This window comes from Denticeps clupeoides, unplaced genomic scaffold (genome assembly GCF_900700375.1).
Source record: "Denticeps clupeoides unplaced genomic scaffold, fDenClu1.1, whole genome shotgun sequence".
Taxonomy (NCBI): Eukaryota; Metazoa; Chordata; class Actinopteri; order Clupeiformes; family Denticipitidae; genus Denticeps; species Denticeps clupeoides.
The window spans coordinates 271,437-398,380 of record NW_021629982.1 but is presented as its reverse complement, the minus strand read 5'-3'; the positions used below and the strand labels follow the sequence as shown (position 1 = coordinate 398,380).

Here is a 126,944-nt window from a genome sequence, read left to right as displayed (position 1 = left end):
CTGAAGGCAGCGTTCCGAGCTTTCAGCAGCCTGTAGACCTTCCATGTCATCCATGGCTTTTGGTTGGCACGGACAGTGATGGTTTTGGTGACTGTTACATCCTCAGTGCATTTGTTGATGTAGGCTCTAACAGTCTCTGTGTACTCCTGGAGGTCAGTGATGTTGTTGTAAGTGGCAGCCTGTTTAAACATATTCCAGTCTGTGGTGTTAAAGCAGTCCTGTAAAAAAAAAAAAAACCTCTGAAGACCCCTCTGGTCACACTTGTATCTGCTTACGAACCGGTTTGTTGACTTTAACAAGCGGCCTGTAAGAGGGCATTAGCATGACAGAGATGTGATCAGAGGCGCCGAGGTGAGGGAGGGGAAAAGCTTTGTAAGCTCCTCTCTGGGTGGTGTAAACAAGGTCCAGTGTGTTATTTCCCCGTGTTGGAAAGTCAATGTGTTGCTGTATTTTTGGAAACACACTCTTTAAGTCTGCATGATTGAAATCCCCAGTCACAATGAGAAAAGCATCGGGGTGGGCTGTTTGCTGCTCACTGATATAGTTCATGTAGTGCCTCGCTCCTGTTGTTGTTGGAGGTGGGAGGGATGGTGTAGTGCCTCGCTCCTGTTGTTGTTAGAGGTGGGAGGGATGTACACCGCACACAGCAGTATGGCTGTATATTCCCTCGTTAGGTACAGCCGGCACTTAATAACCATAACTTCCAGCACTGGTGAGCAGTATTTGCAGACTACAACAGCATCGCGGCACCAAGCGTCACTGATACGACAACCTTGTGACGACAACCTTGTCGGCATGATAGCATGTCAGCTGGTCCGGGACACTGTCGCTGAGCCATGTTTCCGTGAACACAAAAACACAACAGTCCTTTACGTTCATTAGAAACTTCTATTTTGCCATGCCTCTGTATGTTCAGTTAACATCAGGTGAATTTAAATACAGCGCTTTTATACACAGTCATATGAAAAAGTTCAGGAAACCCACTGAATTGTTTGAATTCATCTTTGGCTGGGCTTTCAAAGTGGCAGTTTCATTTTAATATTTGTCATGCCATATGGAAAGACAAAGGTCGTATTTCAGCCGTGGAATGTAGTGTTTACTGGAATGTAGTGTTCTTCTTGCACAATGCATCTTGTAATGAGTGACTCTGCTTGTGGTGTGAGTGCAGAAAGGACCTCTCATCACCCTGCCATACAGTTACTCTCGAGAAGAGAGTAAAAGAGAAGCACATCTTGCAAATAGCCACCTATGAAGTTCAGTTGGTGTAGCAAGTAATCATTATCAAGCATTTACATGCATTCAAATCAGCAAATGTACAAGGGGACCCAGAGTCACTTTATCACATTTGATTTTCACATTTAAGTGGAGCGGTGCAGGGAGGACACATAAGCTCAACTCAGGAACAAACAAGGATTTAATTACAAGAACAGGAAACATGACAAATCAATGACAAATCAAAGACTGAAGTAGAGAAAACCATCAGTAGATACTAATACATGTCTTACATCTTTATTATACATGTTTTATATTATACAGATTGGTAGGTTGGGCTATTGTCAGAGCATGAAACAGATGGTGCAGGAGCTGGACCGCATGGGCAGCCAGTTGGGGTCATTTAGGAAGTGTCGGTCAGCAACAGAGAGGAACGGTGGCCGTGACAGCTATCCTTCTGGTGCTGCAGTTGTAATAGCGTTGCCTTCAAAAACTGAAGGCTGAAGGAACACCAGTATCTCTGGGAACATCCTGCAACACACAGTAAGAAATAAAATCAGACCAGATCAGAACCATCACAGAAGAAAGATTGTAGGACAGGACAGGATATGTACCTGTTTTAGTCAGGAGGCCAAATGCCACCCCATGTTGTTTTGGTGAGTGGTTGTCAGTCCCAGTCTGAATCTCCTCCTCCTGGTCATCAGGAGTGACTGTCTGGCTGGTTGTCTTGTGGGGGAAAGGACGACAGGAAAAGCAAAAATTAAACCCTTTTTGCAAAGCTTGAGCCTCTATTCCCTGACGTGGCATAAGAAATAACATTCTATTCTAACTTATTGCTCCTCAGCTCTGTTCAAATTAACCACCTTCTGTGGCTGACCTTCTGTCCTTCTGTTTTTAGAATTTGCATAGAACAGCCAGAAATGAAATTGGACCTGAAACAAAATATCACAACAGATAGAGTTGTGTATAGGACAGGCCAGAATACAGGGAGTGCAGAATTATTAGGCAAATGAGTATTTTGAACAATCAAGCGTTTCATTCAAAATAGTGAACAGGGTCACAAGAAGCGTGTGGAAAAACCAAGGTGCAAAATAACTGCCCATGAACTGAGAAAAGTCAAGCGTGCAGCTGCCAAGATGCCACTTGCCACCAGTTTGGCCATATTTCAGAGCTGCAACATCACTGGAGTGCCCAAAAGCACAAGGTGTGCAATACTCACAGACATGGCCAAGGTAAGAAAGGCTGAAAGACGACCACCACTGATCAAGACACACAAGCTGAAACGTCAAGACGGGGCCAAGAAATATCTCAAGACTGATTTTTCTAAGGTTTTATGGACTGATGAAATGAGAGTGAGTCTTGATGGGCCAGATGGATGGGCCCGTGGCCCATTGGTAAAGGGCAGAGACCTCCAGTCCGAGTACTGGTTTGGGCTGGTATCATCAAAGATGAGCTTGTGGGGCCTTTTCGGGTTGAGGATGGAGTCAAGCTCAACTCCCAGTCCTACTGCCAGTTTCTGGAAGACACCTTCTTCAAGCAGTGGTACAGGAAGAAGTCTGCATCCTTCAAGAAAAACATGATTTTCATGCAGGACAATGCTCCATCACATGCGTCCAAGTACTCCACAGCGTGGCTGGCAAGAAAGGGTATAAAAGAAGAAAAACTAATGACATGGCCTCCTTGTTCACCTGATCTGAACCCCATTGAGAACCTGTGGTCCATCAACAAATGTGAGATTTACAAGGAGGGAAAACGGTGTCTGGGAGGCTGTGGTTGCTGCTGCACGCAATGTTGATGGTGAACAGATCAAAACACTGACAGAATCCAAGGATGGCAGGCTTTTGAGTGTCCTTGCAAAGAAAGGTGGCTATATTGGTCGCTGATTTGTTTTTGTTTTGTTTTTGAATGTCAGAAATGTATATTTGTGAATGTGGAGATGTTCTATTGGTTTCACTGGTAAAAATAAATAATTGAAATGGGTATATATTTGTTTTTTGTTAAGTTGCCTAATAATTATGCACAGTAATAGTCACCTGCACACACAGATATCCCCCTAAAATAGCTAAAAATAAAAACTACTTCCAAAAACATTCAGTTTGGATATTAATGAGTTTTTTGGGTTCATTGAGAACATGGTTATTGTTCAATAATAAAATTATTCCTCAAAAATACAACTTGCCTAATAATTCTGCACTCCCTGTATGTACCTGTTAGTTTTAGTCAGCAGGCCAAATGCCACCCCATGTTGTTCTGGTAAGTGGTTCTCTCAGTCCCAATCTGCCTATCCTCCTCCTCCTGGTTTTCAGGGATGCCTGTTTGGCTAGTTGTATTGTGGAGCAGATAGGTGGGGGTCCTCCTGCTCCACCATGAGACTACAGGATCAGTTTGTATCAGTGTAACTGTGATTTTTCCATTTATTTAAGATAAGAAATTAGAAAAGAAAGTTGGCTGCTTCATGGAAATGCTGACTTAAGTCACACATTCTACAACAAAGGCCGAAAAGGAAAGAATGAAAGTGGTTTGATCTGAGACAATAGTCTAATGAATTGTTAACTAGCGGATCTACAGAAGTGTGTGTGTGTACGTGTGTAAAAAAAGAATCCCTTACCACTTGTTCTCCAACAGCTTTAATGAGTTGAATCAGGTGAATTCCTCCTCTGCACAAGATCAGTGGATGTTGGACAGGACAAGCATGTTGTCCTCAAATCCATCCGTTCCCCTAGACCAGGGGTCAGGAATCTTTTTGGCTGAGAAAGCCATGAAAGCCGCATATTTTAAAATGTAATCCCATGAGAGCCATACAATAAGTTTAAAATGAAATATATGTAAATGTGTGCATTTTATGGAAACCAAGACTTTTAAAGTACAATAAGTTTGTTATGCTCTTGCTAACCAATGATGAGTAAAGTACTTCTTACCACTTCTTCAACTCCTGGTGCTGCATGGTTTTGTTGATGGCTTTGTAGTCTGATTGATACGCGGTGAGGTTAAGCTTCATTCAGGCGTTGAGACTTCCATTCGTTAAACGTGATCGTAGGTTGGTCTTAATGTTCTTTAGATGTGAGAAAGACTGCTCACTTCTCCTGTCTTGTGTTTGCTTGCCAACTGTGCTTGCTGTCGTGCAAGTCTTTCCAAATCTTCATTCAATGACTTGAACTTATTCACCCACATGTCTGAGGCCTTCAGTTCAGCAGCTTGTAGCCCAAAATTTCTGACTGAGACACCTGCAATGTAACTCAGGTCAGCGCTGTCCACTGTACGCTCGTGTGGATTGAACTTAAAAAGTGCGCTCACGAAATTCTCCAAAGCGTGCTTTGAATGAGTGGGATGCAGGAGATTAGATATGAAGCCTGCTAGCGTCTTGGCCCCTCGGTGGTGGAATGAACTTCCCCTCGAGGTCAGAACAGCTCAGTCACTGAGCACCTTCACACGGCAGCTCAAGACCTTCCTCTTTAGGGAAGATTTAGATGAACTTGCAACCTTCTTATTGTCTGACTGTATAGAAACTAGAACAGAGTGAATAAAAAGATTGTATTCATAGTTGGGGGTCCTAGTGAACCAGAACTGATCTCTTCATCCATGGTGACATGGAAGCACGTTGTAAGTATCTCTGGATAAGGCCGTCTGCCAAATGCCTTAAATGTAAATGTACTGGTCCATCTAAAAATCCCTGAAGCTCTAGCTGTTACGATGGTGGTGGCTGTGGTGACCCTCTTGTATGTTTCAAGCTAAGTCGTTTCGTTAGCAGTTCATTGCCAGGGACCAGGATCCCTCTAGTGGTTTCTTCATGAGGTGTTCTGTGTGCTTGATTCAAGGCCTCCGGTAGAACCAACAGAAACAGCGGAATTGTACAACTGGTAATATGTGGCTATAAATGTATATTTGTGCAACAGTGGCCCGGTACCCTAACTAGAACAGCATAACTAAGGTGAATTTAACAGTCTGTGTAATAATAATAAGAGGCAGGCAATGTAAATAAATCCCTGCTGCGGCCAGTTGTGGGCAGTCCTGTCTGATGGCTGAAAATAAGTCAACTAAGCATCGAAGGAAAAACAGATGTAAAACGTAAATGCAGATAAGACGTGGTCATTTTTATTTCAGTATTGCCGGTGGAAACTTAGTTGACTATTCTCAGAGGACGTGTACATCAATATACATGTACATTAATGAGATCTTAATTATCATTATTATTTGCAACCCACCCATCAGAAGCTTCCTGTGCCAAGGTCATGGAGATGTGCCTTTGGTGCACTTTTTGTGGTAAATATATTATAAGAAATTATAAAATTAAAATGTATTACTTGACATTAAATAAAAGGCAGTAATCTTGCAGCAGTACCTGACTATCTTGAACACTTTAGAGAAATTCATAAAGAGCAGTTTGATAAACATATACGTTTTCTTGTCTGTGTAGTTATTCTTTCTCGATGAGAAATTCAGATACTCTTCCATCTCATGGTGACATCTATTTCAAGCTTTCCAGTCCTACCTTCAGTTTCAATTAAATAATCATGTGGTCTTATAGATAACATGGTTTCAGCACAATGCCTCGAGTTTGACACATACTTGTATTTTAGCCATAAATTGGTGACTTAAGCCCCCATTCTGCTGAGCCACCAATCACCATTAGTGCCAAATCTGAAAGGGAAAGGGGTGGTTTGGGATTTCAACCTGCAACCTTTTGGTTACAAGTTCACTTCCTTAGCAACTAGGCCAACAAGTTGGACCACTGCACAAACTCTTCTCCAGCACATCACAAAGATTCCCATTAGGGTTACCGTAGTTGGCCATTTCAGAAATACTCTTAGTTTACTTTGTGAAATGTTCTGCACTATAATGGCTTCCTAATAAAATTAGTTCAGTGTATACAGGAGTACACCAAAAAGCTCAGACTATTTGCTGATGAAAAATGTTTTATTAAAGGATAGCTGTTAACTCATCAGCAAGTAAAACATTAAAAAATATATATTAGAACCTCAATGCAAATAGAGTGTAGTAGAACAGGCAAGGAAAAGCACAACAACCAACTCTGTCCAGTTGCGCAATGGTCACCGCAGGCAGACAGGCAGGCCATATGCAACAGGCGCTGCTCCGATAATGTGCGGGAGTCTGGTTGCATTTCTGGAGGAGGGGAGATGCTCCAACAGTGATGAACCCCGCCCTGCCGAGAGCCAAGAGCGCAGCAGAGCAGCCGTGAAACGATCAATATCCCGATCCGTCACATCCCAGAGATTCCCCAACACTAGAGGACTGAGAGGGACATAGCATAAAATCACCAAAAGACAGTAAGACAGAAGAGAAGTGTCATGTGCGCTGAGGGTGTTGGTAGTGTACCATCCAGCTGTGAGGTAGGTGAGGACTATTCCGCTTCCCTCACCGGTCCCTTCAGTGCTCAGTGCAACACTGCTGCAGCCAAACAGCAGGGCAGCAGCACGAACACCGCCCTTCAGGAGTCGTGCCGTGTCCAAGTACCGCACACCCGCACCATGGCCTATATAACTACTCCAAACAGGGGGGAGAGACCGCAGATTTACCCAAATTGACTATTCTGCAACTGAAATAAAGGGTCAGCAGACTATGACTGAAGGTCATTTGAAACTGGCCATTCCCAAATCTCAGTGAAAAGCTGAAATTCATGACTGGCACTCAAATAAAGCACAAAGAAAAAGTGAAAGAACTTCTAGAAAGCTGGCTGGAAACAGTAATGAGAGAGTGTGCAACCAAATATTGTAAAAGTTGTGTAATCTGGAAAATAACTTGGGAGAAACATTTCTTCAAACTGCATTGAAACCTTGCATGGTTTAGTGGGTTTCGTCTGCATTATTACTTAGTTATTTTTTCATTAAAACATGACAGCCATTAATATTCTCAAAATCACCTAAAGTCTGCATTGATTCCTAGCAGTAAAACAAACACTAATCCCTGTGCAGTATCTCAGGGTATTTTAATGTTCTATTTATGACATATCCTGCTATGAACTGCTTGTCTTCACTTGAGTCATGCACAGCTGGAGTTGTAGGTTTCGTATGGATTTGAACTCACATGTACAGGTCTTTTGTCATCACTGCTTCCTTGAGCTGGTCAGTGTCAGGGGTGGAGCCACACACTCCCTGCCACGGCTTCTCCCTGACAGTGCAAAAAATTTTACATACAAGCTGTAAACCGAAACATGCATGCTTGCGTACACACACACACACACACACACACACACACACACACACACACACACACACTGACCCACAGAACCAGTCTCTGAATCTCTCCTCTGTGTCTGGAAGGTTGTTATCAGGGTTAAGCAAGTAAAACACTTGCTTGGAGTCAATGCCCCGTGCCAACACACAACCTCGGTCCACCTGGGAGAAAAAGAATGGGAGGCAATGTGAAAACCAGCAGGCACAAGCAGTTGTTATGAATTATGAATTAACTGAAGAGGATTAAGTCATGCAAATCACTGAGAAGAACAGTCATGCCCAATCCACAGGTCAACCTCATCCCTACTGCTCCACTCACATTCTGACCTGACATTCCAACATGTACATGTACAGCCACACAACGCAGTAGAACCAGGGTTCTTACTTCACTGCTAAGACATTTTAAAGACCGCAACAAATTTGATTTAATACATCAAAAATTTTATCTGATAGAAAATCAAGAACATTTTTTTGTGTTATTTTGATTTTTTCCCCCTTGAAATAGAAATGTCAATGAATTGGACAGATGTTTAAATGAAGGTAAATAAATGAACATATGTACATACAAGTGTGTGTGTAATATGTACATGCCTGCTGAAGATGTGTATGTCCAAGTACTGAATGCAATGATGGCATTCGTGTGACTGAACAAGACTTCAGACAGGAGATATTTTCCCATGGCAACTTCTGCAAATACTTTAGTCACATAAAAAAATCATTATTAATTTGCAGGTTTCTTTCCTTATATGCTGATCTTATTAAATTACAGAAAAATCAAATGTGAGCCACCTTATCCAGAACAAGGACTGTGTGTCCTTGAGGCTTCATCCTGTTGTGTAATTTAGTGACAGCATCCTGTAACAGCTCCAGACATTCATCTTTCAGTGTAATAGCCCCATTAACCAGAGACGTCAGATCTGATTTTGATAGGTGGGGTGCTGATGACAAGACCACCTGTAACAGTATATACACACACAGTCAGTAGAACAGGGCACAACCTCCACCCACAAAACACACACATAAAACAGAAATGCTGGACAAAGACCTTGAGCATGTCCGGTGTCAAGCAAGACTCTGAGAGGATGGGCCCTAACTTTTTCATCTGCACCGAGAGCTCAGGGTCAGAGGTCAGTGGAAGGAGCAGACACCGCCAGACACCAAGGCACATCTCCATCTGTTTCAGTAATGTCTTAAAAGGAAACGAAAGCTTTGAGGATTTCATGTAGAATTGTGTGGATGTGCACCTGGGCTGATGCAGCTCTAACCTGCATGTGTTTGTCCAGACTTCTCCTCGCCTCCCACCACTCGCTCTTCTCTGAAATACCAAACCGTTCCTTCTGCTGCCCCAACACACTCTTCAGTTTCTCAATACACTGGCTGATTGAGTGCTAAAGACACACAGTATTATTGAAAATGTCGTTTCATTCATTCAAATGTAAAACACACATACACACCTGTAAATGTGAGGTGGGAATCCGCATTGTGATAGGGGTGGCATCTCGTTCAAGACGAGAGAGAAGAATGGTGTCGATACTGCCAGGACACACACCAACCGATGACAACACACACACAGTCACACCTACAACAATACAAGCCACCAAAAACGCACTTTTAAAGTTGTGTATCTGCATGAAATAGACAGAACATGAGAGAGACAGAGAGACACTGACCTGCAGGCAGATTCTTGATCTGCTGTCTGAAGTGTGTTGTGTGCATGTGTGGGAACTGGTCAGGTTGGAGGTTGGAGAAGCTAAAGATCTCCTCTAGACTGTGCAGGTAGTCATTTGGAAGATGAGAATCACTGAGGGACAGGGCACTCAAACTGGTAGCCACATCTGCCTCCTTCTTCAGTTTCCTACAGAGACCAGTACTTTTCATGACAAAGAAGAACTCAATTTTTTAAAAAAGCAAATACTATACAAGACCTGGAAAAGGGGAGAGCAAAAGATAAAGAGGGATTCCTCTAATGCATGTTACCTGGATGTTGGATACACATATTCACTGTGAGCACCAACAGAGATGCTAATATTTTCTTTTGAACTGGGTCAAATTAAATATGGGTCAATTGTTTTGTATTGGTTGTGCAGAGTCGAGCATTAAATGCAACATGCATCTTTTTTTTTTTTTGAAGGCATTAACCATGTGCAAATCTGGCACCAACGAGGGATGAATGTGATCTTTTATCTATATTCGACTAATATTTTAGACCTCATTTAAAACTGATTAGAGGAATAGCAAGGTCCTACACCATGTCTACAAAACAGACTGTTCCCTGTTGTGTCTCACCAAATTCCATCACATGTCTAACACAAGCTTTCTGAAAGTGATTAATTTTTTATAGCATTACAGCAATTGAGAAGCTGGTGCAAAATAATTAAAAACACCACAGTTATGGTGGTTAAAATACAGGCCTACAGGTATTGTTCAGAGTGCATATTCATCCAAATGCACAAAACACAATCTACTCCTTCATACAAGCTCAAGTTCAAAAAGCTCTGCGTGATGAGCGCTCAGAGGTGAAACAGCAATTTAAACAATCTTTTAAGTATGTGTAGCCTGATCTCCTGTCCCAGCACAAAATACAATTAAAAAATGTCTTAATTTGAGCCTGGATAGTCTCATGTAAATTACAAGAGCGGGAAGAAAGATTGCAATTTAGATTGTGGATCAGACTGCATGAACCAGGCATGACCAGTTCATCTCAAAATGAAACTTGTTTTTTGGAAGTGGCAGGTGCTAGTCACACAACTCTGATAACCCTCTGTATTCATTATGCCACCCTTCAATAGGATGCACTTGCTCGGTTAGAGAGTTTTGGGCGCGTCTGTGAGTAACCCTCAGCAGGTATAAATAGTCTAATATTTACTCTTGAGTAATTAAGTGTTCTTGTCACTCGAAAGCACAAATGACTGAGGTGTATTGAATGTCCCTGTAGCTGGCTCCACCCACATCACACATCATAAAGCGGTCCTACCTCAGCTGATTAGCTAAGTGGCGAATCATGTGATGCCGAGAGGTGACTCCCAGTGACTCTGTGTGTAAAAAAGCTGTTGTGTCTGGGTCCTGGTGGCCCAGCAACTGTGCCATGAGCGAGCACAGACGTGAATAGAGGGAGGGAGGAGGGAAATGCTGGAGGAGGAGCCAAGAGGATCGCAGGAGAGAGAGGGCAGAATCCAGAGAGAGATCTAGAGACAGAGTGAACACGTATAATTATAATTGGAGAGTACGTACACATTAAAACGAACACTTGGACACTTATTCAGTCATTCTACAGGTCAAGAGCTTCAACAGAATCTGCATCTATATGGTTGTGTGTGCTACCTGGCTGTAGAGAGTATTGAGCAACAGGGATCTGAGGTTCTTTCCTGGTGACACTGGGAAGGTCTCGACGCCTGTCTGCACCCAACTCGCGTCGGAGGATCTCACAAACTGCATCAGGGGAGTCAAGAGCACCATCCTGGACACTGACTACATAAACATACAGATAAAAAAATTGATATATATATATTTTTTTTCAATATGTTTTTTTTTTATTAGGGTGAAGACCCCTACCAGTTTCAGATTCAGAAAGCAGCAGCTGCTCAAAGCTGATGTCTGCACTCTGCTCATCATCTTCTCGCACCATCCTCAACTTCTCTGGTTCATCCATGAGTGCTACCTTCCCCACACCTTTTGAGGCAGAGTCCTTCTTGGACCTGCCCCTGCGTGGACATGGTTTAGAGGACAACCCAAGCTCATCATCAGATAAAGCAGTGTTGGGACGAGGCCTTGCAGTAGTACGGCGCTTAACGCTTGCTGGAATATGAGATTTATCCAGCACACATGTTTTAACCTCGACTTCAGTCGGGGGCGCCACCTCAGAGTCACTATCATCACTAAAGTTCATCTGAAAAGAAGAAGAGCATGACTGTAGCCAAATAAATAACTAACTGGATAATAGCAGTACAATTATAAAAAATGTTGGTTTAATATGCAAACCACATACTAATATTGCATAAAAGCTCATTTTCAGGTCCAGTGCACATAAAACTATTCAATTCCATGGTCATATGGGATGGTCTGGGTAGCCTCACCTTGAAACGGGACAGTTTAGGCCTTCGGGGTGCAGCAGGTGCAGCGGGTGTCTTCTGTTGGGGACCCTGATCCTCAAACACCTGAAAAGTTCCTTTTGCAACAGCCTTTGACTTGCCACCCCGTTTACTAGATTTAGGCTGAGGGGTAGCAGTCACTGATTGGTCTTCAGATGAAAAGTCAAAGACTCTAAGATTGGTGGGCGTGGCCATGGGGACTGCTTTGGGCCGGGGTTTGGAGGTCAGGCGCGGCGTTTTGAACACAGAAGACCTCAGAGGTGCTGAGACTGCGATCTTGGGGACTGGGTTAAGAGTGTGTGAATCTTCATCAGGACCAGGGTTAAGAAGACTGGTTTCCTCGCTGCAGCTTTTCTTCACCGCAGTTCTTGTGGATGCTGTGGGTGGGTTCCAGGCCCACGCTACTGAAAACAGGTTCTCTGGAGAAACCTTACTTTTCGTTGCCAGAAACAGGCAACAGGCCATGCCCTTTAATGCCATCAGGCCTGCCTTATGGCCTAACAATTCTGCTAACTGCTGACCTTCAGTGACCGTTAACCCCTGCTCAAGCACATCCCACAGCCCTGGGTGCATGTGCGGCTGCTGTGTCAGCATGCTCTGCGCCTGGCAGTGGAGAGCACGGGCCTGCAGCGAGCGCAGCGTGGCAGGACTTGCCGGTGTGCTCAAACACGACTGGAGCGTGAGTAAGAGGCTTTGACAGCGCCGTAGACAGGCCTGGTAGTTAAGCTGGGCGTGGCTCGGGGACAGCGTGACGCACGCCTGAGCCAACGCCCAGCGAGCTGCCACTCTGCCCAGAGTGACATCAGAACACACACCACAGGAGCAGGGCACTGGGTGGGTGAGGCAGGAGAGGGACAACTTCTGCTGCTTCTTCAGAGGAGGGGAAGAGCCTTGGCACTTCTCAGAATGGTTCAAAGTGGCATGGAGAGCACGCTGACCCAGTAGAACATTGCTATCGTCAGTAAGGTCCTCACCCACAGGTGACAGACCGACACACGGAAGCCTGCTGGGTCCTGCTTTACGAGGCTTGATGTGCACTTGGGAGTAGACTTCATTTTCTGGAAACTCTGCAGTGAAGGATGACAGCAGGGAAAAAAAAGAACAGAGCAGCAATGTATTAGAGCACAACCACACACATGGACTGAGTAGGGGTGGGAATACAGTTTCTAATTCTATAGTGCAACCAAAAACTGGCATGACCAAACCATGACCAAACTTTATGGTGTAATTTTAAGTCTTGCTTAGTAAATCATGGGCTGTGTGTCCTCTGGCAATGTGAGACACTTTTTTTAAAGACCACTTAAGACCATTTGTTACCTGTTGCAACTGACTGTGTTTCTTTCTTAGTCACCCCACTATGTGACAAAAGATTTTTTATTTTTTTTGCTTTCCATTTCACTCACCAGTACATCTATTTCAGTTTCAGCAAAACTTCTCTTCTTACTGTTCCCCTCTACTGCCATGATGTGATCGAACGGTTAAATAATCTCACTTTGTGAGATTACGTTAATATGAGTTCCCCTAGCCTGTCTATGGTCCTGCAGTGGCTAGAAATGGTGATTGGCATAAAGAATATGCTTTGGTAACTCTTCTTCACTGTTCAAAAACCGGCAACTCAGACAGCCAGATCTGGAATTCACGCCTTTATGTTGTCACAAGGTTGCTTTGTTCTCCCTGGAAAAACAGACACAACTTCTTCCCAGGTAGTGATTTATAAAGTGTAAATTGCTTGCTGGTGTGCATGCATTTTCATAAACCTGACATCTTTGCCTTTTGATTGCACAATACTTTTGGTATGAGTTCTATGCAATGATTAAAAACGAAACCCCAGATTTGGCACATCATTTAAAAAAAAAAAAAAAAGGTCAGCAGCTGGAATCCTGAAAGGAAACAAATTCCAAAATCTAATTTGCAGAAACTCATAATGCACATTTTTTCAGGCCCATCATAAGTTTGCCAGTAAGCCATCTACATGGTTCAGAGAGGGCTTGGAAGTAAGTGCTGTGGTCAGATGAGACCATATTCAAGCTCTTTGGAACTCGAACAGCCATGTTTGCAGGAATTCTGAGCAGGATCCAGAAAATACCCCCTTCTGCCCCAGACAAGCAGAGAGAGGACAAAACATTATGCTTTGGGCTGTTTTCTTGCATCGACGGGTCAACAAATCAAATCCAGGCATGGTTTAAAGAACCGGTATCAGACCTTCTGAAAATCGGTGGAAGAAGCTGTAGTTTCAAGTTACAAAGCAGCAGCCAGGAAACCTAAAGAGTTTAGTCTTAAATGTAGAGTGGACAGCCAAAATCCCTCTGGAGATGTGTGACGAGAAATACTTTATGCCTGGGCTTGCAAACAAGGGCTTGGTGAGAATTCTAATTCATGTAAGGGCTGCATAATTAATCAAATTTTAGATCACGATTAAATAGTCAGCCACATTTACATTTAAATAACCAACAGGGGGCAAACAAAAGCATAGACTGAGTGGCAAATCGTGACAGACAGAGTTGGCAACCCTAACAGATATATTTACATTTACAGTGGATTTACGCCATTTACAGTGGATACGGAAAGTAAAGTATTTTAATTATGACCTGCCTTCGGTTAGCTCTTAAAGCAGAAAATGTTGACAGTCTGGTTTTCATTGGCAAAATCTATTTACTATACTATATACTATTTGTTTAAAAAAATAGAAATAAATAATGAATAATAGTGATCATTAATCACGATTACAAAACTGACCATTGATAATAATTTTGGTCATAATCATATAGCCCTAATTCCTGTTTTATGTTGGTATCAAACACTTATTTCACTCAATGGCATGCAAATAAATGTAGAAATGTGGTTCATAATTGCCTTTCTTTCAAAGAGATCACTTCCCCTCTCACCTCCCAAACATACTGGGATGGTAGTAGCCTAGTGGGTAACACACTTGCCTATGAACCAGAAGACTACAGAGTCACAGGTTCAAATCCCACTTACTACCATTGTGTCCCTGAGCAAGACACTTAACCCTAAGTTGCTCCAGGGAGACTGTGCCTGTAACTACTGATTGTAAGTCGCTCTGGGTAAGAGCGTCTGATAAATGCCATAAATGTAAATGTAATACTAATGATCAGTTTCCACACTGCAAATTCTGGTTTTCAAATTAATGTTCTTGCCTTTCTCTGAGGCAAAAGTTATGGAAACTTTGAGGTCATGATGCGTATGTGTGTGTGTGTGTGTGTGTGTGTGTGTGTGTGTGTGTGTGTGTGTGTGTACCTGTCGGCAGCTCCAGGAGATGTTGGACTTGCTGCAGGTCCAGGACACACACTTCAGTCATTCCCTTTAACAGCTCCAACTCTGCCTTACACACCAGAAGCTCTGAACAGCTATATGCACACACACAATCATGATTACAAACATTACTAAAACTGTACACTGTACAGTTGTGCTGCAATTTCTATTCAGGGTCTTCTACTGATATCTTACTGCTATGAAAATCATATAGGAATTTGGAGATTAAAATGAGAACTCACATGCTGAAGCTCTGCAGTTTGGCGCTGAGCTTTAATGCCTCCAGACACTGGACTTTAGCTTCATTGGTGGAGCCTGTGGTGCTGCGCACACACACCAGCTGCTGGGCGCACGCACACACCTCCGATAGCAACTGCCACTTAAAGACACATTCGCCTGAAAAGGGAGTGAGTGTGTGTTGGAGGGTAACACACCCTATTGTTTGTGAATGAGAAAGAGAAAATGTTGTGTGGGTGGGAAGTGGAGGCTTTACCCTGGTCCGCAAAGCGAGTGTTTGGTTCTGAAGATGGTGGAGCAGCTCCATAATGACCACTGCCAAAGAGTCGCACAACGAGACTGCAAAGTACCTTCAGACCCTCATAAAGAGTAGAGTCAGGAGTCATGAGTCCTGCAGCACAGACCGTTCACACATGAAATACTTCCGGGGTCTCACATGCCATCCCTGCAACTGTGATGACAAAGCAACACTGCACTGTCCGCAGTATGACATGACATGGTTCCAGATTATAGGCTTCAGTGAGAATTCATTTTAAAATTAATTAATAGAATAACTTGAATTTCAACCTACCACAATTCTCAATGTTTACTTCTCAAAGTAAAAAGGTCCCCTATCTTAGTGGTTCTTCTGAGTCTTCAATTTCAATTTCAAGGATTTGCACATTTTTCAAGCCATTGTGGTCGATGGAGATAATATTATAGGGGAGTGGTGGGAAATTCTCTGAGAAACGGGAGGTAACCTTTCCCCTTATGACAATATAAGGGGACAAATTCCAGACCAGACTATCTGAGTGGCAAAGCAGAATTGCAAAAGCACTCTTTAGACCTATCGCCACAGACTCGTAATGGCAGACTCCTGAAGTCACTGAAGTCCCCTTGATCAAAGTACGTTTCAGGGCTGCCCATTTCTCACCAAAGGAAACATGTTCTATGTATCACAATGACACAAAATCACTCACTTCTGTGAGAAAGCCCACTTCTTAGTGCCAGACCTCAATCCCACAGCCACAGCACAAAGTCTGTGAGTTGAAGGGTTTGGAGAACAATTTCTGAAACCAATAGAGTAAAAAAATGACTATAAACTGTATGTACCTTGTTGAGTAAGGTGTTGTCGTAGATGTGGGGGCAGTGTGTGTGTGTCCAGGCTGAGGAAAGAGGCAGCTATCTGCAGCGCTTGAACTCTGAGCAGGTACCAGCTTTTTGAGCATTTCCGCCCTGTTTCACAAAGCACTTCACACACACTACACACACCCTGCTCCACCTGAGAGACAGAGGGACAGAATCAGCTGTGACTTTCCCTGAGACCCAGAAGCATAAATCCATATTTTTTCTCTGATCTATAAATGAGCATATCAACTCAATGTGGCTCAGACTTTTGATAAGTGGCCAACTAACACAGCAGGAGCAGTCAAGAAAAATGTTGGATAGTGATAAGCCCATGTGTGTACGCACAACATTGAATATTCAAGACCATTGGTACCTGTCCTGTGTAGTAACAAACTTCCGCCCTCAGTAATTTGGTCATCATTTTGTTAAGGGAAACTCCATCCAATCCAGAGTCAGAGGTCAGGCACTGCTCAGCCTGCTGTAGAATTGCCTACACACAGAGCATAATGTGTGCATTTGTATGTGCATACTATGATATCAGTGTAGAATCCTCTACCCCCACCATCTGTTGCATTTTGTTGTTAAACCTGTGCCTGATTCAAGCAGCCCAGCTCCAGCAGCAGACGACCAGAATAGCACATGGAACTGGCGCAACTCTTGGCATCGCCCAGGCAGATATACAGATCTGCTGCCAGTCGGTAACTCTTGACAGCCTGTATGGGCTATAAACAAACCAACATTTCATATATGATAACATTTATACCCATTTAATGCTGATAATGTGGCAAGAGAGCCAATGCATGAATACAGGTAAAAGTGTATGTTTATACCTTGCCCATTAGTGTGTACAGAGCTGCCATCAGACCGAGAGAGTAGGCAGTCTGCTTTGGGTCCCGGACAGTAGGAACTTTGACATCATTTAATAGAGATTCCCACAATGACAGAGCACGCTGGAGGGGGGCAATACGCTCTGGGAGAGTTGACCAAAAAAAATTGAGTCAATAGATGGGCTTTAAACCTGTTACAACCTATAGTGTGAGCAAGGATCTTACTAGTATGCTGGCTGAGGTTAAAGCAAAGGCCTTCATATAGAAGATTACTGTCCTGCTCACTCCTCCGGTCCTCATGGTCCAGGTCATTGGTGGGTGGGGCGTCACAGAATTCATCCACCTGCTTTTTCTGAATACCTTTTAAGCGCTTTTCCATTAATATGGCCTACACACACACACAAGTTTATTAGATAAATACAGAAGATGAATCCAGTCTGCATGTGGTAATTAGATTTGAATCACTGTGATATCAATTATCTATCGTGTATCTAATTTAAAGACCAGTAGAAAAGTAGGGTAAAGTAAAGGCTAATAAAGTAAAGGTTAATAAAGTCTTCTTTCTTTTTCCCTACCTCCTGCAGGCCACTCTCTAGATTGCAGATAAAAAGCCACAGAGAAGCTGTTGCAAGGTCATCAATCAACTTGTCTCGATTCTCTGGCACATCTGGCTCCATCTCCAGCAAACTAATTGCTTCATGGGTAAAATCTACCGGCAAACTGCAGATGTGATTAGGAAGGTGAAATTAGGCATAAACTCTTGCCCCACATTTCCCCAATAAAACAATTTCTGTAACCCCGTCCCCCCGCAGTGAAATTTTGCGTGAATGCCTACCAATCAATTTGCTGACTGAAGTCTTGAAAACATACCACCTGAGCCATTTCACACAGGATGTGGGCTCGGTTCTGTTTATGTGCACTGTCCTCATGACAAATGCTCAGCAGATCACAGAGTATGTTGAATCGCTCTTGTGCCGAGTCACATGGCAGCTGGCGATATGCCAAACACTCTGCCTGCAACAGACGAATCACCACATCCTCACATGGCTCCGACCCCAGCAACACAAAGCCTTCACGTAGTGTCCTACGGTCACAGCAGACAAGTTTCTACAGGTCAATTCAACTGTACACAGGGCAATTAAGGAGCAAATATCTTCTGGGCTGGATATTGGTTTCAGGGTCAATATCAATTTTGCTTGATCATGGGGCTTAATAACCTAATAAACTAAAGAGAAATTAAAAGGCAAATGATTCGTTATCCTATATAAAACAATCATGCATAAACATTATACAAATTCATATTCACTTTATTCAATTGCAGCAAGAATAAAGCATTCAAAATATCAAAGTGTGTGTGTGTGTGTGTGTGTATGTATATATATATATAAATAAAAGCTTAATTACAAAAGAGTTTATAAACATTGAAATTAGCAATAAGAAGTCAGTACATTAGTAGATAAACCATTTCCACCTGGTGATTTTTGCACACAAAACATTTTGTTCTAAAAACTCTGGATAAACTTTGGTCATGGACTGGACAATGATACATAAAAAAATATTAGAGAACATTCTCATAAGGATGAATAATGTAAAGCAGCATTGGCCACCGCCTTTATGGAGACACAAGTCTCAATGGATTTGATGCTCCTGTAAACACAGAGAACCCTGTGTCTGGTGTGGGTGTGTGTACCTGAGGCGCAGGTCTTCAAGACCAGCTTTGGCTGCCTCCGCCTTTGTTCTGACCCACAAGGTGACTGGCTCTTGACAGTATTCCAGAACTTTATCTCCCAGAACATACAGCCAGTCAATCAGCAGCTGCAGAGCACGCTCCATAAGCCCCGCCTTCCGAGCACACTTAACCACCAATAAGAAGACACGGTTCACCTGTATCACAAATAAGAAAATACATGCAGAAAGAAAGTAAAAGCTGCTTTGTGTACTCAAGTGTGAACAGAGCATGGCAGTTACCAACTGAAGCAGATTAATTGGATTTGGGGCATCCTGTTGGTTGTGGCTAAATTGGTTCATGCTTGTCCTAGTCATGTACATTGAACTCTACAAACACAGCCAATCATCACTGACATTTATATCACATCCTATTAGTTCTATTGTTCTTGTTGCATTTCTCCCTTGCCAGGAAACTATGTAGTACGTAACAATGTTCCTTGGCCAATTGTCAGGATGGAAGTGGGGTTGCAGTTCTAATTCAGTGTTCTGTATACTGGGTGAGGTGATGCATCACTATATAAATCAGAAGACTGTTACAGGTCTTACCTTTTCTACTGGAAGAGCTGTCTGTCCAGACTTCAACTCAGAGGTCAACAGATCCACCAGAGGCATAGCTGCTTTATACTGCTGCCTACAGACCAACTCATACACCACACTTTTTATCTCAAACACTGAACACAGCAAGTATAGAGAGAGAGGGAGAAAAAACATTTCTAAAATCAGTCTGGGAGTAGCCCACTGCACTACAGAATCTAGTGAAAGGACACGCAGGGTGGTTGGTGGGGAAGGGAAACATGCAGAAAACAGGGGAAATAGAGCTGTGGCAGATAGGGGAAGGTGGGGTAATAGTAGTTGAGTTGAGGGTCATGCACAAATGCAAAAGCAGTAACTCTGCTCCATAGATGGTTAAATTATTTCAGTCATGCTGTCTATAATAAATTAATGTAACTGCAATCTATGGATTATCAATTTTCTCTAAAAATCATGAACTAAAAATGACAAATAGAAGGAAATGTTAATCTTTGGAAATCATTGTTAAGCCATCAAACTGCACAGCTCAACAAAAACCTAATTCCTCATCCTTTACCCTCTATCACCCCTGAAAGAAGAAGACACAGACAACAGACAGAAGGATAATTAAACTCAGAAGGGCAGGAAGGCTTACCTGCATGAACCACTTTGTTTTCATTGCCAAGTTCATGTAATTTCAATAACAAATCCTGTCCAGAGGCATGAAGATATGCCACCAGGCTTTTTATCGCATCTGCATCCATTGCCTACAGAGAAAGAGTGAAACTAGCATCTTCAGGATTTACATTAAACCAATACCTAATGATGAAGGCCCATTCTTTTAGTATTTCCCAATTGTAAGCAAACATTACATCTGCCAATACAACCAGACCAGTTGATCCACTGTGGTGACTCCAAATGGGATCCGCCACAGGGAAGAGACAATTACATCTAGCAACTGGGCAGATGAAAATGTAGACTAACATGCCTAGAAAACAACCGAGCTTGGTGGTACACAGAATACACAGAATTACCTGAAACCTGCTCAGCATGGTGCATGCACAGGTGAAACCTTGGCAGAGACTGGAACACAGAATCTGCTGCAAAGGCCGAGATTCAGCAGCCTGCGGATCACAAATAAAACAGCGTAGATCAACACACACACAGAGCGGAACATCTGAATGAACATGACAATTAGTCAATCAAGGAATCAAATCAAGTTGTTCAAGTTATCAATTGACTGATATTAAAAATTAAAATAAACAAAAGCCACTTGAACCATATTGAGTTGAGCGTCATTACTTTTGCACACCAACGCAAGGTGCACGATGGCGAAGAGGCTATCAGTGCCGAATTCCGGACCGCTTGCCTGATCGGTTCTGCGCATTACGGAATTTAACTCTTAGTACTAAGTTTAGAGCGGAAAATGACCACAGTCGACAAACACTTAAAGTCAATAATAATATCAGAAAAGTAAACTAGCGCCAGGCAGCCAGTTCAAAACGTGGTTTTATTATCATGGCTCCGAATGGTTATTTGACACGTTTTTTGTGTTGAAGCACTTATTTTACAAAAGGAAGAATGTGTAATATTGTGAAATAGTTCTTTGCATGAAATGCATATATTATTTACATGTAAATGTTTATAAAAGCAAAGAGTAAATGCCCAAATACTTGAACAGTTATTGAATTAAATTTGTCATATTGCAGCCACTATTACATTATTCAATGTAATTTGTCATAATCACATAGATTTTAGGTGAATAAATATGTTTAAATGAAAACATGGAATTAGGAAGAATTAAAATGGAAAACAGAATTTAGGAAGAACCTGGCAGTGTATATATAATAATAAGTGAACATTTGGAAGTTAAGCAGAAAAGCAAAAGGAAGTCTAAAATCATTATCAGGGACAACATATTGATAGAGCATTGCATTATGGGAGTGCATGTGTGACAGACCTCCTGTTTCTGCAGATACTTGTGATGTTGCTTCAAGAATGCGACAGAGTGCTGCAGTCTCTCTCCATCCAAGCTATCCAGCGCCACCTCCATGGCCAGCATGACCAGCTGACATACCTCCACCGCAGCCAGAATGACAGAGTCTCCCGCAGCAGGATGCATTTTCCAGAGGCCCTCAGTGCACCGTTTATAGCAGTCTTCAGCGTCCGCCTCCAGCTTCCCAGACGCCAGGGCGCAGTGCAGCCTCACAGCCCACTTACAGAGCTCCATCACTGGAAGGAGGTGGCTGGCCAGCTCTCTGACCCGCTTCATGCCATCAGCAGCAAACTGAGCAGCCTGATCCCACAGGCCAGCCTTACTCAGGAGCTTACACACTTTCACGCAGCACGCCACCAAGGGCGCTGCACATCCCCCGTGTGGCCACAGGGGGCGTAGCACAACTGCCTCCAGATCACGCAGCAACGCTGTGGCGTCTTCGAGAGTCACCGTGCTGCACTCAGTCTCGAACCTAGTCAGCGTCTCCTCGAAGAACACACACACTCTGGGCAGCATGCCGGGAGAGGCAGTGGCCTCCATCAGGCAGAAACGCAGCGCCTCCAGGCGCCAGCGGAGAGCCTGGTGTGCGCCGCCGGCGGGGCTCTCCACCTTCCCCAGCCTGTTCCAGAGCACCGCGAAGCAGTTCCGCAGCAGGCCCTGGTAGTCCTCCGCCTAAAAACACACACATTCAGTCACAACTGGAATCCAGGTAGGTGCCAGACCCGCCACGCAGCCCCCGTTACCCCCGGTTCCGCGCTCAGGAGTCTGCGGAACAGCAGCTCCCCCAGGCGGCTGCAGTCGCCGCGTCGGCCGAGACCCTCCAGCCTCTGAAGGATGTGCAGGGCGATCTTCTCCAGGTAGAGAGGTCTGCTCGGCCGCTCGCCGCTCCGGTCGTAGCCCTGCACCGCCAGCTCCACCAGAGACACCAGGCGGGACATGTGGTCCGGGGTCGGGGGAACGTCGGCCAGCCGCTGGTGGCAGGCCCGGACCACCCGGTCGCACAGAGTCCGGCCATGAGGACCAAGTCCCTCCGCGACGTATTTCTGCCGTTTGAAACGAGAGACGGTGAGGGCGGTGGGGACAGACCCGCCGTGGGACTGTGAGCGAGGCATAAATGTCTCACCTCCAGCTGTCCATACAGAACGTCCGTCTCCTCAAGGTCCGACAGCCGCCGGAGGTACTCCTCCACTTTCAGACACCGCATCCTGGTACCGGCCCCCGGGTCAGAGAACCGCGCTGCTGTGAGGGGGAAGTTGCCGGCTGCGGGTCTCTATCCACGGACATTAGTCACTTAGAAAAGCAACACGAACTCCGCTCCAACCGCCTCTCGCCTGGCGCGCTTCCTTTCAAACCCGCGCTAAGGCTGCTGGGAGGAAAAGGTCGCGGCGCAGGGAATTCTGGGTCGTGTAGTCCCTGAGCCATATATACACGACACGTTTATCTCGCTTCATATGTCGCAATCATTTTTATTTTCCAAACTGTTACAGAAAGTGCATTTATCATTTGACCTTACAACTGTCAGTTTTCCACCTGTTTAAATGATTGCTCCATGATTTCAAAGTTATGTATTTGTTTGTAACATTTGTTTCTGTTTTTGCATGTATAGTTTTTTTTCATACATAAACCGAACATTTTGCAAATAAGATTCATGTCATCCCTTGTGGTTATGGTTTTATCTCGCGTCAGCCTGATGGCGTGTTCATGAGCTCCTCACATTCAACTGTAACCTCTGGGATGTTGTTCACTTGGTCCTCATCAACATTTATTTCTTATATAGCCCATATTCACATACAGTATGTCTCAATGGGCTTTGACAGGCCCCACAGCTGACACCCCCACTTGGACCCTTTCCACAACTGTGTAATCTACAGAGCCTGGCTGCAGGGTCGGACCTCTGGGATACCAAACCTCACAAATATAGATTTCAGTCTCTGTTTCACATTCTCTGATGTTACATGATTTCTGGGGTAGATGACTGGTAGTCACTGGTACATTTCCTGGTGTAGAGAAGAGTGAGGATCATCTTGAATGGAGCAGGGTTAGAAACACTAGAGTAAGTGTGAATTCTGTAAGGGTTTAAGATTGACATAAACTCTAGTCTGCTGGCTGTGTGCAGTTTGTCTCGCAGCATTACTGTAGAAAGCGTCCAGTGTAGCAACCTGGAGAAAAAAAAGGATCAGTTCACACACATTACACGAAACACTATCTTTCATACAATAGATAAATGACAGGAAACGTATCTGTTTGGTGGAATATTTAGTAGAAGCTGTTATTCTTTAAAAGGGCTTCCCGACAGCTTAATCATATAAATACATTATAATTTTTCTTAGTCTAGCACCCAACACTCTCCGAGCATGCTCTTCAATGACAAGTCTAAGTCTTATCAGGGCTCTTAGTTTGTATACTTGATATTCTATAGAAATCGAACGAGAATTGCTGATGTCTTCCCATTGTAAGTCGCTTTGGATAAAAGCGTCTGCCAAATAAAGTAAAGTAAAGTAAAGTAAAGTAAAGTAATCAACATACACACACACACACACACAAGGGACGTATTTGAATAAATGTCTATATTTGTTTTCTCTCCAACCTTGGACATATCTGCTCCTTTTTGACTGGGGGAGAACTACAAGTTGACTCAGCAAACCTTATCAAGAATGTATTCTTCTATTTATTATCTTATTATTTTGCTGGTCAAAATTTGTATCACATATTGCATGGGCATTTGGAAAAAATGCGGGAAAATGGGCATGCAAACGTGAGGACCAGGTTAATGTTAAGATGACAGAGAAAAGGGGCATGACTGACTCACTAATATGTGTGGGGAATGAAGGCTAGTGCATCAGGTCTGCTCTTACAGAAGCGCTACTGTAGGACAAACTGCTAAAACCTTAATGCAGGCCATCCAGGGCAGTTTTGGTGTTAAGATGCGTACTATTAAATATGTGTCTTGCTGAAAACCTGAATTTATGGATCAGCTTCATACACACAACATACATACACACAAGTATAATGTACTAAACACAAGCATGAACATACCTGATTGACTAATGGTCTTTTAGTGTGCTCTATAGTGGAATATGCTTCAGGGTCATACCTGTATGCCAGGCTGCAGTACAGTGGACTGTCCTACAACACAGACGGATGTGTTCAAATAGTCGTCAGTTTAATGCACTTTAAGTACACACATTGTGAAGCCAGTGAGATACCTGTACTGGGCCAGATGTGCTATTCTGGCCAAGGTTGACATATGCAGATTCAGAGTCCTGTGTTTTAGAATGACTGGTATGTACAGTGGGTGAAGTGTTCTGAAGGACAAAAAGAACATTCTTTACTCAGTTGAAAAGCAAATTATGCTATTTAAACCCGGGATTAGTTAGCAGTTTGTACTACACATGAACGGTTATGAGTTACGTAGTTACTATGTCATTCAGAACCATTATAATTCGACCTTTCACCTCATTTAAATCCTAGTCTCAGTGGGGATGTACAATTTCCTCATTTACCTCTTCCTGTGGTGCTGTTGTCTGAGCAATCTGTCTCTTCCTTTCCTGTCTTTGTGCTCTTGTTTGCCCTAAAAGAAAAAGAGTTTAGATGTTCTCACAGTAAAAACCATTTCAAAACCAGACTGCTAAACCAAACAGATGTGAGCATCTGAAAATGTGTAGGACAACACATACACAATAACTAGGCCAGGTTTAAGATTCAGGAGAGATTAGCTACTGCACTGCCACAAACAGGCAAAGCTGCACAGCAGCTAAATCACTTTTTTCCTGATTTTGTATTTTTATTTAATTATCATAAAAGAGTCACTGCATGAGATTGTGCATTTGTGTTACTTCTGCATCTCCAGAAGGTCACAGCAGCTCCTGCCAGCAGTAAAACCAGCAACACCGGGGTGAGAATGTATAGGTACCAGAGCTTTGTGCTGATATTAACAGGTGGATTTCCTGGACCTGCAATATTATAAATGATTACAAGTACAGGAGTAGAAACATGTTATGTATTTAACAATTTGTGATTTTCCTCTGGTGGAAACAATTTAAATATATATGAAAAACACTATTGTGCATGTTGAAAAAAATCTGCAAATGTCTTACATTTACATTTACATTATTTATCAGACGCCCTTATCCAGAGCTACGTACAATCAGTTACAGGGACAGTCTCCCTGGAGCAACTTAAGGTTAAGTGTCTTGCTCAGGGACACAATGGTAGTAAGTGGGATTTGAACCTGGGTCTCCTGGTTCACAGGCAAGTGTCTTACCCACTAGGCTACTACCACCCTCTTATACAGCAAAAAGCTCTACAGCACATCCGAAAAGTATTCACAGCGCATTCCACATTTTGTTATGTTGCAGCCTTATTCCAACACCCACAACACCCCATAATGACAACATGAAAAAGTTTACTTGAGGTTTTGGAAAATGTTTCTGGTCCTCATGGAAAATGTTTCTGGTCCTCATGGAAAAAACTTTTGATTGGACATGATTTGGAAAGGCACACACCCATCTATATAAGGTCCCACAGTTGACAGTTCATATCAGAGCACAAACCAAGCATGAAGGAATTGATCAAAGGAATTGTCTGTAGTCAATGTCTGTAGGCAAAAATCTGGGGAAAGCTACAGAAAACCTTCTGATGTTTTGAAGGTCCCAATGAGCACAGTGGCCCCCATCAAAGTGGAAGAAGTTCAAAACCACCAGGACTCTTCCTAGAGCCAGCCACCTAAAGTGAGGGATCAGGGGAGAAAGGCCTTAGTCAGGGAGGTGACTGAGAACCCAATGGTCACTCTGTCAGAGCTCCAGAGAATCTACTACGAGCACAACAATCTCTGCAGAAATCCACCAATCAGGCCTTCATGTCCAGACGAAAGCCACTCCTTAGTAAAATGCACATGGAAGCCCATCTGGAGTTTGCCAAAAGCCACCTGAAGGACTCTCAGACCATGAGAAACAAAATTCTCTGATCTGATGAGGTAAAGATTGAACTCTTTGCTGTGAATTCCAGGCCAATACCATCCCTACAGTGAAGCATGGTGGTTGCAACATCACCACTGGGATGTTTATCAGTTGCAGGAACTGGGGGACTAGTCAGGATAGAGGGAACGATGACTGCAGCAATGTACAGAGACATCCTGGATGAAAACCTGCTCTAGAGCACTCTTGAACTCAAACTGGGGCATCGGTTCATCAACTGTTCATCTTCAGGACAACTCTGTGAATGTCCTTGAGTGGCTAAGCCAGAGCCCAGACTTGACTCCAATTAAACATCTCTGCGAGATCTTAAAATGGTTGTGCACCAACACTTCCCATCCAACCTGATGGAGCTTGAAAGGTGCTGCAAAGAGGAACAGGCCAAATTGGCCTAAGTTTGGTGTGCCAAGCTTGTGGCATCATATTCAAAAAGACTTTAGGCTGTAATTGCTGCCAAAGGTGCATCGACAAAGTATTTTTTAATTTTTAAAACCTTTTTTAAATTGTCATTATGGGGTGTATACTGTGGATACTTTCCAGATGCACTGTACACCAGATAGGACACATTGCTATTTACAATCTGTGTTTTTTTCTTTTTACCTGTGACAAAGAGCCGGATAAATCTGTTCTTCATCCCATTTCCACAGACATAAGTACCCTGGTCCTCCTTAGTCAGTTCAGTGAGAAGCAGAGACAGGTTCCCTGAAGAGTACTTGTTAAACATCTGGATTCTGTGTCCATATTTATCAATCACATTGGACAGGCTGCTCCATTGGGCTTTGGTGGAGGCCGTTCGGCTTGTCGTCTCCCATTTAACACCCTCAGGTGTGGCCTGCGGGTCAGTGCAAGAGCAGGGCAACAGCACAGACTCATCCAAGGACTTGAAAATTTCCAAGGGATCGTATGCTGACAACACGCAGCCTGCAAAAGCAATTATTGTAAACTAAAGCAAATACCAACATCATTAAAAATATGAAATCAGAAATAACAAAAAGAGTCTAACAAAGAGACTGGAGAGAAAATATTTCACACATAGATCTACACCTAATATTTTTGCCACATTAAACAACCGACAGCTACTAGTTCCTTTTTTCAGTGTACATTTATGGCATGTAGCAGATGCTCTCATCTAGAAAGCCTTAGAATCAGTAGTGACAGGGACAGTCCTCCAGCAGACACTCAGGGTTAAGTCCCCTGCTCAGGGACACAATGGGAGTAAGTGGGGTTCGAACCTGGGTTCTTCTGTTTCATAGGCGAGTGTGTTACTCACTAAGCCACTACCATTCAACCACCCAAAAAATTTGACACAAATGAATTAAACTTTGAAACTCTTCAAGACTGACTAGCAAGTGTTTATGGAGGCTGTAACTAACGGCAACAACACCATCAACTTGTCGATCATCACAAGATCCAGCCAGAAGCAATATTTCCAAGGTGAAAGAATGCTATCCTAGTGACATTATCTGCATGCAAATTGAATGAGAGACCTGCATCAATAAGGCCACCTAGATCCTTTACTTCAATACTTGGTGAGATAGGGTATATCCAGGGTTATGGTGTAGTCAGCCAGCTTATGTCTGGCTGCTTGAGACCCAAGTACGAGAGCTTCTGTCTTATCAGGGTTTAACAGAAGAAAGTTGATGAGCATCCACTGTCTAATTCTCTATTTTGTTTAGCTGTTGTCTCTTATCTGGCATTGCTGATAGATACAACTATGTGTCCTAAAGGTAACATGTATAAGGAAAATAGTAACGGACCTAACCCTAACCTAGGACAGAGTGTTGTGGAACACCTAACTTTATGAAGACGAAACACCATTGATGTCCACAAACAGATATCGGTTGGTCAAATATGATCTGAACCATACAAGGTCTGTTCCCTTAATCCCAACAACATTCTCTAACCTGGCAAGGAAAATAGCGTGATCTATAGTGTCAAACGCTGCACTCAGATCAAGCAGGACAAGCAGCGAGATGCGTCCCTGATCAGAGGCCAACAGCAGGTCATTAACCACTTTCACCAGCGCTGTCTCATTGCTATGATGAGGTCTAAATCCCGATTGATGTACTTCATGGATGTTGTTACAGTCTAGGTATGCGCTCAGCTGCTGGGCTACGATTTTTTCTAAGATTTTTGATATGAACGGAAGGTTGGATATCGGTCTATAATTTGAAAGCTGACTGCGATCAAGATCAGGCTTTTTAATCAGGGGTCTAATGACTGCTACCTTGAACGAACTTGGTACGTGGCCGGTGCTAAGCGATGAGTAAATCATTTTTAGGATAGAATTTAACATTGGGTGCTACTTGTTAAAGGAAACTTGTAGGAAGCGGATCCAAAGTGCAAGTACATTGATTTGACGATGAGATTAGTTTAATTAATTCATGCTCTTTAAGAGGGTTGAAGTTATTTGAAGATTATTTTCCATATTAATATCGACAGAGTTGTTTGTTGTGCTTTTAATCTTATCACTATTCATAACTATTTTAGTATTAAAGAAATTCATAAAATCATTGCTACTATGATGCTACTATGAGTGGTATTATCCGTTTCTGTCTTATTCCTGGTTAGTTTGGCTATAGTTTTAAACAGGAATCCAGGATTATTATTGTTTTTGTCTATTAACGAGGACAGATACGTTGATCGAGCCGCGCTAAGAGCCTTCTTATAGTTAAGTAGGCTCTCCTTCCACGCTATTCGGAATACGTTTAATTTACTTCGACACCATTAATTAAGTTTTTATCTTACTATCTTCCTTTTGAGGGGAGTGACTTTATCTAACGTACTATGCAGTGTTAATTCTAGACATTTGGTCGCTTGGTCGAGTTCAGCGGGGTCTGACGGTGAGTTTATCAGCGTTGATAAATCTGGTAAGGTATTAATAAACCTCTGTGCCGTACTTGATGTAATTGTCCGTTTGTCTCCATAATGAGGGGGGTTGAGTTTATTGTGTCTGACACATATTTTAAAAGCGATGAGGAAATGATCTGAGATTATTTCAGATCACAGAAAAATAACTATATCTTCTATATTTAAACTGAAGGTCAACACAAGATCGAGCGTGTGACCACCTTCATGAGTAGGTCCTGTTATATGTTGGTTAACTCCAACTGAGTCTAATAAAGACAGGAATGCTGTTCTTCAAATTTATCACAGTGGATGTTAAAGTCGCCGACAATTAGGGCTTTATCCACAGATACAACTAAGTTGGAGACAAAATCTGTAAATTCACTAAGAAACTCAGAATAAGGTCCAGGGGGTCTATAAATAATAATCAATGGAATGAATTTAGGATTTTTATTTTGTGAGACTACATGAGTTATATTGGTATGTAGAATCTCAAAAGAGTTAAATCCTTGTCCGGGTTTATGAGTAATACCGAGGTTATCCTTATAAATTACTGCGACGCCACCTCCTCTTCCAGTTAAGCGAGGTTGGTGTACATAGCTGTATCCAGGAGGACTAGACTCGTTTAATGCTACAAATTCGTTTAGTTTTAACCAAGTTTCGGTCAGGCACAGTACATCGAACCCCTGATCTGTAATAATTTCATTAACAATGAGCATTTTAGGTGTGAGAGATCTTATATTTAATAATCCTATTCTTATATCGGAGGTGCTGTTGGTATGTTCAGTAGGAATCGGGAACAGCATCTGCAGCTCCACCACACTGAGCATTGGAGCTCCTCAGGGCTGTGTGCTTAGTCCAGAAATGTGCACCCTGCTTGTTCACTCGGCACGTTCGTTACTAATTTCACTGGTTTAGCGCTGTTGGTCTTTTTTTTTGTCTCATGTTTTGACATAAATGTTACTCTTGCACTGCCTGCGTTTTTGCACTTTATGTAGCTCGGTTTGCATTTTAGGTTAATATGTAACTTCGTAGCACCTGGTTCCAGAGATACATTGTCTCCTTTCACCTAGTACTGTCTAACATGCATGCAGCCTAAATGACAATAAAGCTCACTTGACCTGACTAGTGCCCTGTCCCCACCACCCACAACAGCACTAATTCTCATAACATATGGTCCCAGAACAGAGCAGTTAAAAGGAATAGTCATGAACTTTACACTCACCAGTAGTTAAATGTGCAGTACAGCAAAGCAGATAAATGAAGAACTTCATCTTGACCCACACACCAAATTGCTGGTTTGTTCAGCATGTTCAAATGCAATCTCTGACTATTTCAAAATACTGTGGAAGTCCCTAATCAGTAATCGCATCCTCTTTTCTCTTAGGTCATGGTTCCTAAAAGCACTGTTCTACTACAAGTAATAATGTTAAGAAGCTTGGTCCAGGCTGTTGTCTGGGAGTGAGCGAGAACCCTGTCAGAATCTTGGTTTTAAGTGACCATGAAGAATGAGAGGCCTAACTATTTTTAAACTAATATGAGATTTTTTATTATTATGAGAGGCATCAAACAGAAACATTCCCAAAATGTGTCTGATACATTTACATTTACCAGACGCCCTTATCCAGAGCAACTTACAATCAGTAGTTACAGGGACAGTCCCCCTGGAGCAACTCAGGGTTAAGTGTCTTGCTCAGGGACACAGTGGTAGTAAGTGGGATTTGAACCTGGGTCTTCTGGTTCATAGGTGAGTGTGTTACCCACTAGGCTACTACCACCCTGATACAATACAGCTTTCATTTGGAGCTTATGTGACCTTGTGGTATGAGTTCTGATGTAATCATTGTTTTATGTAAATAAGGAACTTGAGACAAAAAAAAAGGAAAAAGTTTTGACTCGAGTTTGGGGTGACACTTTTAGGAGGATAAAATGTTAAATTGGTAAGAAATATTTTGTAATACAAATTAATTGCTTTCTAACCTCTATTCAATTATTTTTCTCTGTTCTGTCAGTCAATTCAATACCTGTTACAAATATAAATGTATGTATATATTGTCATTTAAACAAAGGGAATATTATATTGGATAGTAATTATGGCAAAATGAAGTGTGAATGACTGATATTCCCTAGGTGCATTTTCCAAAGAGAATTTTATTATCATTAACATTATAATCATTCATTATGACTGCAACAGGTACATTGACAGATATGAACAAGTAAATAGAGAGAAAATAGAAGCAGAGAACAGGAATAGTAAAGAGGAGAGAAAAAAAAGCGATTAATTATAAATTATAAAATGAATGACAATCAAAGTGGTTGAAAATGTATATTTAATTTTAATTAACTGTACTAATCAATACAAAAAGAAAACGGATATGCTGCCTAAAATTCTAAACAAAAATGTGGTAAAATATTTTAAAGTTTTAAAATTCTTTCTTTACTAAATAAAACATATACAAAATAATACAAACATGATATAAGTAGGGGTGGCTTTTTAAAAAATAATTTTAATATTAACTTCTCTTTTGTAAAAAAACAATAAACTATAACATGACACTTAATTTGACGAAGTCAAGGTAAAATGTAAGTGAAAAATACACATAGTTTGCTGTAATATCACTGAAACATGAAACATGCTTTTAACCATCACCCTTAGTGAGCAGTGGGCAGCCATGACAGGCGCCCAGGGAGCACTGTGTGGGGTGCACTTTGCTCAGTGGCTCCTCAGTGGCTCAGAATTCGAACTGGGTTAAATGCAGAGGACAAATTTCACTGTGTGCACTGTGTGCTATGCTGCTGTGTATCACATGTGATCACTTCACTTACACTTTATTGGCGGCCAAAATTCTCTAATGCGTTTGGCCAGTGCAAGCTGGCCAGTGATTTCTGATCCAATGGAAAAGCTTCTGAAGCTCAAATGAAAATTGCGTTCATGCTACTTCTGCTTGAAGGGTGTCAGAACACACAGTGCATGGGGCTGTGTAGGGATGACATGATGTGGTGCCAGGATGAACTACAGGTAGAAGGCAAGTGTGTGCAAGTGTGATGCTTTAGTCAGTGTAAAGTGTAGTGATTGTCACATGTGATACACAGCAGCACAGCACACAGTGAAATTTCTCCTCTGCATTTAACCATCACCCTGAGTGAGCAGTGGGCAGCCATGACAGGTGCCCGGGGAGCAGTGTGTGGGGACGGTGCTTTGCTCAGCGGCACCTTGGCAGATCGGGATTCGAACCGGCATTCTTCTGATTACGGGGGGGTTGCCAGTTTGAATCCTTCTGAAACAGAGGTTGCCAGTTTGAATCCTGAATTGCCAAGGTGCCACTGAGCAAAGCACCGTCCCCTGGGCGTCTGTCATGGTTGCCCACTTCTCACCAAGGTTGATGGGTTAAAAGCAGAAGACACATTTTGTTGTGTGCACTGTGTGCTGTGCTGCAGTGTATCACAATCACTTCACTTTCACTTTCTGCTGGGAAGGATGTGGTCCTGCATTCATATGGATGTGACTTATATGTACCACCTACCTAAACATAGTCACAGACCAAGTACACCACTTAATGGAAATACTGTTCTTTTATGTTCTTTTTGGTTCAAAAATAGTTTGAGGAACAATCAGATCCCAGTCCAGTCAAGCATCTTGAAAAACACATCCATTCTATGGAGGCGCTACCTTGCAGCAGGATATAAAGTAAAGTTCTATAGTGAAAGTGAAGTGATTCATTGTGAAACACTGCAGCACAACTCAAGGTGCACACAATCAAATGTGTTCTCTACTTTTATCCCTGCATCACCCTTAGTGAGAAGGTGTTCAGCCATGAAAGGTGCCCGGGGTGCAGTGTGTAGGGACGGTGCTTTGCTTTGTGGCACCTCAGTGACACCTTGGTGGATCGAGATTCATTGTAAGAAAATTACATTTAATTTTGAAAACAAAAATCAGTGGACAAGCCAAGTGTAGGTTGAGTAGCTGTATGTGGTTAAGATGATCATGATCATGCATGTCTGGGTTGCTGGCTGCATTTGCATTGGATACTCAGGCTCTGACCACACAACCAGCAGCAATAGTGCTCCTTATGCCAGGTCTGTCCATCAGCGTTGTGGTACAGTTCAGAGAATATTAACTGTAATGGAAAGAGAAAGAGGTTATTTTAGCAAATATACTTCCATTTATCTACACATACACACATTTAGAGTAGCCTGAGCTGTGCATTAGAGCTTATAACATGGTACTATGTGCATCTAAATATTTGTACTATGTGTGTTATGGGAGGACATGTTTTTTTAGAGTCAGCATAGTCAGTCATAGTCAGATTGGTGGCTCACAGGACCACAGCTTCAGGCACAGCTTAATCGGTCATTGTGCATGATGTAGTCCCTTTTTGAAATGCTGATTTTAATTTTGTTAATAAGAGACAGCCTGTCAACTGGTGTTGGCTTTGGCCAATTGCGTCAATGAAAATCAATGCGCTGTCAGTTTCATTAAAATCAACCCTGCATTTACACCCAAGGTCATTTGCTCATCACTGGTGGCTGGCCCTATCCGTCTGACCATTTTTATCCTTCCCTGTTCTCCTTGGGGTAGTAGGAGCATTTAAATGTGCTTTTTTAGGTGGCACCTAAAAGGGGCGAACCTATAATGAAACAAAGGCTTTCGTACTGGAATGTGGATACACGATCTGTACAGTATAGATACAGTATAGTTGCAGCACCCCTCACAGCCGGACCGACCCATGCAGCTTCTTCTTTTGGAACTTCAACATCATTCAGCAGTGCTACAGGGTAGGGGACTGTGAGCTGCTGCTGGACTGTGGCAGCCCATTCTTAGTTGGGACAGACCACCAGAACATCCTGTCCATCTTTCTGGTCAAACATCAGGCCCAATGGGCTATCTTCTTCAAGCAATTTCATTTCATCCTCTCTTATAGTCCAGGGGGCAAGAACAGCAAAGCCGCCCTCAACGCTGTTACCCCCACTCCTGAATCTCATTCTAATCAATGACAAGATCTTGGGGTCCCTCCACTGGGATCTGGAACACCACCTGAAATCTTTATTAAGCAGGACTTCTGGACGTCTGTGCTCTGTTCCAGATGTGTGACTCCATTTTGTGTGCGAGGGCGGGTCCACTAAAATAATGGCTCCACCCCGGTGCTGTTATTGGCTGCTATTTTCTTTTTAAGGGGTCTGATTCCAGTGTTCCGGGTGCAACGGGAGTTTGGGGAGGTGCCTAGGAGTTGGAGCATGTGGTTGGTTATGTCTAGTGTGCTGTGTGTTGGTCCTTATTTCACCTCCATGTAAACAGAAAGCAGTTTGTCAGAAATTCTTTTCCTTCTCCCCATTTGTTTGTCAACCCGCAGTCACACCAGTACTCTGTCTATGTCCCTACCCTAGATGGGGACGTGACAGATTTTGCCCAGCTTGTTTCTGCTTTGGCAAACCATCAAACAGGTCACTGTTTGTCATGCCACCATGTTAAGGGACACAGGTGTGTCCTAGTCTTGCATACTATGCAACAATTAGATCCCTCCTTGGTGAATGTAATTTGTACTCCTGATAGGAGACACAAGACCCGTGTTTGCCATATTAATATACTGAAAGCATACGTGTGAAGAGTCACTGCCTGTTAATACATTGGTGCCAGACGGGGAAGTCACGGTAGCCCCATCATAATCCCCTCGAGAAGTAATGCCTTCGCATCATCCATCAAATGCTGAAGTCCATGTTTCAAACATACGGATTTGATTCTGAGAAGGAGTGAGATGAAGGACTCCCGCTGCTTTTGTTTGTGGTTCATCAGACGACAAAGGAGTCGCTCAGTTTTAGTCCTGCAGATCTCATCATTGGTCATTCAATTTGGGGTCCCCATTATAATCCCCTCGAGAAGGAAGGCCTTCTCGACGATGTTCCGATGTTTGGGGCTCGTCTCCAAAACTAGGTTTAACTAATTTGCAAAAGATTGACAAAGTAAAAAAGTGAGACATTTAATTGAGTGTTATTCAGGTTTGTTTTCTGATATTCCTTCATGTTCCGCAGTCCTGTCTCACGACATTCAGGTGGGAACAGGCAACAGGCGTACCGGATAATGACAATGACAAGACTAAAGAGTGTGATTAAGTCAGAAATCTGGTGGTTTCCCACCGCCACGGCCCCGGTTTGATTCCCGGGCAGGGAAAGTTCGGGGGCAGTGGTGGCCTAGTGGTTAAGGAAGCGGCCCCGCAATCAGAAGGTTGCCGGTTCAAATCCCGATCTGCCAAGGTGCCACTGAGGTGCCACTGAGCAAAGCAACGTCTGTCATGGCTGCCCACTGCTCACTCAGGGTGATGGGTTAAATGCAGAGGACAAATTTCACTGTGTGCACCGTGTGCTGTGCTGCTGTGTATCATAGAAACTGAATATTTGGTTGCCAATTGCCACATTTCATAGAATTATGAACATTGTTATAGTGAATGTGCCAAATTGTGATGCCTATCTGGATGACATCAAGTTCGCCCAGTAGATGCCAAGGTGACACCGAAAACTCAATGTGAGGTACGCCAGTTTTGGTTAGTGGTGCCCCTAACCAAAAGGCTGCGGAAAGGTTGGGATTTTTGCTGGACAGATGATTGTCAGCAGGGTTTTGACAGTCCGAAGGCCTTATTGTGTGCCACAAGTGTGGTGGGAGTGTGGGGCAGTGGTGGCCTGGAGGTTAAGGAAGTGGCCCTGTAATGAGAAGATTGCCGGTTCGAATCTGTGTGCTGTACTGCTGTGTATCACAATGACAATCACTTTACTTCACTGTTGTTCTTGTGTTAATATTATTGCAATCACCTGTTACTATCCCATCCCCTCATTATTTATTTAATTTATTTATTGTCCATTAGTTTGTCATTCACAAATGCTAGAGCTATTTTAAATGTGTCAGTAAATAAGTATTTGTTTATTTGATTGTCATGAATGTCTGACATGCAGCTTCCTGTAATGCGTTTTAAGATATCTCAAGAAATATTTTATGGGGACAGTTCCCCTCTCTAACCTCATCACAGCCGGCACAGCGTGGCAGCTCACTTTGACCATAGTGGCGTCCACAGAGCAGTATCCCATTCTTCCAGAAGTAGATCAGGTCTACCAATGGCTCCCGACACTCATTGCACGCAAAGCAGCTGGGGTGCCATAGCATCTCATAACCTGCCCTCTCAGCATACACCACAGGACTGTTCAACACCACCAGCTCACCACAACCAGAGCACAACTGAGAGAGGACAGAAAATGAATGTATTACTTCATTACAAATAAAGCTTTTATTTATTATATAGCCTTACAATCACAAACAATATATCTCAATGGACTATCCACATGACACCTCAGCACTATAAACAGCTCATCATCATTACTCCTGTTGTTCACCCTCAATTTAAGACACTTTTTGAAGACAAGACAGAAAAAAGACTATAAGTGGCCAAATGATTTCTTGTCAACATTTCATAATGATATTTCACTATATTACCAAAAATATAATATTTAATGATATATTCAAAATCCTTAATCTTTCATATGGAGTTGAACATCCAATGTTCTTCTGGTAGGGTTTTCCAAAATGTTTTGGAGTATGATAATGGGAATTCCAGAAGAACATTTGTCAGGTCAGGCATTGATGTTGGATGAGAAGGCCTTGTTTTAAGAGACCAGTCAGGTTCCTTAACACCAATCCCACTTATTCATGTGTTTATGTTTCCAGCTGCTGCTACTTTATTATAATACCACTAAAAGTAAACTGTGGACTATTAGTAGTAAGGATTTTAACTCATTTAAATTGGTGTCCCAATACTTTTGGCAATATAGTGTATCCCTCATTGTTTGCTTGCCACAATTCAGATTTGTTTTAATAGGTTTCATGGCAACAAGGAATAGTAGGTTGTGAGTAGGGTGTAATCTGAGCAAAGAGTTGCATTATTTGTGTTTTTCAAATATAAATTTACTAACAAATGTGTTTTTAAAACCTGCTAAAAACTAATGTATTAAATTGTAATGGGTACTGACCCTAACTGTTTACTCCCTATTAATTCAAGAAAAGTTGATAGGCTAAGTGTTGTTAGGCTCCAACATTACTGACTTTTTTTGGTCAACTTTAGTTAACTTTAAATCTAAACATTTTTGCTCAAAATTGACATCACAACAGCTACACTTACTGTTAAAATGGCCTCTCTCATACTGACCTTTAAAAAAATAAAATTCTTGCATTTTTATATGTGAAGTGGTTGCGTAAACTTTTACAGGAATTATCCACTGACTCACTGAATCATTATCTTCATCTTAAAAACATGGAACTGGAAATTGTGGAGGTCACTGACAGAAATTAATGGTCTAATCCCAACGTCACTTTTCTGAATACACATTAGTACTGTGCCTCAAAGAGTCCATTAAAACCATACTCTAATGGTTTTACATGGCTGACCCACACTCACATATGTATTCTTGCTACTGGTCTTCAGACTCTCATTAGAAGTGGGTTTTGTGTTTTGTTGGAGCTCCTGATGTGATGTCCCCTCCTTTTGCTGAGGCATGTTGTCCTGAGCTGCCCCAAACTCTCCAGGCAAGGCCACCTCCCCAACACCCAGGACTTGCTCCTTAAATATCCTTATAAACACAGTCATGGCCTTGAGCTCAGCTTCTGACAGTCTGTGACAATTTGAGGGGTCCTGATCATGCATTGGGAGTTGGCTCATCAGCTGCCTGCGCCGATACAATGCCCCCTCCGTACCTGACACTGGACGTCTTGCCTCTGGAAGCATCTCCATGTACTGAATAGCCTGGAGAGGGACAGGAAACACACATAGAGGAGGTTATTAATAGATTATTAATATTAACTTGATTGATGCTTTAATGAAACCTTGTCTGGGGTTCTTTCCCAAACTTGTCTATCATAGTTTTAAATGTGTAGTAACATTTGTCAGTTGATTTGTCAGGGACACTGCCCCTGGTCACACGTTTCACTTGATTTAATCACCGGCCTAGACACTTCCCAAGGTAAAACCAAGGTATTGGTGGGCCAATTTTCTAAGGTGTCACAATTTGTCGCTCTCCCTGGTCTGCCCAAGTGTTCAGAGATGGCCGGCCATGTCATTCAGGAGGTCGTCTGACACTCCAGACGTCCTCCTATCAGACCAACATTGGGTGATGGTCAGTCTCACCTCAGGATATGACCCCAAGTCCAATGGCCAGACCGAACAAATAAACCAAGAACTGGAATTTACCCAATGTGCTACTGTTCCGGTCAACCCTCCTTCTGGTTCAAGCATCTTCTGCTCTGCTCGCATCTTCTGCACCGCACAATCAAAGAAGAGAAAAGCAGGCCGATGACGTCGCCCTGCCCTCCTTCTCCACCCCGGGGACGTCTTCCCATACCTTCGTCTGCTACATCCCCTAAATCAGACCCTAAACCAACCCAAGCCAGAAGACCAAGAATGAAGCCAGCTGCCTTCCTCTTCCAGTATTCTTAGGTTGACCCCAATTCCAAGCCAAATGCAGCAGCAGGTTCTTCCACTTCAACAACAAAAAAGCAGTGGGGGCAGTGGTGACCTAGCATTAAGGAGGCGGACCCATAATCAGAAGGTTGCCGAATCCTGATCCACCAAGGTGCCACTGAGCAAAGCACCTTCCCCACACACTGCTCCCCGAGCGCCTGTCATGCTCACGAAGGGTGATGTGTCAAAAGCTCACATTTCGTTGTGTGCACTGTGTGCTGTGCTGTGTATCACAATGACAATCACTTCACTTTCACAAAAAAGAGACACCTGTGTGAAGATCAAGCCCTTAAATTCTGTGGATTTGGATATCCCAAGTGGGCCACCTTGTTAAAACAAGGCCTTCAAGAAAAGGACCACAGAACAATCTGAATCCCAGGGCCAACGGAAGAACCTGGTCCTTCCATACAACAACAACAACAACAACAACAACAACAACATTTATTTCTTATATAGCCCAAAATCACATACAGTATGTCTCAATGGGCTTTGACAGACCCTACAGTTGACACCCCCCACACTTGACTCAACTTGACGATGACTAGTCTGCTTACAGAGAGGACATAAAACATCTGGTGGATTGGTGCCGGAGCAACAACCTGACTCTCAATGTCACCAAGACCAAAGAGATGGTTGTCACCTCCAGGAAGAAACAGACTGCATTGCACATCTATGGATCTGCTGTTGAGATCATCTGTTGTCGATCCGTCGAGCTCGGAACATAATGAAGGACTCACGCCATGCCCTATTCTTCCTCATACTGTCTAGCAGACGGCTCCACAGCATCAGAACTGTAACGGCCAGACACAGCAAGAGCTTCTTCCTCCCAAGCAGTCAGAACTCTCAATGCACCACCATCACCAAAAAACTGATAAACTCAACAACACTCTTCTAGCATTATGCACCTCTCAACACATTTTGCATATTTTGCACGTTTGTCTTGTCTTGTGTGTCCTGTTTGAAATATCCAACATATCCACTTACAAGCGTCCTACATGATGTTGTACAGGAAAGTTTTACTTTTCTCCTATAGAGATAATGTACAGTATTTTAGTTAGTATAGTTTAGCTTAGTGTGTATATACATTATACAATATACATTTTTTCAATACACGGTATACTGTGTATACTGTTGTACTCACAATAAATCAATCTTGAATATTGAATCTAAAAACCTCACAGACAACTGTGCCCAATAGGACTAGAGGCAGTGGTGGCCTAGCGAGTAAGAAAGCAGACCGGTTATCGGAAGATTGCCGGTTCGAATCCTGAGCCACCGAGGTGCCACTGAGCAAAGCACCATCCCCAGACACTGCTCTCCGGGCAGCTTTCATAACTGCCCACTGCTCAATAAGGGTGATGGGTTGAATGCAGAGGACTTATTCCGATGTGTGCAACGTGTGCTGTGCTTGCTCTACTTAACAATGACAATTTCTTCACATTGTTGAGCAGACATTCTCACTTTCTGGAATGGATATCATTACAGCTCAACAACTGGTTGAGTGTGCTAGTGACTTTGAAGGAGTTAAGTATACAGCTGATGAAGGTTCAGAAAAAATAAAAGATAGCAAGGAGAGCTTGCTGATGTGGAATTCAATTCAAACTGTCCTCTCTCAGTACAATGTGCTAACCTACCATGTGATTGGACTGGCCTACAAACTGCTGTCCATAACACAGGTATTTATCACACATGCTTCTTTCAAACTACTCTTATGCCGAGGGAAAAAAGGGTAATGGCATCTTTAGAAAGTTATGTTATACTGTGAGTCTGTATATCTGTGTACACTCTTCTGAACAGAATAACGATTCTGATATTGTTGAAAAGGACGTGTTGTAAAGAATAATGTTGGAGTAATAATGTTATTTCATGTTGAAATAGTCTACATTGTGAAACAACCCTTTCTTTCACTGAATTGGAAATATTTTAGAAAAATACACTGAATTTCAAGGCTTTACAGAACTGTGCACTAATGTTGACTTAAATGTAATGGTATAATTTTAATAATAACAGGTCATGATCTAAAGTGACAAAAATAAAATATGCTGAAATGTAAAATAAGATGTTGGAATTTTGACAACATGTGATTTTGCTTACATCATGCTTTTTTCCACTCTCGCCTCTGAGATTTTTAATTTTCGCTGATAGTTTTTTCAGTTTCACTGCTGGCTTTTCAGTCACATCACCCCCTTTTTATGTTTATGCTGCCTGAGGATTCATCTGCACATTCATATTGATATAGCTGTGATCCATATGTGATCACTAATAGATGTTGCTGTTATTGTGTTGCCAGATAACTGACTGATATATCGTCCCAAAATAGTCCAAAACTACTAAAACTGATTAGTATTTAGCTGCTGCCTATTACTGTAACATACTTAAATGATAAACGGATCCCTTAATACAAAGTTCTACTCTGTAATTAGAAGGCTGTTTATGGGGGCTCAAAATGATAATCAATTCTGCCCATAAATTGCATGAAATTTCTTGAATGAGATTGCAACTGCAAAAAAATTGTCGAGATTTAAGAGAACTTTTTTTTTCTCTGCAATAAAGGGCGCAGCAGAGGTGCTGCACTTTGACGGACTCCTGAGGGAGAAGTCCTCCTCAGGATAGTATGAACTGATAAATGAAAACCGAAGCAAGCCTCTTAATCTCTGAGAGCATCAATGTCATCTGTGTTCAATGTCATCTGTTCAGACAAGCCCTTACAACACAAGCGCCCCACTAACCATAGACCAAAAGGGCTCCTTTTTAACAGGCACAGCTAGTAAGTTATGTGCAGTGTGATCTGTATAAACTGCAGACAAGTGTGCTTGAGTAAATGAGGCAGGGACTAGTATCTCTCATTCACACACTTATGGCTGCCAGGACCCAGCCCAGGACCTTGAGTTTAGGGCAGGGACCGTCCCAGGGCAGGAAACACATGCACACACTCACACCTACAGACAATTCAGACGGTAGCGGGAGGAAACACAGGAATCTACCGTGTATGCCAGTGTGGTTTTCTGCTCCACGTGTCTATGCCCCTAACCCATGCTCTGTTGAGTCCTTTATGTAGGAAATCTCACCCACCAACTATCTGTTCCTTTGTATGTACTACCTGTGTATGTTCTCCAGAGAATGTACACATGACTCTTTAACTACAGACAAATAAATCATTGTTATTGTATTGCCATGTATTACTGAATTAAATCCTGCTCATCAGTTATGTTTTTTTCAAGCCACACCACAATGTAATTTTTCTCAGACTGTTTTACTGGTAACAGTCAGAAGCATTTGTGTCCTGGCCCTTTAAGTATTCTTTAGTGGTCCAGCTGTCTGTGAGGCATTACAGAACGACGCCAGTCTGCAGGTTGCCACAGAGTAAAAACCGTGGCAGCCTGTAATATCAGCTCAGTCATCAGATGTCAGCCAGTGCCACATAAAAGCAATTTAGATCAGTCCTGCCAGAGGCATATTTGTAAAGAACAGAGGGATCAACTCCAGCACCACCCCCCAAATCCCCTTGGCTAAAAGCAGGGTGAAAATTAGGAACAATGACTGCCAGTCTGGTGATTCAGAAAAAGTCATGGGGATTATTCCTGGTACAGTGCAAAACCCTGAGATCATTTCCAAATCATTCCAACATCCATTATTGTACACTTATATACAGATACTATATATTGGTATTTCGGTTCGTTACTCTGAAAAGTTGAACGGACATAACGGATGAAGCCACATCACTAAACATGCATGCATGGTAATGACATCTGGAAAAATACTCAGTATAGTGCAACCCCAGTTGCCCACACCATTTTGGTAGCCCCTTAACTTCAAACCAAACCAAGGCCATAACAAACGCTTATGGTAAAGTACAGGTCATTTTAAAAAGGCAGCACCATAATGCCAGGGCTCCAGAGCACAAATACAAACAGTTATAAGATGAAGAGTGTTTTTTTTTTCTTTTCAAATAAAAGGCATTTGTACCTTTATTCCTGTTTACAGTTATTTATATAACCAGGGTTACCCCTATGTTTATCCTTAAAGTGAAAGTGAAGTGATTGTCACATGTGATACACAGCAGCACAGCACACGGTGCACACACTGAAATTTGTCCTCTGTATTTAACCATCACCCTTGGTGAGCAGTGGGCAGCCATGACAGGCGCCCAGGGAGCAGTGTGTGGGGACTGTGCTTTGGCGGGTCAGGATTCGAACCGGCAACCTTCTGATTATGGGGCCGCCTCTTTAACCTCTAGGCCACTACCATTAAATATCTTACTGGATCACTGAAGCAGCTGCAAACAATTTGTCTGTCTCTAAATAAATATTTATGGATAATCTTGTTTTTGACATTACCAGCATTAAAAAAAAGTTCTATATATTTTGGAATTGTGTGTGTGCTATTAGGATCCTCATTAAAAGGTGTTACCAGTTTTTGAGTCAGGCCTGGAGGGGCCCAGTCATAGGTGATGGTGCTGAAGGTAGGGTCTTTGCGTGAAACAACTGGATTGGTGATGATCATCCGGTTGCGTTTGTACACTCTGACTCCATCAACGCCCTTCACTTTGGCTGTCAGGTGGGCATAACGTGAGTTTGCCAGTAACTGACCAATCTTACGATCATCTTCAGTGTCTGAGCATGAAGCATGGTCCTGCTGACTGCAGTAGCACACAGTGCATGCCTTCCTGATGAAATGAAAGCACATAAAGAAACCTTCATTAGGCACCCTAAAATCAAATGACCAGAAGACTATGAGCTATAAACTTTTGCCTTTTCTGCTACAATCACAGGTTTCCTATATTGTGTGATACCTGTTAGACATTTTAATTTTTATTTAGTGGAGTCTGTGAAGAGCAAGTTGCTTACTGTTCAGTGAATGAGGAAATGTGATATGTTTCAAATAGCATACTTAAAAATATTCAAATATTTAGAGGCAGACATTGTAAATGAAGCAAATGTACACATTAATAATAAGGTCAATGCACTCCAGTCTGTGACATCTTGGTCCATAACGTTTCAGCTAAATTTGTGCTGCATGGGATTTCTGTGACAACTGCACTTGTGTCTAACTTCTTGTTCTTTTGTACTGCATATTCCTCAGCACACCCTGTGTTCATTTCTCCCAAGAAAGCAAGTTCTCCATGTGTAATATTGTGGCCACCTTTGGTTGATCAAATTTCTTTGCAAAATATTCCTTTTATTTTCAGCCTTTCCAGAGATGTTTCATTGAGTTCCTGCATCTGTCACATTCTGTCCTTTGTCTATTGTTCCTTTTTGGACATCACTTCAACACATCCTGTTGCGGTCTCTATCCCTATCATCATTGGCTGTTTTTTTCACTGTTGTGATTTGGATATTACTATAGTGCTACATCTGGGTCCAATTGTAAAATTTACTGACAACAATGAATTTGATCGCTTAACACTTCAGATGCAGATCTCTGAAATAGCAGTGTTTATTGAGTGTGTGCACGGCTGCCACAAGTGACCCTCTACATATTTATACCGTCAATCATAAGACTTTATAATAATCAAAATTATAATTATATAAGTAATAGTACCCTATAGTACCCTTTTTACCAAACTTCAACATTTCAAAGAAATCTAAAAAATCATTACATTAACATATAAGATCATAACCACTGGTGAGTAAGTAGGAGGGAACCAATGAAGTATAGTATATATATGTTATTACTACATCACATAATATAATTCAGGGTACAAAAATGTTTTCACTGTCTGTTCAGTTAGGAGCAACACAGTATTTGTGCTACAGAAGCTGCTCAACACATCATGATGGCATTAAGGGCAGGTGACAAACCTGCCTACAACACTGGACTTTACTAACTATGTAGTTCCACCACCAGTCAATTTTTTTGCTGAAGAAATTAAATTATGTTTCATGATTCAAATTGATTGCCTCTCTTTAATATGACTGCTTTGCACACTGTTGTCAACTTCATAACCTTCCTCGTCTTCATCTTCCTCCGCTTATCCAAGTCCGGCTGGTGGGGGCAGCATCACAGACAGCCCTCTCCCCAGCCACTTCAACCAGTTCCTCCAGCAGGACCCAAAGACATTCCCAGACCAGCCTGGAGATATTTACATTTACATTTTCGGCAGAGCGACTTACAATCAGTAGTTACAGGGACAGTATCCCCCCTGGAGACACTCAGGGTTAAGTGTCTTGCTCAGGGACACAATGGTAGTAAGTGGGATTTGAACCTTGGTCTTCTGTTTCATAGGCGAGTGTGTTAACCCATAGGCTACTACCACTAATTTCTCTAGCATGTTCTAGGTTGACCCGGGGTCCTCCTGCCAGCAGGACATGTCCGAAACACCTCCCCAGGGAGGCATCCAGGAGGCATCCTGACCAGATGTCCGAACCACCTCAACTGGCTCCTCTCCTCACCCTATCTCTAAGGCTGCGCCCGGCCACCCTACGGAGGAAACTCATTTCGGCCACTTGTATCCGCAATCTCGTTCTTTCGGTCATTACCCAAAGCTCATGACCATAGCTGAGGATTGGGACAGAGATCGACCGGTAAACCGAGAGCCTTGCTTTCTGGCTCAGCTCCCTCTTCAGTGTCCACATCACTGCAGACGCTGCCCCAATCTGCCTGTCGATCTCCTGCTCTCTTCTTCCCTCACTCATAAAATTGACCCTGAGATACTTGAACTCCTCCACTTGAGGCAGGAACTCTCTCCCGACCCAGAGTTGGCAAGTCACCCTTTTCTTGTCGATAAGAATGGTCTCTGATTTGGAGGTGCTGATCCTCATCCCAGCCGCTTTACACTCGGCTGCAAACCTACCCAGCAAGAGCTGAAGGTCAGAGCCTGATGAAGCTAGGAGGACCACATCATCTGCAAAAAGCAGAGACAAAATTCTCTTGCCACCAAACTTGACACCCTCCACACCACGGCTGTGCCTAGAAATTCTGTCCATATAGGTTATGAACAGAACCGGTGACAAAGGGCAGCCCTGGCAGAGTCCAACCCTCACCGGGGACAGGTCTAACTTACTGCCGACTATGCGGACCAAACTCACGCTACTCTGGTACAGGGACTAAATGGCCCTTAACAAAAGGCCATCAACCCCATACTCCTGGAGTCCAGTATCTGTATGCTGCTCCTGGAGACCCACAAACCAGCCAAGCCCTGTAGGCCTCCTTCTTCAGCCTGACTCTGGTGTCCACCAGTGGGTATGGGGGTTACTGCCATGACTGGCACCTGCCACCTTGCGACCACAGCTAGCAACAGCCACCTCAACAATCACAGAGCGGAACAAGGTCCATTCGGACTCAATGTCCACCACGTGATCAAAGCTCTGCTGGAGGTGGGAATTGAAGACCATCTTGACAGGTTCTTCTGCCAGGTTTGAGTCTGCCAGGTCTACGTGGCATCTTCCCCTGCCATCTCATCCAACTCACCACCTGGTGGTGATGAGTTGACAGCTCTGCTCCTCTCCTCACTTGAGTATCCAAAACATATGGTCGCAGGTCAGATGATAAGACTACAAAGCCAATCATCGACCTGCAACCTAGGCTGCCCTGGTACCAAGTGTACCGATGGGCATCCTTATGTTATGGCCAAACTGCGACTTGCACAGAAGTCCAATAACGAAACACCACTCGAGTTCAGATCTGGCAGGCCGTTCCTCCCAATCACTCCCATCCAGGTCATGCTGTCCTTCCAAAGATCTTCTGAACCGTTCTTTGGCTCACCCTTTACCTAAGACCAATTTGTCATGGGAGACCCAACCAGGGGAACCAAGTGCCCCAGACAAAATAACTCCTAGGATCATTAGGGCTCTGAAATTCCTCCACCACTATAAGGTGATGGTTCAAGGGGGAGAACTTCACAACCATTTCCACAAAATGCTCATGAACCCCTCATGAACCCCTCATGAACCCCTCTGTCTACTTGAAAGGGGTGTATTTTTGAAAAATACAGTTATTTCAGGGACCCTATTATGATTTTTTTGGCTTTTATATAGGTCTCAGTGATCCCCTAATACTGTATCTGAAGTCAGTGGTGGCCTAGCAGTTAAGGAAGAGGCCCCATAATCAGAAGGTTGCCGGTTCGAATCTGTCATGGCCAACACGCATCCAGCCCACCAGAGAGCGCCAGACCAACCAGGAAGACCACGACCCGGAAGAGGAAACGGAAGCATGCAGCGTCAAGTATAAAAGTTGTGTGACCCCGAGGAGACGCTGCACGCTCTTTGTATGAGACTACTCATTCGAGACGCTCGCTCCCTTCAATCATGACCTAGATCTATCGACCCATGAATAATGACCTTCGCCTGCCCCTGACTCCGAGAATTGCTTGATCCTTCGGCCTACGATGAAATCCATGTTCCCCTGCCTTCCTGCCTCCCAAGACGTCCTCCCGTCCTGCCCACGTTCCTGGACAACCCTGAAACCCGCCGTCTTCCTATTCTCTTCTGCCCCGGTAACCCCCACAGATCCCGACTTCACTTCCCGCCGCACTGCAGCGTGTCCACTGCTTCCTCCACGTCCCCATTCCCCACCAGTCTCTCCCCCACAGACCAAACACCCCCGATCCTCCTCCCCAGCTCCTAGCATGTCTGCAAATGCGTCACAGAACTCACCGTGTGACAGAATCCCAATATGCCAAGGTACCACTGAGGTGCCACTGAACAAAGCACCATCACCACACACTGCTCCCCGGGCGGCTGTCATGGCTGCCCACTGATCACTAATGGTGATGGTTAAAAGCAGAGGACACATTTAGTTGTGTGCACCGTGTGCTGCGTTGCAGTGTTTAACAATGACAATCACTTCACTTTCACTTTCAAATTAAGCTGTGGTGCATTACAGCCACTTTTATCCAGTCCCACAATGTTTCCCGCAGAGGGGTGGGAAATTCTCTGGGCGGACAAAGCATGACAAATGGGAGGTAACCTTTCCTCTTATGACAACATAAGGGGACAAATTCCATATCAGACCGGATGAGCTACCGCTCTCTAAACGGTGAAGCCGAATGGCCAAAGCACTCTTTACACATATCACCATTTCTAGCCACTACAGGACCATAGACAGGCTAGGGGAACTCGTATTAATGTTAAATAATCTCACAAAATAAAATTTTCATAATAGGGGACCTTTAGGATTTGTTCAAGTAATGTAAGACTCCATAGTTATCAAATCAGAAATCATTAATAAAAGCAGTGATAATCCACTGGTATATTTGGTTTGGTAGCGGACATGATTGTGTCATATGAAGCCTGTTGATGGCACCATAAACCAATTGTATTTTGAGGGCAGAAACTGAAGAAAACAAAGAAAGGGATGAGAACGGATCTTGAGCTCAGTGCTTTTGGTATTATGAGGAAAACTGCTTGTTGAGAATAGTTATTTAGGAACTCACTCAGTTATCCTTGGTTATGTGAACCAATTCATGGAAGGTAAATATCTATGAGATAAGTTTGGTGTGTGTTTTGGCGCATTTGTGCAATGTGTAGTATAGTGCTTTGAAAAAGGCAATAGTGTGGAATAGTTTGCTGCTTAGAAGGTCCTAAAATTAGTAAATTCTACAATACAGATGGCAGGATTAGGAATGAATGGTTTTCCAACACGAAACTGGGAACATTTGAGGCACTTGAAAAAGCAAACAGAAAGTCATAATAGCTGGTGGTGTGTGGCTGTGGCAACATTCTGCAACCATCAAGGGAAAATGGGAAAGGACTGAAAATTACCGCCAAGAATGTGGCTGGAACCCAGTGCAGATCCCTTTACAAGTCAGACAGGGTGCACCCCCTCCCTTCACTGGCTGCTCCAGTGACATCTGCAGGGAAAAAGGGAGACACAGAGAAATAGATGGAGAATTTGAGCCACCATAGAACAGCTAAAAAAAGACCATACTGTTCTATAAAAATGAGCAACATGTAATGAACAATTTTGTCCATTGTGTTGCGCTGGTAAAACACGTTCCCTCTTTGAAATTCATTATATATATATATATATAGTTTGGCCACACCTTCTCATTCAACGTGTTTTCTTTATTTTCATGACCATTTACATTGGTAGATTCTCACTGAAGGCAACAAAACTATGAATGAACACATGTGGAGTTCTGTACTTAACAAAAAAAGGTGAAATAAGTGAAAACATGTTTTATATTCTAGTTTCTTTGCTCTGATTACTGCTTTGCACACTCTTGGCATTCTCTCCATGAGCTTCAAGAGGTCGTCACCTGACATGCTTCTCCAACAGTCTTGAAGGAGTTCCCAGAGGTGTTTAGCACTTGTTGGTCCAGCTCACCCCAAACCATCTGGATTGGGTTCAGGTCCGGTGACTGTGGAGGTCAGGTCTCCACTTTTTGTTAAGTTCATAACTCCGCATGTGTTCATTCATAGTTTTGTTGCCTTCAGTGAGAATCTACCAACGTAAATGGTCATGAAAATAAAGAAAACACATTGAATGAGATGGTGTCCAGACTTTTGGCCTGTACTGTATACAAACACAAAGACTGGGTCTGAGTGGGACCAACTTTTCTATTTGCTTATCCATGAAATGTACTTACCTACACATAGATGATTAAGAAATTACGCTGCTCAACTTTACCCAGAGCCAAACTCAAATGAACCAAGTGAGCAAATGAACATCTGAAGTACACCCTGCTAGTTTATTCTGGAATTTGCTTTCTCAGTTCTGCAACTGTTACGTACATCCACTGTCTTCCAGATAAAGCTTCAGACAATATAATGACTGTTCCCCAATGGCTGCTCCAGCCAGACAAATGGGTTGCGCCATTGGGTAGGTGCTGCCGATCCATGACCTTTTGATCTAATCAAGATCCGACAGATCTGAAACATTATTTAAAATCTTTTATTTAAACAATAATTAGGCATTTTGGGTTCTTTTTAATGAAAATTATGTTGTGCCAACATTTTGGACATATCACAAACACACCAACTGTACACATCATGCACATGTGAAACCAGGCCCTCACTCACAGCACTAGATTGCCACGTCGCTGGACTAAGTTTGCAAATAAAAAATTATGAATGGTGCCTTAGAGAGCCCTTGCTGTGGTAGGTCAGAGGTCACTTGGGATCTCAGCCAGACCTTCCCCACTAGTTAAAAAAGCAAGAAAGAAGGAAGAATAGAAAGAAAGTAGACCAACTTTCCAGGATCACTAATTCATTAAGCTTTACATGGGGAGTGGGGGAACATATATGAACAGTTCACTATAAATAAAAACTTAAAGGCAGACAGGAAACCCTCTCCAAAGCTCCTCATTCCTGGAGTTGGTTGAGTGGCCAGAAACAACACTCAAGTGAAGTCAACTCTAGAGAGCCCCTTTTCAGAAAGAGTGGCACTTAAGCTGCCTGTTGAAAGCATGACTATAGAGTCAGGAGTAAAAAAAACAGGTGACAAAACAAAAGGAAAGCACAGAGGTGACCATGCTGCTAAAGCCTACATAATCCCTGTCAAATGTCACCCATGTTCACTCAGGACATCAACATTACAAATTGTGTGTATGTGCTTCCTGCATTAAAATCGAAAACGAACAATGAACAAAAAAAAATTACCCTAACTTCCACTACCATAAATGCACAGTGCAACATAGTGTGCAATATAATGTGATACTGTATAGTTACTAAGACCCTGTCAAATGTTCAGGTCTACAAAGATCATAGATCTACATTCATACCAGATGTGTATTAACCTTCGCCGTGTGTCTGTGAGGGTGAGTGTGTGTGGATGTGAGAATGAGGTGACACATGACCTTTACTAGGACAGATGGCAGGGAACTGAATGCCAGTAGGATAAGAGACCGCGGGGTCACCGTGACAGGAGACAGGACACTCCATGATCTGGTGTTCAGAGAATTCCTGATGCATACTGCAAATACTATGCGAATAACCTCACTATGAACAAAATCAGTTTCTGTGGCAACGGTACAAATATAAAAGCGAGCAAACAAAGGAATGTTGATTTTTGAGGGGAATGTGACAAACCGAGAGGAGTTGGGGAGACAGGTAGTCTGCAGTACATTTAGTCTCGGGGCTTGTGTTTCAGAAGCCCCTTTAATGTAATAAGTCAGCTTCATTTACAGACAATATTATTACATGCTATATTATAAGACAGTATTATTAATATTCTGCTTATGTTTAATAAAATGTGTTCCATTGGCACACTTCTTCAGATACAGTTCAGAATACCTCAGGAATTTCAGTTCATTTTTATACTCAACAGAATATGAATTGACGGAAATAGACTAATATTGGAAAATTGGAATTCAAAGTATGAGAACAGCATCAGGGTGGAAAACTTTGTCTAAATTTCTGCTTGTAAAAAGATCTATCATGGTGGACAACATCAGTATTACTGAATTGTCAGTACAGTCACATCATCATTAGGAATCACACTGGGATCAGAACTTTTCCACCAAGAAAAATGCTCCCTCAGGATTCAGAACCATAATCCTGGGACACTGGGCACAGGGTGGACAGCCAGCCTACCGGAGGATGCACACACACACCTACAGACAATTCCTCTCATGGCCACCTGTCTTTGGTATAATATACAATGGACAGACTTTTTGCAATTGAAAAATGTGACTTTTAGAAAAACCAGCAAATGTGGGGAAATACAAAATGAACTGGTTGCTAAGTGTACACAGCACATCTTTGGAGGCTCTGCCGCGGTGTTCAGGGACAGGGAGGGGTGACAGATGACCGATGAAGTCACCCTCCACCCCGACTCGTTTATATGGCAGGATATAGTGCGGATATTTTTGGATTCGTCAGGTAAATACAGGTTCTGATGCAGAATTTCACTACAACAACTCAGCGAAAATGAGCAGTAGGAGTACGTAAAAAAAAGACAAAAAACGTACCTTCACTTCACTTCACTTCACTTCACTTCACTTCACTTCACTTCACTTCACCTCCGTGAGACCCTTCTGATTACAGCGTCATTCACCTATATACGCAGCGAGGCGGGGGAACGCCCACTTCAACTCAACCGACCAATCGTATCCGCCATGCGGAACGCGCGGCCAATCACGATGCGGGCCTCTGCCCGCCCTTTACTTGGGTGCATTTTGAATGCTACAGATCAGTAACACCAATCCTCAGAAGAAAGGAAAGGAAGAAAAAAAAAAAAGCAATGACTTCACCCGTGGCCTGAAGGAATGCGCTCACATTCCTGGTCATCATTTCAGATGAGGGGTGTTTCTGCACAAGTGTGCCTTTTCATGCTGGAGGTCAGGCCAAATGCATAAGAATCAGAAACACACAGACACAATTTTAAATCTGCGTGATTATCATCAAACTAAACTAGTTCATGATACCTTACAGGAAGTCATTCCGATGGAACGTGCACAGTTGTTTATGTAACTTTGCGCCATAAAAAGTAGGTACAGGCAAAATACAAAACAGATGTTCCATGTGTGTTACACATATACCCTGAAACCTTGCCCACTTCAATCACCCACTGGTAATCAGATGCTCGTGTGAAATGTGCATTTGAACTGAAAATCCAAGGGGAACAAATAGCAGTGGTTCTATGTTGTAAGTGCAAGATGACCCTGACCATGTCAAGTGATGAGCACTAAAAAGCACATCTTTGTTTCAGTTCATATGCTAAAAAGATTTTTATTTAAAAAGCATGTAATGTGGGTACATTCAGGGAGGCTGCAGCACTCTTTACATCTGCCTTTATAAACTTTGTCCTTCCAGGCAACAATTACCAATGACATCATAACAGTAACAGTCATTATACAAGCATAAAGTGTCAAAACACAGCATCAATCATACAGTGCCAATTAGTCTATTATTTCTCATAAGTGGCATTGTGTTTCTATCTAAACAAACACTTCATTACAGCTGGCAACAAATAGGAAAGGATATATACAAAAATATCCATACACAGATTTGTACATCTATTCATTAAGGAATATTACCTGATGGGTGAGATCAAACAAAATTACTACAGAAGAGCAGACTAAAAAAAAAAAAAACAAAAAAAACCAAAAAAAAAAAACCTCAAACAGCACTGTAGAAAAAAAACCCGCCCAAGTCCTTACTTAAGGCAATGTGACTTCTTGATCACCTACACTTAACACCTAATCTCTATAAAAGACACTCGTGCTGGACTGAATGCTGAAATTTAGCTTGGCTGTGGACTGCTTCCCACCATGCATGTGTGATACCAAGACTGACAGCCCAGAGAGAGGCTGCACCCGATCTTCTTTAAAACATCTGTTGTGAAGTCCTTCCTCGAAACTGTAATGTGTTCATGTCCGGTGTTACATGATGATGCGTGGCTCAGGCACTGACTCAGAGATGGACTTGTGTGGCAAAACATTTGCCCCATTGAGGTAAAGTTCATCATTCACGATCACGTCCTCCCCTAGCACTGTTACATTCTCCATGCGGACCTACAGAACAAATGGAAAATTTTCAAGTACAGTCCAATATATCATATAATACAATTTCAGGGTTTCCGCCAGTTTAAAAAAAACATTTTAGGTGCATTGTGAAAGCAATTTAAGGCATCCATACCAGCCAATAAAATATTAAATTAGAGGCCATTAGATGGCAGGTAAGACTGTATACGACCTCAAATAGAAGAGTGAACTCCAATACATTTTGACCAAGCTAGACTGTGTGCAATGGTGAATTTGGTTTGATAAATTATTTTACAGATTCTGCCCAGACAACATTTAAAAGTTAGACTTTTTAAAATTGACATTGGTCTTCAAATGTATTGGATAATGTTAATCAAAATGATTAATTAAGATGACATTTAGATAATATTTTCCCCCATCAAAAAGGATGAAAAAAGGAGCCATGGAAACAAAGATTTTATAGTGAAGAACCATATTCAGTTGGATTTATTCAGACAAAAGAATAAGTCAGAACTCAGACTGATGTCAGTTTCATAATGCTCCTGCTGCACACTCACCCACTGGCCCACTGAAGAGCTCCAGCCCACAATGCAGGATTCAAGCCAAGAGTGGGAGCGGATGCGTGCGCCCTTCAGCACAGTGCAGCGTTTGATCCGTACCCCGTCCTCCAGAACTACACCAGCCCCCAGAGTAACATTGGGCCCAATGGTGCAGTTCTCACCAATGACTGCTGTAGGATCCTGCCAAATAGATATTAAAACTGCACTTAATAAAATACAAATTTCCCCAAATCAGGCACAATATAGGACACTAATATCCAATCTATACAAGACTCAAATTGCAGCTTAATGAACCATTTAAGAATTATTTTACCCCAATAATGGAACGCTGTACTCCACCTAGTGGAGTCTGAATGTACTGCGAGTATAGCTCATGAAGCTAAATTTGATTACTTAGCCAATACCTTAAGATGAACTTGGGTGTTCACTGTCAAAGTCTGTCCATGAAAATCTGATTTTTTCCACAAGAAAATAACTAAAACCTAATGACAAATTTACATACAAGGCTAAAAAAAAAATAATAGGAACACTTAAACAACAGAATTTAACTGTAAAACTTGGCAACAGATTGACAATCCATTTAACATGCTGTTGTGCAAATGAAATAGACATAGGACAAAATACAATGGCAAATAGCAAGACCCCAATAAAGTTGTGGTTCTGCAGTTGGTGACAACAGACCACTTGTCACTTCCTATGTTTTCTAAAGTGAAGTGATTGTCACATGTGATACACAGCAGCACAGCACATGGTGCACGCAGTGAAATTTGTCCTCTGCATTTAACCCATCACCCTAGTGAGCAGTGGTCACCAATGACAGGTGCCCAGGGAGCAGTGTGTGGGGATGGTGTGTGGGTCTCATTTTGACTTGTTTTAAGGACATTTAAGGACATCAAAGTTGGACCAGCCTGTGTGCGTTTCCACTTTAATTTTGAGTGTGGCTCCAAATCCAGACCTCCATGGGTTGATAAATTTGGTTTCCATTGTTAATTTTTGTGTGATTTTGTTGTCAGAACATGTAAAGAATAAAGTATTTAATTTGAATATTTTATTCATTCAGATTTAGGTTGTCTTATATTTGTTTTCCCTTTATTTTTTTAAGCAGTGTATGTTTTAACATTTGAGCCTATCTTATATAATGTTCTAATTACGATTCTCTTCATATTTTTCACAATACTCACTGAATAATCCAAAAATATCTCAGAGTGCCCTCTAGTGGACATAACTTACCACAAGGACATTACCAAGAAATCCAGGTCCAGTACACAACTTCTCTGGGTTCTGCACTCTAACAGACTGCAGGTACATGGACATGCCTGTTAGAAAGTCCTTTGGCTGGCCGATGTCCATCCAAAAGCCTGAGATGTAAACCAACAGGAGTAACAGCATCACATAAAACACACCCCACCAAATACAAAAGCCTTATACAAATCACGATGAATGCTGAATTTTGAAATGTTGGGATTTAAATTTTGCAGAGGTTTGAAACAAATCAAATCAAACACTCTCATGAGGTAACTAGGTGTTCAAGCATCCACTAAAGGCCTAAATAAAGTGTTACCTTAAATAATTAAATGTGTGCAGAAAAATGGAAGAGAAGTTGGTGTCTTTATGTATTAGGAGGCCTTTGAGCGCATCACTATTACTGATACTATTACAAATGTGGGTAAATGTTAAGTAGTGCTATACACCTTGAAGCTCCATGGCATAAAGGTGGCCCTCCTTGGCCATGATTGGAAAGATCTCCTTCTCTATTGATGTTGGCCTTAACTAAAAAGAAAGAATATATACATATCATGATTCAGTTTTTTTTTCCTCCAAAAAAGGTCCCGTGACTTGAATTTAGTTTTCCTTTTATATCAGTCTTGTTGGTCCCCTAATACTGTATCTGAAGTATCTTTATGAAATTCAGCCTTGGTGCAGAATTACCACCACTTTTAGCCAGTCACACAGTGAGATTTCCCTAGAATGTGCCGTTTCAGTGTCTGTAGCTTTAAATACAAATGAGGAGAGCGGCCTATAGAGAGCGAGCCTTCACGGAAATGACATCAACCACAATGTCTAATGCAGACAGGAAGTCATGTCAGTGTTTTTCCAGAAAAAAAATAAAATTTCCCATATGTTGTCAAATTCCAGATCAGACTGCTGCTCTCTGAACAGCGAAGCAGAATGGCTAAAGCACTCTTTACGCCTATTGCTATTTCTAGCCACTGCAGGACCATAGACAGGTATTAAATGTTAAATAATGTCACAAAGTGGCATTTTCATGTCAGGGGACCTTTAAGCAGCATTATGTAAGACTTGCTATTTTTGCTCCAGTTCCAGGTCCAGTGACCTAAATGCAGAGAATACTTTGCGCAGCCCCCATCATGAACATGTGCATTTGTTAATGAATTAATCAGGAAAAACTACATAAGCCCATGGCTGAATCCAAAACATTCATTAATTATAATAGTGAATAGTAACACATCAATGACACTTGCAGATTTGTGTTATAAGAGTTATAAGTTTGTCTACCACCAAAATAACTTTGGTGGTAGGTCACATTAATCTGAAAATCTTAAATAGGGCTGTTTAAACAGTTAAACAAACTAAATTCTTCTATAGAGATGCACAATGATGACATCTGGGTGGGACAGTTTAAGAAACTCACCTGGATCCTGTTCAGCATAGAGGGGCTGAAGATGTACATGCCTGCATTAATCTTGTTGGACACAAAGACCTGTGGTTTTTCCACAAAACGGTGAATGCGTCCCGTCTCTCCTTCATACACCACCACACCATACTTGGATGGTTCCTCGACTTTTGTCACCTGTCACACAGTCCAGGGATTGTTTTACCAGTCATTACATCCTCGGAAAGTTTTTTTATTAACATATACAGCAAAATAACATGCATCTAAATTTTTTCTGTTGCATAAACTTTTTAGTGAACAATGACAGCAGCTTCAGGAGAAAAGCCTGAACAACACTTGTACTGCCCTTGGCTCTGTTTTATCTGCATTCTGGTCTTTTTTCAACTTTACCACCTAAAAAAAAAGACCAGATGTGACATTATGCCCTGGCAAACTGATTTGTGGGTCTGTCACTTTGAGTTGCATGTGGCCAAAAGTAAAATAAAAAATAAATACAACCAAAAAAAATTGTTGTCAGCTAATAAGTTAGGCTTATACCAAATCTATAAGCATGTAATAACTAGATTCCAGTCAAGTTCAGGACAGGCAAGGATGTGGATAAAAAAAACAAAACGATTGAACCTTCACCATATCTCCATTTTTGTAATCCCCTCGGAACCAATTCTTACAACATCCCAAGCTAAGGCAGTAGCCTTTGCCTCATTAATGGTCAGAAGGCTTCTTTTGCTGTGGAAATCACACAAAATCACTGCAATGCAGTCATGTTAATCATCAGGAAAAGTTCAAAGTGATATGGTCACCATTTATTGAGTATGTTAAATCATAAACATTGAGACCGACATAGACATCAAGTTTCCCATATGACATTTTATAATACTATAGAACTGAGAGGAGAATTGTGGTATTTAATATATGTGTTTTTTCTTTTTTCCTTTTGTTATTAATAATTGTAAATTTTTTAAATGTTTTATCTGAATCTACAGTTGCAGTTCCTCCCAATTGCCCTAGGGGCAGTGGTGGCCTAGCAGGTAAGGCAACGGACCCGTAATTTGAAGGTTTGAATCCACTGAGCAAAACACTGTCCTAATAGCATTAAAATAATGACAAAGTTGGCCCTCTAAAATAAATATAACAGTAACAGGCCTGCAGAGGAGAGTGGAAGAAGAGTGGAGTCAAGTAAACTCCTTGAAACTCACACCTGGGTGATGCTTCATTGTCACTGGAGATTTCAACCATGAAAACCTGAAGTCAGTGCTCTTTAAATTCCAACAGCAAATGGAATCTAGGAATAAAATTGTGCTGGGTCTTGTTTACATGCTGATGTGCACAGGGCCCAAGCCCACATCAACCCCCACAATCACTTCACTTTTCCATCTCGGCCACCCAGACCTCATGTCTTATTTTGAGCCCAGAATATAGACCACTTCTATCTGCTACACTTGAGTGTATGGTTTGTTCATTGATAGAATTAATAAAAACACTTACAACAATAGAGCCCTCTTTCCCATGGTGAGTGTGGAACTTCAGCATGTCCTCAAAGGGGAAGTCACAGATGACATCGCTGTTAAGCACGAAAAAAGGCTCATCGTTGTCTGTGAGAAGCTCTCTGGCTAGAGCTAGCGGACCAGCTGAACAGGACAGGAGTAGTGTTGGAAGACTCAAATAGTGCAGGTTCACATTAAAAAGCATGGATGAAGTCTTCCTGGTTTCTGCTCACCTGTTCCAAGAGGTTCCTGCTCATGAGAAAGAGAGATCCGAATGCCAAGCTGTGGACAGAGTGTATGCAGGTCAGATAACAGGGATCAATAAAGACTGACAAATAACATATTTGGGTGATTCTCCTGCAAAAATATATATTTCAAGAGCACACACAGTCCTAGTCCATACAATTATATACCATGGATTAATAGTATTTTTGCTGTGGCTTTCAGAATTTTTATTACCATGACACAGAGGGTGGTAATTAGCATAGTGGGGAACACACTCGTCCATGAACCAGAAGAGCACAAAGTCCCAGAATCAAACCCCACTTGCTACCATTGCCAGGGTTCTTACACATTTTCACAAAAGGTTTTCGATGACTCAAAAGCAAATTCTCATGACCATATGTTCTCTGGCATTTCTGTGCAAATGTGGAAAAAAAAGTCAAATTTGCCAGAAAAATGTATAAACTTATCTTATTCATATTCCAAATCTGGAAAACATTTTTTCCCAAATTCCATGACTTTTCCTGCTTTTTAATGACTGCAGGAGCCTGCACTGTGTCCCTGAGTGTCTCCAGGGGGACTGTCCCTGTCACTACTGGGTGGTAGTAGCCTAGTGGGTAACAAACTCGCCTATGAACCAGAAGACCCAGGTTCAAACCCCACTATGTTGTATGTTGCTCTGGATAAGGGCATTTGATAAATGCTGTAAATATACAAATGTGACAAATTTCTACAATTATGAGAATGTCCTAGTATCCAAATTAAAACCGACTTTTCAGCAGTATAGCAGAGTGCTGATCTCCCATGAAAAATGTTTAAAAGATTTACCCTCTGTTCCTGCAATCTCATCTCTCTCTCCAGTACTTCAGACATGTAGCTCACCGCCAGGATGACATGGTCCACCCCAGCCTGCGGAATAGGAGACAAAATACATCCTGGTATCCACTTATTCATGAGCAGGCAGAATTTTATATATATATATATATATATATACAGACCTCAACTTCTTGTAAAATGAGAATTTTAAGACACAGAAAACGTGTGGACATTTGTGAAGGTGATTATATTGAAATGCTCTGGAGCGGCTTTATGTGGAACATCAGGATTGGGAAAGCCGCAGCTCTCAACAAGACCAACCTGTTGACGAGCCCTGAAAGAAGATGCGTGAGCGACGTCGTGCCAATGCGTGATGACGACACTGACACGTCAGCCAGGCGATAACGTGTTGCCGCATTACACAGCATGACTGAATGTAAGTGCATTAAAAGAAGCGCAGACCTTAGCAAGATTCTCCACCTGGTGCAGCAGGATGGGCTTGTTGCAGAACTCCACCAGGGGTTTGGGCACAGTGAGGGTGAGCGGTCGCAGACGGGTTCCATATCCACCAACCAGAATCAGAGCTTTCATTTTAACCACAGCGGGGAACAGTCCAGCATCGAGTCTGCCTTCAGAAATCAATAAAACCAATTTAATCCTCCAGCGTTCCAACAACCAGAAACATGTCTAGAAGCGCGGACACACGGCTAATACTCACCAGTTGGTTACACTGCCTAGTTCGTTCTTGGTCTTATGTCCTTGTTGCCCCGTGGAACACGTTAAACAGGTTTTATTTTCTCTATGAATGACACTTCAAACAACTCCACACAGCGCAGGGAGGCGTGGCCAACACCACATGACGCCACACGCAAGGACTTCCGGGAAAGGTCGCAGGTTAATGGACCGTACCAGTATTTACCAGGGGTGTTTACTTCCTGTGGCTGGAGGGTATTTACGATACAGTTTATTCAGTTGTTTTAAATACAACTAAACTTCTACGATAAAAGAGTTTTAGGCCTGAAACATGTTTTACTGTTTCTGTTTTATAGGACTAACTGGTCCAAAGATCTGAAATGATAATATACCAGAAGTAATCTGTTTATTCCTAAATCACCGCGTTGTTCTGTTCCCGAAGTCTATAAGTCTTCCCCTGCGTGCGAATGGTTTCTACTCCACCAATCAGGCAAAACCAACGTGGCGAGGAAGTGATCGTAATGAAAACGCCCCAGAACAGCTGATCTTAAACTGAGTTTAAAGGGAAATTACATGACTTGACTAAGTATTTCTGTACAGGACTGCAAGTGTCGCAGGTAACCAGTATAACAGTATCAATAGTAGCTCTTAATTTGTTCTGCAAAGTACTTGGAGATTCTTGGGTTTTAAAAAAGCCACATGCACTGGGACAAGCATTTAAAATAACATAACATCCCAAAGCTTTTCAATGGTGATAAGATCTGGACTCTGGTGGCCATTCCACCTGTGCCGTGAGCGACAGATGGAATAACTTGGTCGTTTATTATATTCGGCTGACCTCATTCTTTGGGGACAGAACGTTGTTGAACCTTGACCTGACTGCAGTAACCCCGTCCCGATCATAGCTCCGCCCACACTGGCTTGTATGGAGGGAACTCATGATGGCTGCATCACCTCCTTAACCTCTCTTCTTACCCATGCTTCACTGATCAGTGTTTTTCTGAAGGCTACACACATTTTTCACTGGTTTCTGCAAAAATGATGGTTCCCCACTATCCTTCTAGTTTTTAATAATCCGATGGCCATTTCTTAACCCAGTTAGAGCTACCTGATCTCCTTAGTTTTCTTTTATGCATTCCATTAGGGAAAAAAAAAAGTTAAATAACACAATCATCCTATTTCCTTTATTGTTGACATTTATCAGACAGGCAGTGTATGATGATCACCGTGCAGAACAGTAAGTAGGCGTACTATGAAACAGACCAATAAATCAATGCAGTAAACTACTAAAAGCTACAAATTACACCTGCCTGAACATTTATTCTGTGGCATGACTTTCTATTCTTGTAATCTCCTTCATCAGGAAACATATAGAGGGTATAGGCCAAGTGAGTTTCAACAGGTAGAACGTTCGACTTTTGTTGGATATGCTAATGAAAAATGAATTTAATATCACAAACTGTTATTGTTTCAAATCTTAAAGCATATTACTATTTATTCATATCTGCAACTCTCTGATATTGATGAATGTGCTACATCTTTAACCAGGAAACACCATAAATGTGTAGCAAAAGTGCAAGAGTAACACATCCGATACACCAAAAATGGCTGTCTTGTTATGCATCACCTATATTGTACAGAGATATGAATCAGGCAAAAAAAAGGTGTAGTTCAGGTGTAATTCAGAAGTAACAGGGACAGTCCCCCTAGAGGCTTGCTCAGTGTCTTGCTCAGGGACACAGTGGTAAGTGGGGTCATTTGGAGTATATTCCAATATGTCTGTGTGTGTGCAATTCTCCATCCCACAAATTTTCCTGACCTTTGGGGATAATTTTTGGGATAATCAGGTTTGGAAAATGGAGGGACAGGATGAATGATTTACTGTACAGAGCAAGTAGTCAGGTGTGCAATAAAAATGGTTTCAAAAATCTAAATGGTTAATTAACAATTTACAAAATGCAAAGTGAGCAAACAGGAAAACCGAAACCAAACCATTATTTAATGTTACTAACCTTTGCCTTGAATGCAGCATCATATCTTACAGAAAAGACAGGAATTGTGTAGGATCACTGAATCTGTCTGGGATTACATGAAGAGACAGAAGGATTTGAAGAAGCCTACAGGCAAGAAGATCTGTGGTTAGTTCGCCAGCAAGGTTCCTTCAAACACAGTGTGCAAGCATATGTGGCGGTATTGATGAGGTCACACCAAATATGGATTTGATTTCTTTTTTAATCCACTGTATTTTGTTAATTGACAAACTATTGAATTTTATTTTTGAAACTATAGTCAGTTTATGGCATTTCTTCACACCTGCATAGTACCGTAAGTCACCAGCCTTTATTATGGACAAAAACAAAACACAAGCACTGCTCTTAAATAAATGATTTAATAGCTCACATTCAAAGTTGTCATAAAGATGTTATTATAACTTTTCTTAAAAAAATACCCATCCATGCAACAGCAACAAAAAAGATATTTGGGGTAATAATATTTCTCTACCAGTAAAATAGCTCACATCTATTGAAAGACAAAAAAAAGTCCAGTAAAGAGGTCTAGAACTCATGAACTCTTATTTCTCCTTCATCTACACTGTATGATAGTCTGCCATGTGTCCATAACATACAAATATACTCTTTTACAACCAACCCTTTAAAAAAACACCTCTTTACCTGACAAATACTGACTAAAGTTCACATCGGTGGCACTTGAAATGTCGCTTTCCCCAAGTCAAAACTGTGATGATGATACTTGCTTGACATCAGAATCTATTGCTAAACTTTATTTGGATTATACCAGACTAATGAAAGAATGGCAGTACAGGTTGGTAATAGCACAGACAGGAAACACTGTGTTGGAAACGGGCAACAGTTGACTCACAATAATTCAGTGTCACTACAGTATCATACTGTAAATTACAGAACCAGTCAAACTCTGTTTCCAAAAAACATATAAAAGACGATCATATCCCTTGTAGGTCTGGATGCAGGGCATGGTACCATGACCACACCACTGACACTCAGCTCTGTTGCCGCAGGCAGGAAATAAGACAATCACTTTTTAATACAATGACTGATGGTTACAGGGACTGATTGACCCACAGTGGTGGTCAGAAATACCAAAGCAAAGGCTTTTTTCTTCCCTTTTGCTACGAGTTGAAGTGCACTGGACAATTTCCCACTATGTAATACAATGACAACAAAGGTTCAATGAGAAAACAAAGTGAATTAAATAAAATGAAATCATACTTAATTTTTGACACCTTCTACAGTGCAAATGATTGTGGGGAGGGTTTTCTTTGGGAACACCACAAGATTGGACTGGTGGACGCACAGCAAGGTATAGCTTCATTGAACAGAAGAGCTGAGACTGGCCGACACAACAGCTTCAACCGTTACAGCAGCAACCATGTCTCTCAAGGACTGAGGAAACTAAGAGTAAAACAGCCACTGGCATATCACTAGGTGAAAAGGAGATGAAACACAACATGAGCAATCACTTTTATGTCAAACCATCACACAGTTGTATGAGTTTAATAGTTGCAGAGAGGAAAAGGGTTGGTAGTCTTTACACATTGAGAGGCGGAAGCTTTAAACTCCCCTTACAGTAAAGTTCTGAGAACACTCAAGACCATTATCTGATGGTCACATCTCTTCCATGCCAGACTATGAATACTGATGGGTTTGATATTTAATTAATTAACACTTATGTGCACCTCCAAATCTGTTATGTCCCAAACCCTTCCTGGAAAAGGTGAGGCACATCCATGTTCCTGCGTTGCCAAAACCCCACAGTATTGAGACAAGGCTCAGCCCTGCACCAGCCCTGAGTTGAGGCTCTGGCAGAAACTGTCCCCTGAACTTCTAATGTAATGGCTTGGTTGACCACATGGTGGCGCCACGGATAGTTGGAGGATGGCGGCGTGCCCTCCTGCTTCTGCTGCCAGTGTAAGGCTGTCAGAATCTTCCAGAGGCTGAGCCATGCTTCCCTGTTTCCTAACACAAGTTTGAAATGTGCTTATTATTGGGTCCTGTTCGTGAAGGTATGAAGCAAAAGACAGTTGTGAGAGAAAAAGTAAAGAAGTAAAGTTTGGTTGCTTCAGCTACTGGTTCTCCTCCATGATCGACTCCAGAATCTTGATGAGGCTTTCTAGTCCCAACACGTAGCCCCGGTCTGGGCCATCATGCACCGTTTGGTCATCCCGAAACCCTTTAAAGGTGCTGTGAGCAAAGTCTATCATCCGCACGTCCACGCTAGGTGCCTGTGGGGGCCGGGTGTCTGTGAGTGTGTGGGGGACGGTGGAAGTGGGCTGTTCCTGGGTGGGCACGGTGGCTTCTGCAGGAGGCTGGGACACTAGGGCTGCCTCTGGACCAGATAGCGCATCCTTCTCTGCAGAGAGGGTGTCCGTTTTGGGCCAGGAGTGGGGTTCCAGCCCCTTGCCCTCATAGATGATGAGAAGTGAGCTTGAGTAGAAGCGATAGGAGGCCTGGCGCTCCAACACGGCCTTCAGGCTGCGCAGCTTACTCAGGATGGGCTCGAACAGGTCCCGGCGCAGCTGGCTGCCATTGTGCATGAACTGGAAGAGTGCGTGGCGGAATCCCTCGATGGACAGGCCACGGCCATAGTACTTGTTCCGGCAAAGATAATGACCCGTGTCCGTCTGATACACCTGCACGGGCAGAGACATACAATATTATTGATTATTATTAGCATGTTTTGGATGATCTAAATGGAATACTGTATATTCTAATGAGAAAATATTGTGATTATATGACCACGTAATTGTAGTAGTAATTCAAGTGTAATAGTAGTTAAGTGTATTACGATGATCAGCTTTGGGGATGTATTTACTGGAGTTCTCCACAAAACTCTACACAACTTTAGTTATTATGCCACAAATTTAAGCATTATGCTGAATATTGTGAAGGTTTATTTTCCAGATTCAAGTAAAGTGCAAAAGGGTGAAAGCCGCGGTAATTATTCGGACTCGCCTGCATGCCGCACACCCGGACTCCCAGCGTAGCAGAGGTGCTCTGCTCACACTTCTTCATCTGACGCGCTGCCTTCTCCTCCGACGCGTCATCACCGTGCTGCCGGGTGCCCATCTTCAGGTCCAGGATGCAGGGGTAGCTGAAGTGGTGAACCACATTCTCCAACAGTAGGAATTCTGGGAGGTTATAGAGTCAAGGAAGCACTTTTCCCAAATGAAATGCTTTAGGACATTGGGGAAAATATGTCATGATAGTGTAGAATTGTAACTCCTAGGACTACCCTATTCATAAATTCCAAAAGTTTTTCTAGTCTTCCAAAACAAGGTATAAGAGTCCAGAAATATTACAGTTAAACCTAGTATTCTCTGTAGACATTTGCATATTTTATAGAATATACAATGCTGCACTGCCCTCAACCTAACAAGTTTGGATTGGTTAAGGTCATTTTTAAGAACCATAATAATCTAAAATTTCACAGTTAGACCAAATTAGCATGATATATAGCAAAATGTGATGCAATTGAAGGACAATATTTAGCTCCAATAAAACTGACTGCAGCTTACTTCCTGAAGACTGACAGCTGTCTGGGATCACCTATCCCAGATGCGGGTGTCTAAACGCTGCTCATAAGTTCAGCTAAGTAAACACATTTGCAAGTGAAGAATATTTTATTTATTTGTAAATGTACACCATGAATAGCAGCGTCACCTCACTGGCCATTTAAACGTACTGTTTTTCACTTGACTATGAAATGGATTTATGTCAAGGACACAATCGATTTACGCATTGACAATTTCTTTTATTCTGTAAGAAAGTGATTGAATTGAAATATATTTATATTTTTCACATTGAGGATAAAGTGTAACTGTATTGGCCAGTGAAGATCTGGTATCATTTTCTCAGTCATTATACCAGGCAAAGAAATGTGTCCAGTAAATGTGTTTTGATAAGCTTTATATTGGAAGAAATCAAGTCAGGGAAGGTCGCTTTACCACCAATTATTAGAGGAAAACTATCCATAAACGATATGGACAGCATGGCTAGGTTCGGCACTTTGGTGCAGTAGGTGGAAATTGTAATCATTGGCCTAGTGCAAGAAAATTTAAGAAAAAAAAAACTCAAATGTCAAATGCCAAAAACATCTCAGTTGGTCAAGCATATTGGTCTTCCTTTAAGATCCGTCTGATGTATCCCTTCATAAATTGGTAGTTTAATTTCCTTCAAAGTGCTTAACAGCAGCAGCACAAAGTCCAGTCCAAACAGGCATTATTAGCCAGTAATACATACTTCTGACAAGTACATGCTCTGTTTTTGTAGAAGCAGGTAATCCCATGGTGCTGCTGTGATGACAGGTATACGATCTGGTTATTATGTTATTACCTGTCAATGGGTGGATATATAGTAGGCAAAATGTATATAGCAATTTAACAACAAAATACTTAAGGAATTTTCTTCTTCCATCATTGGATCCAGTAATCAACCACATGTATACCAAACTTTCATCACACAGAAATATGTGATGTCGTTAACTTATGACTGAAGTGGGTAAGGTTATGTGAAACAGGATACTGTAGAGCTTCCTGTCTTTAGACTCAGAGCGCATGCGGCTCAGCTGCTGCTTGTGGCAGCGCAGGCTCCATGGGTTGTGGCTGATCTTCTCAGAGCTCAGCTCGCTGTTCCCATCTAGCATCTGGAATGGCACCTCCGAGTGTTTATGGAGTTCCAGCCTGGGGCTCTTCAGGTCCTGCAAACTGCATGAGGGGAAGAGGGAGAAAAACAATGGAATAAAAGATAAGTTTGGAAAAATCTTTTTTGAAAAGTTTTGCTACACTCCTGTCAGAATTAGGTTTTTATCTATTTTCGCCCTCGCACTAGTTGCAGCACAAGTGATGGTTAAAAGCAGAGGACACATTTTGTTGTGTGCACCGTGTGTTGTGCTGCTGTGTATCACAATGACAATTACTTCACTTTCACTTTAACAATCTCCACACCAACAGCAACACCTGGTGTTTTCAGGCATCTCGGAATCTGCGAAATTACTGTAAAAACATTCATCAAGACCCATCTGAAGCATCCACGCTCTTTGGTTCTGTCCACCTGGTTCAGAGATTTAAGATTCAGTCTGCTTATTGGGCATCATAGACTGTGTCACCACTGAAATTATTACAATTCAAATGGCTTTCACTGCCTTATGCATTGCTAAGAAAACTGTCTCCATGAACTGAAAAAATAATCTTAAAATCAACCAGTATATAGATCATTTTCTTGGACTTTGATACAGTACGTTCTGAGCACCTCAAACCCAATCCTACAGAAACACTGGATTCCCATCAAGGTTGCCATAATCAAGCTTTATTAGACTTGATGGTGGAACAGAGGGCTTCTTTAGCAGGCAGGGAGATGAATTCCCCTGCCTGTAGAGTGGATGTATAATCAGAGGTGGAGGATGGACTCAACCTGAGTGTCTATTGTTATATGTACTCTGTGAATTAATGCTGGGGTGGGTGTAGTTTTCCTCGGTGGTCTGGCCCGGAGGACCACTGCCATGGACCCCAGTCAAGTTGAGCCCAATCTCCCTGCCCCGGGTGGATTTTGGGGAATGGGTGTGCCTATGGGGGACAGAAGGAGAGCTGGCTTTTCGGGAGGTGCTTTCCTCCCAGTCCCCTCCTGCTCAGTCATACCAGCTCACACGTAGGTCCTTGAGGTGCAGGTGCATCGGGGAGGTATTCCTCTTCTGTCTCTACGTGGCCACCTGAAGTCATCGCAACTTAACATTCTCATTACTGACCCTGTCATTATACATACATATACACCTTGGGGGTGGGCACACTGAATGGCATCCAGGTGGCAGTCTGTTCATTCAGACTTTCCTCTGGTACCAGTGCCCACTTCTCCATTTTAATTGCACTTTGACATTGAGGGTTCTTGGGAGGGGCCAAGTTCACACCAACTGCAGTTTGGCAGAGGGTTGTCAGCTCAATAACCCTCCATTGTTTTAAAAGTTTTTTGGAACAACAAACACACCAACACCACATTTGATCAGGCAAGGGGAAGCAGGGGGACTTTTCACACCCTGGTTGGGGGTCAGGGTCTGGGCTGATGGGCTTCCTTGCTGCTGCGGGGACCGGGCGGTCTTCTTGCCACCACCCCAGGGGTAGACTGCCCCTCTGGGAGATTAGAGTAAGTACGGGGAGTGTGAATGTATATAAAGCGTTTATTTTTGTGTATCTCCATGTTTGGTGTGAATGTGTGACTATCTGCATGTGTGTGTATGAGGGTGGGAACGCATGCTTTTGTTGGTTGGTGCCTGCTGGTCCTCCTGGCTCTGCTTGGCCCCTGGCAGGGAGTCTTTGTGTCACTGGGCCCAGGACCTAGTCTGCCCGGGCATGTCCAGCTGTCGGCGGAGCTGTCCCCCGGTGCTTCTGTATGGTGGCTGGTGACTGCCCTCTCCCTCCTCCATATGTTGACCTCCCCAACTTTTCTTTTTTTTCCCTCTCGCTCAGTCATAATTGAAACAAGTTAAATAAGAAAAATAAAAACATCATAATTTAAAGAAAGAAAAAAAAAGGCTGTTAATGACTACATCATAGATACACATACACACTTTCATGTATCAATTGTGTTACTGACAGGCCTAAATAAAACTGTGTATTGAACGAAATACGGTTGCAATGGGAAGAAATGGCACCACATACTATTGTGCAGCAGATTAAGGTGAATGAGTGGTTACTATTAAATTTCTTTAAAAATATATATATATTTTGAACAAAAGTCAGCAATATCCTGAAACCTAGAAAACCAATCAAGGTGAATTACAATCACATTGGCATATTGCAATGCTGACATCACTATTGCAAGACTACTTGACAAGGCCGAGATAGGAATTTTTGCTGTCTCAGAACTGGATTATGACTGAAATTGCTTTTGTCATTTAGATATTGGAAAATCTGTGTCAGATATGAGGACATATAGAAATGTATTTGAGTAAAAGTAACGTTTTCAGGATATTGTTTTCAGGATTGTGCGAATCAAGTTTTAAATGTCCATATTATGGATAATCCAGTTGTGGATTAAAGTTTACAACATGAATGGCAATGGCAATAAATAATTGATTTAAACTATTTTTTTATGGGCTGGAATGACAAGATTTAAAAAAAAAAAAAAAAAAAAAAAAAAAAAAAAAGTGTATAGGTTTCAAAAATCCACTCCGGGTCAAAACCACACCCGCCATTTTTAATAAGGGTCACTCTGTTAGATTAGTTAATATGTCCTGTAATTATTGTGAGGAATCTGGAGGTTTTAATAATATGAAGCTTTATCACTTGTACAATACGGTACAATCACAAATGAAAAGGACCGCTGATTGCTTGGACTTTGATTCCTTGGATAGTACGTTCTGAGCACCTCAAACCAGTTCCTGCAGAGACACTGGTTTCCCATCAATGTTGCCATAATGTTTATGCAAAACCATTATCATTATAAGCACAGCATTTTCAAAAGGAATGTACTTATGAAAGAAAAACAGATTCATTTGAAAAGAGAAATGAAGTTCTCGTCAGTGAATGAAGCTGGTAACTTGTCTGTGCAGCACTCATTAGGTTGATCAACACAGAGAACAATAAGAAAGTGTAGGAAGCTCAGTGAAGAGAATTGTAGGTCTACACACAACAGAAAGGAGCAATTTCTAAACATCTGGAGATTCCAATTATAAAAAATTAGAAGTCCAAGTTATTGGGAGGTGTTGTGAAAATAACAACAACATTTATTTCTTATATAGTCCATAATCACATTCAGTATGTCTCAATGGGCTTTGACAGACCCTACAGTTGACACCCCCCACACTTGACCCTCCTGCGCACAAGGAAAAACTCCACACAAAAAAAAACATTGGGAAGGGGTGATACAGAGGGACCCCCTTCCAGGGCAGAGTGAGCCTGCAAATGGTGTCAGTGCAGGGTTGGTGATTGTCCAATAAGAGATAAATGCCTACAGTTGAAGAGGTGGAGAAGTCCAAAGTGTAGTCCAGCGTCATGGTGCAAAATATGTGTACATTATGATGCTACTGGTCCATTTGAAGATCCCTGAAGCTTTAGTTGTTACGGTGGTGGTGGCTGTGGTGACCAGTTATAATGTTCAAGAACAACTGAGAAAGTCAAGTCTGACATGAACTGGAAGCCCAGGGTCATTGTTGACAGTTTTACAGTGATGTGGGTAGGGGGCGACATCCAAGAAAGAAGAATGTGCTTCATAACTGACACGTCTCATCACATCCCTACTGTTAACACTGTGTGACCAGGTAATGTAGATACCTGAAATGTGATCTCCCAAGTCAAGAGGAGTGGGGGGACAAATACAATCCATGAAAAAGTTGACTAAAACAAGGATTCCTATTAGACTGTAGACTAAATGGTCTGTAAGAAGCATGGGTCATCTTTTCAGTTGTTATGTGACTAGACTAATATGTTAGTGCCCCCTTTGTTTGAATATTTAAAATGTTCTGGTCCAGTGTGATTTGAAAAACAAATAAATAAAAGTTAAATAAATGAAAGCAAAGATCCTCCATCAGGAAAAGATGAACAAGCTCAAACTCACTTGTCAGCACTGTCACCATCATGGGTGGGCCGCTCCTCCTTGTGATCACTGCTGGAACGGTGGAGGCTGCGTCTGGAGTGCTTACGGCGTGGCTGGTCCCTTTCCCGCTCTTCCTGATCTATCCCCTCACTCTCCACGTACGGGTATGCCACTAGGTTGATGTAGCCATCCAAGTCGCCCTCAAAGCACACCAGCACCACACCTGTAGCGGGAAACAGAGGAACCCTCATACCAAACACAAATACAATCATCTGGCTACTACTGGCAAACAGTCTCATCAAATAGATCTCTGTGGCCACTATAACATGCTCTTTGTGTAAGACCTAATTGATCAGAGGACACTGCTACATGAATATCATAAAAAAAAAAATTAAAAAAAACAAACAAATAGACTTTAACTAAGTTGCAAAGGCTTTTGGTATTTGCCATCATATTCCCATCACCCTGAGTGAGCAGTGGGCAGCCATGACAGGCTCCCGGGAAGCAGTGTGTGGGGACGCTGCTTTGCTCAGTGCCACCTTGGCACCTTCTGATTACGGGGTCGCTTCCTTAACCACTAGGCCACCACTGCCCCTGCCCTATGCCCAGCTGTGAAAGAGTTATCAAGATAAATTTTGATTTTGATTTTATACATTTTTGTCTCTGAAAGATGTTTTAAAGATGTATTAAACAGAAGAAGGAAAGTAAGCATATTTAGATTGTCAATACGTTGATGCCTAAGAAATACATTGATTTCATGAATCATGTAGCTTAATGTTCTCCTGTAGGATAAATGGTTCAATGATACATTTATTATGAAATTTTTGTTTAATGAAACATGTTGTACAAATGCATATTGGAGTGGAAAATCCAAGTGTCTAACCTAAAAAAAAAAAGTGTCTTACCTAAAAGTCCCAAAAGGAATATATTGTGGGTATAGGTAAGAAATTATGAACTTTGTATAATGCTTTGTAAGTAGGACTGTGGGTTATTTGGTTTAAATGATCAGCATAATACTGTAGCAGACACCAAAATCTAATGAATGGAGACAGTCCTGCCATCATAGGAGCCTGTGCGTGTGTGTGCATGTTGGCAAATGACATTCCGTTTGTTTGTGCCAGAGGGTGAAGCTGGCTAACAGCGGGCTAATTCAGGAAAGGCTCACTCTGATCAGCATTAGGGATTTGGTTTTTGGCTGCACTCTACATAGGACTTAAAGGGCTGGAGCAATGCCAATCCAGTGTGATCCCTGCAACGCCCTTGTGGAGTGGAAGTAATTGGCACCCAGAATTCATAGATCCACAGGTGGGGATTCAGAGAGAATCTGGAGAATCTGGATGGCAAAGTCAAAACCTTGAACTTTCTCATGATCCACCAACAATTGCTGAACAATCAGCAAACATTATTATACACTCTCGTTACCATCACTGGGCTATATGGACCAAAGATCATACTGTTTAGAGTATCTTGAGGGAAAGCGTAAGGATTAAAGGGCCACACTGTGGTGGATATATGGCTGGATAGTACTTTTTTTAAGGATAAGCATTCAGCTGCAAAAATAAAAAAAATGGTTCAAGAACAGACTGAAAAAAGAACACTGAGTTTGAGGAGTATTTTGAATAAAATATATCTGAATGTATTTTGGGAGACAGGTGACAGTCATTTCCCCGTGGAACAACTCTCTGGCAACCTTCCGATTACGGGTCCGCTTCCTTACCCGCAAGGCCACCACTGCCCCATAAAGACGAGTTACCGAACTGCTGGCCATGGGTCACTACACTAAATGACCAGATGCTGCCAAAATATACAGCAACAGCAGGGAGGCAGACTCAGTTTAGCCATTTTCCTGCGTCCCATGAGGCTTTAATCAAACACACTCCCCAACCCCGTAACTATTTTTAGCCTTGTCGCCAGTTTACAAATGCTTCTACAGTTTGAGGTAGAAGCATATTACCATGGTGTCACACATCAACAATGCAAGGCCCGTGGGGGCAGTCCTATTTTTATCGCCCTTGGGGTTTGCTGCAGAGGGACAGGGGTTTTGTGCCTGTCTCTGTATGTGTACTTGTGTAGTTTCTAGTTGATGGGGGAAGATGGGCAGAGGGGTGTGCTTCATATAAAAGACACCAACTCAATCATAACTCAACCAGTGGGCAAAGGGGTTTCAGAGGTCAGCATGATATGCAACATTTAATGTATACTTGGGACAGTGGTGAGGTCTGCAGTAGGACTGACAGATGTGTTCAAGGTGGAGGTGGGTCTACACTAATGTTGTCAAAAATTGATTCTCAGATACTAAATGATACTAACATTTGGCATCAATTAGCACTGGTGTCGATAGTTAAATGCCAGGTTCACGGAAATCACTGGCAGAGTACAACAATTTTCAACTTGCAGTGGGCAGCCACTCTCCTGGCTACCCAGACGACCCCATGTTTACATGAAAATGTAAAAAGCATGAGCACGGTGCGTTTTGTTTTTTCTCTCTCTGTAGTATAGAATATCATCCTTACTATCTCTATGGAAATTTCATTATTGTGACAAGCCTAGTCTATACCAAGGATCAGCCCTTTCTTGTTTGTTATAGTGATGGACTATGATGTTTGCTTATGACAGTTACATTTACATTTACGGCATTTGGCAGATGCCCTTATCCAGAGCGACTTACAACGTGCTTTCAAGTTACCATTGATGAAGAGATCACTAGGACCCCAACTATGAATACAATCTTTTTATTCACTCTGTTGTAGATTCTGTACACAAGTTCGACAATAAGAAAAGTTAATCAAAATATTCTCTAAAGAGGAAGTTCTTGAGCTGTCGTGTGAAGGTGCTCAGTGACTGAGCTGTTCTGACCTCGAGGGGAAGTTCATTCCACCACCGAGGGGCCAAGACGGAGAAGAGTCTAGATGAATGTTTTCCTTTTACCTTCAGAGATGGAGGGACCAGGCGAGCAGTACTGGAGGCTCGGAGTATACGAGGTGCAGTGCGAGGTGTAATAAGGGCACTATACTATAACACTATACCCAAACTAACCAGGAATAAGACAGAAACTGACACTCAATATCAACATAGTAGCAATGATTTTATGAATTTCTTTAATACTAAAATTGTTATGAATAGAGATAAGATTTAAAGCATAACAAACAGCTCCGTCGATATTACTGAGAAAAATACTCTTCAAATAGCTGACATCGCTTCAACCTTCCTAAAAAGCATGAATTAATTCAGCTAATCTCATCGTCAAATCAATGTATTTGCGCATTGGATCCACTTCCTACAAGTTTCCTTAAACAAATAGCACCCAATCCTATCCTTAAAATTATAACTCGTTGCTTAGCACCGGCCACATACCAACATCGTTCAAGGTAGCAGTCATTAGACCCCTGATTAAAAAGCCTGATCTTGATCGCAGTCAGCTTTCAAATTATAGACCGATATCCAACCTTCTGTTTATATAAAAATCTTAGAAAAAGTCGTAGACCAGCAGCTGAGTGCATACCTAGACAGTAATAACATCCATGAAGTACATCAATTGTGATTTAGACCTCATCATAGCACTGAGACAGCGCTGGTTAAAATGGTTAATGACCTGCTGTTGGCCTCTGATCAGGTACGCATCTCGCTGCTTGTCCTGTTTGATCTGAGTGCAGCGTTTGACACTATTGATCACGCCATTCTCCTTGCCAGGTTAGAGAATGTTATCGGGATTAAGGGAATCTGACTATCAATTTGTGGACATCAATGGGGATTCATCTTCACATAGTAGAGTTTGGTGTTCCACAAAGTTCTGTCCTTGGTCTGTTGCTATTTTCCTTATACATGCTACCTTTAGGTCATGTCATTTGCAAACACAGCATTAGCTTTCATTGTTATGCTGACGACCCACAGTTGTATTTATCAGCAATGCCAGATCAGAGGCAGCAGCTGAACAGAACAGAATTTTCTGAAGGACAGTGAATGCTCACAAACTTTCCTCTGTTAAACCCTAAAAAGACAGAAGCTCTTTTACTTGGGCCTCAAGCAGCCAGAGGTAAGCTCTCTGACATCATAACTCTGGATAGACTTTCTATTTCACCAAGTACAGAAGTAAAGGATCTAGGAGTCCTCATTGATGCAAGTCTCTAATTCACCTTAAAATATTGCAAACATAAGACACATCATCTTAATGCAAGATGCAGAAAAGTGGGTCCATGCCTTTATTACATCAAGGTTAGATTACTGCAATGCATTACTGTCTGGATGCTCTAGTAGGTGCATGAGTAAACTCCAACTAGTACAGAATGCTGCAGCCAGAGTTCTAACTAGAACTAGGAAATTTGACCACATCACCCCAGTCTTACAATCACTGCACTGGTTACCCATCAAATTTAGGATTGACTACAAAATCCTACTTTTGACCTATAAAGCCCTAAATGGTCTCGCCCCGCAATACCCGAGTGAACTTTTAGTTATTTACGACCCGCCACGTCCCCTTCGATCAACGGGTGCGGGGTCACTACTGTTACCAAAGGTGCAGAAGGTCACAGCTGGGAGCAGATCCTTCTCATATAGAGCTCCGCAGTTGTGGAACGGCTTGCCAGTCAGTGTCCGGGACTCAGACACTGTCTCAGTCCCTGTTTTCTCTTCTGTTTAAAGTCCCAGACACAGTGTCAAGTCCACTTTATCACACAGTCCCCCTGTTAAGCACAGACAGTGTTAAATTCACCTTAGTTAGGCTGTCCTAGTTAGGGTACCGGGCCACTGTAGCACCAATATACCACTATAACCACATATTTCAGTATCAGTCGTACGATGCCACCGTCTGCGCTGCTTCTGTTTGTTTTCTCTGAGACACTGAATCAAGCGCACAGACTACTGGCAGACCCCAGTGAAGAGACCAGCAAATAAACCCTGGTTCCTGGCAACTGCTAAACGAAGAACCAGAGGATCACCACAGCCGCCACCACCACTGTAACATCTAAAGCTTCAGGGATCTTCAAATGGACCAGTAGCATGACACTGGACTCTGAAAACCTACTCTGAAAACCTACTCTGCACTGTCCAGTACCTCCAAACATGGACAGATACTCTATACTGCACTTTGGACTTCTCCACCTCTACAACTGTAGAACTTTTTCTCTTATTGGGGGTCCCTCTCTGTGTCACTCCTTCCCAAGGTTTCTTCCTTTCATTTTTCTCTCTCCTAGAGTTTTTTTGTGTGGAATCTTTCCTTGTGTGCAGAAGGGTCAACTGGAGGGTCTGTCAAACCCCATTGAGACAAACTGTATGTGATGTTGGGTTATATAAGAAATAAATTGTTGTTGACATTGTGCACTGTAGTAGGGTGCAGGTGGAAGAGACCACAAAGAGGGGGAGATTATATTCTATAGAGGAGAGAAATAAAGGTCAGAAAGACTGAGAGGAAGTACAGCAGGATGTACAGATACTCTCAATGGAAATAGAAGGCAGTGGTGGCCAAGGGGTTAAGGAAATAGACCTGTGACCAGTAGGTTGCCAGTTCAAGTCCCAAACCACCAAGATGCCACCGAGGTATCACTGAGCAAAGCACTGTCCCCAAACACTGCTCCCCGGGCGCCCCAGGCTAAAGAGAAGTTTGAACTCTTCTTAGTTCTACTTTTAAATTGGAGCTATAGAAATATATCATAAACCACCGGTATCGATATTGTAATTTTACTCATTTTCATTTGATTTTCTCTTTCCTTTTCATTTTAGAGCAGTCTGGAATAAGGGTGTTAATAAAGGCTTAACAAAAAGACTTGAGAACACTTCCAACCCCAGAACATCCCATAATTAAAGGCACTTGCACCCCTGCAGAGATTTTATGTAGATGTGACTAACAGAACCTCATCTCATGGCAGCCATAAAGTGTCCAATCTTTATGGCACAGTCACTACAGAAAACCATGGGATGCTCTATAAAGCAGCATTCATCACCTGCCTGGTTTCTCACATCACTTTTGAAAATGAATCAGATTAATTGATGTCCCAAATAAGCATACATTTACCCCCCAATGGAGGTCAGAAATGAGTTCTTACCTTTGTACTCCGGCGTGAACTCCTTCATCTCTGGCGGTAGGGACTCATAGAAGCGCTGCTCCCGGGTGATGAGGGGCTTGCAGACGGTGTGGTCATCATAACGCATCATACTAGTGTGACCACCCACCTGGTGCACAAAGGGCTCCAGCGGTACTCCGCCAGCCCGGGTGCTGCCCGGATGGCCCTGGTTGGCGCTGTGCTTGCCCACTTCCATGGTGTGCGGGACGCACATGGCGTTGGAGGGCCGTGTGGCACTGTGGGCATGGGCGCGCAGGCCGGGCGAGCAGGGAGGAGGCGGCTGAGAGCGCAGGCTGCGGCCAAGCGGGGGAGGAGCCAGCCCGACGGTCACGTCCACTGGAAGCCAGTCGATACCACCCCCCCAAGCAGCACTGTGGGGAAGATTTACCACAGCCACCTGCCGAGCAAATAGAAAGTTTAAGAAAATCATAAAAGGACCAATGGAACAAAGCAAAGTTTGTAGTCAAGAGCTGTCCACATCTCATTATCTTTCATTATCTCTCATTTTCACACATGGCAGTGGGTATATATCATCAGTCAGCAAGTGAACGTAAAGTCCTTAATGTGTCCTTGAAAAAATGGGCAAGTATAAACCACTGGAATTTATTAATAATAAAATAATATATACATACATATAGGTTTATTACACAATACATCTGCCAGTTCATTTGTTAACTACCGAGTACATGTTTGTCATTCATTGCCTAGCACTTCACAAAGATGCTGTACATGGGCACATTTTTCTAGCTCTGGTTTGTAAATTTTGCTAATAGGAAACATACCTAATGAGTCAAGCTTAAGCTGCAGTGTATTTTTCAGCATGTGCTAAATCAAAAAGATTTTTGCGTGTGAAGTTGTGCATGTTGTTGTGTGTGCTCCCCCAGTGCCTGTCATGCCTGCCCACTTCTCACTAAGGGTGATGGGATAAATGCAGAGGACACATTTTGTGTTTTGCAGACATTAACAAAATCTCTTTGACTTTACAATAAACTCTAAAGGGTCTGAAGAGAGTGTGTGAGTGACAACTCTCTACAAAACATGAATTAATCGTGATACTACGGTTGTGTATTGGCAAGGATTTCACGATACAATACGTATCACTACACATAGGTCATGATACTGTATATTGTGCAGTTCACTGAAAATGTAAAAATAGAACTGAAATTCAAGATGCTGTGTGTGATCTGGGTGGAATACATTACATTAAAAATTCAGCCAAAAACAACATAACTCAGAATTGAATTTAGACTTTATTGTGTTTGAATTTTAATAAACAGTAGCAGACACCAAAAACATTGAGATAAAAGGCATTAGACTGTAATTGAGGCAAAATGGATGGGAGTTTCTTTGCGGTCTCCAGCTTACCTTGTCATTGTGTTGCTAGGCTTCTGTAGAATAAATACAGGGCTCCTGCTAAAATGAACGCATAAATTGGTTGTGTTGCCTGAATAATTACCAGAAGCGTGAGAGCTTGCAAATTGTGTGTCCATATTGCCTGGTTTGTTGAACGGGCCACTATAATGACAGACGCTCTGCCTGTCATGTTTTGCGATTTCGCTCCGCCAGTAATTCAAATGTCCAGCTGTACAGTGCCATCTATAGGAGTGGAGGTTGTAGTTACCCACTGACTCTCAACTTTGAGAAGCCTCTCATTGCAGGCTGCAATACAGCCAGCCCCGCCCCATGGCCAGCACTGAATCCCCTGCCAGTGTCCTGGCATTTCATCTTACCTATTGAAATATCCTACCAATTATGGGGCAGTGGTTGGCCTACTGGGTAGAGAAAATAACCACACCGATATCATAATGATTCGCCACTGCCACGGAGCGTAAAATAAATTACACCGGCGCAGTAGTCTACAAAGAGGGAGTGATCCGATAATAGATGGTGACTAATTAAACAAAGCCTTGAGGCAAAGAATTCAAATAATTCCTTACTTGAATACTTGTTTCAGACCTAATCCATACTAATCCATACCAAAAGAAAATATCAACCTGGCAGTGGTCAGACAATCAGTGCACAAGAAGATGGAAAGTGAAACCTGTAGCAACCTGTCCTCAGTGTCATATCTCAATGACTACCGTCCCGTTGCACTTATACCCATGATGATTAAGACCTTCGAGTGGCTGGTCTTGAAACATAATCGCAGTGCTGCCCTCCACCTTCACTGGTATCACGATTCAATTACGATCATCAATGAATCATGGCTCATCCCATTAATTTTCTACATGGCCACATGATTTTTTCAAATGCAAGAGTTTCGTAATCGGATGCTTGGATTTGCTACAATGAGATGTGTTCAGTCCGTACATCCCTGATGCAACAAACGGCAGAAAACGGCTGGTTCAGACGTCCGTGGTGTCAGGTAAGCCCGCTTTGAGCCTGTCGCATGAAGATACGTCATGGAGCACAGCATTCAGCGTTCAATAAAGGACCACGGTGCAAGAACAAGGCTGCTGGCTGCAGCGTGAAACTGCACCCGGAGCAGTGCTGTACTCGGATCAGGAAATGTTATGTTCTGCACTGCATCAATGCAATATCGTCCATGTCTGCTTGTGATTAAATTAATTGTATAATCGATGCAACACCCCTAGCCTGGACCCACTGCAATTCGCTCCACGGACAATGCCATTGCCACCTCATCCTACATTGTACCCTCACCCACCTGGATAAAGAGGGCACATATGAACAAATGCTGTTCATAGACTTCAAATCAGCATTCCACACCATCAATCCCCAGCACCCGATGAAAAAGCTGAGCCTGCTGTGTCTGAACACTAGAGCTGCTACGAACATATATCTTAATAATTATTAATCAGAGAATCGGATAAAAAAAGCATTCATTTCAAACCATTTATTCAAAAACAGAACTAAAATCTTCAGAAAATGTTGTTCATCGAGCTGTTATAATAATAATAAAATAAAAATGGACTAACACAAAAAACACACACATGCATGCTTTACACCTGCCAAATCCTTTTTTTTTTTTAAACTGCCACCTGAGCTGCCAGAACAATAAATAATTTATTAAAAACAATACAAATCAGAAAAATTTAACAGGATTTGTTTGAATATCAGAACTTGTTCTCTACACTACCCTGCAGATGCACACACTGACACACGCTGCTTGGTGCCACATCAGGAAAGCGGCATTAGAAACGCTGTTCAGAGTGGTGCTTTAAAAAATCGTTTTTTTATTTTTGCTCACCTCTTCATAGTTACATGATTCCCTAAGGGCAGCAGCATAATGCACCCCAACACACCAAAATGTAAGCACATCAGAGTTCCAATATTCCAATATAGTTTGTCAGTCTGATGAATCAGGCTGAACTAGTTTGGTATAAAATTAGAAAACCCCTCAAGAGATTCAAAACAGACATTAGAACTTTTTTCGTGTGATAAATAGGTTTCCATGTCATACCAGGACTAGTCCTCCACTCACGGACAGGGAAAACACATTAGACTTGATTAATGCACATTTAGTACAGGCCCTTATCATACCTTTCACACACAAACACAGATTTCTGATCCTGTATCCATACTGAACAGCATAGATGAGCTAAACACATAATACTGATCAATTTATTATTTTGTATTATCACTTATAAGACAACGTTATTAAAATGGGTGCCAAAATATAATATTATTCAGAGATCATTGCCACAGAACTCCTGCTCTAGAGCAGCACACCTGCAACGTACGCGCACACACACACTTTTATTATGGAAAACCAAGTTATTGTCCCCCAGCCAGCGAGATGATATGTCACACCTACGAGGGGCTAGCTGTTGTATGTATGTGTGTGTGTATACACAAGTATGGACAGGGGATCTGTGGTTCAGTGATGTCAGCAGAGAGCTAATGATTGAAAGCTCTTCCTACAAACAACATTACATCGTTGGTAAAGTACAAGCCGCAAAAGAGATTTCAAGATCTGGACTCCTTACATCATCCAGCCAAGATTAAAGCATCTTTTAAGGCCAGACGCTTCTAGGAAGACAGGATCAGTGTGATATCTACCTGGCTTCACACTGGATGGAGTGGGATTCCTTATTGGCCCCTTTCACGTTATTTATACTTACTAAATATTCATCCTGAATTAAGTCAATTAAAGCTTTGTCTTTAAATCTTATTATTAATAATAATAATATTAATACTACTACTAATAATAATAATAATTCCCAAGAAAAAGTTTAGCTATTAAATAGTTTACTTGGTGTAACTGGCATGAGTGGCCCCAGACATGAGTTTTATCACCTCTTTGAAGTACCACTTTATGCTCAATACATGAATAAAATTATTATTAAAATAAAATAAAAAAAAAACAAAACCAACTAATAGATACCCCAACACAGATAATTTTATGGTCAGAAAAGCCCACACTACCAAACCGCCCAGACATATTTTATCATTCTCATGAGCATTCGATGAAAACTGAAACTAAGCTTCCTGACTGTCAACACTCCCCACTTTTGAATATTTTTTGGGGGAAAAACAGGGTGCAGGCTAGATATTCTTCACAGAAAGACAAGTAAAATTTCACAATTATTGCGTAGTGTTGTAGTATTGTTTTATAAATTGTACCAGTGCACTGCATATTTAAAATGTGTGCCTGGTTGTGCGTGAGTGAAATCAAAACTAAGCCATAAAATGATACAAGAGGATCTAATAAAATAAGAGGTCTGCAAGTCATGCAACTTACAGTCAACAAAGTCACATCCAGCTTCAACACTTCCCACCCCGTCCGTTCAGTGAAATTTGTCCATGGGACGTGTCCAACGATTCAGCATGCTGCCGAGTCCCACAGTCTAGCACCCAGTAAGGACAGACGACTCAAACAATGCATGTTTTTCAGGCAAAACCAATTCCACCAGTACTTCAAGCCACCACTTCAGCAAAATAAAAAGAGGGAGGGAGGGTGAATGAATGAAAGCGAGGTGACCCCACTAAGCTTCTCTGCACTAGTGAGAGCAGTGTTCATTTCAGAGGGACGGAGGATTACCCATGCTGCATTACAGGAGCTAATTTTAGCTGCCTGTCTCGCCAGGACTGGGCTCGCTGGATCAGGGATGCCATCGGAGTGGGCAGGGGGCGATGAGAGCCAATCAGAAAATGACATGGAGAGCTTACAGCCAGGATGCACGTCAGGTGACGATACCTAGGTGATTGGGACACACTGACGTTGTCACAAACATTGTTGACCTTGATGCAGACATGATGACAATCCCTGTGTCCTTCTGTCAGCCTACACATGATGAACTCCTGCTCAGATTGTCCCATTCCATTTAAAAAGACTGCATGCTCAGAAAAGTACAGAAGGGAGAAGAAACGCCATTTTATTTACTGGTGTAAACGCAGTTATTGCCAGCAAAGGTCAGCATGTTGTGAGTAAACAAGTCATACTACACCAGAACTAAAACCAGCAGCATGCTGGACAGCCACACGCACAAAGTCGTGGTGCTGAGATCCCAGCTCAAGCCCGCATACCACAGCCGATATGGCTTGAAGGAACCGACACCCAACGGTGACCTGGTGACTGTTATTCAGCCAGTGAATAACTCATCATGGGACACAGCCAGAGAGCATGAACCTGACAACTCACAAACCATTCAGAACCTGACCTGACCAACAATTTGCCCAGCTGGTGAGGATGAAATACAAATGCATCTAATAATGATCAATATGGGCTGAGAGGAACTGATCAAGCATTTTTTGGAAAATCAAGTCAAATCGATCACACACAATTCAAAATGCAGCTGCAAGAATTCTCACAAGAAAACAGAAGAACCCCATTCCAGTCAGTGACAGAATTGAGTTTCGGAAATAATTCAGAATACATCTCTGAAGCCACTGAGGGTGGGTGCTAGTTGACTGAGGAATGTAGTTCATGTATCGCATCATAAAGTCTTTAACTAGAACTAGACATGGAATGGCAGAGTTTCGCCACTATGCTGCACATTGTAGGATTCTGTCTGATTACAAGCCTGAACTCAAAACATTAACCAAGTACACATTTTTACTGGTAGATATCTTCTATTCATTTCATCATTTCTTCCCATCCTTTTATTAAAATGTACATTTAAAGCATTTACCAGACGGCCTTATCCAGGGCAACTAACAATCAGTAGTTACAGGGACAGTCCCCCTGGAGACACTCAGGGTTAAGTGTCTTGCTCAGGGACACAATGGTAGTGGGGTTTCACTAGGCTACTACCACCCTCTCAGTTTTATTGCCAATAATTATACTATTATTAAGCTTACTTGATAATGGTCCTGATCCTGTTCCAGATCCAGTCCTCTTTTTCGTATAAGAAGAAGATCCTTGAACCTTTACAGTCTGGTTTTAAAGGCCTCCACTGCATGGAGACAGCCTTGTTGAAGGTTTAGAATGATCTTTTATTAGCTGCTGACTCTGGGGATTATGCAATCCTCGTACTACTGGACCTTACAGCAGCATTTGTTATGGTCGACCACAGTACAATCATTTCCTGACTGGAGCGTTGTGTGGGTATTAAAGGGAATGCACTAGAACGGTTTAGATCCTACCTCTCTGACAGACATTTTTCGGTCAGCATTGGTGACTATACATCCTCCTGGGCACCTGTTCACTATGGGGAGCCCCAGGGCTCTGTACCTGGCCCTTTTCGGTTTTCTTTATAAAATGGTTCACTAGAAACCATTTTAAGAAAGTATGATATTTCATTCAATTTTTATGCCGATGAGTAGTTAAGTCAAGTTTTTATTATCTGAGAATAGCTCAAGTTAAACCTTTTTTAATGATTTTATGTAGGCCAAAAATCCTTTTATTACATTGTGGCTTGACTATTGCAATGCTCTCTATTTTGGTCTCCCACAGTCACTGTTATCACGGCTTCAGCTGGTCCAGAATGTTGCAGCGCGCTTGCTGACTGGTACTAAAAAGAGAGAACACATTACCCCACTTCTTGCGTCACTGCACTGGTTGCCAGTTCATTTTCAAATTCAATTTAAAATCTTATTGATGGTTCTTAAAGCCCTAAATGGACAGGCCCCACCCTTCATAACAGATCTTATTCATCTTCAGCCAATTCCCAGATCGTTAATATCAAGCAGCAATGCCCTCCTCCATGTCCCCCGATCTCGCCTTAAGTAGAAAGGTGACAGAGCCTTTGCAATTGGCTTATTTTACTTATTTATCCCTTTATGTTGCTTCTACCATCCATGTATTTTATTGTGTTCTTTTTATGTATATCTGTGTGTCCTTTTATGTCTGTACAGCACGTTGGTGAAGAGGAAATGCTGTTAAAGTGCTCTAAAGTTCTAAAGTTGATTTGACTTGACTTAGTATTAAACATATTGTAAAGCAGACAGGAAAACATGAGAAATTATTTGCAAGCCAATGCTCTGGAAAATTGCATGTCTAATGGTAATTGTGCAATTAAATTTAGATAATGGATATCTTTTCAAATTGTGGTATTGTGGTACAGTGTCAAAATACCCTGCATCACTAATGCATCACATGCAAGTGTTCATTTCACACCACACCTTTTCCCGGCTACTACATGGGGTTGACGTGCGAATGGTTTTGGTCCAAGTTTTGCAGGCGGAAACATCAATGCTCTATTTACAGCGTGACCCTGATACACTTAATACTGGAGACCGTGTGAAAAATAGCATCCTGTTAACCTCCTCCCGTAATGTTACAAATAAATACATATGATGGATTTTAGTCAAGTTCTATGACCTGGCCCTGCTTTCATTTCACTTTCATTTCCCTGTTCTAGTACAAATCCTGGTCTAACGTGAACTGGGAACAGTGTGAAAACATCAAAAGAAAGCACATGCATCCCACTGCATTTTACATTGTAAAGCACTTATAGAAGTCGATCTGGATAAGAGCATCTGCCAAATGCTGCAAATGTAAATATATTGCAGACGCTAGAGGACTAAAGCAGAGCTTCAGAACACATCACCTCCCTCCAGTATTTGTCACACTGGCTGCTGGTGAAAATGACCAGTTTACCAGTGAAGCTCTAAAAGGACTGAAAATGAGCTTTTACATGTATTTTTAATGTTGTAATTCTGCTAATACTTTTTCCACGGTCTGTGCTCAGTCTCCTGTATTTGAACACAGCATGGAGAAGTCAGACTAAACCCCCGAAACTAAACATCCATTTCTAAATATTTCAAGCGTTGGTATCTGCCCTGTGGCACTCATCTTGTTTCCTTGTTTCCATGTTTCCACTGGTATGTGAAAAAAGGGCTGGATTGTCTGTGGGCTTGTGTAAAATATGGGGTAAGGCTATTGCATGCAATACTCAGTATAGAGCAGCTGTCATGGCTTAAGACAAATGAAAATTAAATATGAAAACACCAAAACTAATGGCCTTCATGTACTCATGCAGCCAAGTGAAGTGTAACCTCACATACTGTGAAATTTGGTTGCATATGATTAGTCTTTTTCTGGCCATGCCTTTTGCTCCTGGCCGATATGACATGACATTAAGTGTTATGTTAGACAGCCAGTCAGCATCATGAAAGAACAAGGATCTATCGAAGTCTGATGTTCACAACATGTGTTTGGGGCTGGAAAATGGAACCCATTCACACAGAAGAAATCCAGATAGCAAGCAGTGAACCATGGTGATCGTGGGTTGGCCTGTTTTGCCACATCTGGGTCATGACAACTTGCAATCATTCATGTAACAACTAACTATTACTGACCAAGGCAAAAATAAAAAGTGAATACAATCAAAATATTGTGGAAGGACATGAAGTGAATATTTACTGGGGAAATCCACCAGTGTTCTGTACACCCCAGATACTGAAACCGAAGCCTCACAAATGTTTGCCACATACAGATACGTCATTTTGCAACACACTCCTCATAAGTAATAAAAGTATACATTTCACTATTTATTTATTAGGCAAAAATCTTTTTTGTCATATTCATACAGAAAATTAGACTTTTAAATAGCATTGTAGAAACTTCTACACTGACATTGAGATTTACTGTTTAGGTATCAGAGGTAAATAAAATATTTCACTCGAAAAAAAACAATCATCCACGTCCCCTCACACGTCATCATTTACATTCTATTGTTGCACTATGTGTATACCAGACAACGAGGTGACAATATGATCTGTAATTTCCTACCAGAACACCCATTATCGTTTTATACTCAGCAGTGTTCAGATGCATATAATGTCCGTAAACATGGAAATGAACATGTCGCTCCGAATGAATGATGACGACAGAACAGAAACTACGGTGACAGCTTGAGCTGGTTTCGCTGTGGGACTCACCGATTTGCAGACCCCTGGGTCCTCAGTTTGACTTTGTAACCCACGCGTGGACGCGTGTAGGAGACAGACAGAAAACGCGACCGCACAGTCCTGTGGTGCCGAGCGGACATTAAGCAGCGGAAATCTTCATCCCAAAATCGCGCTGGCATAGCACCAATAATAATAATAATAATATACAGCGCAGCATGAAAACACGAAGAAGGAGCGCGGAATTATTTCCCAACGTCACATATCCATCTATGCTAGCCAGCAGTCCGCTTTCACGCATATGCAGATCTGCTGTTTCCTATTACCTACCGATGGCAACGTAATCAGTTCTGTTGGCCTGCTGGCTGTTTGGTGTAAAATGTGGAAAACACAGGTTTGTGCAGGACGCAGCCTGTTTGTAACGCGTTATGTAGGCAGCGTCCCGCCGAGAGGCAGCTTGACCTAGCTAGCCAGCTAGCGCTGCAGTGACGTAGTTACTGTAGTTCCGACTGGAGCGGAAGTCGACGCACAAACTTCCGGTCTTCTTCTTCTTGTGCATAATGCAGAAACGACTCAACAGCACGGTAACGCCGCCCCTGGCACCAATCCTCTCGCAGTTACTGACAGACGTTACTGAGGATTTGCTAAGTAGTAATAATTAAAACTGCAAGCAGTGTTGAACGGGCCCTTGCCCCGTCATGCACCGCAAGATGATGCTATCCATAACTACATTACTTAAAATACACAAACATCAGACTACGTGTCCTGTCCCTAAGGCCTTGTCAGGGAGGTGTTTATTCCACCCTGACACCACCGCCCATGCTGTCAATCTGAGAGAGACAAAGCTGGCCCTGGATTTAAGGCCTCTACACCACTATATCTTGCAAGATAAAATGGAAAGGTCATTTTCCTGTGTACAATTTTTTAAACCAGGCATTGTGTGCAAGCATTTTTGACAAATTCCTGCCCCCTCTATGAATATTGTGGCCTGTTGACGGCGCCTAGATCCTGTCCCTGTTATTGCAGCCTGACTCGGTAACATCTCAGCAGAGGGCAGTGGCGATTTAGAGAAATGAGTATACCTCAGCTGGGAGAAACAGAGTGTAAAAAATGATTCTGCATTATATCAAAGTCAAAGTCAGCTTTATTGTCAATTCTGCCACATGTACAGAACATGCAGAGAATTGAAATTTCGTTACTCTCAGACCCATGGTGCTTACAAGTAACATTAAATACAAACAGTAACATTAAATACCAAGGTATAAATAAAATTTTAACACAATATACAAATAAGGGCACATGGTGGAGAGTGCAAACCATGAGAACAATGTGAACAATGTAGTGCAACAGAGCTTGTAAGTGTAAAAGTGACAAGTGAGGTAGAGGCAGACCAATGCTGCACAGAGTGACTGGGTGGGTGGGATCGGCTGCTATGCAGAGGGCTTTTTTGAAATAAGAATGTATACAATGTTTGCTACAGAAGCCGTTGTTTAGAGTTTTCCACAGAAAATTAAAAAGCCAGCAGAGCAGGGCTCTGAACTGTAACTGAATTGTAACGGTGCTGGTGCGTGAGCTCTCGATCATTAGAATGCGACCACTGCCAGCATTATCGCATGTGCTCATATTATCAAAGTTTCACATCACATGTGATTTTTAGATTTTATATAAACGTATAAAAACAAGAAGTATACCGTCACCAAACCCCACCCCTCAGAGGTGAAAATAAGAGGTCAAGTTAAAGCATCTTCACAGTCATACCGTCTAAGAAAGAAATAAGATTTCTTACACATAAACAAATAATGAACTTGTCTTAATGCTGAACAATTTTGGTGAGTTATGGTAAAGAGCTGGGCATAAAAGTTTGGGACTTGAGAAAACACATTCATGCATGGCCCGTCCACCTTACCGGCTACCGGAGGACCCAGCTCATTTTAGTTAAATGGTGTCAATTAGAAATGTGTTTGTCTTAATACCACACACATGTGTACAAGGTTTGGGGCATGTACATTTACATTTACAGCATTTATCAGACGCCCTTATTCAGAGCGACTTACAATCAGTATTTCTCATTCAATGCGTTTTTCTTTATTTTCAGGACCATTTACATTTGTAGATCCTCACTGAAGGCATCAAAACTATGAATGAACACATGTGGAGTTATGTACTCAACAAAAAGTGGAGACCACAGTCACCGGACCTGAACCCAATCCAGATGGTTTGGGGTGAGCTGGACTGCAGAGTGAAGGTAAAGGGGCCAATACGTGCTAAACACCTCTGGGAACTCCTTCAAGACTGTTGGAGAACCATTTCAGGTGACGACCTCTTGAAGCTCATCGAGAAAATGGCAAGAGTGTGTAAAGCAGTAATCAGAGCAAAGAAACTAGAATATAAAACATGTTTTCACTTATTTTACCTTTTTTTGTTAAGTACACAACTCCACATGTGTTCATTCATAGTTTTGATGCCTTCAGTGAGAATGGTCATGAAAATAAAGAAAACATATTGAATGAGAAGGTGTGTCCAAAAACTTTTGGCCTGTACTATAGGTCAAACTGTCTTTATATAGGAAGGGAAAACTCAACTTATAGACAATGCCCTGTGATGTTATTGTAGAACAATGGATGTGTGCAGAATGACTTTACCAAATTCAGTATTCATTGAAACTGCCAGCCATTTGAGAACAAGGCCAGCCCAGTGCTAGCAATAATGCTAAACCTAGTGGTGCACTCAGTGAACTCTAAAATCGGTAACATCTTACAGTCTACCCAGACGGCTTCTCGATCATCATGTTTACGGCACCCGGGGAGCAGTGTGTGGGGACGGTGCTTTGCTCACTTGGCACCTCAGTGGCGCCTTGGCGGATCGGCATTCAAACTGGCAACCTTCTGATTACGGGGCCGCTTCTTTAACCGCTAGGCCACCACTGCCCCCGCTAGCCCACCACTGCCCCACATCTCACCCCAGCCTACACACCCCTTGCTCACTTGGCACCTCAAGCAGTTCACACAAGCCATCAAATAGGTCACTGCCCTCCAGGACTGTTTTGACTGCACAGACTGGGAGATGTTTAGAGATGCAGCCACCTATGACCTCAGTCAACAGCTACATCAGCAATTGTGTTGAGGATGTCACAGTGTCCAAGACTGTCATCATCTGTCCAACCCACCAAACCTGGTTCTCTGCTAAGCTGTGCATCCTGGTGAAACCAGGGACTCTGTCTTCCAGTCCAAAGACAAAGAGGCTTATTCTACAGGCAAAGCCAACCTGTCACAGACCATTAAGGACCACCTATAGTTGGAACACACCCTCTGGTCCCCCTTCTTAAAAACGGGGACCACCACCCCAGTCTGCCACTCCACCAGAACTGCCCCCAATGTCTACGCAATGTTGCAGAGACGTGTCAACCATGACAGCTCTATGAACATCCATAGCCATGAGTTACCCAGGACAGATCCGCCACTGTGTAGCTGTTTGACTATCTCAGCAACTTCTGCCCCTGAGATTGGACAGTCCATACCCAGGTATCCCAGCTCTAGTTCCTCCTCGCAATGCACGTTAGTTGGATTAAGGAGCTCCTTTCACCGCCTGACCCCAGCCGACGTCAGCAGCTTCCCAACAGTCTTCCTCTCCTGAGGCATCAGATGGTTTGCCAGAACCTCTTTGGAGCTGATCGGTAGTCTTTCTCCATGGCTTCACCCAACTCCTTCCACACCTGAGATTTTGCCTCAACATCTGCTACTGCTGCACCCCGGTTGGCCGCCCAGTACCTGTCTGCTGCTTCTGGAGACCATGCCCTGTAGGCCTCCTTCCTCAGTCTGACAACTCCCCTAACCTCTGGTGTCCACCAGTGGTTAAGGGGGTTACTGCCATGACTGGCACCGGCCACCTTGCAACCAAAGCTAGAAATAACCACCTCAACAATTGAATAGCAGAACAAGGTCCATTCAGAATCAATCCCCCACTGCGCTCGGGATGCCGTCAAAGCTCTGCCGGAGGTGGGAATGGAAGACCATCTTGACAGGTTCTTGTGCCAGGTTTGGGTCTGCCAGGCTACGTGGCATCTTTTCCTGTCACCTGATCCAACTCACCACCAGGTGGTGATTAGTTGACAGCTCCGCTCCTCTCTTCACCCAAGTGCCCAAAACATTTGGCCGCAGGTCAGATGATACGACTACAAAGTTAATCATCAACCTGCAACTAGGGCTGGACGATTTGGGGAAAAAGACATATTGCAATTATTGAGATCAATATTGCGCTATACGATTGTGATATGATAAAGGACACTTGCTTGTATATCAATGAAAAGTCGCATACAAATGACTAATAGTGAAATGTTTAATTTCAAAGTGAAACATACAAACTACTTATAACAACTTGAAATGCCCAGTGCTTTCAAAATACAATATTCTACTAAATTAAATAAATCACAAAAAACTCTTTTACATTACTGTCGAACGACAAACCCTGGTAAGGCTTAACAACTGTTTTGATTATATTTGGCCATTATAAAATCCTGTATTATAGTTCTTACGTTTAACCAAAACGTTGTTTGGAGGCTGACTTGAACACAGGGATGCATAGCTTCACTAGCTTAGCTAAGGTTAAGATTTGTAAATTGAGGCGAATTTCTTTAGGAAACCTTCAAAGTTTGAGAAAAGTTAACTAAACAGCTAATAACAGTCTAAATAGTTAATGCCTACGTTTAGCCAAAACGTTGTTTGGAGGCTGACTTGAACACAGGAATGCATAGCTTCGCTAGCTTAGCCTATCTTAGCTAAGGTTAAGACTTATAAAACGGGATTTTATAATGGCCAAATATATTCAAAACAATTGTCCAGCCTTACCTATGAAATGTAATCCCCCAGGATCTGGTTTGGAGCGTACAGCGGTTTGTACAGCCCCAAGCAGCACAAGAGTGAGGCATTTTTATGCATTTCTCTCCATAGACATGTATATGCTTCATTCCACAGCAGAGCCTATCGCAATATGGCGGCGACGTTGATGCACGTGTACCCATATGTCTATGTGAGTCACGAATCTGAGGTCTCCATTGAACTGAATCGAAAGTCATGTAACCGAATGCGTCACATTCAACTGAAGTGAGACTTCAGTCAGCTCGCAAACTTTGAGAGAATGAGTGATATGTTCAATCTATGTACTAATAATTAAAATCGCAGCTTTTTGCGTTCATGTAATTGCATAGACTGACATCGCGATTACAATTGCGATTAGATTAATCGTGCAGCACTACCTGCAACCTATGGATACCCTGGTACCAAGTGTACCGATGAGCATTCTTATGTTCGAACATAGTGTACGCTATGGCCAAACTGTGGCTTGCACAGAAGTCCAATAACGAAACACCACTCAAGTTCAGATCTGGCAGGCCGTTCCTCCCAATCACGTCCCTCCAGGTCATGTTGTCAAATCCCATTGTGTCCCTGAGCAAGATACTTAACCCTAAGTTGCTCCAGGGGGACAGTCCCTGCAACTACTGATTGTAAGTCGCTCTGGATAAGGGCGTCTGATAAATGCTGTAAATGTAAAATGTAAATGTCTGTCACCCACCCCTTCCCAGAGACAATGACCCCTGTGCAATATTGGGGACAGTGGTCGCCTAGCGGTTAAGAAAGTGGCCCTGTAATCAAAGGGTTGCTGGTTCAAATCCTGGTCCACCTAGGTGCCACTGAGCAAAGCTCCACGGGTGCCTGTCATGGTTGCCCAAGGGTGATGGTTAAAACCAGAAGACACATTTCATTGTGTGCACCGTGTGCTGTGCTGCAGTGTATCACAATGACAATCACTTCACTTTCAATAGTACTTCAGCTTCACATGGTTTCAGGCCAATTTCAGGTGTGTTACTTAGCAGTGTTAGTATACAGTATATGTCTCATGTATGCATGTGTCTGCTTTTTAAAGTTACCATAAGATCATCAGAGCCACGTTGTTTTCTTGCAGCCGAAGATCGTGAGAACTCTTACTCGTGCACAAATTATTATTTCTTTTTTTTTTTTTACTTTTCACTTTGACTTCACTCATTTGTACACCTTGTTTTAATTTAAAGACATAAAAGTGTAATATTTGGTTATGTTTGCAATATTTGCATATTGGTTCATTGTATACTTGCAACATTTGCCAACAGTTGCTAAAGCATTTCACTGCATATCATACCATGTTGAATTTGAACCCACCGGACGTCACACAGCAGGAGGCTGACCCTGTCAGCTCTGGAGGAGTTTGGGATCTCTCCACCATCACTCTTCCAGAGACACCATGTCCCCATCCAACCACAGAAAAAAGGAGAGCTGAGACATACAAAATGGGGAAACATCTGGCATCAACATCATAATTGTTATTAAAATATTTATTGATTTATAATATTTATTACATCTTGCAGGTCTGGCTTTTGATTCATCTTCATGTGTATCATCACCTTACTGAGATCCAGCAGTTCCATCTGGAGATTCCCACAGGAAGCCAAACTGGTTTTGCAGTTCCTATCATCTCATATCTTCCTCAGAATCAACATGGGCTGAACCAAAGAGAAAGCGTCAGCGTCTTCCAAGAACAAATTTGGATCCTGCACAAGGCTCTGAAGTTGATGATGATGATGTCATCTTCACCAGCTCAACTGGAGCTCAACAAGACGTTGAAGATGCAGTGTCTCATGAATATTCAGTTCCCCTGGAAGAGAGGACCAGTGTAGTCACCTGCCTGATCTTCTGCATCATTACGTCACTGAGATTGATCATTTCCTTCTGCACGCATGCGTACATTTCATTTTCAGCAATACTAATAGGATTAAAACACAATAAAGATTAGTGGTGGGCCGTTATCGGCGTTAGCGTGCTCTTATTGGGCGATAAAAAAAATATCGCCGTTAATCTATTCACAAGTTGGGTTGGGAGTTGGGTCTATACTACGCAAGCTATTGTGCCGGAGTTAAATGGTTACACTAGATTTATAAGTATATTTCTTTTTTCTTGTGTCTTTTATTTTGTTTTTGAGACTGGTTCAGGTCTCTTGGACACATGGCGTGAGCTGTGAGAGGTGCGTGGGGTTTGTGTGTAAAAAGTTATTTCTTTCATTTTAATTTATGTACATATTAGGAATATTTTGCATGTGTGTTATTTTGTGAATATTTTTTTTATGTTCTTTTAATACTGTATATTGTAGAGAGAGGTGCAGAAAGACGCGATGTGTGACGCGATGTTCTGACGCGACCTTGCTTTTTGTACAGAATACACTTTGCACAGAAAATCTCTTGGGTGTCAGCCCATCATTTGTGGTTCAAAAAACGGAATCAAAAAGTTACACAACGCAGAAGAAGAACCGCTACACTATGATGACTTTCACCTTGATATTTTAGCACAGATGCATACCTAGCCGAATTGTACTGTAGGGGGCGAGAACGAGTCTTCGAACTGTGAAATTACCACATCAAACGTGACGTGGTAACATGGATGCAGCTATTTAACTGAATAAACAGTTGGTAAACACAAGTACATCTTATTGAATATCATTTATTTTCATCACCAATTATCATAGTAGAGCAGCTTTCTCAAGCAGTTTGTGATGCATTTTGGAAACAGGAGATGAGCCCCTGGTCTAATACGCCACCTGGCTTGAGAAACCCGTTCTCAAAGACTTACTTTTAGTCATTATTTGGGTAGCACACATATTCTGAATGCCTTCGGCAGAATTCAAATGAGCAATTTTAATCTAGATAAATCTAGATTAATTTATCTTACTCTAGATTAATTCCAAGATTACAGTGCGATTAATCTAGATTAAGAAAATTAATTTATGCCCACCTCTAATAAAGATACAATAATACACTAAATAAAAAACATACATTATTAAGTTAGCCACACCTTAGGTAAATTTTTGCTGCTCATGGGAACAAAACAGACCTAGCAAAGAACAGTGATTTGTCTACTCCATGACTGTGGACTGTGGGCGAATCTCTGGGTCACCTGTTTCCCGCCTGTACGTCACACAGATTTCATATTTGTATGCATGAGCAATAAAGGCCTGTGTGGCCATGCGTTGAAAATATTGGTGACCAACCCAGCAAGGAATGGATTGGAATGGTTTGGAATGTGCATTAAAATGAAATGAAAATTGTGCTAAATGTCCATGCTGGTTTGGTTTTTGAAGAAGTTTGTCTGTTTGTCTTTGTCCTGAGTTCTTTTTCTATATTATACTGACCACAGTTCTAGTTCCAAATATATACAATACAGTGCGAACACTTGTAGTGGATTAGAATGAATAAATTCATGAAAAATATAGAGAAGGAAAAGAAGAGGCAAGAAGAGAAGCTAGAAGAAAAGAAGAATAGAAAGTAAGACACCGTATCAGACACAGTAAATATGGATGAGAACTGAGAGATGGTATCATGCAGGCTTCTTCCACATTTACAGGAAGAAAGCACGCTTTAGAGAAAAGACAGTTTACTGTTCCTCCACTTCATCAAACCACTCTCTAAAAAATAAGAAACTGTTATCTCGTTGTGGTTCTATTATATCCATAAATAAAATAATAAATACCTCCCATTTTATGCAACAAAAATTTGGGAATATGGAACCACATGGAGTCAAAGAAAGTCGAGACAAACAGTTCCCAGCAATGGTTGAAAGTCACATTTCATGATCTTCTGATGAAGATGGTAAATGAACATGGATAAACCTTCAGCTTTGGAAGTGATGTCTCTGGTCGAAACACCGTTACAGATGCTAGAAGGTTCTATTCTGATCGTGTCATTAAATACTCTAGTATGGAAGTGTAGGTGGGTGAAAGGGGATATGGGAAACAGCATTTAGAGCTTTACAAGGCTTTTTAATCCTAAATATTAATACCTTGGTTCGGATGTTGAGTTGGTGATTATGAACAACAATCTGCTGCAGCTCGAAGAAAACCGCTACGAAGCGCAATGCATTCTGGTCCTAACGCGCTGCATGATGGTTAGTCACCATCGCGTCACCATGTCACGTGTCGAGAAATCTCACGAGAGCGAGATCCTCCCTCTCTCCCTCCCTCAACCACTCTTTCCCTCTCTCTCTCTCCCTCTCTCCTTCCCCTCTCCCTCACTCTCTCTCTCCCCCTCATCCCTCTCTCTCTCTCTCTCTCTCTCTCTCTCCCCCTCCCTCTCTCCTTCCCCTCTCCCTCCCTCTCTCTCCCTCCCCCTCCATCCTCTCTCTCTCTCTCTCTCTCTCTCTCTCTCACACTCTCTCCCCCTCCCTCTCTCTCTCCCCTCTCTCCTTCCCCTCTCCCTCCCTCTCTCTCCCCCCCCTCCATCTCTCTCTCTCTCTCTGTCCCGGCTGAAGATTTTAGTATTTTATCGACACCATGATTCATCATGATTTCAATTTATTCAGCTGGTAAAAAAAATGCTAATTTGAACAGTAAGGGGGAGGGTCCCCCTTCCAAGGTTGCAGAATATGACATTAGAAACGTTGAATTCTTGAAATAAATGTATTTTCTTCTCAATAGTTTTCAGCAAGGTAGCAATATTTGTAAGTCATTTGTCAATACATCTTTATTCTTGAAGTCCTTATTCTAGAGAGGTGGATTAAAACGGCTGATCTACACACCATGCCGTCAGACCGCGATGACGTCACGCATAGCAACCGAGACGCTGGTGGAAAAATGAGCAAACAGCGGAGTATAAAGATCAAAAGGCCGCGTTCGGACCTCGATCATGAATATAGGGTGAGTGCAGGATTACAGTGCGTTTTACTGACCTCTCAGTGCGTGGAAATAAACTCGCTGTGCACCACGCAGTAAAGCCAATTCGGATTAATTATCATGGCGCGCTGGCCTGATACAGCAATATGGTGTCATTTTCGGATTTTAAAAAGAGCTCGGTATAATAAGAAGGCTACAGCGCCCCTAACAACGATAAAACGTGCAGTACACTGGGCAGCTCTGCAGGTACCTTAACCGATTTATTTCATATTTATTAGCAGCACTAATTGTATATTGTGCCATGAGGCTCACAAATTCTAGCAGCACCAATGAACCATCAGCGACCCACAGCTCTTATTCGTATCGTGTCCTTATTATTCCTCACTTCACCTTTTTATTAAAACTTGCATGCAAATACATATGCCTGCATGGTGGGTTGGTAGTCAGGTTGTGGATGTGAAGGTGAAAAAATAATTTTATCTGCTTTACCATTTGCAAATCATTTGAATGAATTTCGGAATCATTATGCAATGGGGTGTTTAAATGCCAATACACAAAAACCTATATTACATTGATGTTATCTTTAAATATAAATATAAATGAATATAATAACCCTCAGAATATTAGGTTTGAAGGGGGTATATAGATCAGACCACAGCATGCGGGGATTTGAACTTGAGTGGAACTTGTACTCAGTGGTATTACAAGACAGAGAATCCTGATGCTAGCTGGTTAGCACATTAGCTTCAGTAAATAGCTCAGCAAAACAATACAAAACTGTTATTTGTTTTAATGATTCCATTTTATGATTTCCACACAGAGGTTTACATACACTCATTGTGGTCATGGTCATTTTGTTTTTTTTAGGATTTCACAGAATTGATACAGCATAGTACACATATTTTTGGTAAGGTTGGGGTTGTGGCTTTTTTATTTGTAATTGGGATGTGTCACGTCCATGCGGGCATGTCGAGGTGGGTGAACGGAGAGCAGGACGAAGAGTGACGAGGAATGAAGGACGCTATCACCTGACATCACGAAACCAGGTTTAATGGTGAAGCACAAGGCAGGGGAGACATCCGAGACGTAGACACTGGTGAACACGGAACATAACATTAAAGACCTGACAGTGGACAGAAACGAACAGGGCAGCTTTATACAATTAACACAGGTGAGAACGATTAGGGAACATTACACAGGACAACAGTGAAACTCCGGTCCGGAGTAACCCCATTTCGGACCGGATCGTGACAGGAATATGAGATTTTATTCATGTCCATGATTAATGTATGTAAATGATATAAATTACAATGCAATCTGTGGTCTCTGTTTTAGAGATGGTCTGCAATTCCAGGTAGAAAATGGAAAGGCCATGCTCATATCTGTCAATCATGGCGCATCCAGTAAGGTAATTTTTAAGATTTTTAATTGAGCTAGATGTAAGGTTGCCACATTTCATAGAAAAAATACAAGATTTACATTTACCGCATTTATCAGACGCCCTTATCCAGAGCGACTTACAATCAGTAGTTACAGGGACAGTCCCCCTGGAGACACTCAGGGTTAAGTGTCTTGCTCAGGGACACAATGGTAGTAAGTGGGATTTGAACCTGGGTCTTCTGGTAGGCGAGTGTGTTACCCACTAGGCTACTATCACTCAAAAGATGCCTTCCATAGCAGGGTCTTGCCACAAGTGTGAGGCTCCAGTGATATAAAATCAGACGTATCATAACTGTACTTAAGAGAATACTTTCATACTTATTATTATTAAGTACATAATTGTCATCCTCCACTAAGAATCACTGCTTCTGAAATCACTGCTTTCTGAGTGCCTTAGAACAAATCAATCCATCTGCGTTTTCATAGAAAAATGTGGATGATGCTGCGCTCATTACATCGCGGAGATACAGGACAAACCCAGACTTTTATTTATTCAAAAAATTTCATTGTCAAGTACAGGAAGATTCAGTATTTTAAGAGACATGTGGCAATCCTCACCATAATAATACAGTGTGCCTTTTTTCTTTAAAATGTTCACTGTAAATCAAACAGTATGGTGTGTTTACACCTACAGAACTCTCCAAAAGTCAAACCCCAAAAAACAATTACCAACTTCAAGCAGACAGTCAAGGAGCCATCTGAGAAAAAGTCACACAAAGTTCATGTAGGGCATCCAGCTGTCTTGAGAGAAAAAGTCTCAGATGCTGCATCTCTGAGGTACAAGGACGGAGTGACTTCACTTGGATTGGGGAAAACGAAAGCCTCTGCTGGATTTGCTCAGAGTGCCGAAATGGTCCACACAGCACCACAGTCCAAGAACGCCACCACTGTAAAGAGCACCCCTCAAAAGACCAAGAAGAATGTGGTGTGCATGACTCAGGAACAGCTTCAGCAAATCCTCAACTCCATCAAACCAGCTGCTGGCCCAGTGGTGGATGACAGCTCTTTCATCCAAACAAAGAACAGTACAGTTCCCGGGTTTGGTTTGCAGTCAGGTTAGTGAAGGGGAAATACTGTAGCTCAACATGATAAACCAATTCATCTGCCTCTCCTTTTGCAAATCATTTTAATGAATATCTGAATGTTTATGCATGAACAAATATGAAATTTGAAATGGCAATACATATAAACCTATGTTACATGAAGTTATTATTTAGTAGGCTACTTTTGAACATTAGGATTGGTATTGATGGCTTTTTTCATACACCAGTCACAACATGTTCCATATATTTATCAGTGATATGATTGTGAAAGTGTATTGGTATTCACTGTCACATAAAGGATATGTCCCAGTTCGAGGGCTGGATCAATTTGTCTGGCCTTTGTGGAGGGCATTTTCCAAAGACTGCAGAGTTTGTGCTTTATTAGTGGTTGAGAATAATGATAATTACAGTGTCAGCAGTTGCACATTAGAAATGATTTTAATTAAGCATTGAGTCTGCTTCAGCCTATTCTAGAGGGACATGCATTTTAAAAGAGTGTGCAATGTAAAGTGTTGTGTGCATGATGAGGTGAAAGAGTTTTTATTACTGTGTCCTTTACCACTCCTGCAGAAATCACAAATGATTCTGAAGCAGAAGCTTCTTTGACTGATTTCACCGTCCGAAGAAGTTGGAACAAGGAAGAAAAAGAAGAAATGTAAGATTTCCCTTTTCATCTTTCACTCACAGTCTGTTTAGGTCTATTTTAACCTGCTCTTTGTGCAACACTCAGTGCTCCACAGCCCAGTTCATTAAAAGGCCTTTTCAGCACCCTGGGAGAAAGGGAACTACATAAAGAAGCACTGGCATTGAAGAAGGCACAGTGGAAAATGGAACTTGGTATGATTGATTCTTTATTTGCCAGAAGCCTGGGGCTTCTACATTTTTTTTCTGGTCTGCTTGGTGCATGTTTAGCTATTTCATTTGTGTAGTCTTGATGTAATTTAACATTGATGTAATTTATTTGATGTAGATGAACAAGTTTCTCAGAAGCAAAAGACAAGTTGCAACTGTGGGAAGCACACAATGGACTCAGTCACAAAGGTGAAATAAATGGAAGAATGCATGACCTGCAAGCACTACGTTTCTGAATGTCTTCCTGTGGAGTGGGCTTATGCTCACGGGAAGGTTTCTGAACATTAGGCCAAATGTATAATTGGGTGGGTGTTTGTGTTTTATTACAGAAAAGTGCAGAAGAGAAGAATGAGCAGACATGTTGGGGTGTGAATGGTGCAAACAGCCAGATACCTTTTAGAAGATACCAGAAAGATGTTCCATTAGCTCTCTGTTCTGCATTCATATTGGGGGTAATGAGGCTGTAAAAACAACTAAAGCATTTTTCTCATTTTATTCAAGAACACACCCAGATATTTACCATATGCCATAACAACAGATTCAGACATTTATTTAGGATTGGGACAGAACCGAGTCCACGTCATGGACATATATATTTAGAAAATTGGGTATTCTGCAGTTTACAAGGAAGTTTTTTTATCTGCTCTTTCAGTTTTACTCTGTTAATAAATCTGCAAAAATTTGAACAATTCTGTGTTTTTCTGGGGTGGTGTGTGTGTACATTTATGAGGAAGAGAAATTTAAGGGGCTCTGAATACTTTCCGTACCCACTGTATATAACCACTTTTTTTATATATATATATATATATATATATATATATATATATATATATATATATATATATATATATATATATATATATATATATATATATATATATATATATATATATATATATATATAAAAAGTGGTTATATATATATATATATATATATAGTACTATACCTCTTGACTGCAACTCAAGCTTAATGTTACTGCTTAATGTACTGAAATGTGGTTGACAGTCAAAAATAATATTCATATTTATATTTTATTCTTTTTTAATGTGCAAAATGAAATGGTCAAATTCACCACCCAAAATAACCTAAATTATACATCTTACAAGATCTAGGGAGAAACTGTTTAAAGAAAACCCATGAATAGGACATGATAACTATTCCAGAAATAAATGTCCTGTACTAACAGTGACTTTGTGTGATACGATTGGCCAGGAGGCAGCACCAGTGGAGGAGATCATCACTGCAGAGAGGAAGAAACGACATATGCTCTGGCTGCAAGAGCTTAAGCTTCAAAAGGAGGAGGTGGAGCAGAGACACCTGCAGGAGAAGCTGCAACACCGCCAGGTGAAGCACTGCCACTCACAAAAGCTGGCTTGATTCTTCTGGTTCCCAACAAGCAAGTTGAACAGTGGAAAACTGCCCAGCCCCACAAATACATACCTTGTACAAGCTCCAAAAATCCCTGTCAACCTTACACAACATTCCTTATTTACCCATTCTAACACCTCAACAACACTGGTAACCTGACCTGTCCCCTTCAGCAAGTCAGCGAGGCTCATACCTCACACCTACTGCAACCTCCCGGCATCCTCCTTCCCTCAGCCAGCCTCTTCTCTTCAATCCATTTCCAGACAGATCTGCAGGATATCAGCCTTCATGTGTTTCCTTACTGTCCAATTCCTGCTGCCTGAGAAAGGGGTTTTAACTTTTCTTTCTCTCCCTCAAGGAAAAGAACCAAGAGCTTCAAGTACATCCAGCCCCAGCTGCAGAGTTCCAAATGTGCTCTTCCACTGAGGGTGTATGTGGGTGCAGGTCAGATTTTTTTGCTTTTGTGTGCATATTGGTTCAGAGCATAATGTTTTCAGTACCATAAAGAACCAGTATATATCAAGTACAAGTAATAATACAAAAAAGATCATATATTTTGTAAGCGTTTGTTCTTGTGTCCAAAATGCAAAATTCAATTTCAAGGGCATCTTTTCAGATAAAATATGATTGTTATATCACACAGTGCTCCTATAAACTGAGTTCCAGAGAATCAACAGGGATATTATTATCATGGACAATTCTACAATAAAATATTGTGTCACATGATTCTTTGTGTATAGTACATTTTTGGGATATCGGAAAAATCTAAAATCCCAGCGAATTATCTGATAAGGAATGCACAGACTCTGAATAACACTGGCTCTCTTGTTGTTGGATCATCTACTGTTTGAAGGAACACTGTTCACCGTGTAGTAACTTTTTTCAATAAATTGCTTCAGTGTCACTGAATTATTAAAGGAGATTATGTCCGTCAAAATTCATACCTGAGATTGAGGAGTTTCAATATTTTGCCAAATTGAGTGATTGTTCTTATTAGTTACAAAGTCATAAGTAAATGAGCTTGACTCACTCTTCCAGTTTCAATTTGAGTGATTGCAACTGAAAAATGCCCAGATTCATAAGTCAGCACAACTGGATCTAATTTAAATGAGGCATTGCATATATCAGTTCTGCATATTGTAGCCAGTCAATGTACTTTTATTCATGTATATAAATACTTTGACGTTAGTTGGAATATTTTAGCTATAATATTCTTCCAGTCTGTTGTTGAGAGCGAACATGCTTTCTCTTTCTTCCAAGGCAGAGACAAGTGAGCACTATACCGCTGTTAATAAGCCAGAGAGAGACCGAAGAGTCGAGGAGGTGGGAGGGGGGCCAGGTGAAGCAGGTGTGACTTTCTGCCCTCACCATCCTTACCAAATGAGAAAGATCAGTGAAGGAACTGCACTGGCTGCAGGATGAGGGCATGTGTATGTGTCTGCACATCAGGGGACTGCAGATCAGTTGGACGAGGGACAACGGCAGGAGGACATAGAGGTGGCACAGCATCCCATGGAAGAAGTGCAGAGCGAGAAAGAAGAACGGCAACATTTTCCAGTAGAGGAACAGAGAGCGGAAAGTGAAAAGGTGATATTGTTTTATATTGCATTGAGTCCATCAATCACCTTACTACAACTGTACATTCATAAACTATTCTATATATAACATGTGTCCAGGGCCTGTTAATTAAGCCACAAGCAAGGCCCATCAATCAGGACAGCCTAAAAATGAGACTGCTGAAAGAAGCCATTCATCAAGAAAGTCCCACCAGATCAACACAAGGCAAGACCACTGCTCCATCCTGAAATAAGCAGCATTAGGACTGGTCTATATGTAATATGTAACATGTGTGTGTGATCTGATGGAACCCTCAGAACTGACCACTGCACAGACAGACGACCTTGGATCATCAGCCACAGTGTCTTCTTTAAGGCACACAGCTGTGCAGACAGGTAACAAGACATATTAACTGGAGCGCCGCAGCATTATGCCTGTTCATATATTTACAATTATCAACACAAGGCAAGACCACTGCTCCATCCTGAAATAAGCAGCATTAGGACTGGTGTGTATGTAATATGTAACAGGATTAAAAATGCTGAAATTGAGTGGTGTAGGGGAAAAATGAAGGGTATTTCAGAATTCTGAAATCTTCTGAATTATAGAAATTCTTTGTTATTGTTACAAAATAAAACATTTCAATTATTTCCACCCCTGCATTAGACCAGACACTGGTGAGCTTGAGCCGGACTTCCCTCCGTCACCCCGCACCTTCCTCCACAGCCAACATCATCCCTGACCCCACAAACTCTTCCACCGAGCACCAGCCTGCTCTGTACGTGAAGATGGCCCAGTGGGCCTCACAGCACCAGTTTAATATCAGGCGCTCTGGTTTGGCTGAGGACACATTTGAAACCAAGCTTGGCCTGGATAAACGCCCTGGCTGGAACAGCCAGAGAGCCAGAAAACCCTTCACCCCGGCAACTGAACCAAACCGACTACACAGGCAGAAGCAGAAGCAGCGGGCAGACAGGACCCCACCCTTTAAAACCTCAGCTAAACAGAACAAACCCACACGGACAGACAAACTGACTGAAAAGGTAAGAGTAGGGCTGCATGATATGCCATGATATTCATATTGTGCTATAAATGGGGTAGTGGTAGCCTAGCGGTTAAGGAAGCTAAAGAGTTAAAGAAGGTTGCCGGTTCAAATCCCGATTTGAGCAAAAGTACCGTCCCCACACACTGCTCCCCGGGCGTCTCTCATGGCTGCCTACTGCTCACCAAGGGTGATGGGACACATTTTGTTGTGTGCACCGTGTGCTGTGATGCAGTGTCTTTCATGTCTAGATATGTTAAGGAGAGCTGGAGGGCAGAGGACATGGCATCCTCAGTTGACCTGTTGGGACAGTGTACAAATTGAACTAGTTTTTGTGCAGGTGACACGACTCTGCATTTGGTCATATTCATACCGCACAGTACTAGATAAGAGGAAAGGAGATGGAGCAGGAAAATCTGTAAGTTCAGCGTTGGTTTCTTCTCACAGATGGATCGTTCAGACATGGATCCATCTTCTCTGGCAGACGAGGCAAAAATGTAGGTGACAATTAAAGCATTTTGTCATATTTTGTCCAATGCTTGCTGTTGATGTTCTGCTGTCCTTCTCTCCAGTGGGAAGCACCCCTCCACTGTCCCGGGCTTGACACCTGTCCAGGCGTCCCAGCACCAAGTACCCAGGACAGACATGTCATTGGAATACGTCCCCTACATCCGTACAGAAGATGTGTACCTGACCCCACTGCCCCCACTGTCCTCCCCACTCACACCTCTGACGCAGGAGGATCTCGAGAAGCGGATCAAAAGTAGGTTTTATGTATTTAAATATAGATGATGATATTAAAGTAAAATAAAAGCATTTACCTTCTAAAAATACAATGATTACTATGGTTCTAATGTTCCATTTTCTTGGCTGAGTGTCTATTGGCGAATGTCTGATGTTGATTAAAAAGATAAAAAGGGAAACCAGTTCCATTCAGTGCAACACAGTAACTCCTGAATAAAGGGGTTTAAGAACAGAGAGTTTAGTAAGAAACCGACCAAGTCAGATTTACTGCAATAGGAGCTGGTGTTTGTGTAAATTCAGAAGAAAGATGCGTAGGTGAGGTCAGGGGGCGGGGCTTGCAGGGTTGGTAGGTGTGGTGTTTACCTGACCAACGTGAAGCTTTATCTGCTGCATTAAACTCGAGAGAAGGGTTACAAAATGCTCGCTGTATAGTGGTCACCACGAAAGCCTTTTTCCGAATTATAAAACTGAGCTCCATGCACAGTCATGTTTAAAATTGGCTCTTTATGGAAAATAAATCCCGTTTTAGTTTAAAAAGTTGCAGATTCCCACGACACGCAGACTGGGGACAGAGCTGCGCAGATTACGTGTGAACTATAACCCCCGGGGGTATAAGATATGTAATACAGTACAGTAGCAAATTACATTGCTTCTCTCTTTCACAATGGTTGCCAGAATTCAAATATTACTTAACACTATAACAGTAAAGATTTGTGTTATCAGGTGGAGGGACCAGCAGACTGGAGTCTCCAGTGCTACAGAGCCACCGTCTCCCCAATCCAAAGCTACTAAAGAACCAAGAGAGACATCAGGCAGTTCTGAAAGGACTGGCAGAGCTAAGACAGGTACGACCGCTCTGCATTTCATCCTGCATCATCCATCCTCCCGTATGTCGAATTTTAACAGGACTGTACAACATCAGGATAAAGTAGAATTCTGCACACTATGATCCCTGGTCCTACACTTTTATTACTGTTTCCTCAGGGTCTGCTGCAGAAAAAGAATGAGTTAGGCGCCAACCAAGCCTTCTTGCAGCTTTAAGGAAGCTCCTCACCCAGACTTTGGATCTGAATCTGACCATGAACCTGATGGCTGTGTCTATTTTATCCGGACTGAATGTGTTGAAAATTTGAAATAAAAAGAAAGTCCTTTAACTTTTGGCCACCCAATTGTCCATATATTTGTTATGCAAAACCCTGGTAGACTGGGCTAGGACATACGAAGGACGAGGACATTCTGCTTGTTATTACAAAAACAGATGACACAGATTCTTCAAATTGAACCATTTTCATTAGAAAAGCACACGGTCAGTCTGACAACTATTCATACCAAAAGAAAGTGCACGTTCCATGCAACATACAGTGCAGGAATACAGTGGCTATACATTTTTAAACATAGAATGTTAAAATGATATGAGGAGTTAAAACAAAGAACTCAAATGTAAAAACTTAACAAAAGCAGAATTAAAGTAAACAACCAGCCTGTGGTTCACCAGCCACCAAAGGCTCCTCTGAAATGTCTGAAACCATTTCCCTGTGAGGAAAAACCAGTCCTCCAGGTGAAGCCATGCATGAACCGTGCTCTCTGGACACCCCACATGTTGGTCACATCACCCCCCTGAGGAAAATGGTCCCAGGCCGCAGGCACATTGCTGTTTGGCAGAAATCCATGGAGTCCACTATGCGTCACAACCCCACCCATCAGATTTTGGAGGCCCATGGCCGATGTTGTGTTGCTAACGTTAGGTCCAAGGGCTTGAGTGGCAAAGTCCATGGGGCCTTGAACCGCTGGTAACAAGCCATGGCTCTGCAGTGCATTCCCACCCCGCATTGTAAACCTTAAAGGTGTAGTTGCCCACGGATACCCAAAATGGGCCTCCACGGTGGAGAAGTTCTGAGCATGGGTCTCAAGGCAAGCAGAAGTGGGAGTCTCCTCAAAACACATAGAGGAAATTTATACAGAACATCATCTAAAAAATGGAATATGTTGCATCAGAGCAGGTGAGTGGACTGGACATAATTTGGCCGTCTCTGATACTGATGCACTACCAGCGTGAAATATTGAAAAATTTAATGTAGGAGAATAAAGGGAAGGATTCAATTTGTAGTGCAAGAATAATGTTGTGAAACTGTATCATTGAGTAACAATTCACTATTGTATCTAAAAACACACATTTCTCAATATCCTTTTTTAAATTGCAGTGAGGATGGAAAGATTAGACTAGAATGGGAATTAGGGCTGCAACAACCCATCGATTAGATTGATAAAATCGATTACTGAAAGGGTTGGCAACTCATTTCATAATCGATTCGTTGTGTTGTGCTACTCTGAGACATTTGATGATTATAATTAACTTTAGTTGAGCGTGGAGCACAGCGAACATACTCTTGTCTCTCATGATGCCTGTAGAGTTGGGCGCCTCATTGAAAGGGCGGAGCTGGGGTGGAGGAAAGACACAAGGCCATATGGGTTATAACTCCTTATAACACCTTTTACTCAAAGCCGCCAGTGGAAGCAGGCAGCAGACATTGGTCTGTGTACCACACGGTACGGAGCTCAGGGGCCACTTTATTTGTGGGTATATGTGGGTAACACACTCGCCCCCACTTAATACCACTGTGTCCCTGAGCAGGACACTTAACCCTGAGTGTCTCCAGGGGGGGACTGTCCCTGTAACTACTGGTTTTATGTTGCTTTGGATAAGGGCGTCTGGTAAATGCTGTAAATGTAAATGTATTTTTAAAAGTCTATATATTTGGCAGATGTAAAGCATACATGTGTATGTTTTTTGTGTTAGTCCATTTGTATTTTATCTTATTATTATTATAACAGCTCAAGGAGCAACATGTTTGTGCATTTTCTAAAGATTTTAGTTCTGTTTTTGAATAAAGGGTTGGAAATTAATGCTTTTCTTGTTTGTATTTTTAATCTGATTTGCCGATCAATAATAAAAAAAAAGACAGATGAATCGATTATTAAAAGCCCTAATTGTAATCCTGCTTCTCCACATTTGTTAACATAATTATTAGTGTCATGAAGGCTCACAAAAAGACTTGAGAACAGATCCAAGCCCAGAACATCCCATAATTAAAGGCACTTGCACCCCTGCAGAGGGTGCAAGTGGTGGATGGTGAGGAACCATGTAGATCATACATGATGAAACCATGGCAGCCATTAAAGTGTCTTCTCATTAGATTTCCAATCTTTATGGGATGTTCCAGCTTGTTCTCCAACAAGTAGGTCACTTCAGCCTGCATCACCGCTCGCTTCATGGGATTCAGTCGATGCGGGTGCTGCCTGACGGGAGAATGACCACCAACGTCAACGTCATGTTGTATGACAGACGTACCTACAAAGCAGCATGTGACGGAATTAACCCTCTAACTTGTCTGCGGTCTGCTGCAGGCACATGAGATAGATAAGCTTGTAAATCCTGCAGAACTTCACTTTTGCAGCCGGGGTGAAGCTACAGGGACATCACGCAAATATGGTCCATCCTCAGCTGGAGAATAAGTAACAGGGACAGAAACTGATGCTGCAGAGACAACAGGTTTTCCCTGTTCCTCAGCCTTGTCTTGTACCACCACGTTCTCTCACTCAACGTAGCTTTTCAGCATGTTGATATGGCAGACTCGAGTTTTCCGTTTCCTTTCCATACTCGCTCTCACTCAACTTCAAATCCACTACATATGGACCCACAAATGAGCAGATCCCACAATAAGCAGTAAAACTAAAACCTGGTCACCAGACTTAGAAGATCGGGAAACAGTTTTTTTTTTTATCATAACAAGTCTTCATGTCCTTCTGGGCTGAAGACAATGAGGCCGAACACGCCTTATGAAGGCGTTCCCGATACGCACTGATGTAATCTAAAACATTAGTGCTGGGAGCAGGCTGCTCCGACACCCACGTCTCCCGTGTGACCAAACACTATCACTCACTTCAATCACTTCACTTTTAAAACTGGTACGGGGTACAATGCTACAGGTGGAATTGTCTAAAAGTGAAGACCATTCACGCAACCATTCTGGGATCTTGCTGATTACTTTTTAGTTCTCAAACCCATCATTAACATCGTAAGATGGGACATTCTGCAGGACCATGGTACTTCTGCGACCATTTGGTAAATAATAGGTGTGAAGCGCCAGCCATGTTTTTTGAGATCGCCTGCTCTCTATGTCTTCCCCAGACGGGAGACTCTTGAGGGCATGACGACAGAAACAACTAATTCTGATTGGTCTGTGACAACTTCCTGTGGGTCAAATGTATAAAGAATGTTCCATTTTCTTTTCCATCGGGAGCTGAGGGCAATTTCCCATCAGTACCTGAGTCTTTTTTTCTCATGGCTTTTCTCTCTCTTTCTCTCTCTTTTCTCTTTCTGTAACATTGGTACCTTTTTACATGCAATATTCACATGTAACAGCAATAATAATTTACTGGTGTTAATAAATTAGAAACTGTTCATTCTTTTAACCCCTATTGTGCCACGCCTCTTTCTGCCAGGTAGCATCAGGTTGGAGTGTTTTTTTTAATACAGCGCTTTTGTAAGTAGAGAGAGAGTTTTTTATTCCATTCTCCACAGTTTTACAACATCTAGATAATATTCCATTACGCTTTCTTTTGAGGGATGACCATTTCTTTCACTGAGCAGGTTCCATGCTGTTTTGTATAAAATAACCTTCCAATGCTTTTCTGACCTCTCTTCCTGAAGATGGCAGTGGAGCCTCCCCCTTAGCACAAGTCTCTACTATCTTTTTTCTGAGCTCCAGACTGATTTCCTTTGTCAATGACATGGTGAGTAACAATCGTCCCTCTCATGTTTTCAAGTATCCTGATCCTTGGATTCTTTTTATGCTGATTGAATATTGTTAGGAAGTGGTTTCAAAGCTGATTGGTTTGTTACTGTAGATGTTTTTGAAGGAAACATTCACATGGGCTAATATTTTTGATCACAAAATGTTTAACTAATGCTGAAATCATTGGGAAGAAATTTAGGAAAATGTTCCATAATTACTGGGGGGCTGATAATTTGGCCTTGAATGTATTCAGGCAAAAGGGGGTAAAGGCTCAAATGACTGAAACGAAAAGTCTACATCTTCAGTGACTAGTAATCATCTAGTAATCATCTCATGTCATGAGGGTGCTGAATGAAGAAGATGGTCAAAGATATAGGTATAGAATATTACTTACCAAATTCAGGTCTACCTTCCCATAAAGTGATTCTTGAAAAAAGACCTGTATATAGTCACAGATGGTCTCCTGAGACCATATTTTTGTAAATACTACATCAAAGTTGGGGATGCTGAAAGCAGAGGAATTTATTGAGGTAATTGGAGTTCATTTTGGAGTTCATTATTATTTCCATTTGTATGTATTAATCTATTTAATTCTTGCCCTTTTAGGTCTCCACACAATTGAGGTAATATTTGTGCAGATTTTTTAAAAATTATTTGCTATTTTCAGTGACCTTCACATTTACATGTATGCCTTTATCGTGCATGTATTAGATCCATACATATTGTAGTGTTTTTTTTTGAGGGTGAAGAACCTGGTACAGGGGAGAGGATTGGGTATGCAGAAGGAGAGGGGGTACAGAATGGGCTAGAATTGAGGCAATACTGTACAGGATATACTTTGTGTGCACAATCAGCTCTTATCCTTATTCGTACTTGGATCAATCCAAAATCAATCCTAGATATCCTCACCTAGATAACTCCATCTAAAAAGCTGTTTAGCCAAGGACAGATACAACTGTTCTAGGGTCAAGTGATGAAGTTTCCAAGGCTACCACAAGATGGAGGCACAACTTTGAGATTAATCAAGTATGGTGTATCAAGAACAAGGGAACACTATTTTTTCCATGGGTGATGTCAATGATGATAGATAATCTGCTTGTGCTAATTTAAAAGAGAGAATTACATTTAAAGGGACTAGCCTTTAAAGGGACAGCCCAGTCACCAGACATCATTGAGCATGTGTAGGGTAGAATGAAAAAGGAGGCATGGAAGAGGAAACCAAAGACTATTGATGAACTCTGGGAGGCATGCAAGACTGCTTTCTTTGCTATTCCTGATGACTTCATCAATAAATTGTATGAATCCTTACCAAACCGCATGGATGCAGTCCTTCACACTCATGGAAGTCATACAAGATATTAAATTTGGATCTCACAGCCTGTATAGGCGACAAAACTTTTGTCTTGCCAAAATGTGACCTTTCTGTCTTGATTAAATGATAAATCTTTTTTCATTTCAATGTATTAAGTTTTAGCTTTTCATATAAGTTATTTCTAACACCAACTGATTAATTAAAAGTCAGGTTAATAGAAGGTGTTTCTACAAAATAGATAAGTGACAAGACTTTTGTCATGGACTGTACAAAGTTGAACAGGCATAGGCAAAATAGGCAAGTGCTAAGGATGCCATCCATCCAGGGGGCGCCACAAATGGACGAAGAAATAAAATGGTTTCTTAAAACTAGTTCGTATTACTTAATATGAAAAGAACAAACCCACATGAGTTTACGTGCACAGGAAAGCCCATTAAAACAAAGTGAAGTGATTGTCACATGTGATACACAGCAGCATAGCACACAGTGCACACACTGAAATTTGTCCTCTGCATTTAACCCATCACCCTGAGTGAGCAGTGGGCAGCCATGAGGAGCAGTGTGTGGGGAGTGGGCGCCCGGGGAGCAGTGTGTTGCACCTCAGTGGCACCTTGGCAGATCAGGATTCGAACCGGCAACCTTCTGATTACAGGGTCACTTCCTTAACCGCTAGGCCACCACTGCCACCATTAGTAATAATAAAAATAATGAAATGTATGTTTCCAATGAGGCCACCGCATCACAACTGATTTCGAGATCCTCAAATTTTAGATTATGTCTCAAATCCCACTGGTGAACATTTACTGATTATAAAAATATGACACTTTAATGTGTATGAAGACCATACAATTTCAGCATTTTATCCAAACAGTAATGTGTTCCAGAAATAAAGACGTGAACATTTATTGAAAGAAAGACAAAAGGACTAACACACAAAGTAGTGCTTACCGTTTGAACCATTGTGTTATGCGCTCCTGCAGCCTGTGAATGTACTTTAATTTGTGCACTATGCTGAGTTCACAGAAACCGTAATTTTCGTTCGTGAGGATGAGCTCTGCACTTGACTTCTATTCCCCCAACTTCCGGGTGTCAGCTTGAATTTCCAATTGAACTTAAAGCTGGGTTCCTATCCAAATTTAAAGCTAAATTCTAAGTGAAATTGCTTACATGGCAAACTGAAAAAAGGTTCTGACTTTTTTAATGATTTTAGTTTGACTGGAATGTCTGAATAGTTCTATATTTAATCTTAAATGCTGTTATTACAATTGAAATAAATTCAACACTATAAATTTCGCTATATAAACATACATTATTAATCAAGCATGTTTTTATTTAATTACAGCAATTCAATATGTTCTTTTAATAAAGTTGTTACTTTCACTTTGCAAATGATGCATTTTTCTTTTTTTTTTCATTTGAATGCTGCTGATAAATAAAAACAACAACTGCTGCTGTTCATACATATCCTCACCCTCCCTAGCTTGTCTCTGGCCTTAACAGCTGTGGCACATACTTTAACATAACCTTTCATTTCCTGCTGGCACCGTTGTCATGGTGGCCACAGCTGTAAACAGAAAAGGACACCTACGTTGCAATCTGGAGGCATTAGTATTAATGTGTGTCAGGCACCTGCAGGCAGTTACCATCGCGGTAGTCGGTCTGTGGAACTGAGCATTTGATGTTGGGCCAAGATGGGTCTTTTGACGAGTTAAAAGGTCTAATTGCATCTTTTGCACCCCTTAATTATCATGTGTCGTGGATAAGGAGCTGCTTCATTGGCCAATTTAGACAAGATCAAGACTGCGCCTTTGGAAAGGGGTGGCTTCAGCTCTGCTAAATATTCACATGTACAAGTGAGTATAATGTTGTGGCTTCAGAATGTGCAACCTGCTTTAAAAACATCTTGTTGTTAAAGGGCTGCTATTTGACTCTGTGCACGCCCACCAGGATGCTACTTGCCATTTGCTTAGCAACCTTATGGGATTTGATTATGCAGCTGAAGTCCAACACTGAGAGAATGAGGAATGCAGGCTATACAAGCTCTTAACAACAACAACACTACATACACTCCAGCACTTTCAATCACTTCTGGACTCAATCTCCAGAGAATTTTGCACTTCACTTTACACATTTGCATACCTTCACCATACCTGTTACACATATTTTATGTTTAAAAACAGAACATTGTAATATTTGGTTATGTTTGCAATATTTGCATATTGGTTCCACTTGAATACTTGCAACATTGGCAATATTGAGGTCAATAGCACTCGCAAAAGTATGATCTGAATTTCACTTCATATCATACCGTGTAAGACTGTGTACGTGACAAATACAATTTTGTATTTGAATTTGAGCAATTGAATGTCCACTTTGAAAGCCATTGTGTGAATCCTGACCAGATGCCTGAACCACCTCAACTGGCTCCTTTTGATGCGGAGGAGCAGCGGCTTTACTCTGAATTCCTACCGAATGTCCGAGCTCCTCACCCTATCTCTAAGGCTGCGCCCGGCCACCCTACGGAGGAAACTCATTTCGGCCGGATGAGAACCATGGTCTCAGATTTGGAGGTGCTGATCCTCATCCCAGCTGCTTTACACTCAGCTGCAAACCTACCCAGCAAGAGCCTGATGAAGCTAGGAGGACCACATCATCTGCAAAAAGCAGAGACAAGATTCTCCTGCCACCAAACTCGACACCCTCCACACCACGGCTGCACCTAGAAATTCTGTCCAAATTCTATAGGTTATGAACAGAACTGGTGACAAAGGACAGCCCTGGTGGAGTCTAACCCTCACCGGAATCAGGTCTGACTTACTGGCGGCTATGTGGACCAAGCTCACGCTCCTCTGGTACAGGAACTGAATGGCCCTTAACAAAAGGCCATCCACCCCATACTCCTGGAGCGCCTCCCAAAATGTGCCCCTGGGGACACGGTCATAAGCATGCTCCAAATCCACAAAACACATGTGAATTGGTTGGGCAAACTCCCATGCCCCCTCCATCACCCTAGCAAGGGTAAAGAGCTGGTCCACAGCAGTTCCACGGCCAGAGATTCAACTGTCAACCAGACATTCAACCAACATGAGCATTGAAGTCCCCCAGCAGGACAATGGAGTCCACAGTCGGAGCATTATCTAGCACTTGTCCCAGGGAGTGCTAGAAAGGGTGGGTACTCTGAGCTGTTATTTGCGCATAAGCGCAAACAACAGTCACGACCCATTCCCAGATCCGAAGGCGGAGAGAAGCTACCCTCTCGTCCCCCAGTGTAAACCCCAACAAACAGGCTGAGAGTCTTGGGGTTAACAAAAAGCCAACCCCAGCCCTCTGCCTCTCACACGGAGCAACTTCAGCAAAGGTGAGTGTCCAACCTCTCTCAAGGACTTGGGTTCCAGAGCCAATGCTATATGTCGAGTTGAGTCCGACTATATCTAGCTGGTACCACTACACCTCTTCCACAAGCTCCAGCTCCTTCCCCACCAGAGAAGTGACGTTCCATGTTCCAATAGCCACCAGGCGCTCGCTCACGGGCCCCAATCCCAGGTCTGGCTCCAGGGTGGGAACCCAGTAGCCCTCCAGGCCGGGTACACTTGCTCTTTGTTTTTCCTTCCATGAAAGATCTTCTGAACCGTTCTTTCACTTACCCTTTATGTAAGACCAATTTGTCATTTGAGACCCTACCAGGGGCACCAAGTGCCCCAGACAACATAGCTCCCAGGATCATTAGGGCTCTCAAACTCCTCCATTACGATAAGGAGACGGTTCAAGGAGGAGTGTACGCAAATTCCAACCACGAATCTGAGTTCCAAATATTAACAACCTGTGCTTCTATGTTATATTAAAAATGTCCTTCTATGTCCATTAATAAGTGGAGATTATTTGTTTAATAATTTAATAGTAGCTCTATATTTTCAGTGACTTCTAGCACATCTATTCATCAACATTGGATTTGAAATGTATATAGTGTTATTATGGGTGCCAGAAGCATGTTCTGCCTGCACCACGTTAATATCTATACTGTTAGTGATGGTATTGAGTTGCTGGAAATTAAGTGTTCATTGGATGCTGTCATTCACTCGTTCATGAAATGCCTTTATTTTGTTACGCTACCTCTGATCAGAAAGTGTTTATTTGTTCCTCTGCGTTTAATTAGATTTGAGATTTTTATGCCTTTAATTTCTTGTTCAAGTGAGTTTTATTGTCGTTTCAGCTATATTTCGTTTGTTGGTTGATTTGTTTTCTTGTTTGGTTGCTTTGTTTGTCTTTTAATAACCATTCAAAATGGAATTCTGGTCAGGTTTGGAGAGGAGTCTGTTCTCTCTTTGTTTCTGTGTAGGTTGCTTCTGTGCAAGGCCAGACCCACATTTGGCTATAGGTCTCCTCTGCCGGGGGCTGCACTATTTTGGTGTGTACTGGTCGTCCCCAACATGGCGTGGTATATTGTAGGGTATTTATAGATCTGTGTTGCATGCTTGTGTGGTGCTGGCTTTATCATCTTCTTTCTTTCTCACTAGGACATCTAGAGACAGGAGCTGTGTGTGTGCCGATCTGACCTTACAGCCAATTACCCTTTGCAGTTTAATTGGCTTGGGTTGCATTATCTAAAAGATCAGACCTAATTCTTTTTATTTTTTTAAGTTCTAAGAATTGAATTAGAGTTTCATTATAACTGCAGTTCTTGTTTTGTAAGAAGACATAATTTCCTGTATATTTCCTGTCTTCAATTTCCTGTAGTGCGTGATATGAATATTTGTTATTTCAACATTTCTTAAACTCATTACAATATTCAATTCCTGTTTATCTCTTTCTTGTGTTCTGACACCCATCATATTCACTATTAAAAGTGCCACACCCAAACACACCTAGTGCTTGGGGCTGTTATGACCTTTACATGTCCTGCCTTAGATGAAACAGTGCTTGCACAATTTGTTTGCATGTTGCATAGTGAAAACGAGGTGCAGTAGCTATTAAATGACCCTGTGGCACAGCAGTGTGGGTGTCACTCCTGTCTCCTGGATTCCTGTCCATTGTGAGGACACATCCCTTACTCATTTCTTAATAAACCTTGACTTGGACCATGATGTTAGACTCTTCTGTCTTGATGAAAAGCATTTCTTAAAGTATTATGAAAACTAAAACAGAAAAAATGCGATATTAAAAAATTCTCTTTGCTTGAATGTAACCCTAATCCAAATTCGTGAAATGTGGTTTTCTTTTAAAACCATTTAAAACTTAACACAGTTCTTTAACATTTTATTCATAATACACTGAATTTCTTTATCAAGTACGTAATGATTAACACAGTCAAAACAGAAACAGCAGTTTTAGAATATTAATACTATAGATTAATGATATTACAATAAATGTTGAACCACAGCGAAGATTAATATTAACTATTTACCATTAATTAACATTTCTGAACCAGCACCCTAAAAGCATTGTAATGCTAAGAATACTGTAATGCTAAAATCCTGATCAATTTATGCAGTTTTGAGGGATCAATGAATTAAAATCAGCCGACATCAAAAATAAATGTGTTATTAGGTATTTAATACAGGCTGGGATAATAGTCTTTGGAGACCACAATGCATGTGCACTAAGTTTCCTTGAGAAAACCAGCAAACTCAACCATCTTGTGGAGCTTCTATATAGATTTCGAGTATTGTGGTATTGTGGGGTTGACAATGCTTAGCAAGGCAATGCTTTCAAGTGAATCTGGAATCATCTATTAAAATAATTAAATATATATCCACTCCACAGACATCACATAGTACAGGCCACAGTTAGATTCCAATTCAACATATATTTTTTAATAGAATAATGAGTGCTCCTTTCCATGGTACTTACATCTCATTAATAAATATGAGTGGTCCTCTGGAGTTTGGGTTGCTCACCTGTTCGAAGACGGGTGGCTGTACTAGATTTGTTTGTGCCAGGCCAAAGCCATCCCCTGATTGGTCAAAGCTAACCTGCCGATAAAGCTGTTGGCCAAACGATTGGTCGAAGCTGCACTGGCTGTACTGCCTTTGGCTGAAGCTCCTCTGTTTTTCAGATAGGATTCTTGTAGGATATCTCTGAGTACGCTTGTGCAGGCCAGTTTCTTTATAAGCAAACCAGATGTTGCCACCCCACAAAATGAAGTTCAGAAATCCAAAAACCTAGCGGATGAGGGGAAAAGCAGCACGTCATTAAATACAATTTTTTATGATGGCATTTATATTATATAATGATGTCAATATGTTAGACACTTTTTTTTCTAATGTCCTCATCATAATATGTCTTACACATATTGATCAAGTTGGGTTGTAGAGATCTTTGTCAGCTCTAATTAATATTAAAATATCTTTTGTCTGACAACAAAGAATTGCACGACCACTAGTCTATGTCAGCATACTTGAATGCATGAAACGTTAGTGTCTGTCTGGGGTAAATTTACAAATTTACTATATAAAGGTGGTAATAGTCTAGTGGTTAACACACCCACCTATAAACCAGAAGAGCACAAAGTCGCAGGTTCAAACCCCACTTACTATCATTGTGTCCTTCAGTGTCATCCCTGTAATTACTGATTGTAAGTCGCATCTTCTCATTCAATGTGTTTTCTTTATTTTCATGACCATTTACATTTTGGTAGATTCTCACTGAAGGCATCAAAACTATGAAGAGTGGTGGAGTGCTAAGGCAGATGACCTGGCCTCCACAGTCACTGGACCTGAACCCAATCGAGATGGTTTGGGGTGAGCTGGACCGCAGAGTGAAGGCAAAGGGGCCAACAAGTGCTAAACACCTCTGGGAAGAACAAAGGGTGGCTATTTTGAAGAAACTAGATTATAAAACATGTTTTCATTTATTTCACCTTTTTTTGTTAAGTACAGAACTCCACATGTGTTCATTCATAGTTCTGATGCCTTCAGTGAGGATCTACCAACGTAAAAGATCATGAAGATAAAGAAAACACATTGAATGAGAAGGTGTCCAAACTTTTGGCCTGTATTGTACATCTATATACACTGTCGTCCATGTGTTTAAAGAAATTTTTCAAAATGAAATAGAGTTTAATCAAAGTGCGTTCATTCTTTACACAGTATACCGTGTGTTGAAATAATGTTTAGTGCAATCATAAAAGAAAAATGTACACACTAAACTAAACTATACTAACTAAAATACTGTACATAAAGTAGAACTGTTCTATACAATGAACAGGTCGAACAGTGGATGAGTGAGTGGATATGTTGGATATTTCATACAGGACAAGGAAGACAAGACAAACATGTGCAAAATGTGCAGGAATGTGCAAACAGAGCAGAGATGTCCAAAATGAGATGGTCCTGTGCAGAGGGAGCATCACCCACCCACTTCTTCCAACATGACATAAATACATTTTAAAAAATTATCCCTTCCTGTGTGGGTGAAATGCTTCATTGCCAGGGCCATTTCAAAGATGCATCTTTTGCATGTACATTTACTGTACATTTTCAAATAGAGCTGCATGGCTGCCACTCAAACACAGGAGCAATGCACTTGAGGACCATATGAAAAATCTTAAATATACCAGATGACATTTCAGTCAGCCAAGACATTTTACAATTAAAATGTTCCCTGACTGAAGAGATTTTTTTTGGATAAATATTACATGTAGTATGAAGTATGCTAAAAGGCATCACATGTGGGTCACCACAATGTATTCAATTTACTCACCACTGATGTGTTCAGACGGGACCAAAGTGGCATGTCTGAAATACTGCACTCATTGCCTGAATCCCTACAGGCAGACATGAGGAACAGAATCTGTTTGTTTCCCACTGCTTCCTTTACTCCTGACAGAGCCTTCGCCCAGGAGCATGAACTCACCAGCCACAGGAATGAGAAGATCACAGTCACCAAGAAGTCCTGTTAGAGTCATACATAAAAGAAACATCTAGATAAGGATTCAGAGTCATTAAACTAATGATATTTTCATATTTGGTCCTAGTGAAGTAAATGAAGAATTACAGTGATAGACACATTGAAGTCACTTTGGATAAGAACATCTACCAAATACTGTACATGTAAATCTAGACGACTGATATCTGAAAGTAACATTCGTATAAATCAAAAAAATGTCCATACTCACCAGGAGAGGTCCCCTGTTATTCTCACGGTATTTGTTCTGATAGAAAAAGTACACTACTGTAGCCAGAAGGGAGTAAAGAAATGCAAAGACAGAGACGCTGACAAAAAACTGAGCAGAGGTCGAGAAATCTCCTTCCAAAAACACAGTCTCTTCTCTCTTCCGCTCACACAGGGGGGCGTTGAAATGCACCAGTTGGAACCTGGCAGATGGAGAATTGACTGATAATACAATCCATTATTAAATAATACAACTAATTATTAAAACCACAAGAGGCAGTTCCACAGTTACACTTAGGTCACTATATTACAGGGAGTGCGGAATTATTAGGAAAGTTGTATTTTTGAGGAATAATTTTATTATTGAACAACATTAATATCAAAGCTGAATGTTTTTGGAAGTAGTTTTTATTTTTAGCTATTTTAGGGGGATATCTGTGTGTGCAGGTGACTATTACTGTGCATAATTATTAGGCAACTTAACAAAAAACAAATATATACCCATTTCAATTATTTTTACCAGTGAAACCAATATAACATCTCCACATTCACAAATATACATTTCTGACATTCAAAAACAAATCAGCGACCAATATAGCCACCTTTCTTTGCAAGGACACTCAAAAGCCTGCCATCCATGGATTCTGTCAGTGTTTTGATCTGTTCACCATCAACATTGCGTGCAGCAGCAACCACAGCCCCCCAGACACTGTTCAGAGAGGTGTACCGTTTTCCCTCCTTGTAAATCTCACATTTGATGATGGACCACAGGTTCTCAATGGGGTTCAGATCAGGTGAACAAGGAGGCCATGTCATTAGTTTTTCTTCTTTTATACCCTTTCTTGCCAGCCACGCTGTGGAGTACTTGGACGCGTGTGGTGGAGCATTGTCCTGCATGAAAATCATGTTTTTCTTGAAGGATGCAGACTTCTTCCTGTACCACTGCTTGAAGAAGGTGTCTTCCAGAAACTGGCAGTAGGACTGGAAGTTGAGCTTGACTCCATCCTCAACCCGAAAAGGCCCCACAAGCTCATCTTTGATGATACCAGCCCAAACCAGTACTCCACCTCCACCTTGCTGGCGTCTGAGTCGGACTGGTGCTCTCTGCCCTTTACCAATCCAGCCACAGGCCCATCCATGTGGCCCATCAAGACTCAGTCTCATTTCATCAGTCCATAAAACCTTAGAAAAATCAGTCTTGAGATATTTCTTGGCCCAGTCTTGACGTTTCAGCTTGTGTGTCTTGTTCAGTGGTGGTCGTCTTTCAGCCTTTCTTACCTTGGCCATGTCTCTGAGTATTGCACACCTTGTGCTTTTGGGCACTCCAGTGATGTTGCAGCTCTGAAATATGGCCAAACTGGTGGCAAGTGGCATCTTGGTAGCTGCACACTTGACTTTTCTCAGTTCATGGGCAGTTATTTTGCTCCTTGGTTTTTCCGCACGCTTCTTGCGACCCTGCTGACTATTTTGAATGAAACGCTTGATTGTTCGATGATCACGCTTCAGAAGCTTTGCAATTTTAAGAGTGCTGCATCCCTCTGCAAGATATCTCACTATTTTTTTACTTTTATGAGCCTGTCAAGTCCTTCTTTTGACCCATTTTGCCAAAGGAAAGAAAGTTGCCTAATAATTATGCACACCTGATATAGGGTGTTGATGTCATTAGACCACACCCCTTCTCATTACAGAGATGCACATCACCTAATATGCTTAATTGGTAGTAGGCTTTCGAGCCTATACAGCTTGAAGTAAGACAACATGCATGAAGAGGATGATGTGGACAAAATACTCATTTGCCTAATAATTCTGCACTCCCTGTATTTGCATATTTAACTTCTACATATTTACATATTTATACCCTCTGAAAATATGTTTTTTTTTCACATTAGACACTGGACAATAAAACACATACATTTTTAGCTATGCAGTCAGGTGATTGATTTGCTTTGTTACTTTGGCATGGATGGGAGAAACTCAGCAGCAAGTGAGTCTTTTGTCCCAAATTATAATGTTTAGACCACTTGGTCATAGCAGCTCCAGGTCGGGGATGACAGAATTATATTTGACCAAGGCTCACTGCATATGTGGTGCACAGGCTGGACATACTGTCTGATGCAAAAGAGGACTCTAATGTGGCTCAAAATGTAGTGATAGAACTGTGTCACTAAAATGCATTGAAGTTTATTGTGTAAGGGGTGTGTAACCATAAAGCAGTCAATGTCCCCATACTGACACGTGTCCACTGGCAAAATCACCTAAAATAGGGACTTCAGAATCAGAACTAAAACCACAGAGTGATGGTTTCCTGATTTGATTAATCATGTCTTGAATCATGTGTATGGCCAATGAATTCCCTCTGTCAGCAGGAGAAGTTAGAAGAAGGTTATAAAACTTGTCACCAACACACTGCTTAGATGGGAATATCCAACTAATTAAATGACCAAGCTATCGGGGCATTGATAAGAAAAGTTACTAATAGGCCAAAGGCAGTTAGTACTAATAAATCAAAAGGGATGGGAGACTTTCTATAGAAACCATAGGCATGTCCTCTGCAGGGCATGTTGTTCTTGATTGTATTATGTAAATGGCTTCATTAGTGAATTCTGAGAACGTGAGTATTATTACAAAACAGAGAATACCCATTAATTCAATGTAATTGTGTAGAGATGAAAAAAAATTATGTTAAAAAACAAATAACAGAAATTGTCCAGTGCTGGCAAAGAGGTGGAGGACACATTCACACGACTTGTACTTAAAAGTGGGATTTATTCACAAAACATGGAGCAAGGCATGCATAAGGACAGAGGACAAGACATACTGCATACAATGACCCAACAAAGACAAGGCGGTTTTATACAGATAAACACGGGTGGACACAGTTGGAAATCAGAGGAAGACGTGGATCCAGAGTATCAACAAGGTCCAACCATGACAGAATTCAATGACAGACAATTTAGGGTCAAAAATGAGAAGAAAAAAAAAAGTCACGCACAACCAAAAGAAGAAGTTAGACACAGTGCCTTGATGTGTGTTTATGCGAAATGTTTCCAAAGCCCCTCCAATCATAAAATCATTACTGAATGAAAAGCCAACATAATTACAGAATTATACATTTTAAAATATCAACGAGAAAAGGGAAGGATATGGGGAAGAAGTAATCACCGAAATGGGTATGCAAAGCTGATGGTGATGTTGCTCTGTGTCTTGTCTGCACAGTCCACTCGAACCTTCATCTGACCAGAGTAGCCTCCACATGTTGCAAATGCAAAGATGGAGAAAAGCTGACAGGAGAGAATAGATGTCACACATGCTAATCAATAATTATCCATTGCAATCAGAGATAAGTACATGTATCACAGAGGATACATTTGCTCTAACACAACTGTAAATAAGATCATTTTATATACTATAACTAATCTAAGAATAATTTGTTGTTATCAACATTTTCAAGCCAGTCACTAAGCATATATTTGTGACATACATATGAATCCACATGAAAATGTGAAACTGGAGCATTAGCCAAAGCGCCCATCTGCAGAGCTACAGATGAAATATTGTCAATTATGCAAGAGAAACCCAGGGGTGGCTGAGACTTCACACTGCTGCACACACACAAACACACGCACATACATACACAAAGAAACACATATGCTTATGTTCTCACAAACAGTGGCAAATGTGTATTAAGTGCAGGTTTGATGTGAATTATAATAGATTTTTCCCAAATTTCAATAAAAATACATGATGAAAATGAAATGAATATAGTTGTGTATGCATGTACAACGTTAAAATAATTGATGGAAATCTTGTATATTTCCGAGTGACAGACATTTTCAGGCTACTGTGAGATCATGATTGGGTGCACTAACCAATTAAGAATAAACCAATAATTTAGGCACTGCAACCACTGAGGACACCAGTTGAAAACTCTTCAAACTGCACAATCTGAATCATTATACCCACGATAAATAAACCTCGCCATAACAACATAATCGGATCCCAGTCAAAAGCAAGGCTCTGTAAATTTGAATATAAACACCTATTTAGCCAATTTCAGTCATTAAAATAGAAGAGAAAGAAAGTATTAAATCTTACCGGTGCAAATATAACCATACACATTGAAAACAAATTACAGTAGTCCAAGATGCTCTGACCGCAAATGTTCTACTCCCAACAGAGACTTAATGCAGACAACAGTGAGACACAACAGTGGATCTGAGCAGGGAATGTGGGGTCTGTGAGTGTGTGTGTGTGTGTTTGCATGTGCTAGTGTGACAGCATTTATTTATAGTGTGGACCAAATACTCCCACAAAGATAGGAAAATGTTCCAGGTCCATAAAGAGAAACTGTTGTATAAGATTAATCTAAATAAATAAATAAACAAACTAATAACATTATAATATTGTCCACAAATATAAAGTAATTTGTGTTTGTAATAAACAACATATAAGTGAAATCACGTGAAGTGAAAGTGAAGTGGTTTTCATTGGGAAGCACAGCAGCACAGCACACGATGACACGGTGAAATGTGTCCTCTGTATTTAACCATCACCCTTGGTGAGCAGTGGGCACCATGACAGGCGCCCACGGAGCAGTGTGTGGGGATGGTACTTTGCTCAGTGGCACCTTGACAGTTCAGGATTTGAACCCCTAAACTACTTATTAAGGGTCCGCCACCTTAGGCCACCTCTGCCCAAATGTGTGCATGTTATGTATGTATGTATGAATGTATGTAAGGTTAACCATTATGTGTACCACAGAAAATTTTCTTAAGTTAATAAGTTATTTTCAAACAATGTCATGGGACAGGCTGGAGGGGGAAAGCACAGTAACAATGCAGTAAAAGTGCAGTGAGTTTCCGCTGAGCTTTTGGTGAAAAAGCTGCTTCACAACCCATTTGATGACGATGTGAAAAGTGCTCCTGTACAGATTCAGCTGTAGTTTAAAAATCACGTGCAGCAAGGCCACTGAAGCAATGCATTATGGGATCTGTAGTTTGTGTGTTTTAAGTGCTTCAGTACACCAGGCCTTAATAATAGATCTATGTAAAGTGATCTTACGGGACACCCCTGTCCTACAAAGTTGACCCTCTGATGGATTTGTTCACTTTTTGGGCAATCAAGCAATGATTTTATCAGTGATGACGAGGGTGCATGAAGTGCATGAAGTGGGGTGGTAGTAGCCTAGTGTGTAACACTCGCCTATGAGCCAGAAAAACCCAGGTTCAAACCCCACTTACTACCATTGTGTCCCTGAGCAGACCTTGAGTGTCATGCTGATAAGGTCACAGAAGGCACACATTTATTAGGTTTAATTAAATAAACATTAAAGATGGACAAAAACAGGCATGGGAGTCTAGAAAAAAACCCTCTTAGCGAGGAGGTGTGGGCTGTATGGGAATCTTTATAACACATGTATCAGTAAAATACAACAAACATACCTTCTCAGCATGGGGGTCGGTTCACACTGATCACTTGTCCCACACAATAGGACCAGCTTATTGGAAATATGTGTTTCAACTGCATGGATTTCATATACAGGTCCCAGGGAGCAGCTCTATAATAACGTTCCAGAGGTAATGAGGAGGGAAACAGACTCTGCTGGTGGCCAGCCCAGGCAAAGGAGCGCCATCCAGTACCTGGCAGAGACACCATCACATGCCACCCTCCTGCCCACCCACCCCGCCAACAAACTCCAGACACAGGCCCAGTCTCACATAACATGCTGACACACATAAGAGCCACACATGTAGAATGGGAACTCTGCTAGGCCACTTCCTTTGCCTGAAAATGGAAAGATTCATTCAAGATTCAAGATTGGTTTACAGTGTATTGAAATAATGTTTCACACAGACCCCCCCCATAGTTACTCATAAAAGAAAAATATATATGTATATACACACTAAACTAAACTATACTAACTAAAATACTGTACAGGTTAGCTCTATAACCTGTAGAGTAGTAGAACTTTTCTGTACAATGAACAGGTCGAACAGGACATAACTGGACAACATCATGTAGGACGCTTGTAAGTGGATATGTTGGATATTTCAAACAGGACACACAAGCAAAATGAGCTGCATAAGGCTGGAAGTGTATTGTTGTTGAGTTTAACAGTGTTCTGGGGATGACAGTGCATAATTATTGTGATAATTATTCTATGCTTTCATATTAAGAAACATTAGTGAATCTGTTTTTCAGGTCCACATTAGCAGAGTATAGCCTAATAGAAAGTATTATGCACACTATGGCTAAGCACTGCAAGTCAGTCTTCAGCTCCCTCTGGTGACCACTGGTGACCTGGTCTTATTGGTCTTATTTAATCTAACAGCCAAATAACAGTCAAATAAATAACAGCCAAAACAATTAAATGTATTTAGATGACAATGATGCATTATTATTGCAGTTGCTGTCTTTAGTCTGTTTTTTTAAAGTGAAGTATTTGTGATACACTGCAGCACAGCACACAGTGCACCCAACAATATGTGTCCTCTGCTTTTAACCATCACCCTTAATGTGCAGTGGGCAGCCATGACAGACGCCCGGAGAGCACTGTGTGGGGATGGAACAGTACAGTGGCACCTCGGCGGATCGGGATTCAAACAGGCAACCTTCTGATTACGGGGCCACTTCCTTAACCGCTAGGCCACCACTGCCTCTTTGTTGTTGTTAGTACCATGATCAAAGAAAGTGTGACATACATTAATGCTTGAGAAGAAAGAGCTTATTATACCAATCGAATTGATACATTTTAACCACAAGTATATTTAGTGGGGGTGTCAAACTCACGCCCTGCTGGCCACATCGTGCCAAATCACTTTATATAGAGCTATAATTTAGATCTATATAAAGGCAGTGGTGGCCTAGTGGTTAAGGAAGCACTCAGAAGGTTGAATCCCAATCCGCCAAGGTGCCACTGAGGTGACACTGAGCAAAGCACCGTCCCCACACACTGCTCCCCGGGCGCCTGTCATGGCTGCCCACTGCTCACCAAGGGTGATAGTTAAAAGCAGTGGACACATTTCGTTGTGTGCACCGTGTGCTGTGCAGTGTATCACAATCACTTTACTGGCACTTATTTCGGCCCAGAGACATAAAGCACTGATAACACACAAACTACAGATCCCATAATGCAGTGCTTCAGCTGCCTTGCCGAAACGCGATCTTTACACTGCAGCTGAATCTGTACAGGACCAGTTTCAATGTCGACGCCAAATGGGTTGAGAAGCAGCTCGAATTTTTTCAAAGTGATTCAAAGTCAACTAAACGCCGTCCGAACTTCCTGTGTAGGGCGCTCCTGCATTATGGGATATGTAGTTTATGTTTTCTCAGCGCTTTACATTGCCGGGCCTTAATAATAGATCTAAATAAAGTGATCTCGCCATATGGGCCGCGAGATTGAGATGTGCTCAGGTCTAATGTGAAAAGGGCAAGTTATTACACCCCAGCAGACCACTGTGGGTTTTTTTCAACAGAATAATATTAAAAATAAGCAGTGAAACATGTGTCCACTAGGAGGCAGATGTGTACTTTGTTGGGGTAAAGCGGCGATTCTTCACATACACACCTGAATAATAATTTTGGAGTGTTTAAGTAAAATATTGTTGATCAGGGGAATCTGTTTTAACCATTTCTGTTGCTTTTCATCTCTAAAAAGGTCCTCATGGCACATGAATGCTTCATGCTGAATTAGCTGTAGTTTGTATATAAAATGTATATTTGAGTAGAGTGGAGCCGATCTGATGGTGTGGTTTTTGGTGAATGAAAGATGTATAAATACATTATTGTTCATAAACTGGACTGGACTCACAATACAAATGCTCCTACAAAAAAGAGCAGAGCAGGTTGTACCTGCTGGGGAGAGTCCGGTCTTTTGGTGTGCTGAGGTGGGACAGTGGTGGCCTAGCGGTTAAGGAAGCGGCCCCATAATCAAAAGGTTGCTGGTTTGAATCCTCGAAGCACCGAGGTACCACTGAGGTGCCACTGAAGTGCCACTGACTCTCCCCACACACTGCTCCCTGGGCACCTTTCATGGCTGCCCAGTGCTAACCAAGGGGGATGGTTAAATACAGAGAACACATTTTGTGGTGTGCAACGTGTGATGTACTGTGTTTCACAATGACAATCACTTCACTTACAAGGGTGATGGCCGCTCCTCATGACTATTTTCATAACTGGTAGTATGAGCCATCTTTTATGGTGTGATCTGCTGGGAACAGAAAGAGGCTGAACAGGCTGATCCGGAGGGCCAGCTCTGTTCTTGTAGGCCCTCTGGACCCAGTGGATGCTGTGACTGACAAGAGAATGGTGACTAAGCTGTCATCCCTTCTGTCATCGTGCCATGAGGTGCCATGTTGAACTACAGTGATCAGGATGAGAGAGTACAAGAGTGATAAGACCAACACTTTAACACCCCTGCTCCTCATTCCAACCTGACACTCAGTTTAAACATCTGGCAGCACTGAACATTTACACTTACATTCACAGTATTTACCAGGCGGCCTTATCCAGAGCGACTTACAATCAGTAGTTACAGGGACAATCGCTTCACTTTTTCACTTTTTTTTCCACAATTGTGGAATGATTCCATATTTATGCGCACAAATCGAAATTTGAGTCGAGTTAAAAACATGAATATATATACAAACACCTATTAATTAGTTGAACATCGATTAATAAGTTGCTCCCTCAACCACACGCATTCACCCTATGTTCCTCACGCATTTACTTATGAACCTCATACATACACCATATATTCCTCACGCATCTAGATATATGTATGGAGGAATATATGGTGTATGTGTGAGGTTTGTATGTAGATGTGTGAGGAATATATGGTGTATGTGTGAGGTTTGTATGTAGATGTGTGAGGAATATATGGTGTGTGTGTGAGGTTTGTATGTAGATGTGTGAGGAATATATGGTGTATGTGTGAGGTTGTCTGTCGCTGTGTGCGGCATCTCTGGCGTCTGTGTGCGGTTTGTCTGTAGCTGTGTGCGGCCTATCTGGTGTCTGTGTGCGGTTTGTCTGTCGCTGTGTGCGGCCTATCTGGTGTCTGTGTGCGGTTTGTCATGTCGCTGTGTGCGGCCTCTCTGGCGTCTGTGTGCGGTTTGTCTTCGCTGTGTGCGGCCTCTCTGGTGTGTCTTGTGCGGTTTGTCTGTCGCTGTGTGCGGCCTCTCTGGTGTCTGTGTGCGGTTTGTCTGTCGCTGTGTGCGGCCTCTCTGGCGTCTGTGTGCGGTTTGTCTGTCGCTGTGTGCGGCCTCTCTGGTGTGTGTGTGCGGTTTGTCCTGTCGCTGTGTGCGGCCTCTCTGGTGTGTGTGTGCGGTTTGTCTGTCGCTGTGTGCGGCCTCTCTGGTGTCTGTGTGCGGTTTGTCTGTCGCTGTGTGCGGCCTCTCTGGTGTGTGTGTGTGCGGTTTGTCTGTCGCTGTGTGCGGCCTCTCTGGTGTGTGTGTGTGCGGTTTGTCTGTCGCTTTTCCTCTGCCGTGTTTTCTGTGCGGCGCTTTGTCTCCCTTTCCCCCTTCTGCCTTCTTTCCTCCTCTTTCCCATAACCCCTCTAATTTGTTTCTGCATAGCTTTGATTTTTCTTGTGGTATTCTGAAATAGTTACATACAAAAAAGTAAACAAATGGTTTACAAGTACTGTGGGTGTTTGGGGAATTTATTTAGGATTTTTTCTATGCTTATCCATTAGCATTATTATAAATCTCTCAGTCCTCCCTAAACGCTCATAAAAACATAATGTACACTGTATGGGACTTGATAGTAATAACAGTGGGCTGGGTAAGTATTTCATATCTCTTTGCCTAAATGCAGCTTCATCAAATTGTCCTTTCTTCTTTGGATCTCGATTTATTTCTGTGAATCCA

The 126,944-nt window shown here is 42.0% G+C and overlaps 7 protein-coding genes across 14 annotated transcripts; 1 reads left to right on the top strand and 6 right to left on the bottom strand.

Moving 5' to 3' along the window:
* Nucleotides 1–6,192: 6,192 nt before the first annotated feature.
* On the bottom strand, nucleotides 6,193–22,511 carry espl1 (extra spindle pole bodies like 1, separase). The gene is made up of 31 exons (XM_028967230.1): nucleotides 22,293–22,511; nucleotides 21,913–22,212; nucleotides 21,134–21,841; nucleotides 20,208–20,297; nucleotides 19,829–19,940; nucleotides 19,210–19,334; nucleotides 18,626–18,819; nucleotides 17,771–18,019; nucleotides 17,511–17,655; nucleotides 17,161–17,323; nucleotides 16,939–17,078; nucleotides 16,696–16,830; nucleotides 16,482–16,598; nucleotides 16,094–16,262; nucleotides 15,258–15,392; nucleotides 15,007–15,160; nucleotides 14,750–14,859; nucleotides 11,477–12,558; nucleotides 10,956–11,289; nucleotides 10,725–10,871; nucleotides 10,378–10,588; nucleotides 9,074–9,258; nucleotides 8,858–8,982; nucleotides 8,669–8,791; nucleotides 8,449–8,592; nucleotides 8,193–8,357; nucleotides 7,995–8,099; nucleotides 7,450–7,565; nucleotides 7,255–7,338; nucleotides 6,547–6,711; nucleotides 6,193–6,462 (listed from the first exon to the last, which is right to left on the bottom strand). Exons 1-31 carry the CDS (start codon nucleotides 22,371–22,373, stop codon nucleotides 6,261–6,263), a joined length of 6,315 nt encoding a protein of 2,104 aa, XP_028823063.1. The 5' UTR covers nucleotides 22,374–22,511; the 3' UTR covers nucleotides 6,193–6,260.
* A 98-nt stretch (nucleotides 22,512–22,609) lies between these two features.
* On the bottom strand, nucleotides 22,610–30,307 carry LOC114779040 (uncharacterized). 3 transcript variants are annotated; one of them, XM_028967244.1, is made up of 7 exons: nucleotides 30,215–30,307; nucleotides 26,743–27,063; nucleotides 25,006–25,122; nucleotides 24,673–24,740; nucleotides 24,376–24,474; nucleotides 24,206–24,295; nucleotides 22,610–23,328 (listed from the first exon to the last, which is right to left on the bottom strand). In XM_028967244.1, the coding sequence occupies exons 1-7, from the start codon at nucleotides 30,261–30,263 to the stop codon at nucleotides 23,218–23,220; spliced, it is 855 nt and encodes a 284-aa protein (XP_028823077.1). In that variant the 5' UTR covers nucleotides 30,264–30,307; the 3' UTR covers nucleotides 22,610–23,217. The 3 variants fall into 3 exon arrangements, with proteins under 3 accessions (XP_028823077.1, XP_028823076.1, XP_028823078.1); XM_028967243.1 differs by having other exon boundaries at nucleotides 24,264–24,295; XM_028967245.1 differs by lacking the exon at nucleotides 25,006–25,122 and having other exon boundaries at nucleotides 24,264–24,295.
* A 2,034-nt stretch (nucleotides 30,308–32,341) lies between these two features.
* Nucleotides 32,342–51,391, bottom strand: lmcd1 (LIM and cysteine-rich domains 1). The gene is made up of 6 exons (XM_028967236.1): nucleotides 51,334–51,391; nucleotides 48,185–48,273; nucleotides 42,894–43,149; nucleotides 37,425–37,769; nucleotides 35,996–36,211; nucleotides 32,342–33,107 (listed from the first exon to the last, which is right to left on the bottom strand). The coding sequence occupies exons 2-6, from the start codon at nucleotides 48,271–48,273 to the stop codon at nucleotides 32,979–32,981; spliced, it is 1,035 nt and encodes a 344-aa protein (XP_028823069.1). The 5' UTR covers nucleotides 51,334–51,391; the 3' UTR covers nucleotides 32,342–32,978.
* A 682-nt stretch (nucleotides 51,392–52,073) lies between these two features.
* gmppb (GDP-mannose pyrophosphorylase B) lies at nucleotides 52,074–59,435 on the bottom strand. Of its 2 annotated transcripts, none has more exons than XM_028967232.1 (10): nucleotides 59,284–59,435; nucleotides 59,028–59,194; nucleotides 58,578–58,658; nucleotides 57,761–57,809; nucleotides 57,529–57,671; nucleotides 56,062–56,220; nucleotides 55,100–55,178; nucleotides 54,639–54,766; nucleotides 53,406–53,588; nucleotides 52,074–52,878 (listed from the first exon to the last, which is right to left on the bottom strand). In XM_028967232.1, exons 2-10 carry the CDS (start codon nucleotides 59,154–59,156, stop codon nucleotides 52,747–52,749), a joined length of 1,083 nt encoding a protein of 360 aa, XP_028823065.1. In that variant the 5' UTR covers nucleotides 59,157–59,194; nucleotides 59,284–59,435; the 3' UTR covers nucleotides 52,074–52,746. The 2 variants fall into 2 exon arrangements, with proteins under 2 accessions (XP_028823065.1, XP_028823066.1); XM_028967233.1 differs by having other exon boundaries at nucleotides 59,028–59,190.
* Nucleotides 59,436–61,633: 2,198 nt separating this feature from the next.
* Nucleotides 61,634–85,637, bottom strand: ip6k1 (inositol hexakisphosphate kinase 1). 4 transcript variants are annotated; one of them, XM_028967201.1, is made up of 6 exons: nucleotides 85,162–85,637; nucleotides 75,859–76,273; nucleotides 69,842–70,043; nucleotides 65,819–66,000; nucleotides 64,250–64,425; nucleotides 63,361–63,927 (listed from the first exon to the last, which is right to left on the bottom strand). In XM_028967201.1, the coding sequence occupies exons 2-6, from the start codon at nucleotides 76,088–76,090 to the stop codon at nucleotides 63,361–63,363; spliced, it is 1,359 nt and encodes a 452-aa protein (XP_028823034.1). In that variant the 5' UTR covers nucleotides 76,091–76,273; nucleotides 85,162–85,637. The 4 variants fall into 4 exon arrangements, with proteins under 4 accessions (XP_028823033.1, XP_028823034.1, XP_028823036.1 ...); XM_028967203.1 differs by having other exon boundaries at nucleotides 85,459–85,637; XM_028967202.1 differs by lacking the exon at nucleotides 85,162–85,637 and adding an exon at nucleotides 80,579–81,357.
* An 8,740-nt stretch (nucleotides 85,638–94,377) lies between these two features.
* Nucleotides 94,378–104,025, top strand: ccdc66 (coiled-coil domain containing 66). 2 transcript variants are annotated; one of them, XM_028967280.1, is made up of 19 exons: nucleotides 94,378–94,508; nucleotides 94,679–94,839; nucleotides 96,151–96,223; nucleotides 96,890–97,310; nucleotides 97,869–97,953; nucleotides 98,029–98,135; nucleotides 98,269–98,339; nucleotides 98,480–98,602; nucleotides 99,363–99,494; nucleotides 99,877–99,962; nucleotides 100,779–100,866; nucleotides 100,968–101,105; nucleotides 101,195–101,300; nucleotides 101,393–101,470; nucleotides 101,742–102,118; nucleotides 102,565–102,614; nucleotides 102,690–102,880; nucleotides 103,585–103,706; nucleotides 103,846–104,025. In XM_028967280.1, exons 2-19 carry the CDS (start codon nucleotides 94,829–94,831, stop codon nucleotides 103,900–103,902), a joined length of 2,316 nt encoding a protein of 771 aa, XP_028823113.1. In that variant the 5' UTR covers nucleotides 94,378–94,508; nucleotides 94,679–94,828; the 3' UTR covers nucleotides 103,903–104,025. The 2 variants fall into 2 exon arrangements, with proteins under 2 accessions (XP_028823113.1, XP_028823114.1); XM_028967281.1 differs by lacking the exons at nucleotides 94,378–94,508; nucleotides 94,679–94,839 and adding an exon at nucleotides 94,861–95,061.
* A 10,443-nt stretch (nucleotides 104,026–114,468) lies between these two features.
* On the bottom strand, nucleotides 114,469–121,315 carry synprb (synaptoporin b). Its single transcript, XM_028967242.1, has 5 exons — nucleotides 121,174–121,315; nucleotides 120,241–120,359; nucleotides 117,083–117,281; nucleotides 116,668–116,859; nucleotides 114,469–115,127 (listed from the first exon to the last, which is right to left on the bottom strand). Exons 1-5 carry the CDS (start codon nucleotides 121,195–121,197, stop codon nucleotides 114,813–114,815), a joined length of 849 nt encoding a protein of 282 aa, XP_028823075.1. The 5' UTR covers nucleotides 121,198–121,315; the 3' UTR covers nucleotides 114,469–114,812.
* Nucleotides 121,316–126,944: the final 5,629 nt, after the last annotated feature.

Bases quoted from the DNA above. Each gene is read 5' to 3' on its own strand.
- espl1 (XM_028967230.1), bottom strand. From the start codon at position 22,373: ATGCGGTGTCTGAAAGTGGAGGAGTACCTCCGGCGGCTGTCGGACCTT. The intron at 10,872-10,955 runs GTAGGGGTCTTC...ATGTTTATGTAG, and splicing joins GCTTTCTGAATCTGAAACTG to TCAGTGTCCAGGATGGTGCT. The intron at 8,593-8,668 runs GTTAGAGCTGCA...TTTCCTTTTAAG, and splicing joins GTCTGGACAAACACATGCAG to ACATTACTGAAACAGATGGA.
- ip6k1 (XM_028967200.1), bottom strand. From the start codon at position 76,306: ATGATTTTCTTAAACTTTCTATTTGCTCGGCAGGTGGCTGTGGTAAAT. The intron at 66,001-69,841 runs GTGAGTTTGAGC...CCCCTCATGCAG, and splicing joins GATGGTGACAGTGCTGACAA to TTTGCAGGACCTGAAGAGCC. The intron at 64,426-65,818 runs GTATCCTGTTTC...ATAACCTCCCAG, and splicing joins TAAAGACAGGAAGCTCTACA to AATTCCTACTGTTGGAGAAT.
- ccdc66 (XM_028967280.1), top strand. The intron at 101,471-101,741 runs GTAACAAGACAT...CCCCTGCATTAG, and splicing joins GCACACAGCTGTGCAGACAG to ACCAGACACTGGTGAGCTTG. The intron at 102,615-102,689 runs GTAGGTGACAAT...CCTTCTCTCCAG, and splicing joins CTGGCAGACGAGGCAAAAAT to TGGGAAGCACCCCTCCACTG.
- gmppb (XM_028967232.1), bottom strand. From the start codon at position 59,156: ATGAAAGCTCTGATTCTGGTTGGTGGATATGGAACCCGTCTGCGACCG. The intron at 58,659-59,027 runs GTCTGCGCTTCT...CCTATTCCGCAG, and splicing joins AGGTGGAGAATCTTGCTAAG to GCTGGGGTGGACCATGTCAT. The intron at 53,589-54,638 runs GTAAGTTATGTC...TCTATTTGGCAG, and splicing joins TTCTTGGTAATGTCCTTGTG to GATCCTACAGCAGTCATTGG.
- synprb (XM_028967242.1), bottom strand. From the start codon at position 121,197: ATGTGTATGGTTATATTTGCACCG. The intron at 117,282-120,240 runs GTGATTACTTCT...TCCATCTGCCAG, and splicing joins AGCTTTGCATACCCATTTCG to GTTCCAACTGGTGCATTTCA. The intron at 115,128-116,667 runs GTGAGTAAATTG...CTCATCCGCTAG, and splicing joins CCCGTCTGAACACATCAGTG to GTTTTTGGATTTCTGAACTT.
- LOC114779040 (XM_028967243.1), bottom strand. From the start codon at position 30,263: ATGAAGTTCTTCATTTATCTGCTTTGCTGTACTGCACATTTAACTACT. The intron at 27,064-30,214 runs GTGAGTGTAAAG...TTGCTTTTGCAG, and splicing joins TACTGCACATTTAACTACTG to GCTGCGTGTTGTCAGCATAC. The intron at 24,475-24,672 runs GTAAATGAGGAA...TTTGTCCTTCAG, and splicing joins CAACAGCACCACAGGAAGAG to AACACTTCACCCACTGTACA.
- lmcd1 (XM_028967236.1), bottom strand. From the start codon at position 48,273: ATGTCACTGGAGCAGCCAGTGAAGGGAGGGGGTGCACCCTGTCTGACT. The intron at 43,150-48,184 runs GTAATTTTCAGT...TCATTTCATCAG, and splicing joins TTCCAGCCACATTCTTGGCG to GAAGGCATGCACTGTGTGCT. The intron at 33,108-35,995 runs GTTAGAGAGGGG...TTTCCATTACAG, and splicing joins GCTGTGCCGGCTGTGATGAG to TTAATATTCTCTGAACTGTA.